At 55.5% G+C, this 119,886-nt stretch overlaps 11 protein-coding genes and 1 pseudogene across 31 annotated transcripts; 4 read left to right on the top strand and 8 right to left on the bottom strand.

The window, feature by feature from the left end:
- Nucleotides 1-9,343: 9,343 nt before the first annotated feature.
- On the bottom strand, nt 9,344-13,922 carry LMF2 (lipase maturation factor 2). Of its 3 annotated transcripts, XM_036311359.1 has the most exons (14): nt 13,752-13,920; nt 12,993-13,246; nt 12,825-12,853; nt 12,470-12,687; nt 12,216-12,394; nt 11,675-11,816; nt 11,391-11,525; nt 11,212-11,317; nt 11,026-11,122; nt 10,760-10,942; nt 10,485-10,653; nt 10,288-10,399; nt 10,111-10,207; nt 9,344-10,015 (listed from the first exon to the last, which is right to left on the bottom strand). In XM_036311359.1, the coding sequence occupies exons 1-14, from the start codon at nt 13,843-13,845 to the stop codon at nt 9,713-9,715; spliced, it is 2,118 nt and encodes a 705-aa protein (XP_036167252.1). In that variant the 5' UTR covers nt 13,846-13,920; the 3' UTR covers nt 9,344-9,712. The 3 variants fall into 3 exon arrangements, with proteins under 3 accessions (XP_036167252.1, XP_036167253.1, XP_036167254.1); XM_036311360.1 differs by lacking the exons at nt 10,288-10,399; nt 10,485-10,653 and having other exon boundaries at nt 13,752-13,922; XM_036311361.1 differs by lacking the exons at nt 10,111-10,207; nt 10,288-10,399; nt 10,485-10,653 and having other exon boundaries at nt 13,752-13,922.
- A 142-nt stretch (nt 13,923-14,064) lies between these two features.
- NCAPH2 (non-SMC condensin II complex subunit H2) lies at nt 14,065-26,645 on the top strand. 7 transcript variants are annotated; one of them, XM_036311273.1, is made up of 23 exons: nt 14,166-14,299; nt 14,656-14,745; nt 14,847-14,924; nt 19,078-19,179; nt 21,670-21,855; nt 22,239-22,294; nt 22,397-22,478; nt 22,558-22,626; nt 22,731-22,810; nt 22,892-23,019; nt 23,257-23,337; nt 23,752-23,867; nt 24,437-24,508; nt 24,725-24,791; nt 24,988-25,095; nt 25,176-25,229; nt 25,379-25,449; nt 25,522-25,615; nt 25,704-25,775; nt 25,878-25,933; nt 26,007-26,108; nt 26,194-26,343; nt 26,407-26,645. In XM_036311273.1, exons 4-23 carry the CDS (start codon nt 19,120-19,122, stop codon nt 26,545-26,547), a joined length of 1,845 nt encoding a protein of 614 aa, XP_036167166.1. In that variant the 5' UTR covers nt 14,166-14,299; nt 14,656-14,745; nt 14,847-14,924; nt 19,078-19,119; the 3' UTR covers nt 26,548-26,645. The 7 variants fall into 7 exon arrangements, with proteins under 7 accessions (XP_036167164.1, XP_036167165.1, XP_036167167.1 ...); XM_036311276.1 differs by lacking the exon at nt 21,670-21,855; XM_036311271.1 differs by lacking the exons at nt 14,656-14,745; nt 14,847-14,924 and having other exon boundaries at nt 14,065-14,299.
- On the bottom strand, nt 21,472-28,684 carry LOC118657382 (protein SCO2 homolog, mitochondrial). 6 transcript variants are annotated; one of them, XM_036311287.1, is made up of 3 exons: nt 28,545-28,684; nt 27,903-27,974; nt 21,472-27,621 (listed from the first exon to the last, which is right to left on the bottom strand). In XM_036311287.1, the coding sequence occupies exons 2-3, from the start codon at nt 27,914-27,916 to the stop codon at nt 26,805-26,807; spliced, it is 831 nt and encodes a 276-aa protein (XP_036167180.1). In that variant the 5' UTR covers nt 27,917-27,974; nt 28,545-28,684; the 3' UTR covers nt 21,472-26,804. The 6 variants fall into 6 exon arrangements, with proteins under 6 accessions (XP_036167180.1, XP_036167183.1, XP_036167184.1 ...); XM_036311290.1 differs by having other exon boundaries at nt 27,903-27,992; nt 28,545-28,660; XM_036311291.1 differs by having other exon boundaries at nt 28,523-28,627.
- A 97-nt stretch (nt 28,685-28,781) lies between these two features.
- LOC118657380 (thymidine phosphorylase) lies at nt 28,782-32,759 on the bottom strand. Its single transcript, XM_036311279.1, has 10 exons — nt 32,599-32,759; nt 32,207-32,429; nt 31,857-32,059; nt 31,367-31,465; nt 30,816-30,945; nt 30,402-30,520; nt 29,824-29,986; nt 29,513-29,743; nt 29,260-29,400; nt 28,782-29,177 (listed from the first exon to the last, which is right to left on the bottom strand). Exons 2-10 carry the CDS (start codon nt 32,397-32,399, stop codon nt 29,020-29,022), a joined length of 1,437 nt encoding a protein of 478 aa, XP_036167172.1. The 5' UTR covers nt 32,400-32,429; nt 32,599-32,759; the 3' UTR covers nt 28,782-29,019.
- Nucleotides 32,760-33,119: 360 nt separating this feature from the next.
- Nucleotides 33,120-35,723, bottom strand: ODF3B (outer dense fiber of sperm tails 3B). 4 transcript variants are annotated; one of them, XM_036311284.1, is made up of 7 exons: nt 35,626-35,722; nt 35,050-35,189; nt 34,600-34,803; nt 34,285-34,389; nt 34,066-34,187; nt 33,810-33,950; nt 33,120-33,624 (listed from the first exon to the last, which is right to left on the bottom strand). In XM_036311284.1, exons 2-7 carry the CDS (start codon nt 35,156-35,158, stop codon nt 33,544-33,546), a joined length of 762 nt encoding a protein of 253 aa, XP_036167177.1. In that variant the 5' UTR covers nt 35,159-35,189; nt 35,626-35,722; the 3' UTR covers nt 33,120-33,543. The 4 variants fall into 4 exon arrangements, with proteins under 4 accessions (XP_036167177.1, XP_036167173.1, XP_036167174.1 ...); XM_036311280.1 differs by having other exon boundaries at nt 33,120-33,950; XM_036311281.1 differs by having other exon boundaries at nt 33,120-33,950; nt 35,050-35,723.
- A 10,806-nt stretch (nt 35,724-46,529) lies between these two features.
- KLHDC7B (kelch domain containing 7B) lies at nt 46,530-52,208 on the top strand. Its single transcript, XM_036311264.1, has 4 exons — nt 46,530-47,523; nt 48,181-48,462; nt 49,087-49,223; nt 49,479-52,208. The coding sequence occupies exons 1-4, from the start codon at nt 46,530-46,532 to the stop codon at nt 51,273-51,275; spliced, it is 3,210 nt and encodes a 1,069-aa protein (XP_036167157.1). The 3' UTR covers nt 51,276-52,208.
- Nucleotides 52,209-52,463: 255 nt separating this feature from the next.
- Nucleotides 52,464-63,068, bottom strand: SYCE3 (synaptonemal complex central element protein 3). The gene is made up of 2 exons (XM_036311358.1): nt 62,890-63,068; nt 52,464-52,715 (listed from the first exon to the last, which is right to left on the bottom strand). The coding sequence occupies exons 1-2, from the start codon at nt 62,996-62,998 to the stop codon at nt 52,558-52,560; spliced, it is 267 nt and encodes an 88-aa protein (XP_036167251.1). The 5' UTR covers nt 62,999-63,068; the 3' UTR covers nt 52,464-52,557.
- Nucleotides 58,896-61,407, top strand: LOC118657402 (annotated as a pseudogene).
- Nucleotides 63,069-68,100: 5,032 nt separating the features above from the next.
- Nucleotides 68,101-76,760, bottom strand: CPT1B (carnitine palmitoyltransferase 1B). Of its 3 annotated transcripts, none has more exons than XM_036311344.1 (19): nt 76,281-76,760; nt 75,696-75,855; nt 75,179-75,318; nt 74,694-74,871; nt 74,375-74,476; nt 74,082-74,219; nt 73,909-73,986; nt 72,749-72,856; nt 72,592-72,676; nt 71,808-72,003; nt 71,242-71,427; nt 71,065-71,170; nt 70,860-70,976; nt 70,411-70,575; nt 70,200-70,334; nt 69,968-70,120; nt 69,351-69,464; nt 68,776-68,868; nt 68,101-68,635 (listed from the first exon to the last, which is right to left on the bottom strand). In XM_036311344.1, the coding sequence occupies exons 2-19, from the start codon at nt 75,834-75,836 to the stop codon at nt 68,552-68,554; spliced, it is 2,319 nt and encodes a 772-aa protein (XP_036167237.1). In that variant the 5' UTR covers nt 75,837-75,855; nt 76,281-76,760; the 3' UTR covers nt 68,101-68,551. The 3 variants fall into 3 exon arrangements, with proteins under 3 accessions (XP_036167237.1, XP_036167238.1, XP_036167239.1); XM_036311345.1 differs by lacking the exon at nt 76,281-76,760 and adding an exon at nt 76,051-76,272; XM_036311346.1 differs by lacking the exons at nt 68,101-68,635; nt 68,776-68,868 and having other exon boundaries at nt 69,427-69,561.
- A 138-nt stretch (nt 76,761-76,898) lies between these two features.
- On the bottom strand, nt 76,899-80,124 carry CHKB (choline kinase beta). Its single transcript, XM_036311348.1, has 11 exons — nt 79,708-80,124; nt 79,439-79,547; nt 79,141-79,254; nt 78,858-78,991; nt 78,491-78,586; nt 78,273-78,331; nt 78,106-78,187; nt 77,882-77,990; nt 77,642-77,745; nt 77,337-77,418; nt 76,899-77,182 (listed from the first exon to the last, which is right to left on the bottom strand). Exons 1-11 carry the CDS (start codon nt 79,929-79,931, stop codon nt 77,108-77,110), a joined length of 1,188 nt encoding a protein of 395 aa, XP_036167241.1. The 5' UTR covers nt 79,932-80,124; the 3' UTR covers nt 76,899-77,107.
- Nucleotides 80,125-87,788: 7,664 nt separating this feature from the next.
- On the top strand, nt 87,789-97,703 carry MAPK8IP2 (mitogen-activated protein kinase 8 interacting protein 2). Its single transcript, XM_036311390.1, has 12 exons — nt 87,789-88,086; nt 89,026-89,131; nt 90,663-90,944; nt 91,062-91,155; nt 91,243-92,436; nt 92,790-92,865; nt 92,965-93,137; nt 93,216-93,325; nt 93,865-93,969; nt 94,087-94,157; nt 96,583-96,681; nt 97,051-97,703. Exons 1-12 carry the CDS (start codon nt 88,022-88,024, stop codon nt 97,121-97,123), a joined length of 2,448 nt encoding a protein of 815 aa, XP_036167283.1. The 5' UTR covers nt 87,789-88,021; the 3' UTR covers nt 97,124-97,703.
- Nucleotides 97,704-100,397: 2,694 nt separating this feature from the next.
- ARSA (arylsulfatase A) lies at nt 100,398-106,124 on the bottom strand. Of its 3 annotated transcripts, none has more exons than XM_036311381.1 (10): nt 105,717-105,876; nt 105,225-105,477; nt 104,822-105,062; nt 104,259-104,477; nt 104,016-104,185; nt 103,618-103,742; nt 103,399-103,526; nt 103,139-103,241; nt 102,951-103,052; nt 100,398-100,567 (listed from the first exon to the last, which is right to left on the bottom strand). In XM_036311381.1, exons 2-10 carry the CDS (start codon nt 105,440-105,442, stop codon nt 100,554-100,556), a joined length of 1,320 nt encoding a protein of 439 aa, XP_036167274.1. In that variant the 5' UTR covers nt 105,443-105,477; nt 105,717-105,876; the 3' UTR covers nt 100,398-100,553. The 3 variants fall into 3 exon arrangements, with proteins under 3 accessions (XP_036167274.1, XP_036167273.1, XP_036167272.1); XM_036311380.1 differs by lacking the exon at nt 100,398-100,567 and adding an exon at nt 106,006-106,124 and having other exon boundaries at nt 101,417-103,052; nt 105,717-105,813; XM_036311379.1 differs by lacking the exon at nt 100,398-100,567 and having other exon boundaries at nt 101,417-103,052.
- Nucleotides 106,125-119,886: the final 13,762 nt, after the last annotated feature.

Genomic DNA, 119,886 nt, shown 5'->3' with positions numbered 1-119,886 from the left:
CCTTGAGGATTAAAAAAAAAGGAAGAAAAGAAAACTAAAAAAAAAAAAGACCTAGAAGCAGCTGGAGTTGGACCTCACTGAGCCCTGTGTGTTGGGCGCAGGGCAGCCTGAGTGCAGGGGGCAGTACCCAGCCTCGTGGACATGTGTCCTGCTGTACCCGTCACCCTCCCAGCTCCCCAGTGAGAACCTGGGGTCACCCTAGTCGCCACCCCCCCTTTCTCAAAACAGTCACCAAGTCCTCTGGGCTTGATCGTCTTATAAAAAGAAACACCTGCCCAGCCGGTGTGGCTCAGTGGTTGAGCATCAACCCATGAACCAGGAGGTCACAGTTCAATGCCTGGTCAGGGCTCATGCCCGGGCTGTGGGCTCAATCCCCAGTGTGGGGCGTGCAGGAGGCAGCCGATCCATGATTCTCTCTCATCATTGATGTTTCTGTCTCTCTCCCTCTCCCTTCCTCTCTGAAATCAATAAAAATATATTTTTAAAAAAGAAAGAAACACCTCATAGCTAAAGAACACACTACAGAATCACATAACAAGTGCACAGGGTACAAACACAAACCACGAATACACACACCAGCCCCCCACCCCCCACCCCCCGCCCCCGTCCGGTGCCCCAGGTGCAGCCCCATCCTGACGTGGCCATCACCTCCTTCCATGTGGTTTCATCCCCCCAGTGTGCCCTCAAGACCACAGCTTGGCTGGCTTCCCCCTGGCAGTTTATTTCTTTGTAGAAAGTGGCTCATTGTCTCAGGGAGTTTCCTTCTGTCCGGGGCTGGAGGAAATAATTCCTCACTATTTTTGGTCATTGGAAAATGAATGTAGCGGCCTGGTCAGATCGGGTGAGGCTTGTTGGGGGCAAGGGTGCTGTGGAGGTGGCGGCGTGCTCCTCACAGGCTGTGCTCAGTGTCAGCTAAGAGCATCCTTCCCCCATCAGAGGTCTGGGCAGCATCCCGCCCTCGCACCTCCAGCCTCCTCGGACCAGCGGGACCCAGAAGCCCCTCCTACTGCCTCCGGTTACCATTTGTGCAGGAAAGGCAAGTACATGCTCATCTTTCTCTTAAGTTACCCGTTTGCAACATCTCTCAACGGTGGCCAAGTCGTCCGTTTTTGTGTTAAGAACAAACAGATTTCAGCATGTTTAGGCTTCAGTTCATGGATTTAAAAAAATATGTCTTTTTATTGATTTCAGAGAGGAAGGGAGAGGGAGAGAGAGATAGGGACATAAATGATGAGAGAGAATCATGGATTGGATGCCTTCTGCATGCCCCACACTGGGGATCCAGCCTGCAACCCAGGCGTGTGCCCTGACTGGGAATCGAATCGTGACCTCCTGGTTCATAGGTCGACACTCAATCACTGAGCCATACCAGTTGGGGCAAGTCATGGAATTATTGTTATTTTAAAAATATTTTTATTTATTTCAGAGAGAGGAAGGGAGAGGGAGACAGAAGCATCAATGATGAGAGATAATCACTGATCGGCTGCCTCTCACACTGGGGATTGAGCCCGCAACCCAGGCATGTACTCTTGACTGGAATCGAACCCGGGATCCTTCAGTCCACAGGCCGACGTTCTATCCACTGAGCCAAACCAGCCAGGGCTGAAGTTATCATTCTTACTAGTGCTCAGACAGCCCCATCCTCGCTGGTCCCATGACCCGACCGCAGGCAATGGCCTCAGGGGATGTCTAGCTGTCTGTCTGCTGCATCGAGACTCCCACTTTGTGAGCTTCCTGTGTCTGACATAACAAGTGATCATAAACCTCTTGGCTTGAAGCAACACATTTATTCTCTCAAGTTCTGGGAGCCAGACCTCTGAGATCAAGGTGTCGGCCGGGCCTGCTCCCCCGGAGGCTCCCATGAGGCCTCTTGCTGCTTCCAGCTTCAGATGGCTGCCAGCATCCCCCAGCCCTGGCTGCATCCTGCCCCCCTTCACACGGCTTCTTCTCTGTGTCTGCCTCTCTCTTATAAAGACACTTCTCATGACATTTAGTCCCCACACCCCATAATCGAGGATGACCTCAAGATCCTTAATCATGTCTGCAAGATTCTTTATTTTATTTTTAAAATATATGTTTTTATTGATTTCAGAGAAGGAGGGAGAAGTATAGAGAGATAGAAACATCAATGATGAGAGAGAATCATTGATTGGCTGCCTCCTGCTCACCCCTTACTAGGGATCAAGCCCACAACCCAGGCATGTGCCCTGACTGGGAATTGAACCATGACCTTCTGGGTCACAGGTGGATGCTCAACCACTGAGCCACACCAGTCAGGCTCTGCAAGATTTTTTCCCCAAATAAGGTCACACACGTTCCAAGGGACATGTTTTGGGGGGACATTTATCAGCTTACACAGAGGCTGCCCCAGACCTGGTTTCTTTTTCTTTTTCAATATAAATAAATATAAATATAAATATAAATATAAATATAAATATAAATATAAATATAAATATAAATATAAATATAAATATAAATATAAATACACACTAGAGGCCTGATGCACAAAAATTTGTGCACTAGAGGGGTGTCCTTCAGCCCAGCCTGCACCCTCTCCAATCTGGGACCCCTTGGGGGATGTCCGACTGCAGGTTTAGGCCCGATCCCTGGCCTAATCGGCATTCAGACATCCCTCTCACAATCCGGGACTGCTGGCTCCTAACTGCTTGCCTGCCTGCCTGCCTGCCTGCCTGCCTGATCGCCCCTAACTGCTTCTGCCTGCCAGCCTGATCACCCCCTAACCACTCCTCTGCCAACCTGATCGACACCTAACTGCTCCCCTATTGGCCTGATTGTCCCCAACTGCCCTCCCCTGCTGGCCATCTTGTGATGACATGGGAGTGGCCATCTTGTGCACGAGGGTGTGACAGTCAATTTGCACATTACCTCTTATTATATAGGATATATATGGGAGGGGGGAGAGAGAGAGGGAGGGAGAGAGACATTGATGTGAGAGAGAAACATCAATCGGTTACCTCCCATAGCACCCGGACTGGGGATCAAACCCAAAACCCTGTATGCGCCCTGACTGGGAATGGAACCCGCAATCTTGTGTATGGGACGATGTTCAAGGAACCCTGGTTTCTTTGAGTGGGAAACAGTATTTCAAATCCACACGTAGGGGCTGGAAACTCCATCACCTCTTGAACGTCCACCTCCACTCTGACCTCCCGTTGTGGCCATCAGAGGTGCTGGCTGCAGCCCTTCCTGCCCGGCTCAGGCTGTGCTCAGCCCAGCCCCCTGTCCTGCCCAAACCCCACTGTCCCTCCCCGTGTGCCCAGAGCCCCTGTGCGCTGACCTCAGGAGAGAACAAGGTCAAGCTCTTCTCCTCTCAGGAAACTCCGACCTGACCTGCTCCCTCCATCGCTGGGCAGCACCGGGGAGGAGGGCTGGCTGCCCTTTTCCACCGCCCTCCCAGCCTGTGAGATCGGGCAGGGCAGGCGCAGGTACCGGACGTCGAGTGGGTCCCTCCTGGAGTTGCTCCATGGGTGTGTGGGGGCTGGCGAGGCAGGGAGGGGGGAGCTGAGTCTCGATGAGACCTGGGCGATGGGGCCATGGAGGGCACGCCTCAGGTGGACGGGCCTCTGCCTCCGGAGGTCAGGTCAGCGAGCAGGCAGGTCTGGCAGGAGGCGAATGAGCCCTAGAGCTGGGGGAGGGCAGTGCTCGGTGGGCTGCCCCTCTGGGTCCAAAGTGGCCATCCTGATGCCACCCCTGTGGAGCCTCCCCAGTGCAGGGTGGGAGCAGCCGCCTTTGCCCCTGTCCCCAGGCCCCAGAGCCTCCTTGTACCCCTGTCAGACCCTAAACTGGCCCTGGTTGGGGGAGGGCAGTGGAGGCCAGGGCCCCATATTTCTGCCCACCCAGGGGACTGTCGGGCCTCTGTGGGGGCCTTGGGGCATTGGGACAGTTAAGGAGCCCACCGAGGGCAAGCTTGGCTCTCCCTCCAGCCGTGCTGCATCCAACCCCCTGACTCCTCTGCCCCCCGCCCTCCAACCCTCCTCCAGCTCTTCCTTTGCAATTAGGGCAGCAGCCCCTAATTGGTCGGCCAACACCCTTCCAATCGGTAACATTTCTCTTTAAAGGAGCCAGTTTACTCTGAGAAAGTGGGTTGCAGGTAACGGAGAGTGTAGATTTGTTTCCAGGCCTGTTGGGGCCTGTAGTTGGGAAGCCCTACTGGTGTTGGAAACCGGCAGCCATGCCCTGCGGGAGCAGAGCAGCGAATCAGGGCCTTTGCTACTCTGGACGGAGGAGCTGTTGAGGGTGTGAAGATTAATAAACAGATGGAGTTGCAGGGTCCGTCCAGGAGCTCTCAGCCTAGCCCTCGTTTACCCGGCAAGAAGATGGGCAACTACTCAGCCAATGAAAGACTGCTCCAGCTCAGCCAATGGAAAGCCACGATACTTTCAACTCCAACAGCCTGGAAATCCCCCGCCCTTCCCCCCCGTCCCCCTAAAAAAATGTTCTTCTCCTTTGGTGACTCTAGGGACTTGCTGTGGTTTGGGGACTTTGAGCAGCCCTAGAGGAAGGGTGGTTGCTTCTAAAGGTGCAAACGGCCCACGAAAATACAATGACAAGTCCAAGGCCCTCAACGCCAGCCCATGCCCAAGGCTGATTTGTGCTCTGACAGCGGTTCTGAAGAGCGCGAGAACCTTTCCGGGCCTGGAGAGTCGATGCTGGTGCAATATACTGAGACATTATTCGCCCTTGTCACTGGGATGACATTCACCGTGACAACATACATGCAATAGTGGTAAAATGGCTGCCGACCTGCACAGATCCAGACGGTGCCCCAAAGCGCTAGTCCTGTGTCCTTCAGGCCTCACACCACCAGTTAAGAAAAGGTCATTTGCTCAAGAATGTCTTTGACCGGCCAGAGGTCATGGGAATCGGCACAGGCCGGGGTTGCGGGCTCAGTGGGAGGCGTGCAGGAGGCAGCCGATCAAAGATTCTCTCTCATCATTGATGTTTCTATCTCTCTCTTCCTCTCCCTTCCTCTCACAAATCAATAAAAATATATTTTTAAAAAAAGAATGTCTTTGACCAAGGAGTAAGTTACTATTTTTCTTAATTCTCTATCCTTGAATATGGGTCTTTTTTTTTTTTATCTTTCGTGTGACAAAAAATGAGAAGAATGCTTCTGCTGAGTACGGAACATGACAGTTGCCTCAAGGAAAAGTCCTTGGGTGGCTGAGTTTCCAGCTCAACCTGGGCATGTGCCCTGACAGTACTACTCGGACTGATAGATAAACCACAGTCATTCAGTCTTGGCTACTTAGCAGGCTGTCTTTCTTTTCTTTCTTTAAAATGTTATTATTGATTTACTTACTAGTGGCCTGGTGCATGAAATCTGTGCACATTAAAAGGGAATTAGAGGAAGTATTTTAATATTGCTATTTGCCCTTTCTCTATAATAGAAGTGTCAGAGATGAAAGAAAATTAGTAAAATGTATATGAAAATCTTCCTCCTGTCAGAGTCTGGGGCATGCCGCGGGACCCAGAGTCAAGTCCCCACCCACCCGCATGCACCTTGAAATCACGTGAGACCCAGACCTGGCCAGCCCCACCTCTGTAAAGCCCTGCCAGGTGGAGGGCACAGCCTGAGGTCCCCCGTCAAGCCCCATCGGGTGGGGGCGTTGCAGCCTCAGGTCCCCCTCTCCACCTCCGCTGTGGGCACAGCCATCTTGTGATGGCGTGATGGAATGAGGATCAATTTGCATATTACCGCTTTATTATATAGGATTTTATTTATTTTCATATATTTTTATTGACTTCAGAGAAGAAGGGAGAGGGAGAGAGAAATAGAAACATCAATGATGAGAGAGAATCATTGATTGGCTGCCTCCTGCATGCCCCTACTAGGGATGGAGCCCGTGACCCAGGTATGTGCCCTTGACTGGAATTGAACCTGTGACCCTTGAGTCCACAGGCTGACGCTCTATCCACTGAGCCAAACCAGCTGGGGCTACTTATTTTATTTATTTTAGAGAGAGAAAGGGAGAGAGTGAGAAAAAGAGAGAGAGAAACCTTGACTTGCCGCTCTTATTGATGCACTCATTGGTTGATTCTTGCATGTGCTCTGACCAGGGATCGAAACAGCAACCTTGGCCTATTGGGGCAATACTCCAACCAACTGAGGTCCCTGGCCAGGGCCAGCAGGCATCTTTTTACACTTTAAGAAGAGGACACTGTCACTTCAGGAAGACAAGGACAGCATTGGTTGCCAACGGCAACATTTAGCTTCTGAGCAAATACTAGGATTTTGGGGAAATTGTGTGTAGTGATGCCGTGACATTTGGCTTTTGTAGCAAGTGCCTGACTTAAGCTCAGATTGCAGAGACCCCTTTCAAAGAGGCCTGGCTTAGAGGCGGCACAGCGCAGCCACAGGACTGGGTAAAGGGCCAACTCCCTCCAACCAGGCTCCTTTGTTGTAAGAGATATTGGTTGATTTTGGTAACTGACCATTCCAGTTACTTGTCTTTTATATCTCTTCCTTCACTCTAATTACTCCTCTTATGCTTTAACTTTACCGAACAGTGAGCCCAGAAAACCCTAGGACCCACCTCGACACAATAAAAACAGTCCCCCTTCCCCCGCCCAGAGTGCTCTCTCTCACCTTGCTGTGTGCCCCCTGGCATGTCCTATGAGAAATAGACTTTTTTTTTCAAAGGTTCCCAGTGGTTATTCATGAAGGTCACATTGCGATCGTAATAACCACAAGGATCTGTCCGGTGGTAACTCAGGTTTGGGAAGGGGAGATGTTTGTGGGAAACTCACCTGGGCCAGGTGAGTGGGCCCAGCTGAGTGTCCCCCAGGCATTTCTGGCTGACAGCGTTACTATCAATAGACTGAGACCAGCAGGCGTGTCCATCACTGTCCACTGCTGTGAACTTGACAGCTGACTCACAGTTAAAGGCTTTTCTGATGAGATGGACGGTGATATTAATGAACATGATTTTTTTTGAGATTGTACAATAGGACGGACGTGTCAACATTCAGAAGATCTGCATAATTCCATGAACTATTATTTTCCAAATGACCCACATGTGATGCTCCAAAATCATGCAAAATGCACCAGTGGATTTTCCTGTGACAGAGAACAGAAACTTCTCTGGCATGGCTTCACACCCCACATTGCAACGAGCCCCTAAGAAACGACTCCTTAGAGTCATGATGTGGAGTCAGAATATGTGCAACGCCTGGAGAATATTCTAAAATACTCTTCCCTTTCCAACTACATATCGGTGTGAGGCCCGATGTTCGTCATGTATTTCGACCAAGGAGACATTGGAACAGGTTGACCAGAAGCAGATATGAGAAGTCAGGCATTAAAGATGATTTTGCAAAAATGTAAAACTATGCCACCCTTCTCACTTACTATTGTGGGGAATAGTCAATTTGCATTAAACGTTTTGTTATTATTGGAACGTGTTATGAATTTATTTTATGTTTAAATAAAGTCAATAAGTAAATATGTAAAGAATTTCTGTTTAATTTCCAGGGCGGTAAATATTGATAGATATAACCCTCATAAACAGAAGCTCTTTGGAGCCCTCCATAACTTTTAAGAATAAAGGTGTCCTGGACCAGATGACTGGGTCCATGGATGCCAGTCAACATTAAAAAGTATATATATATATATATATATATATATATATACACACACATATATATATATTTTATTGATTTTAGAGAGAGGGAGGGGGTAGAGAGATAGAAATATTGATCAGCTGCCTCCTGCAGGCCCCACACTGGGGATTGAGCCTGCAACCTGGGCATGTGCCCTGACGGGGAATCGAACTGTGACCTCCTGGTTCATAGGTCGATGCTCAGCCACTGAGCCTGCGAAGATGCCTGTGTTGAGCCCACAGTACAGCTTCCAGGGCCGACGGGTGAAGTGCGTCTCACTCCTGCCCCCAGCAGCCCCGGTGAAACTGCTGCAGCTGCCGGTGTCTGGGTGCCTCCTGTGATGCTCCTTGTGGAATGTGGTTCCCGGACACCGGCAGCACTTGGACACGGCAGCCACGTGGCTGTGCTGAGCGCCTCCGCCACTGGCTGAGCCGGCGCTCACCTCTGCCGGGAAAAGGCTGCTGACCGGGAGGCTGCAGGGCTGTGCGGAACAGGTGCGGGGGAACCGCTGGACCTGAGAATGGCCAAGTCCAGTGGCCAGAGTCGGTGGAAGCCGGCAGCGCCCTGTATAGACAGGCCCATGGCTCAGCCGCCTGCAAACATCATTAACTGCCTCTTGCATGCCCCCTACTAGGGATCAAGCTTGCATCCTGGGCATGTGACCTGACCAGGAATCGAACCCAGGACCCTTCAGTCCGCAGGCCGACACTCTGTCCATCGACCCAAACTGGCTAGGGCCAGAGCATTTTAAAATATATATATTTTTATTGATTTCAGAGAGGAAGAGAGAGGGGGAGAGAGATAGAAACATGGATGAGAACCATGGATGGGCTGCCTCCTGCGCCCCCACTGGGGTCCAGCCCAACAAAACCCGGGCCTGTGCCCTGACCAGGCGTCAAACTGGCAACCTTTCAGTGCCCACATGATGCCCAACCAACTGAGCCACACTGGCCAGGGCCAGAGCACTTTGAACCCGCCCGAAAACTCAGGCCACAGGTCCACCCGAGTCCACCAGTGGCTGTGGGTTTGTCAGAGGCTGTCAGTGATGTGGAGAGGAGCTGGGCACACCTGGGCAAGCTGTCCGGGGCTCTGTGGTGAGCCTGCAGGGTGGGGGTTGAGGGGCAGAGGGAAGGCTGAGCTGCAAGTGCTCACAGATGGCAGTGACCTGATTGACAACCAACCCCCAAATGGAAACCTGGACGGTGCCCTCCTCCGCCTGACCCAGGGTTCCGGCTCCTCTTCCCCTCCCGACCGTACCCTCTCCTGCTCTGGCCTCTCCGGTCTTCCCTCCGCTCAGTGGTGCTCAGACCTTCCCTGACTGGCCACCTGCGGCCCCCGGCCCCGCCCCACCTCGCCTTCTTTCTGGCCCAAGCAGTGCCCAGTGCTCTGAGTCTTCATTTCTTTCCCAAGGGCAGTGACCTGAGGAGCTGGAGCAGGAGACGGGGCTGGGTTTGGGTGGGTTCCAGGCCCCACATTCCCTGACTGGCCTCGCAGCTCTGATGTGCAGACCTGACAGGTGGGCCAGGCTGTGCTGACTGAGGCTTGGAGCCCTGAGCGGTGCCAGACCAGGTCCTTGTGTCCATTTTACAGAGGGGAACACTGAGGAGGGCAGAGCAAAGACACCCAAGGAGCCAGGTCAGCAACAGCTGGACAGCAGCTGGGCTGTGCCCACAACAGAGGCCTGTCTGCAGGCCTCCCTGTGGGAAGGAGACAGCACGGGTCAAAGCATGAAGAACCTTTATTGGTTCATGAACCAAATGATGGGCTGGGCTGGCATCAGACTCGGGCCTCTGCAGACTTGGACCCCCAGTCCTGCACCACGTCCTGGGAAGGGCTCTGAGCTGGTCACACCCACCTCCGGGGCCACTGTCCAGGCCAGAGGGGGCCCTGGGAAGGGACGTGGTCGGCGCAGTCGGGGACAAGTGGACCCTTGAAGCAGCAGGGCAGCCAGAGCCTGCCCCTGGGCAGCACCTCAGTCTGCGTCTGCCAGGACCACTGGCGAAGGCACTGTGGCTGGGCCACGTCCAGCTTCAGAGGCCAGAGGTGTGGGGGATGCCGACCCTCCGGACGTGTGGCAGACGGAACACGGCTACTTTTTCCGCCGGGCAGTCTGGGAGCCACTGTTGCTGCTGTTGGGGGCTGGTGCAGCCTGGTCCGTGGCCGCTCCCGGGTCCTTCTTGGGTGCCGGCCTGTGCTTCTCCTCCCCGGGGGGAGGGGAGGCTCGGGAGGAACGGGGCCCCAGCAGAGCCTGCAGGACCCTGATGGCCCCCACCGCGAGGATGAGTCCCCAGAGCAGGGTGGGGGCCTCCAGGGGCGACAGCTGTTTCCGTACCCACTGGAGGGCCTGGGCAAGGGCGTTGCTGGAGCTGCGGGCCCGGCGTGGGCTCTTGTCCTGTGGGGGCAGGATTGAGGGGGGTCAGTAGGGGTCGTCCCTGGGGGTGGAGGTCATCCTTGTCAGCACCCCCAACTTGGCTAGCACCTTCCTACCTGGAGACCAAACTGCCTGAGTAGCGTGTCCAGTGTCGGGTCCCCCAGGGACACGGGGGGGAAGAATTCCTCCACCCACTGGCGTCGCCACCACTGGCTGAAACAGGACGGGGAGCTCAGGCGATGGGGAGCCCCGAGCCCCCAGCCCCCAGCCCCCGCCGGGTGCCCCAGCCTTACCCCTGCTCCCCGGGCTGTGAGAACCAGTACTTATAGCGCTGGGCTCGCACGTAGGTGGGGGGCTGCTGGTGGAAGGGGTACCTGGCCCCGTCGCTCTGGATGAGCCGGATCACTGCGGGGGAGCGGGCTCAGCTGGCTGCTCCCCCAGCCCTGCCCAGAAGCCCCCCAGCAAGCCCGACCCTCTGCTCCAGCCTCACCTGGCTCATTGCCCTGCAGCAGGCAGAGCACCAGGCTCGTGAACCACGGGCTGTGGGTGTGCGGGCCCAGGGCCGCGAACCACATCTGCCAATCGAGGCGCGGCTGGTGGGGCGCCACGAGGGGGGGCGGCCGGCTCACGTTCCCAGGCTTGTACATGAACTCAATCTCCTGTGCGCCACACCCAGCCAGGTTGGGAGAGCAGCTAGACCTGGTTTCCCCCCATCCCCCCCGCCAATCCCATCCCCCTTGGGCTCCCCGCCAGTGGAGTGCTCACCGTCCAGTGTTGCTTGTCATAGCTGCCCTCCAGCACCACCTCGGGCCGCCCACCCAGGCCGGTCATCCGTCGGAAGAGGCCGTAGGAGTTGGCCAGCTGCAGGTGCTCCACGGCGCCAAACAGGCGGTGGGCCCCAGTCCAGAGGCGCCCGTGGGTGGAGGGCTCCATGTAGGAGTATGGCACCTGGAGGCGGTGGGCGGAGGCTCAGTGCTGCTCCTCCCGCCCCGCCCGGCCCCTCCCCCGATCCCCTGTGAAGTGCTACCCACCAGGCTGACCAGGAACATGGCCACGGTGGCAGTGCCAAAGATGGACAGCTGGACTGCAGTCCAGAGCTTTCGTAGCGACCCTTGCACCTGGGTCCACCTGAGGGTCAGGGGCCAAGTGCAGTCAGCCCTGCTCTGCACAGCTATATAGCCCACGCCGCCCCCCTCCCCCCGCCCCCCTGCATTTACCTCCAGAGGGCGGCCAGCAGTTCCCAGGCGAGGGAGGCGCCCCCTAGCCACATGGTGGGTAGGGTCACCATCTTCAGCCACTGGGAAAACTGGTGGAAGGTGAAGGCTGTGGAAAGAAGGGGTGTGAGGACAGGAAGCCCAGTCCAGCCCCTGCCCCCGGGCACCCAGCTGGCACTCACTGGTTCTAGAGTGGATGGTGCGCTGCTCCCAGTCGACCTCCAGGCCAAAGTAGTGCACGGTGCCGAAGGCCAGCAGCCCACAGACGGCCAGTTCCAGCAACAGGGCCGGCAGGGCCAGCAGGGCCTTGGGCCAGGCTGCAGGGCAAGACAGTCCTGGCCAGCTGGGAACAGGGCGGAGGGTGGGCAGCCAGGAGGCTGGGGAGCTAGAGCAGAGGCCAGTGGGGACTGCTGGGGGAAGGAGACGTGGGTGAGGACGGCTGGCTGCTGGGACAGGTGACACTCACAGGCAGGTGTCTTCTTGCGACGGTTGTTGCCAGCCTCGGCTGCGAGGTGCCTGTCATCCAGCAGGGAGGTGGTGAGCACGAGGGTGAGCAGGTTGAAGAAGTTATAGTTCCCAGTGATGATAATCAGGACTTGCAGCAAGACCTGCAGGAGGGTCTGTGCTCAGAACTCCAACCAGCGCCCCCGTCTGGGCCCTTCAGAGCCTGCCCCCCACACCTAGGTCTCTCCTGCAGGCCTCCTTCCCCCTCTGCAGCGTCCCTGGCCTCTGTTCTGTCCCCTCTGCTCATATCGACCATGGCTCCCCAACACCACTTGGAGAAAACGCAAGTTCAGCACACCTCATGCCCCTGCCGACCTGAGCCCGACATCCTCCAGCGAGGCCGTGCTCTGCCCCACAGGCACACCTTCCTACCTAGAGCTAACCTGGCCTCTGCCACGAGACCTCCTGACTGCCGGCGGCAGCGACCCAGTCCCCAACAGGACGCCCGGGTGGTGCAGAAGGCCAATTCCCGCCTGTTTCCTGAGGGCGGGTGGCCCACTCACCTGGGAGTAGAAGGCAGCCAGGCGTAGGCGGCGAGCAGGGGCGAAGAACAGAGGGGGCACCGCGATCTCGATGAGGAAGGTGGCCACCACGCTGAGCCTGTGCAGCCAGACGGGCAGGTGGTGGGCGAACCAGGCAGCAGGCGTGGGCAGGCACTGCGTCTCGTAGTGGTAGGTGAGGGCTGCGGGGGACGGTGGGTGGTCAGGGCTGGGCAGCGGCCCCCGAGACTGCCCCGTGTGCAGGCGGGGACCCTCACCAGTGAGCCCCCACCACGTGGGGCAACGGCTGGTCAGCTTGACCACACCCGAGGCGAACATGAGGCGAAACAGCAGCCAGCGCACGAGCCAGAAGGGGAGGACTTCGTGGGGCGAGGCCCCTGCCATCCCACCCTGAGGGGGCTGCTTATGGTGGGAGGGCTGCCTCAGGGGGGCCACCAGCACCGCCAGGAAGCCAGTCTCCAGCAGCAGGGAATCCCTACAGGGAGAAGGAAGAGAACAGAGAGCCCCTCCCCATCAAGGCTGCTCCCCTCAGAGGGCCCTTCCCCCCAGGAGAGGCCCCCCATCCCGTCCCCCGCCCCCCAGCTTCCTGAAGCCCCACACCCAGTCACTCACCACTGGAAATAAAGAAACACCTGGCCCACCTGCAAGGAGAAGGGCTGTCAGGGAGCAGGGGGTGTATGTCTGGGGAGGCAGCGAGGGATGGGGGAGGGTGGATGGGGCTGAAGTCAGCTGGGAACCAGGTTCCCAGTGGTGAGGGGAGGGCAGGCAACCCCCACGTGCCTGGCAGGCGGACAGGTAGGCGGCCCAGAGCAGCAGGTAGACGAGGAGGTGGCGCAGCTGGCGCAGCAGCAGGGCGCCCAGGGCCAGCAGGGTGCCCAGCAGGGTCAGCAGCTCCAGGCCCTGTGCTGTGTCCAGCCCCAGGCGGGGCGCCTCCCACAGCAGCGTCGGGGTCTCCCACAGCTGCTGCCACGGCCCCTTGCCCTGGGGCCGCAGTGTCCGTCGGGCGGGCAGGATGCCCTCGGTGCCATACAGGCCTGTGGGAGGGCACAGTCCTGCGAGGGCGGACTCCCCCCGCCCCAGGGCCCGCGTGTCTGCCTCCCCAGGTCCCAACCCGCAGCCAGTCCTTCCCGACCCCCCCCAGGCCGGGACGCAGGCTCTCAGCCCACGTGTCAGAACCCGGTGACCGCTCCCCTCGCCAGGCCAGGCACCCGACCCCACGCGGGCTCCCCAGCCAGGGCCTCCCAGCGGGCAGGTCCCGTTCCCCTCTCCTCCAGGTGAGAGCCCGAGTCCTACCTACCCCACCAGGTCGGGCCCCACCTCGGGGCCCTGCTCCCCGACCCGGGTGGGAACCCGAGCCCTACGGGAAAGGACCATGGCAAGCCCCCCTACCCCCCCACTCTGCGGCCCGCAGGACACGAACGCAGCCCCCATCCCCGCATCCAGGCCTGGACTGCGCTCCCGCCCAGGACGGTAGGGTCTGCGGGGAGATGGGAGGACGCTGGGCGCAGGCGGGGGCTGTCCCGCGATCGGCGCCCTCACCCGGGATCTGCGTGTAGAGGGAGGCGAAGGCGAACAAGAAGACGGCAGCCACACCCTGGAGGAAAAGCTGCCGCGGGAGCCGGGAGCCCGCCATGTCCGCTACGCGGTCCGCTGGACGCGAGCCCGCGAGTCCACCCGGCGCCGCCCCGCCCGGCCCGCGGCAACTGCGAGTCCCCGCCCTGGCCCCGCCCCCTTCAATGTACGCCCCGCCCCCTAGCCTGCTCCGCCCCCAGCGCGCCGAGGCACTTCCGGCGCGTAGGTGGCGCAGCGCCCGGGGTCGCCTAGGCGCATGCGTCATAGGCGTGCGCCCGGCGCCGCGCGCTTCGCGCCGTCCTGGGCGGGAGCCGCAAAATGGCGCCAGAAGTGGTGGCGGGCTGAGGGCGCTGGCCCCCCTCGAAGCCAACCCCGCGGGCCCCGGGCCGCCCCAGCCGCTGCCGGGCATGGAGGACGTGGAGGCGCGCTTCGCCCACCTCCTGCAGCCCATCCGCGACCTCACCAAGAACTGGGAGGTGGACGTGGCGGCCCAGCTGGGAGAATATCTGGAGGAGGTGAGGGCGGCCGGGGGAGGCGCTGGGCGGGCGGGGCGCCGGGCCGGGGGCTCCGGGCGGTCCGCCCCCTCCGGGTCGGTGCATCCGGCGCTCTGGCCGCGCTGGGCCTCGGGCTCGGTGTTTTTTCCCGGCGCCGTCCCCGCCCCCATCGCTGCGAGGGGAGCCTGTCGTGACAGGTCGCTCGCTACCCGTGAGCGGGCTCCGCGATCGATGGAGCAGGTGGGACCGGCGTTGGTTCCGATGCAATGGGGTGTGTGTGCACGTTGGGTGTGTGAGAGCTCTGGGCCAGGATGGGAGAATTCCCTTCTGTTTTAAAATTTACCTTTAACGGTAACTGACATGCAATGTTGTCTTAGTGCCGGGAGCGCCGCAGCGCGAGGAGCTGTCCGCTCCGTTTCCGCCCTTGACTTTCGCTCTCACGTTTTGGGCTGCTCTCGTCTGGATCGGTAACGACCTCCATCCCGTCAAACCCCGGGCGCACGGGAAGGGCCGTCTGTGCGGCTCTGCAGCACCTGTTGGGTTGACCACGCCCTCCTTTTTGAAACAGGTTTCGGTGTCTCCTGTTCGTCCGATTTCAGTGCCCGCTTTTTCTTTCCTACCCAACCTTCCGTGCCTAGCGCCGCAGGTGCGTCCTGGGCCATCTCCTCACTCGTTTCCCCTCCACATTCTCATTTATTCCCAGGATCTCACATGTCACCTGGGATGCCGGGTAGGTGGCTTGGGGCGGGGACTCTCTAGGCCCCCTAGAGTCTAGGGCTTAGCGTGGACCTGTTGCAGTGTGATTGTCGGGTAAGCCACCCAAAAGGTTTGGGCATTGATGGGAGGTCCCACCTGGGAGCGTGCATTTGGGAGTCATTCGAAGGAGATATATTAAATGTGCAAATCCCAGTCTTCCTGATGTTGGCGAATGGCACCACTCTTCAACCGAAGGTGAGAGCCAAGAGCTCATCTAGTGAAACCCCACCCTCCACATCCAGCCCCCCACGAAGCCTGTGTGATCCCACCAGCATTTCACTTGAATTCCTCTCTCCTTTTTCTGTGGTCCAGGCCACCATCGGGCTCAGATTCATGCAAAACCTTCCTCCCTTCCTTCCTGGGCTCCGCACTGCTGCTTTGGCCCCGTCCAATCCATGCCCCCTCCAGCAGCAAGTGTGACTCTACAACTTGGGGGAGGCGGGAGCACTGCCCTGCCCAGCACCCCTCGTGGCTTTCCATTGCTCTCAGGGTAAACCCAGCTTCCTCCTCTGCATCTTCGCCTTCGTCCTGCTTATGTTCTTAGCCTTCAGTTGGGCTCTTCACCTGCTTTTTTGAGGCAGTCAGCCTGTAAGACCTGAGCTCGTTCTTGGCTGAGGGTATTTATATTTTCTGTTCCTACTGGGGTGCATTCTTCACCCAGTATGGTTGTGTGTGTGTTGTTGTTGTTGTTTTTTTATGACTAATTACTTAGCATCCTTTATGTCTCAGTTTAAATGTGAGCTGACTATCCCATCTAAAATAGTTCTCTCGATCATAGTACTTTAGAATGTTTATCACACTCTGGCCAGTGTGCTAAGTGGTTAGAGAATTGACCCATGCACGGAAGGGTCTTGGGTTCGATTCCCAGTCAAGGGCACATACCTGGGTTGCAGGTTCGATCCCCAGCCCTGTTTGGGGAATGTTTGGGAGGCAACCAGTCAATGTGTCTCTCTCATATCAATGTTTCTTTCTCCCCCTCCCCCTCCCTCCCTTCCAATCTTTCAAAAAAAAAAAAATCTCCCAGTTGGCGTGGCTCAGTGGTTGAGCATAAACCTATGAACCAGGAGGTTACAGTTCAATTCCTGGTCAGGGCATATGACCAGGATGCAGGGCTCGATCCCCAGTGTGGGGTGTGCAGGAGGTAGCTGATCAATGATTTTCATAATTGATGTTTCTATCTCTCTCCCTTTCCCTTCCTCTCAGAAATCAATAATAATTTAAAAAATCAATGGAAAAAATATCCTCAGGTGAGGATTAACAAAAAATAAAGAATAGACTGCGTATCATGAGCTATTAACTTCTTTATGGTCTATTGCCACCCTAAAATGTAAACTCTTCAAGGGCAGGGACCATGTTTATGCTCTTTTCCTTTTGCTTAGCAGAATGTCCAGCACTTAGTAGGTGCAGAATAAACGCTTGTTAAATGAACACTTGATATGTCAGTGGACCTCCGCTTGGACACACCCTGCTGAGAAAATGCCGAGAGCTGTGCTGGGTCGGGTGACTGTGGGTTCAGGTTTCGAGCAGGGTACTTGGAGATGCCTGATGAATCTGCTTCCTGCTCATGTCTGCTCTTCAAACCTTCTCTGCCCTGCCCCTCCCCTTGCTCCCACGTCCTGACTCTAGTTTTGTGTTGTTTCTTTTTCCACACAGCTACCAGAATGTTCTTTTTTCTTTTTAAACAGATTTTATTATGTAGCTATTTTCTTTCATCCACTTATTTATTCGTTGTTGTTGAGTGTCTATTGCAGGGGTGGGGAACGCTTTTTCTGCCAACGGCCATTTGGATGTTGATAACACCATTCCCAGGCCATACAAAATCATCAACTTAAACATTAGCCTGCTCTATTTGGTCAAACATTTAACTAACTCACCCCTCATGTCTTGGCAGGGCCAGACCCAATGATAAGGCCCCACGGCTGGACTTTCCACACCCTGGTCCATTGTATGCTCAGGACCTATTAAATCTTGAGGAAATAGTCCCCACTGCACTCTGTGGGAGCTGGGTCCTAGGTGTCAACACAGGAGTTGGAATGAGCATCACACATTTGGCACGTGCTCAGCCACCCCGTTTCATGTGCTTTATAAACGTATGAACTCACATAACCCTCCCGGGAGCCCTGCCCGTGCAGGTGCTGGTGTTAGTTCTCCAAAGAGGCTAGGTGACTGCACCACGTCCCAGCTGTCACCCTCCTCACCACTGTGGGCGCCTTTGTACAGTCACAGACCGGCGAGCGGTTTGAAAGAAAGGTCGCGGGTTCTATGGAGAGTTTGACTGGGGGACCTCACTTTGGGATGAGGAGTTGCTTAGTCATAGTGAGCTGAAGAAAGACCCAGGTTCAGGGAACAGTGTTCAGGTTCTGAGGTGGGAAGTAGGCCGTGTGAGTCCTGTGCAGCCAGCAGGGGAGGGCGGCCACTGGAGAGGGAAGCAGGTCAGTGTGGAGGGCTCTGCTTAGGATCTTGGGGTTTTCCCTAAGAGTGGGTACAGCGACGTAGTCTAGCTGATGTTTCAGACGAGCCCTGGCTGATGTGAGAGGAGACTGGAGGGAAGGGCTGGAAGAACGGGGCCACCGTGGACAGGAACCGACAGGCCAGGGTGGAGCTGGGAGCTGGGCATGGGGTGAAGGGGGAGGTGAGAACAGGGTGGGAGCTAAGGCCCTGGGATACTGGGGAGGTGGTTTGGGGAGGGACTCTCTAGGGCTTAGCGTGGACCTGTCTCAGTGTGGCTTTCGGGTAAGCCACCCAAAAGGGTTGGGCATAGATGGGAGGTCCCACCTGGGAGTCGTTAGAAGGAGAATGGAGAGTGAGGTCCTGGGAGTGGGTGCCCAGCTGGGGCTAGAGTATCACCGAAGAGAAGGGCCACCTTTGCTGCTCAGGGTCTGGGTGGCCCTGCCGCCCTCTCCACGTTCCCTTTCTTCAGGCACAACGTCTGTTCGCTCTGTCCTGCTCCTGCTTCCTCTCCCTCCCCCCTCCCCGCCGACCTGAACAACACGCTCCCTCTTTCCTTCCGGAGTGAGGAGCAGCCGCCTTGCGCTGGTGGAGTCCTCCCAGACCCCCCTTCTTGGCACCACCACTGGCCTAATGTCTTCCTCACCCCCCAGCACGCCCTACGCTTTGGATATGATCACCTAAGACTCATTTTCCCAAATACATGCACCCTGTCAGCAAACTGCCTTTGTGTGGCGGCTGCTCTTCCCGAAAAGCCATTTCCTTCACCTGGGAAAGTGGGCCACACGGCTTAGCCGACGCCACCACTTTGCAGGTATCTCCACCGAGCATTTATTGGGCACCGGCATCAAGCGCTGCGCTGGAGGCTGGAATTGCCCGGATGCTGCTCGCTGTGCACTGAGGGAGGAGAGACTCGGGCGTGGCCAGACCTCCCTCAGGTGGCAGGAAGCCCGAGGGAGACTGCAGAAGAGTTTGGGCCAGGCTGGGGTGGGCATTCCTGGCACAGAGCTGGACGGGCATGTAAGGGCTTCGAAGAGCTGTTGGCTGGGACTGCAGGAGGGGCCAGGCTGGGGGGAGTCTCGATGGAGATACCTGCTAGGCAGCTACAAACGCACCTGAACTTAGGAGAGGGCGCTGCTCTGCACGGGTTTGGGAGTTGTTGGCATGTGGTTGATAGGAGCTGGGGTTCAGGGGTCACAGAAGAAGGAGGAGGACTCACTGGGAAGTGTTTCCTGAGTTTTCTGCTCAAAGGATTGGTGTTTCAACTCTGTCTTCCCCACCCCTGAAGGCCCCTTCCTCTCTCGGGGTGCGGGGTCTTTCTGCCGGCCTGTCTGAGTCAGCCCTGACTTGGATGGAGCACCTTCAGGGAGCTGTGTGCAGCACTGGCTGTGTGGTTGGGGTCTCCCTCTTCCAAATACCAGGCTCAGAGGTCACAGGAAGTGGGGGAAAGCACAGAGACCCTCCCAAAGCAGCAGACAAGTGAGCCCCAAGCAAAGCCAGAGCTGTCAGTCTGAGGGCCAGGGTGGGGCGGTGGGTGGGCTCCTGCGGGAGGTGCACGCGCTCGGCTTCCCCCAGAACCGGTTTGTGTCTTGCAGCTGGACCAGATCTGCATTTCTTTTGACGAAGGCAAAACCACAATGAACTTTGTGGAGGCAGCGCTGCTGATCCAGGGCTCCGCCTGTGTCTACAGTAAGAAGGTGGGTATCCCTGGCCACGGGCCTGGGTGTTTCAGGGGCTAGCAGGACCGAGGTCGTGTGTGCTGCGGGGCAGGTGGCTGGCTCACTCCGTCTCCGACCTGCCTTGCTAGCCCCCTGTCTCCTTCCCGGATTCCTCGCCATCTCAACACTGAACAAGAGCTTGGATTTAAACTTGCAGAGCCTGCTTCTAAACATCCTGCAACGTCCAGGAGAGCCCCACGCTGCAGAGAATCATCCAGCCCACATGTGTGCTCCCCAGGCTGAGAGTGTGTTGTAGAGAGAGGGAACGCAGAAGGGAGGGAGCACCGTGGGGAACCAGTGTTCAGGGAGTGTCCTCAAGGGGGAAGTCAGAGATGGTGATCGAGAAAATGTCTTGGCCAGGAAGTCAGAGCAGTAGACAATGTCCAGAGGGAAGAAAAATGGCCAAAAATGTTGAGTTCAGTGAACTGGACCCATAACCTAAAGACTTCCAAGTACCTTCTGGGTCTGCAGGTCACGGGGATTTAGTGAGAGGAGGGCTGGACCACTGGCAGAAGGAAATAGAGGCACGAGAAAGTGCTCCAGGTCAGTGTGGACGTCTCTTGAGAAATTTTATTGAAAAGGGGAGGAAAGAGACGAGGGAGTAACTAAAGCGTGGTTGTTAACCGAGACCACTATCCCAGCCGTTCCCAGTGGCTGGGCCTTACCCAGGCTGAATACATTGGAACGGGGGAGGTGCAGGCACCAGGATTTCTTAAAACATCCTCTCTGACAGTGGGGATTGGGAACCATGGTGCTAACCCGTAGAAGGGCAGCTGGGGAAGTGGTGGTGGAGGGAGGGGGGAGGGAGGAGGGAGGAGGGAGGAGGGAGGAGAATAGATGAACAGAATCCCAGAAGAAGTGAGAGTGGGTCAGGGATGGCTATGCCTCATCCCTGGTGACTGGAGGGATATGTAAACATGGATGCAGAGAAGTTGGATGCAGGGATTTGGGGAGTTGATGCCGAAGGCCCCAATTTCCGTAACGGAGGCTCTAAGTTAGGTACTGAGAGTCAGCTACTGGATAGGACATTTGGAGAGTGCAATTTGGCAAGCTTTAAATGTATTTGCTGAGGGGAATGCAAAACAAAAGGTGAATGGAAAGCATGGTCTAATAGAGATGGAATTTACCTGCTGGGCACCTCCCCAGGGGGCTTAGGGTCCCCGGGGCTGGGCTGGGGGTGGGGGCTGCAAGTGGGCCATGGTGCTGATCCAGCGTTGGGAGTTTAGGGGTGGGAGGTAGGAGTTAGAAGAGCTGTGAGGAGCTGAGTTCCAGGGTCCACAGCAGACAGAAGGGATAGGAATCTGCTTGTGGTTGGCTGGCACGGGGTGTGGTGGATGTGCCTCTGGGCATTGCAGAGCTTTAAGACAGTCTAAGATTTTATTGATTTTGTCCTAGATAATCCCATTGAACCAAGTTCCTTTTTCCTGTGTTTATCCTAAGAAGGAATGTCTGCAACTGACTTGGAAGGCACCAGTACAAGGGGACGGATAGGCAGGTAGATGGGCAGATCCGTGATGAGGCAGGAACGGAGGTGTCGCCTGCAGTGAAGCCGAGGGGTGGGGCTTGGGCTCTGGAGTCGGCCCAGCGGGCTTTGGGAATGGTCTGGATCTGTGGTCAGGTGGGGACCCCTGGCTGCAGGTGGCTCCTGACCCCTTCAGCTGTGACTAGCATGGCTAAGGAAGTTGAATCTTGAGTTTTATTAACTGTTAATTCATATAAGTTGCTATAGCCACCTGTGGCTGGTGGCCGCTGTATTCGATAGCACAGCACTAGGCTCACAGGCGCCGGGAGCCAGTGCTGCCTGGGCCCAGCACTGCGCCAGGTCACTGTGTTTCTGAGTCTGAGTTTACTCTCTCTCTCTTTAATGTTTTAATTTTAATTTTATTTTGAGAGCACATTTATTAAAGCTGGGGGCAGTGGAACAAGGAAGGGCTTAGGACAGAAGCAGCAACAGGAGAGCCAAGGTGGGGCTGCTGGGGCCACTGAGGAGCAAAAAGTCACAGTGAAGGAGGTGGCCTAGGGGGGCTGCTGTCAGCTCACTGGCGGCCAGAGAAAAGGGGGCCTTGGAGACAGGTATGGGGTGAGCCCGGGAAGAGCTGCCGCTGCTGCCCACTGCTGCCCTGGCGGCAAGCCTCGTGGGGTCTCTGAGGATTTAGGAGAGGCATGCATGTGGGGGAGGGAGAGTGCGCCCTGAGTTTATTCTCTGATAAAGTAAGGATGGTAGTGGCACCTGATTCAGACAGGTTACGTGAGATGAAGCGTGAAGCAAGGTTCTGTGTGTGTGGCACACACTTAGGAAAGTTAATGTTTATTATTCCTAATAAATGGGGTCTCTTGCTCACGACGGTGTCAGTGTCCAGTGCATGAGAGAAAAGGCCCCCCAGCAGAGGGTTCGCCCAGAGTAGTGGCCAGCAAATCATTAGTCAACAGAGCCAAATATCAACAGCACTTCAAAATATACTCGCCCAGGCTGAAAACCGACTTCTGCGCATGGGCCACGAAGTTTCAGTCGCACATGCGCCCACACGTGGTATTTTGTGGAAGAGCCACACTCAAGGGGCCAAAGAGCCGCATGTGGCTCGCGAGCAGCGCTGCAGTTTGCCGATCACCGGCCCAGAGGAAGTGGCCCAGAGGCAGCATGCGCGCCCCCTGGTGGTGCGTTGTGGTCAGCATCTCCAAATCTCCACCCTCACCCTAAGGGTGGGGCCCCCTGGGTTGTGGCTGGAGTGGTGTCAGGTGCCAGAGACTCGTGGAGCCGGGAGGTGGGAGGTGGGCTGAGGCCACGGAGGGAATGGACCGCCCGCAGGCCGGTGTGCACAGAGGCGCATGGCGGGATGCACAGCCTTGAGAGGGGGAGGGGGCTCATGAGGCTGTCAGAGCAGTTCTGTTCAACTGGAGAAGTGCTCTTGATGGCCACACTGGCAGGACTTGTGCCGGAGGTTTGGGAGGGGATAGCCGGCTTCTCTGTGCACGATGTCTGCCCTGGGTATGTGGGTGGGCTCCTGTCTGCGTCCTCACCTCCTGCTTCCGGCCTCCAGGTTGAATACCTCTACTCGCTGGTCTACCAGGCCCTCGATTTCATCTCTGGCAAGAGGTGAGTCCTGGAGGCGCGAGCCAGGAGGTGGAGGCCCGTGTGCCCTGCGTGTGGCTGGGAAGCCCCTGCAGCCTCCAAACTCCCATGTGTTGATTCTCCCAGGAGGGCCCGGCAGCTCGCGGCGCAGGAAGACGGGGCCAGCAGGGACGCCAGCTCCAGGGCCTCCCAGCGGGTGGAGGATGAGGTGAGGTTTCCTGGGTGCCTGGCTGCTGCCCGCTGGGTGCCTGCTGGGTGCTGCTGCTGAGCTCACTGTCTCCTCACAGTTCCTGTCGCTGGACGACCTGCCCGACACCCGTGCTAATGTGGACCTGAGGAATGAGCAGGCCCCCTGTGTGAGTGCCCTCCCCGTAGGTGGGGTGAGCGTAGCTGATGGGCTGCTTGTACAGTGAGCATCCCTTCTCGTTCCCACGCTCACCCCCTCTCGGCCCCTGTGCAGGAGGTCGCCATCGTCCCCCTCCTGCCCATGGCCCTGGTAGCCCTGGATGAGATGGACAAGAACAGCCACCCCTTGTACAGGTTCGGGCCGGGCCTGGGCCTGGTGGGGGAGGGCGGCTGCTGGGGATGGTCTCTGCAGAGGCGGTGTTTTTGCCAGCACAGCTGTCAGGGGGAGGTCCTGGCCAGTCGGAAGGATTTTAGGATGAACACGTGCACCCCTCACCCCCGAGGAGCCTTCATGTTGGAGCCAGTGGGCTTATCCCCCAGGGAGACTCTGCTGCCCAGGACGGGTGAGGGCGCGGGTGTGGGCCTAGGTGTGGGTCTGGGGCTCCTTACTGGGCATCCTCCCTCCCCAGTCACCTGCCCCACAGGCCGGCCGGCTGGAGCTGGTCCCTCTGCTCCCCCGTCTGCCCACAGCTGCTCAGTGCAGGGCCCTGCTCTCCCTCCCCAGCCCTGGCTCTTGAGTCCCTGGGAGAGTTGGGGGGAGGCGGGGGCTGGGCTGACCTGTCTCACGCCATCTCTCTCAGCTGGATGCACTGAGGAGCAGCCAATGGAAGTCTCTATGATCAGGAGTCCGGTCCCTGTGCCCGGCATCTCCCAGGAGTCAGGTGAGAAGAGGTCATCCTGGTGGACCGACTAGTGGGGGTGGGGACAGGACTCTGTGCTCAACGGACCCAGCCTGCTCACCCCTCTATGCCTGTGCTGGGGAGGCATGGGAGCCATGAGACCTTGGAGCTGCCCTTGTGCCCAGGCCTCGTTCCCCACTCAGCCCACTGCCCTGTTTGCCCATTCCTCTGGGCAGGCACAGAGGCAACGTTTGAGAGGAAAGTAGCTCAGAAGTAGAATGAAACCAACGGCACAGCAGCACGTCGAGAGTGTGAGACGCCGTGCTCCAGTCTCTGGGTCTAATGAATGAAGAAGCTGAGACGGGGGAGGGCCGCTCCGGCCCAGAGGGCAGCCCTCACCTGCTGTCTGGGCTGCGGGCTCCTCGGGGTTGACGGGTCTCTTGCTCCTCTGCCCAGGCACGTCTCCAGAAGGCCCGATGCCCGCAGGTGGGGATGAGGATGAGGATGCAGAGGGGGTGGCAGAGCTCCCTGAGGTCCCCCTGGAGCCCCAGGAGTCCAGGAGCCCACAGCAGGTGGGGCACACACTGAGGCCTGCAAAGCCTGAGTCGTCCATCGGGCAAGCCCTGGGTTTGGGCAGCCCCACGTGTCCTAAGCCAGCTCTTGGGCAGCAGCTTCCTTCCCCTTGCCTCACCCTGCAGAGCAGCTGCTGCTCCTCAGGGCTGGCTGAGCCTGTGGTGCCCCTGTAGCCACAGATGGCAGCTGGTCTCTGGAGCTGCCTCCCGAGGGCAGGCTGGCAGGAAGGGGGACCTTGGAGGCCTTTGCCGTCCCCTCAGCCCCGAAGGGTGGGCTCTGTGCTCCGGCCCTAGAGCGAAGACGTCCTTTTTTCTTTACAACGCGAACTTCACACAGGAAGCATGTTAGTGTTCATTTTGGCTGGTAGCTCCGTGGATATTACCATGTTATTCTGTTTTGTTTTTCCTCGTGACCACTAGCTCACTAGTTTGTGTTCTCTGGAGTTTTCCTAGCAGTGTTACTTTTAGCCCTTGAACTATTTGAAATTCCTGCTCAAATACTCTGGTTCCTGGAGAGTATTTGTCCCCAGAGCACAGGAGGGGACATCCCTGAGGCCATTTCTTTGCAGAGCACTGCCCAGCCCAGGAGGTTTGAGCTGAGGGAGAGGCGGGAGGCCCTGGAGCCTGTGTCCCAGCTGAAGGTGAGATGGTGGGGCCCCGACCAGAGCCCAGGGAGGGTGTGTGCCTGAGGCCCCACCACCCACGTCTTCACTCCCACCTGACTGAGGCCCTTCCACCCTTGGATCCTGGATTCCGCGTGGCCAGTGTCCCCTGGCCGTCATTGCCCTCAGTGCTGGCCTTGGGGGAAGGGTGTGTGTCCCCCACTCTCCCTGAGTCTACTTATTCTCCGTGCTTAGGAGACCCCAGACCCCTGGCAGAGCCTGGACCCCTTCAGCTCCCTGGACTCTAAGCCCTTCAAGAAAGGTAATTGGGTGGAGGGACAGCTGTACCCACTGTCTGTGGCTGGGTTCATGGGGGTACAGGTGGTGGGTGGGGCGTGCCCTGTACCCACGGAGAGCCTGGTGGGGCTGTGCTCCCTCGTGTGATGGCTCTCAGGGGTGTTGGTGATCTTCCCCGGGGCCTGCAGTGGTGCCTGAGACACAGTCCATTTGCCCCCCAGGTAAACCCTACTCCGTGCCCGCCTGCGTGGAGGAAGTTCCGGGACAGAAGCGCAAGAGGAAGGGGGCCGCCAAGCTGCAGGACTTCCACCAGTGGTACCTGGCCACCTGTGAGTGGGTGTGTGGGACTGGGCCAGGCCAGGGCAGGAGGGGACTTGGTCTGGCTCCTGACAACCCAGTTCTCTTGTAGATGCTGACCATGCTGATAGCAGGAGGCTCCGGAAAAAGGGCCCGTCCTTTGCAGGTGTGACTGGGGCCCTGTGTGCTCCTCTGAGGGATAATGGCACCATGCTCTGCCCTCCTCCCCTCCGCCTGGGGATGCCCAAGGCCCTAGGTGGACCAGGGTGGTCTAGGCAAGATGCGGGCACCCCCTCACGAGGCTTTTATGTGTAGACATGGAGGTTCTGTACTGGAAACACGTGAGGGAGCAGCTGGAGACCCTCCGGAAACTGCAGAGGAGGGAGGCAAGTACTGGCCACTGGCCTCACAGCCCCGGGTGGTGGGAGACAGCAGTGGCTCACAGATTCTCTGCACAGGCAGCTAAGCGGTGGCTGCCGAGGGCCGAGGAGGGGTTGTGGCCTCTGGAGGAGGACCGCCTGGAGGACTCCCTGGAGGAGCTGGGGGCAGCAGGTGGGTGCTCACAGGGTGGCGGGAGGAAGAGGGCTCAGGACAGGCTGCCTGCTGACCTGCCTCCTGCTGGTTCCACCCCACCTCCCAGCAGATGACTTTTTAGAGCCTGAAGAGTACGCAGAGCCTGACGGGGCAAAGCCTGAGGACGCTGCAGACCTGGGTAGGTCTAGGAGTGGGCTGCTGGCCAGGCCCTCATGAGGGTGCTCCTCAAGGGTGAAGGGAGGGAGGGTGTGGCCCACACCTCCACTGCCCTCCTTTCCAGAAGCAGAGGCCATGCCGGCATCCCTGAGCTACGAGGAGCTGGTCCGGAGGAACGTGGTAGGCCCTGGTTGGAGGGGGGGGGAGCCGGGTGATGGCTCTGACAGAGGCAGCAGCTCCCGTCCTCTCCTAGGAGCTCTTCATCACCACGTCTCAGAAGTTCGTTCAGGAGACGGAGCTGAGCCAGCGTGTCAGGGACTGGGAGGACAGCATCCAGCCCCTGCTCCAGGAGCAGGTAAGAGGGCTGGGCCGGCTTCTGCTCGGGCATGGAGCCCGATGCTTGCAGGGTTTGACCAGGACCTTGCTCTTCCCTCTTGCAGGAGCAGCACGTGCCCTTTGACATCCACCTGTATGGGGACCAGATGGTCTCAAGGTTCAGTCAGCTCAACCAGTGGTGTCCCTTTGCGAAGCTGGTGGCGGGCCAGCCTGCCTTCGAGGTGTGCCGCGCCATGCTGGCCTCTCTGCAACTGGTGAGTGGCCCTGGGCCTGGGAGGGGAGTGGTCCCTGGCTCTGCTGACACCCTGTCCTTACAGGCCAATGACCACACGGTAGAGATCACCCAGCAGCCAGGGCTGGAGGCGGCTGTGGACACCATGACCCTAAGACTGCTCACGCACCAGCGGGCCCACAAGCGCTTCCAGACCTACACCGCCCCCTCCATGGCTCAGCCCTGAGTGGGCAGCCCTGTTCCCCATGATGTTGGGCACACATCTGCTCACTTCACACCTGCTTCCTGGCTGGCCCAGCCTAATAAAGTGGTGTTGCCACTCCACCCATCCCTTTAAAAGGCTCCTGTGTAGAGAAGATAGCTGCCCATCTCCAGCATCCAGCCCACAGCCAGGTGCTGGGCTCCTCTCGTCCGTGGCCTCCCAGGGCAGCTGGTATGGCTCAGACACACACGCAGCTCCACCACACCCTTTAATGACCCAGGTCAGTGCAGGACGCTGCGGAAGGCAGCCATGTGGCGCTGCACACTGTCTGCAATCTGCTCGGCCGACCTGGCCCGGCCATAGTAGTCTGTGAAGAGGCCGTCGGGGTTGAGCAGGTAGATGGCGATGGAGTGGTCCACAATGTAGTCCTGGTCCGCGTCCTTAGGGCCGGCACTGTAGTACACACGGTAGCTGCGGCTGACCTGGGCAACCTGCTCAGCCGAGCCGGTCAGGCCCAGTAGCCGCGGATGGAAGTCCTGCACGTAGCGGGCCATGGCAGCAACATCGTCCCGCGCGGGGTCCACAGTGATGAAGATGGGCTGCACCAGGGGCAGGCCGGGCTGGGCCTCCAGCTGCCGCACCACCTGCACCAGCTTCTCCAGTTCGTCAGGGCAGATGTCGGGACAGTGAGTGAAGCCAAAGTACAACAGCACCCACTGGCCTCGGAAGTCGGCTTTGCAGCGAGCCTGGCCCTGGTGGTCCAGCAGGCTAAAGTCTCCCTGGCCCACGGAGGCCTGGCGCAGGGCCTCTGTCCGCCGCTGCTGCTGCTGCCGCTCCTTCTCAGCCCTCATGGCCAGCCAGGCCCCACCCAGCCCCACCCCAAATAAGGCTGTGATCAGCAGCCTAGTTCGCAGCCCAGGGCCCCGGGGCTGGCCCTGCCTGCCTGTCTCTGCAGGGCCCTGCCTTGACAAGAGCCGGCACCTCACATGGAGGGCCTCGCCTCCAGGAGTCTTCAGGAGGGAGGAGGCCTTGAGCTGAGAGAGCCCGTGCTGAGCCCTGGGCAGCTGAGCCAGCAGCAGCAGCACAGGCCTGATGCTCCTGGAAGAGGGCAAACATGTCAGGAGCCGGAAGGTGCCTTGGCCTCCTGGGTCACCTCCCATCACTGGGGAAATGGGTCTCCACCTGGGGGACCAAGCTGTCCCAAATGGCCACCCAGTGCTCCGCTGAGCTCAGAACCATCTCACCTCTAAAGGCAGAAGCTCCAAGCTTAGGTGTCATCAGAAGTCCAGCCTGTCACTGCTGTCCTTCAGGCGAGTGCCTCGTTCTGCCTCCTCCCTCCCTGGCCCCGGCCCCGCAGCTACAGACAGGGCAGCACTCACCTGTGTTTCAGCATCGGAGCCGCCTGAGATCACTCCGCGTGCACAGCTGCCTGGGTTCCTGAGCACGTGTATCTGTTTGCAATGAGCCCCCTTTTCAGAAAGGAGGCCGGTGAGTCTGGCTTCAACCCTCAAAGGCAGACTCGGCAGACCACCCCTTCCCCGCCTACAGCAGAACCTGGGCCACGCCCTGGCTGGCCCACCCGCTTGGAGAAAAGGTTTCCACCTGCCACAAGTCTCACCCGCTTCACATCCGGGTTCCCGACAACTCCGGCGGCCGAGCCTTTCTACAGGGGCTCCTGGAGGGGTGTCGGCGGGGGTCTGAGGACCCCTCACCTGCTCAGCTGCTGCTGAGGGGCCTCCGAGGACTAACCGCTTGGCTTCCACCCTCCCTCGATTCCTGGGCTTGGGTGACCTTGGGCGCGTCCCTTAGCCTCTGTACCCGCCTCCTTTACCAAATGGGCTCTGAGCGCTGCACGAGATGTGCCTGGCAGGCGGCGGCCACTGCGGAGACTCCCTGAGCCTCCAGGCGCCCTCCACGCACGCGCAAAGCTGGACCTGCCGCAGGCCACGCGCAGAGCACACCGCAGGCGCCTGCCCGCCCGCCCCTCCAAACCTCGCACCCAGTCTTCCTGGGGTCCGCACCTCGGGCGATTCGCGCTGGGATGTCGGACGCCCCGCCCTGCTCTCAGGGCCCTCTGCCGGGTCGCCACGCTGGATTCCACTGCGCACGCGTCAACGCGTCGCGCACGCGCGTCCGGATGGCAGCCGGAAGTGCGCGCAGGAGGTGGGGCGGCCCCCCCACCAAAGGTCACGTGCCAAACGGGGCGGTGCTCCAGAAGTCCCGCCCCTGCCCGCGAGCGAATCAGGCGCAGACACGGCTTTCCTGCGCTCGGCTTTATTGCTGCCCCTCGGCTTTATTGCTGCGCTCGGCTTTATTGCTGCCGCTCGGCCTTATTGCTGCCGCTTGGCCTTATTGCTGCCCTCGGCTTTATTGCTGCGCTCGGCTTTATTGCTGCCGCTCGGCTTTATTGCTGCGCTCGGCTTTATTGCTGCGCTTGGCTTTATTGCTGCCGCTCGGCTTTATTGCTGCCGCTCGGCCTTATTGCTGCTCTTGGCTTTATTGCCGCGCGTCGTTCGGCGGCAAGATGAGCTCAGAGAAGGGCGAGGGGGCGGCGAAGGGCTCGCGGTCCGAGAGCACGAGCGCCTCCTGAAGGGCTCGCCGCTGCGGGTCGCTGAGCGCGGGCGCGTCCAGGTGCACGCGGAGCCAGGGTGACCCTGCGGGCGGAGGATGGGCGGTTAGTGGCTGGGGCGGCCGAGGCGGCGGGCGGGGTAATGAGGGGCCGGGATTCGTGCTCACCGCGTTGCAGCCTCTGGCCCACGCTGACCAGCAGCTCGGCGCCCACCCCGAACCGGATCGGCTCTCCGGCGCGGCTGCGCCCGGCCCCCAGCTCGTGCAGGACGCGCGCCAGCGGCAGCGCCCGGACCAATTCCACGGTGCCTGCGGGGAGGGAGTGCTGAGCGGGTGGGCGCGAGGGGCAGGGCAGGGCTGAGGAAGGGCAGGGACCTGGGGGGTGAAGGGGCCTGGCGGGGGCGGGTCTGCGGGAGCTCACCGTCCTTGGGCGCGAGCAGTTCCTCTTGCTGCTGGGCGCGGGGCAGCAGCTGCCGGCGCTGCGCGGGGGTCCCGGAGCAGAGGGCTCGGGCCAGGCCCGGGTCCACACCCTGCGTCGCGAGCATCCGCTCGAAGCGGTCCCGGGCCGAGCCGTCGTCCAGCGTCGCGGCCACCCGGGCTGCGCCCTCGGCCTCGGCCTTCGCCTGTCCGTTGAGCCAGAGCAGGACGCCCCCTGCCGGCGTGGGTCTGGGGTTTAGGTGCCGCGGAGGCGGTTCTGTAGTTCCCACCCCGACACCTTACGGGTCCACTCACCGAGCCTAACGACCAGGTCCCGCAGGTCCGGTGGCCCCGCGCCGTCCATGCAAAGCAGCGCCTCCTCCACCTCCAGGGTGTGGCCCACGCTGCGGCCCAGGGGATGGTCCATGGCTGTCAGCGCCGCTGCAACCCGGAGCCCCAGGCCTGCCCCGACATTAACCTTCGGAGACGTGGTTCAGTGTGGCCCCTGCCCTGAATTCTGTGGGCCCGCTTGTTACCAAACTCCAGCCGGTGCTGCTCTCTTGGGTGCCAGTTCCCCAGGAGTGAGGGGGTCCCAGAAGGGTTTGGTTGTTGGAGTGGGGGGAGCGGTGAAGCAGGCAATGTGCCCGACTTCAGAGGTGGGGGTCAGAAAGACCGTGTACCGGCCCGGGGCCATGCCAGCCTTGCTTGGAAAGGTGAGTAGGGGGTGAAGGAGGAACTGGGAGTGGGGAAGCCAGGTGCTGGCAGAGGCCATGGTGACACAGGCCTGCTGAGTGGATGTGGCTGAGGCAACAGGGAGCAGACGGTTATGAAGGGGAGGCTGGGCCCGTGGGGGAGACCCTCCCCAGCAGAGGCTCCTTGGGCACAGCGCTCACCAGGGCTCTAGCCAGTTCCCGGGCCTTTTCCTGGCTCGGGAAGACGGCAGCCCCTCCGAACTTCACATCCATCACCAGTGCAGACAGGTTCTCCACCACCTTCTTGCTGAGGATGGAGGCTGTGAGGGAGGCAGAGGGGGCCTTGGGTACAGGAGAGCTTGGCACTTCCTGAGAGATGCAGGGCATCCTGGCTCTCAGGTCAGACATGAGGAGTCAGGGACTCTGAACATTGAGGGTCAAGTCCCTTATGATGGGCGTCACAGGGCCTGGACTGTTGTGCTTCAGCCAGGTCTCCCTCTTGAGTGGTGAGGGGACGTCTACCCTGGGGTTGGGAGAGGACCCTTTACTGGTCCATCAGAAGTCAGGGATGTTTAACATGCAGAAGGTGGACCCTGGAGTGTGCGGTCAGGTCACCTGTGATGAGTGGCAGGCTGTCAACGGTTGCTGTCACATCTCGGGCTGCATACAGGATTCCATCTGCAGGAACCAGCTCCTTGCTCTGACCCACAATACAGCAGCCCACTCTCTCCAGCAGACCTTGCATCTGGCCAAATCCCCATATGTCAGGACTCCCAGTGACTGTCAGTGACCTCTGGTCAATGACCCCATCACTAACCCTGATCAAGGGACTCACCAGCCACCTTGACAAATGTCAAAACCATGACGAGTAACTTAGGAACAATTCTGATAAGTCCTCATTAATAATTGGCTCAACCCATCAGTGACATTAATCAATGCCCTATGGCCCATCGGGGATTTTTACCAAGTCCCTATTAATGGCTCCAACCAAAAGTCTGTTGGTAACTTTGACCAAAGTCCAATGATCAGCAAAGACCCATGAATAACTTTTATGAATATCCTCATTAGTGACCCTGACTGATAACCCATCAGTGATCCTTCAGCGATTCTGTTTAATGTTTACATCAATAATCCAGGTCAATGACTGATCAGTGGCTTCCACGTACCTGTTCCGGGCTCTGGATGACGGTGAATCCAGGAATCGACTCTAGTTTATCCAAGGTGCCTCCTGTGTGCCCCAAACCACGCCCACTGATCATGGGTACCTGTTGGACAGGGGTCTGAGTACACCTGCACTGTCACCCTCCACCTCCTCCCTCACTTCCCTGGTTAGGACTTCAGCTGCAGTTAGAAGTGGTAGTGGGTGTCCCCCTGGTGGAGAGGGAATGGGAAAGAAATTGTCCTGGTTTGGGACTGAGGAAGGAGGCTGGTATCTGCCCAGGGAGGAGTACCCAGCTTTTCCTTTGGGGGTCCTTTCTCGGGTACTGAAGAGGAAGGGGCGCTAGATAGCGTGGTCCTGTTACAGGGGCTGCTGGGAAGGGGGGGGGGCAAGGAGCTTGGGTCCTGCCTTTGGGGGCTCTTTCTGGACCAAATTAGAGGTTGGGAGCTGCCGGCCTCTGAGGCCTGAGTTTCCGGTTTGGAGAGGAGGCACCTCACCTTGCAGCCACAGGCAGCCAGGGCAGGTGCCAGGACCAGGCTGACCTTGTCACCCACTCCCCCTGTGGAATGTTTGTCCACGAGCTGCTGATGCCAGGCCTCTGGCCACTCCAGCTGCTGCCCGGAGTGGGCTAGGGCCCGGGTTAGCGCCACAGTCTCCTCCAGATCCATGCCTTGCAGTCGGATGGCCATGAGCATGGCCCCTAAACATGGGACACGGTGGTGTAGGCAGCGTGAGGGGGCGCTCTCACAGGGATGGGTTAGCCTGGGGCCAGGGACGTGGTGCGGAGCCCTGGGGTGCCAAGGGTAGGAGGTCTCTGGAGTCAGGAATGCCCACCTGCCCCACACACCTATCTGTGCGCCCTGCGCGCTCCCGTCCACCGCGGCGCGCACGAAACTCTGAATGTCTCGCTCGCTCAGGCGGACTCCGTCTCGCTTCAGGCGGATCAGCTCCGGGAGCTGCTTGGGCTCCAGCGCTGGGTCAGGAGGGCACTGGGGCCCTCCGGACGAGACGCCACCCACTGGGGCTCCCGGGGTCGCCATTGCTCCGAGCCTGCGGGGTGGGAGACACACCTGGGACCCGCCCCGCCCTGTGTTCATCGGAGCAGCCAGGTGCGCTCGTCCCCGCCCGTTCCTTCCTCCTGTCCGCCCCGCCCGCCGCCGCCTGGTCTGTGTTGCCCACGTGCGTGTCTCTGGGTCCAGCTCCCACGTCTCAGCCTCATAACGGGACCCCGGCTCCTACCTGTTCCGGACAGCGGCCCTCGCCTTTCCTGCTTCGGTTCCTGCCGGCCTCCGCCCTGTCCCTCCAGGAACTTAGACTCGGCGAGGACAGGGAGGGGCAGTTCCCGACAGGGAGAGGCAGTTCCCGACAGGCAGGGGCAGTTCCCCACAGGGAGGGGCGGACCCGTTGGTCACTGGCTGCCCTAGACGGCAGGTGGGCGGGGCCTCATACGGATAGGACTCTGGGCCAATCGCCGCCTCGAGGAGGAGGGATGATGTGTTTTTCAAAAATTACTGACTACGTGTTTTTGTTAATCCTCACATGATATCTTTTCCATTGTTCTTCAGAGAGAGTGGGAGGGAGGGAGGAAGGGGGTGGGGAGAATCCCGCAACTCAGGGACCTGCCCGGACCAGCGTCTAACCCGCGACCCCCGACCCTTCGGTGCGCAAGCCCACGCCCTAACCACTGAGCCACAGGCCAGGGCGGTTTCTTTATTTTTATTTTTTAAATTTTCATTGATTAAGTTATTACATACGTGTCCTTATCCCCACATGACCCCCCCACCCCCCCAGGTTTTTTTATTTTCAATTCTCACCCGAGGGTATTTTTTTATTGGATTTTAGAGAGGAAAAGAGAAACATAAAGTAGTTATTTTACTTATCGATGCACTCATTGGCTGACTTGTAGGTGCCCTGACTACGGTCCAAACTGCAAGCCTGGCACCGGGGCAGGAAGCTCGCCGCACCAGCTTGTCTACCGGGGTCTGGAGACGCGGCTTTCGATTTTAGTTTCTTTGGTTCCGGCCAATCACAGGCCCCCGGGACTCGACTTCCCGGACTCGCCGCCCCCCACTCCCCGCCCTTCCGCCCCCTCGCCCTCTCCGGGCCGGGCGCACAGAGAGGCGGACACCCGGCTGGTTCCCGAAGCTTTAAGCAAAGGTTTGTGGGGCCGCGCCCGCCGGCCCATCAGTCATCCACTTCGGCCAAGGTCTGGGCCACGTAGTCCGAGTGTCGGATCCCGAAGCTCCAGCCGCGGGGCTTCCGGTGCTGGGGGCCCAGGAGACGCCGCTGACCTCGCAGGCCGACCCTGCAGCTCCGCGCCAGGGTCCCCGTCCTGTCTCCCCTTTACCCCCACCCCTGCCCGGTCCCAAACCTCGGGCCTCGGACCCTCCATCCTGGACCCGGACTCTCATCCCCCGGATCTGGCCCTTGGCCCCGGGATCCCGGATCACCTGGTCCACACTGTAGGCTGCGGGCCCGGGGTTCTGGCTCTTGTCTTGGGGGAGCGCCGTCCGCGGCTGCATCGTGAACTGGGGGGCCCGAGACTTGTAGATGCCGGGGTTCACCACGTGGTAGGTGCCGGGACCTGGGGTCTGCGGGAGGGGTGCTGGGCTGGGCCTCCATTCCCGTTGGCCACTGACCCGGCTCCTGGCTTCCTCACCCGCTGCCCAGTTGCCCCTCCCGACGTGGAGCCCGCAGCGCCCTCACCTTGCTGAGGTCCTCGAAGAAGCTGCCCACGACGCTGCGGCCGTAGAGGGAGTAGGTGGGGGCGGAGACCTTACTGATGACTCGCGGGCCCAGGACCGAGGGCACCGTGTAGGCGCCGGGACCTGGGAGGCAGCCAGCGAGGGGGCCTGGGGTGAGCCCGGTGGCCGCTGGGCCGGGTGGGAAGGGCCTCGCAGCGGTAACGGACCCGCGTGGTCTCACCTGGGGTGTTGTGCTCCGCTTGCACGCCCCAGTTTCGGGGGGCCATGGTGTGTCGAGGCGCGCTGGGGTACGTGGCGTTGCCCGCTCGCTCCGGGAAGTACCTGCCTGTGGGGCGGACCGGGGGTGTCGGCAGAACCAGGCCTGGGTTCTGGGATTAGGGGACACCGAACCGCGGTTGGTCAAAACCCGTGGAGCCTGCAGTTCTTGGAGGTCCGATACGGAGCCCCGAACTTGGAGTGTGAGGGTCCCCGGGGTCGGGCTCGGGTGGGGGTTCTGGGTGTCGCTTGGCCCTGGGGGGCGGGCAGGGGTCCTGACCCGGTCCGGGAGTGAGGCTGGGCGCGGCGTGGCGCTGGCGGCCGAAGATGGAGAAGGCGGGGGTGCCGTCCCAGCCGCGCACCGTCATGCGCGCCGGCACCAAGTAGCCCGGCCCGGGGCTGCACGAGACCTGCTGCTTGGGGAGGCGCAGGCCGAAGGTGAAGGCGGGGGCGCGGGCCCGGGAGGGGTCGTGCAGCACGTAACCTGCGGGCGACCCAGCGTCACCCGGTCCGGCCGCTCCGGCCCGGGCACAGCACCCCCAGAACGGACCTCCCGCTCTCCGGCCCGGGCACAGCACCCCCAGAACGGACCTCCCGCCCTCCGGCCCGGGCACAGCACCCCCAGAACGGACCTCCCGCTCTCCGGCCCAGGGTACAGCACCCCACTCCCGGCACAGACCTCGCCAGCCCTTCCTCCCACCCCACCCCGCGCAGTGACGCGCGCCGGTACCGGTGTTGGAGGGCAGCTTGTATTTGGGTCCCGGGCCCCGGTAGTGCGCCGCGATGGGGCCGCGGGGCCGGTGCGGTCGCCAGGGACCGACCCAGAGGTCCGAGCCCATGGCGCGGTGGGTGCTCTACGGCCCGCAGCACCTGTGGACAGAAGGTGGGGGACGACGACACATCCCGGCAACTCCAGGGGCGAGCCAGGCGGGGCCCCACCCGTCTCCCAGGCGCCAGGAAAACACAGTAGCTTTCCCAGCTCTGGTGTGTGTGTGTGGGGGGGCTACCCCAGCTTCGGGCGTGTGTGTGTGTGTGTGTGTGTGGGGGGGGGGGATAGCCCAGTTCTGTGGGGGAGGGGGCGCAGGGTAGGGACCCAGCTTCGAGGCCTTCTCCACCCCCCACCCCCAAACTGAGTGAGTTTAGTGTGTGTGTGTGTGTGCCCACGCCAAGCTTGGACTCAGCTCCGCCGAAGGGAATCCCCGGGGGTTCTGGGGGCCGCGGTGTGTTGGCGTCTGGGGAAGATGCCGCAGCAGGGGAGCGGCACTGGGACCGGGCGCCTGGAGGGGCCTGAAGTTGATGCACTAACCTGCTCCTGTGGCTACCGGCTGGGAAGGCAAGTGGGGTGTCCGGGCCAACTCCCAGACCCCATTGTGTCCCCGTCCTGCCGCCTGGCAACCCGGCGGGCTGGCCCCGCCCCGCCCTCAGCCCTGCCTCTCCCTGGGCCTCTCCTCCTTGGAGCCTGGCGTTGGCCGAGGACCAGCACGCGGGCCTCAGGCTCCCCCAGGCTTCATACACCCATTCCAGGATAGACAGATATTCAGATGAAAAGCAGGTATGAGAACAAAAAACTTTAATACAATCAGCAGGCTCAGTTTATTATTATGTGTAGAGAGAGAGCGTTGCATTTATTTAAGCCCACAGAATATTTGCAAAATATCATTATGTGCCAGGCCACACACGCGCACGCAAATTGAATAAAGAGAAAAACTAGGACAGATGATTTGATCGTAATCCAAAGCAATTCTAAACAAACAGTAAAATGTTAAAAAACCAAGAGAACCTAAATAGTTAGAAAATAGCAAATTATCTTTTAAAAAAACCCTGAATCAAAGAAAAACTCAAATATGAAGTTTCAAAGTAAAGGGTGTCCCAAAATTCACGCAAGAAGTAATTTTGATAGAAAACACAGGTTTATAATTAAAAATTGTAAATTTTTATTGATTCATAAAGTATACAGTATAGGGTTATGTATGGAATAGCATATCGGGTAAGTGGATTATCAAGTTGAGATAGCAAGCACCATTAACTTATTGCCTGAGCAGCGGCATTTTCGAAGAAGAATGGTCTGATGATGCCTCTCTAGCCCAAAATCCGCACCAAACAGTGACACGTTGTGGATGCATTTGTTTCTCAATCACTCGTGGATTTTCTGAACCCCAAATGCGACAATTTTGTCGATTAACCAAGCCATCCACAACGTGTCACTGTTTGGTGCGGATTTTGGGGTGGAGGCATCATCGGACCATTCTTCGAAAATGCGGCTGCTCAGGCAATAACAGTTAATGGTGCTCGCTATCGCGACATGATAATCCATTTACCCGATATGCTATTCCATACATAACCCTATACTGTATACTTTGTGAATCAATAAAAAATTTACAACTTTTAATTATAAACCTGTGTTTTCTATCAAAATTACTTCTTGCGTGAATTTTGGGACACCCTTTATATATAAAACTGCTAAGGTGCATGTCTTCATACTCTGCTCTATAGGACATAGCTATAGCTAAAGCTGTGTTCAGAGGGAAACAAAGTCTTCCTTGATTTCATTATTAATGAAGAAAAAATTTAAACAAGTTACAAATATTAGAAGAAAGAACAGTCAAGTGCACTGTTCTTTAGATCCAGAAAGCATGGGTCTATTCTGCCCAACTTGGCACTCTCCCACCAGCCCCTAGAGGAGAAAGGTCAGGGAGGAGTGCCCAGTGGTCTGGTGGGAATTCCTGGCGTTTGTCAAGTGCGTGCTGAGCCCTGGGTGCCAGTCCAGGAGTGAGAACCAAGATGGATTGTGGTGACTGGCCAGCTGCACCTTGCTCCCCACCTCGGGGCAGCCTGGAAATGCAAGAAATTCACACTCCATGGGGAAGACCTTTAAGAAAAATTATTTATTGCCCTAACCAGTTTGGCTCAGTGGATAGCGTGTCAGACTGCGGACTGAAGGGTCCCAGGTTTGATTCCGGTCAGGGGCACGTGCCTTGGTTGCGGGCACATCCCCAGTAGGGAGTGTGCAGGAGGCAGCTGATCAATGTTTCTCTCACATTGCTGTTTCTCTCAGCCTTTCCCTCTCTCTTCCACTCTCTCTAAAAATCAATGGAAAAATATCCTCGGGTGAGGATTAAAAAATAATAAAATCAATAAAAACATATTTTTAAAAAACCCAAACAATTAAAAAGAAATAGCCCTGACCAGTTTGGCTCAGTGGATAGAGCGTCAGCCTGTGGACTGAAGGGTCCCGGGTTTGATTCCGGTCAAGGGCATGTACCTTGGTTGCGGGCACTTCCCCAGTAGGGGGTGTGCAGGAGGCAGCTGATCGATGTTTCTCGCTCATCGATGTTTCTAACTCTATTCCTCTCCCTTCCTCTCTGTAAAAAATCAATAAAATATATTAAAAAAAACTATGGTCATGGGTTTTCAGGAAATATGGTTTTAGTTATATCTGTAGTTTTTGATACACAACATTCTTTTTTTTAAAAAATATATTTTATTGATTTTTTTACAGAGAGGAAGGGAGAGAGATAGAGAGTTAGAAACATCGATCAGCCACCTCCTGCACATCTCCTACTGGGGGTGTGCCCGCAACCCAGGTACATGCCCTTGACCGGAATCGAACCTGGGACCTTTCAGTCCGCAGGCCGACGCTCTATCCACTGAGCCAAACCGGTTTTGGCAACATTCTTATTGTTATTAATTTTTAAAAATAGCTTGGCTATTAAAAATGAAACTATGAGCATCTTTGTGCAGGTGTTTGTGTAGACATTTCGTTTCTCTGGGGTAAATGCCAGGACTATTGCTGGGTGGATGGTAACTGTGTTTGTTTGTGTTTAAGAAATTGCCAAACTTCTCAGAGCGGGTGAACCATTTTGACGTTATGCTGCTGAGAGTCATCCACAACAAACTGGAATCGAATGGGTGACCTCTTGGTTCATGGGTCGATGCTCAACCATTGAGCCACACAGGCCGGGCCTATAGTACAGTTTTAAAATAGCCACTTAACAGTTTACATCCGCTCAGATTACATACATTTGAAAGAGATTTCTGTGGCCCCTTCTGTAACCTTGAGATGTTATTTTGGAGGATGGTATGCATAGCACCTACCACCAGAGGGCGCTCTGTATACACTGCGCCACCTGGCCCCTCCCCTTCTCTTCCCACTGAAGGTAGTTTGTCTAGTTTTAAGGTTTATCATCGGGGAAATATTTTGTAATATGTGGCAAGGAAGAGATATTTTTCCTTTTGATTTACTTTGTTCTTTTCATAAAATTTAAAACAAATACATATGGTGTGTATGACTTCTACCTTCAACATTATTACGGGAGGCCTCCTCCTCTGGTACCAAATACTTCTAAATAAAACACTTGATTTTTCCCCACAACTGTTATTCTTGCTTTGATTATTAATAAATATTGGTTGTTGATACTGACCTAATGATTCTTAATTTATAAATTGTTGAGACATGAGTCTGACGTTCCTTCCTGCTTTAGGTGACTTAGCTGAAAACAGACTCATCTGGACAGAGCCAGCCTGCGAAGAGACAGCAGGCCTTGACTGAAGTCAGTGTCCTGTTGCCAGGACTCTTGTATGCACACCTTAGCTCTCAGGGAACACACTCCTGAGGGCTGTTCCCAGGTCTGAAAATTCTTTAATGCATTTCTTGATACTTGGAAACTAGATATGCCAAGTCCCTTTGGTGGGAACATGCAAATGTATAATGTGATCAGTGCTCCTGGTCACCCGCGCTGTTGGGACCTTACATGGTTCTGTTAGAACATCTACGGCTGGTCTATGATGCAGAATAATGACAGTTTGAGCACTGTGTGATAATATTTGTCATTTTAACCATTTGTAAGGGCACAATTCAATGGCGCTAAATACATTCACAACGCTGAGTACCCATCACCACTATCTATATCCAAAATTTTTTCATCATCCCCAACGTAAACTCGGTACCCATTAAACAATAAGTCCTTCTCTCCTCCCAGTCCCTGGTAATCTCTAATCTACTTCCTGTCTCGATGAATTTGACTACTCTAAGTACCTCATTGCAGTGAAGTCATACAGTGAAACCATTCTCCACCTGGCTTATTGCACTTAGGATGCTGTGTTCAGGGTGAATAGCTGTAGCACATGTCAGAATTTCCTTCCTTTTTATGGCTGCTTCAGTTTATGTACACAATGTGTTTATCCCCCGTGGATGGGCATTTGGGCTGTTTCTTCTTTCTGGCTATTGGTTTTTTTTTTTAATTTTTTTAAATTTTATTATTTTTTTATTTTACTTTTTGGCTATTGTGAATGAGCAGAGCTGTGAACATGTGTGTACATAAACACATTTGAGTACTTGTCTTTAATTCTTTTAGATATATGCCTTAAATTGCTGGGTCACATGGTAGTTTTATGTTTAGCTTTATGAAGACCTGCCAAATTATTTTCCACAGTGGCTGAACCATTTTACATTCCCTCCAGCAATATGTGAGAGTTCAAGTTTTTCCACAGTCTTGCCAAAACTTTTTAAAATAGATATTTTTATTTATTTCAGAGAGGAAGGGAGATAGATAGAAACATCACTGATGAGAGAGAATCATTGATTGGCTGCCTCCTGCACACCCCCTACTGGGGATCGAGCCTGCAACCCCGGCATATGCCCTTGAACGGAATCGAACCCGGGACTCTTCAGTCCACAGACTGAACCTCTATCCACTGAGTCGAACCAGCTAGGGCTTGCCAACACTTGTATTTACTATTCTTAATTTATAGCCATCTTAGTGGATGTTAAGTGGTACATTGTTGTGGTTTAGATTTGCATTTCCCCAATGACTAATGATGTTAAGCATCTTTTCATATGCTAACTAGTTATCTATATATTTTCTTTTGAGAAATGCCTACTTAAGACCTTTGCCCATTAAAATATATGGGTTGTGTGTTTTTGTTGTTGAGGTGTTAAGAGTTCTTCATACATTCTGTATATCAGATATATGATTTGAAAACATTTTCTCCCATTCTGCAAATTGTCACTTTAAAAAATCATATCCTTTGATGCACAAAAGCTTTATATTTTGTTGAGGTTTATCTATGGTTTTCTTTTGTTGCTCATTTTTTTTGGTGTTATATTAAGAATCCATTGCAAAACCCAAGATCATGAAATTTATGCCTGTGTTTTCTTCTAAGAGTTTTATGGTTTTAGCTTTATATTTAGAATGTTGATCCATTTGAGTTATGTATACAGTGTAAGGTAGGGATCCCACTTCATTCTTTTGCGTGTGAATAGCCAGCTGTCCCAGCGCCTTTACTGATGAGACTGTTATCCTCCAATGAATGGTCTTGGCACCATTGTAAAAACTCAATTGGCTAGCCCGGCTGGTGTGGCTCAGTGGTTGAGCATCGACTTATGAACTAGGCAGTCACGGTTCAATTCCTGGTCAGGGCACATGCCCGGGTTGCAGGTTCAATCCCCAGTGTGGGGCGTGCAGGAGGAAGCTGATCAATGATTCTCTCTCATCATTGATGTTTTTATCTCTCTTTCTCTCCCCCCTTCCTCTCTGAAATAAATAAAAATATTTTAAAAAATCAATTGGCCCTGGCTGGTTTGGCTCAGTGGATAGGGCGTCAGTCTGGGGATTGAAGGGTCCCAGGTTCGATTCCAGCCAAGGGCACATGCCTGGGTTGCAGGCTTTATCCCCAGTGGGGGATGTGCAGGAGGCAGCCAATCAATGATTCTCTCTCATCATTGCTGTTTCTATCTCTCTTTCCCTCTCCCTTCCTCTCTGAAATCAATAAAAGATATATATAAAAAAATAAAATAAAAATATCAATTGGCTTAGAGACACATGGGTTTATTTCTGGACTTTCAGTTCTATCGTATTCATCTACTAGTATATGTCTATCCTTATGCCAGTGCCACACTGCTTTGAATACTGTAGCTTTGTAGTAAGTTCTGAAATTAGGAAGTGTGTCTTCCAACTTTGTTCCTGTCACGATTGCTTTGGCTATTCAGTTTTGGAAGCTGCCCATTGTCTTCACTAGCAGAGAGGTGTGGACAAGGAGCCCGGAACGCTGGTGAACCTTGAGCCCTGGCAAAGGTCGGAACTATGCACCGACTGTTTAGTCAACACAATGGTAGCTGAAGCAATTTCCCGACTAGATAGTCATGTAAATCCTTACTGATAAGATTGTCTGTCTGTTATGGAATTGCCTGCCTAAGGGCCGTAGGTGTATCCCAAACTGAAAAAAAGGATGGCAAGGCCTGAGCACAAGAGTCCTCCCTCTTGTGTTGGGCTCCCGCCTGGCCCCCCAATTTCCAAATTATTATTTCTTGTCTCGTCTCTGTCATTTGCACGCAGCCCTTCTCCAGAGCCTGAACACTGAACCACACGGGACGTGGGTCATCACATCTTAGGACCTCTTTCAATTCCATATAAATCTGAGGATGGGCTTTGCCATTTCTGCAAAAAAGGCTATTGGAATTTTGATAGGGATTCCGTTGAATCTGTAGGTCACTGTGGGCAGTATTGACATCTTAACAATATTGTCTTCCAATCCACGAAGACAGGCTGTCCTTCCATTTATTTAGGTCCGCTTTAATGTCAGCAATGTTTTTTAGTTTTCAGCTTCTTTGGTTACATTTATTCCCAAGTATTTAATTCTTTTATATTGTAAGTGGAATTGCTTTCTTTTCAGATTGTTTGCTGCTGGTGTATAGCAACACAACTGATTTTTGTGTATTGACCTTGTATTTTGCAATTTTGCTAAATTTGTTCATTAGCTCACGTTGCTTTCTTTTTGGTTCTTTGAGATTTTCTGGTATAAGATCATGTCATTTGTAAATTGAGATAGTTTTACCTCTTCCTTTCAAATCTGGATGCCTTTTTCTTCCTTTTTCCTCACTAACAGCTCTGACCAGAACGTCCAGTACAATGTCAAAGAGCAGCAGCGAAAGCAGGCACTTCCCTTGTTTCTGTCCGTAGGGGATGGAACGTTGTCAGTCTTTCACCACTGAATATGTCAGCCGGGGGATTTTCTTAAATACCCTTTATCACGTCAAAGTTCCCTTTGATTCTTACTAGTAGTTTTCTGAGTGTTTTCTTCATGAACAGGTACTGGGTTTAAAGAATAATTCTTGTACTTTCTGTGTCAATTGAGATGATCATGTGTTTTTTCCCTTTCTTCTATTAATGTTCTCTAGTTCATTAATGTAGTCTAAAATTACTGTATTCTAATCAATATACCTCATTGATTGAGTTTCTTACATTGAATCCCACCTTGCATTCTTGGGATAAATTCCATTTGGTTATAATGTGTAACACTTTTAATATGGTATTGGACTGAATTTGCTCCTATTTTGTTGAGGATTTTTGCATCTATATTCATAAGGGGTACTAGTCTGTAATCTTATTTTCCTGTGATGTATTTATTTGGCTTTGGTATCAGTATAATGCTAACATTATGGGATGAATTAGGAAGTGTTCCTGCCTTCTCAATTTTAGGGAAGAGCTTCAGAAGGATTGATGTTAAAGATTATTCTTTTTTGTTTTTTTAAATCCTCACCTGAGAACATTTTCCCATTGACTTTTAGAGACAGTGGGAGAGGCACACACACAGAAATATCTATGTGAGAGAGATAGAGCGACTGGCTGCTTTTGCACATGCCCTGATCAGGGTTGGGGCTCAAGCCTGCAACCGAGGTACACGCCCTTGACTAGAATCGAACCTGGGACCCTTCAGTCCACAGGCCAATGGTCTTTCCAAAGTGCCAAACTGGCTAGGGCAAGGGTTATTCTTTAAATGTTTGGTAGGATTCACCAGCGAAGCTATCCGGTCCTGGGCTTTTCTCTGTGGGAAGGTTGGGTTACTGACTCAGTCTCTTCACTTGTTGTAGGTCTGTTGAGATTTTCTATTTCTTTTGAGTCTGTTTTGGTGGTGTGTGTCTGGCTAGTTTGTGCACTTTCCATTTCATCTAGGTTATCTAATTCATTGGGATGTAGTGTTCATAGTATTCTCTTATACTTTGCTTTCTGTAATGTCAGTAATAATGTTCCCACTTTCATTTCTTATTTTAGTTATTTCTGTCTTTTTCCTTTTTTCTAAAGTCAATGTTCATTTAGGTTTATTAATGTGCCACTTTTTGTTGTTGTTGCTTTTCTTTCCTTCTGGCATTCTTAGTTCTTTGATCTGGTCTGATTTTCTTTATACCTGAAATACATAGATAGTTTAGAATTTCCTTTAGTGAAGACGCTCACTATTTGTCTGAAAATATTTTTATTTTGCCTTTATTCTTTTTTTTAGTTTTTTTGTTTGTTTGTTTTTATGGTTAATCCTCACCTGACTGGGAATCGAACCCACCACCTTTTGGTGTATGGGATGACGCTTCAACCAACTGAGCCACACCAGCTGATTATACAATATTTTTGTTGCTTTTAAAAAATTCCAATAACAGAGAAACCTTATATTTGATAGGGCTGCTGCTCTCTACCATCTTATGTACATTAGCTGTCCATTGTATTAATCTTGGAATTATGTCTCCATTTCACTATGCTTTTCCTCCACTAAACGGGAAAGGACACAGTGGTGGCTGGGGCACCATCTAGCTTTGTTCAGGCTTGAGGGTCACGTGTGGTGGGCTCTGTGAGCGCTCCAATGGCTCAGCTCACGTGTGGATGCCCTTCCCCTCCCCGGCTCCTGGCCTGTGGGTGGTGATGGCTGCTGGTAGGGGGAGACTGTCTCCATTCTTGTCCTGCTTGTGTCAGCTCTGAGGAAATGGAAGCTCCCAGTACCTAGGCCCGATTCCCTCCTTATTCCTTGTATTGACTGGGACAGCAGCTGGGAAAAGGAGCTCTTGGCCTAAGGGACGTTCCAGGGACCCATTTTGATTTCCATTTTCACCTTGATGGTAATTCATGACATCTATGCTGTCATAGCACAACTAGAATAACTGTTAGGGTCCACGGTTTGTGGTGTGATCACATGTGCTTCTGAACTTGTCTCCTCCCAGCAGTGCAGTCTCACTCTCTCTGGGAAGTTAGGGAGGGAACATGTCCCCACCCTCCCAATAGTTTCTCCACAAAGGGCCGAGTTTTGCCCTCGATCTGGATTGGACAAAGGGAGGTGTTTTCTTTCCACAGAGAATGGGACCCAGCCGTGGGCAAACTACGGCCCGCGGGCCGGGAATAAAACTAAAAAAAAAAAAAAAAAAAAAGACCGTACCCTTTTATGTAATGATGTTTACTTTGAATTTATATTAGTTCACACAAACACTCCATCCATGCTTTTGTTCCGGCCCTCCGGTCCAGTTTAAGAACCCATTGTGGCCCTCGAGTCAAAAAGTTTGCCCACCCCTGGACTAGACCCTTCCTTGGTCACTGCTGTATCTCCAGGACCCATCGTGGTCCTCAGCACCTTGCGAAGTTGGTAGCGATGATTTCCTGTGCTCGGTGCCTCCCCGCCTCGGCGTCTGAAGGGATCACTTGGTGGACACCTCTCCTGTTCTCTGAAGTAGCCTGCAGCTCAGACCTGCGACAGGGGTCTTAAGAAGCTGGGTGGAGGTGCCTGATGGGGTGCATGTAAGGATGTCATCTACATCCTCTCAAGGTCTTTCGATCCCAAACTGAACCAAGAGGCAGAGCCTGGAAACAGGACAGAGAATAAGGGCCGTGTCCAGGGGGCCTGCCCCCACCTGAGGGCCACCTTAAGGCCTGGGCCCACCTTCCACCCTCTTGCTGACATCTAATATGCTCGGGGAGCTGTGAGGCAACCTGATGGGTGAGATACCTGAGGCTCAGCGGAGCCCAGGCTGGGTGCCAGGGACGCATCTTGGCCACCTCTTTGAGGCCAGGGAGAAGTCCCCTGTCCCAGAAGAAGGAACAAATACACGTTGTGGGGGGCCCTGCTCTGTACCAGGGACTTCAGTCCCTTTTTCATGTCTGGGCCCCACCTGGCACCGTCTTAAGATTTACACCTGAGATCAGCTTAAGTGAGAAGCAGATGGAAGAGGCAAAGCTCTTTCCCTGAGAAACCAGGCCCAGAGGGGAGGCAAGCTGCCTGCCCAGCGGGAGCCTCTGCCCGCCGGCCTGGGGGGGCCTGAGTCCCAGTGCTGAAGGGGGGAGTGGAGTGATTCAGCCAGGACAAGGGAAGGTTGGATTGAGACAGGACACCCAGGGGTCAGGCTGATGGAGCACCCAGGGCGGGAGGAAGGTTTCTGGGGGATCTCGGGGCTGGATGATGACAGTAGGTAACAGGAGTGGCATCAGCCTGGTCTCAGTGCTCCAGGGCCTGGCGAGAGCAGCAGTTGGGCAGGCAAGACACTGGAGGTGCAGGGGACTCTAGAAGGGCTGGGTGGGCTGTAATCATTCCGGCCAAATAAAGGGAAATACAAACTTCTGGGTTTTCTTTATTTAAATCACTTTTTTTCTCTTGACAACTTAGAAAATTGCTTTTGAAAACTATTCAGTGTCTGCTGAGCTCAGGCAAGAGAAAGTCCCGAGGCTGGTAGAGGGGAGGGTGAGGGGCCCCCTCCTGAGCCCCGAAGTTTCCTGGGAGAGAACAGTGCCAGCCCCCTCTGCGCACCTTGAAGTGCAGAGGTCGGAGGCTGCCCCTCTGGAGCAGGCTTAGCCTTCTCTGTGCTGGACCCACACCCTCCCTCCTTAGTCTGAGACCAGCCTGTGGCTTGGCACCAAGGCTATGGCCCTACTACCACCCATCCCCCACTGGCCTACAGTGGAATCGTCTTCTCGAGTTTCTGGTAATTTTATCAGGGCTGCATCGTGTTGCTAAAACTACAGATAACATCTCCCTATGGGTAACTGTTCCCTGCTAGAGCCCCCTGAGGCTGGACCCAGGCTCAGAGGAGGGGCACTGGGATGTGGGTTGGGTTTGGGGCACGAGGGTCTATGAGGCAGAAGCAGGCTGGCTGGGATGCTGGAACCGTATTGAGGTACGCTGCTTGCCATTGGAGCTTCTGGAACATGGGGGCTGGAGCTGGGTGGGGGGCCTGGAGAGGCCCCTGGAGCTGTTGCTAATTGTCTCCTGGTACCTCCAGCTGGGTCCTGCTGACAAGCCCCTAAGCCCAGGTACAGGCACAGAGAGCCACCCCTCCCAGTCCAGGGCCACCTTAACTGGGCGGGGCACACCGCTGATGCCATCTTCAGGAGGACAGGCCTGAGTGGAGGACTGGCTTTGCGAGGCACACACAGCTTCCAGCCTGCTCCCAGGTGGCCCAGCACCATGATCCAGGGTGCCTTAGAACCTGGTGGCCCCGGCTGGGGCTGGGACGGGGACGGGGACGATGACTGGGACAGTGCTGTGCTCACCCTGTTGGCGCTGGCTGTCGTGGCTGCCACGGCCCTGGCCCTGCACTGGTTTGGCTCTGGGCAGGACCAGGAGGCAGCAGGACCAGCATCCACCGGCCCCAGTGCCCAGCCTTCTCAGGCGGGAGGAGCTGGGCCAGCCCTGACCCCAAAGTCCAAGGTCAGTGGTGGCATCGAGGGACACAGCTCCGGGCAGAGGAAGCCAGAGCCTCCAGGACCTAGCCAGGCGAGTCCAGCTACAGCAAGTGCCCAGGACCACCAGCCCCACGGAAGTGAAGATCTGACTGCCACGGCCGCAGCTCCACCCAAGACACCCAGCGAGGCGGCCAGTGGAGGGGCCTTGGGACAGCAGCATGGCAACGCCAGCCCTGAAGTCTCCCGAGGTGCAGGCAAGCAGACGCCCAGGCCGGGTGCTGCCCTCCGGGGTAGGAGCAAAGCAGGGGGGACGCCTGCCCCGCTCCTGATACACTTCACTCCTCCGAGTCGGGACAGAGACATGGAGGTGCAGGCGGAGGCAGGAGGCCTCGCAGCCAAGGCGCCCGCTCACCCGGCCCCGATCCACACGGTGGAACAGGACACCGGCTCCTGGAAACACGGAGCGGGGCCGCCTGGCTCACTGGGGAGGCGGTCAGGCAGCCGGCGGTGGCAGGTGGATGACAGCTCAGGAGAGAGAACCCGGCGCCTCCCAAAGCTGGACCCCCTGCGCCTGGGTGCGGTGGTGAGTGTGTGGGACGCTGTGGATGCAGCCAGCACCTTCCCTGCAGGTGCCCAGAGGCCCCGCTACCGCCATGAGCTTCCCCCACCAGACTCTGTGCAGACTGGACATCTGACAGATGGCTCAGAGAGGGGGTGCGGGAAGAGCAGCCCCCAGCCAGACCACGTTTTAGCTCTGGATTCAGGGACCAAACCTGGTGAGAGCAGGGAAGGTGGGCCCTGGGCTCCCGGGGAGTCTCAGGGGTCCTCAGCCTCTGTGGAAGGCTGGCCCTGGGCAAGGAGGGAGGTCCTTGTCACCAAGAGCTTCAGCCAGACCCAAGGCTTCATAGAACCACGGCCAGAGGGGCAGCAGTGGGGACGCCCACTCTTGTCCCAAGAGGGGACCACAGTGATCTGCACTATGGGAAAGGCTGGGGTGAACGGCTCTGGAGACCACTCTTTCTTCCGCTCAGATTCAGGCAGGACAGAAAAGCAAGGGGCCCGCAGTGTCGGGAAAGGGAGAGGATCCGGGCGAGGCCAGGGGGAGCCGGGCAGTGGACAGGTGGCTGGCTGTCTGGACACAGGGACGCCAGCCACAGACGGCCTCAGTTGTGTCCCCTCCCCGCATCCCTCAGCCACACCCCCCCTACTCATGCCTGAGCCCCTCTCTCCCTCAGCTTCCCTGACCGAAGCACTTCCCAACCCAGGTCTCTTACCTGCAGCCCCGACTCGTCTGATCTCCTCTCCTTCACACTCTTTGCTCCTCAGAGTTGACCAGGGTCCTGCCAAGGATGAAAATCTCAGAGCAGTGCCAGCCCCAGCCCCAGCTGCATCCCCATCCCCATCCCCAGCCCCAGCCCCAGCCCCAGCCCCAGCTGCATCCCCTGCCCCAGCTGCATCCCCAGCCCTAGCTGCATCCCCTGCCCCAGCTGCATCCCCAGCCCCAGCTGCATCCCCTGCCCCAGCTGCATCCCCAGCCCCAGCCCCAGCCCCAGCTGCATCCCCTGCCCCAGCTGCATCCCCAGCCCTAGCTGCATCCCCTGCCCCAGCTGCATCCCCAGCCCCAGCTGCATCCCCTGCCCCAGCTGCATCCCCAGCCCCAGCCCCAGCCCCAGCTGCATCCCCAGCCCCAGCCCCAGCTCCAGCCCCAGCTGCATCCCCAGCCGCAGCCACAGCTGCATCCCCTGCCCCAGCCCCAGCCCCAGCTGCATCCCCTGCCCCAGCCCCAGCTGCATCCCCTGCCCCAGCTGCACCCCCAGCCCTAGCCCCAGCAGCATCCCCAGCCCCAGCTGCATCCCCAGCCTCAGCCCCAGCTGTATCCCCAGCCCCAGCTGCAGCCCCAGCTGCATCTCCAGCCTCAGCCCCAGCTGCAGCCCCAGCTGCATCTCCAGCCTCAGCCCCAGCTGCATCCCCAGCCTCAGCCCCAGCTGCATCCCCAGCCTCAGCCTCAGCTCCATCCCCAGCCCCAGCTGCATCCCCAGCCCCAGCTCTGGCCCCAGCTGCATCCCCAGCCACAGCCCCAGCTGCATCCCCAGGTACAGCCCCAGCTGCATCCCCAGCCACAGCCCCAGCTCCAGCCCCAGTCGCAGCCACAGCAGTAGCTCCAGCCACTGCCCCAGCTGCATCTCCAACCCAAGCTCCGGCCCCAGCTGCAACCCCAGCCACAGCTGTAGCTACAGCCCGAGCCCCTGACCCAACCCCTGTCCCAGCTGTAGCCACAGCCCCAGTTGCTGTTGCATTCCTAGCTCCCACCTCAGTTCCTGCCCCTGTTGCAACCCCTGCCCCAGCTACAACCCCTGCCCCAGTACCAGCTGCAACCCCTGCCCCAACCCCAACCCCTACCCCAGCCCCTGCCCCAGCCCCTGCCCTAGCCCCAGCCCCTACCCCAGCCCCTACCCCAGCCCCTGCCTCAGCCCCAGCCCCTACCCAAGCCCCTGCCCCAGCCCCAGCCTCTGCCTCAGCCCCAACCCGTACCCCAGCCCCTGCTGCAACCCCAGCCCCAGCCCCTGCCCCAGCTGTAACCCCTGCCCCAGCCCCAACTCAAGCCCCAATCCCTGCCCAAGCCCAAGCCCAAATCCAAGCCCAAGGCCCTGCCCTAGCCTCAGCCCCAGCCCCAGTCCCCACAAGTAAGTCAAAGCCTCCAAGTCAGGAGCCTAGTGTGACTCTTCGCAAGGGCAACCAGGAGGGGCAGATCTCAACTAGCTGGGGAAATCTTATTTCAATGGTTCTTAGGAGTCACCCCTTCCCCAGGCTAGAGAGGCCCCAAGGGACAGCCCTAAGGGCAGCTCCAGAGAGCCCTAGAGAGCCCTGCACTTCCACAGCCTCGGAGAACAGGGAGTCTGGTCCTCTCCCTGAAGGGGCCATCCCTAGTCTCAAGGACAGGCACGGCTCCCCAGCTGGGGTGGCTACAGGGGCTGGCACAGGGGGCCTGGCTGAGGCAGGATGTCAGCCGCAGCCCAGAAGCGCTGAGGCTAACGAGGCTGCTGTGCCCAGGGCCCCAGCTCCGCTGTCGCTGTCGGAGCAGAGGAAGCCTGGCCCTGCACCCATTCCCTCTGCCAGGCGGGACCCACAGCCTGTCCCCAGGCCACGGAAACTCAGCGTGTGTGAACTAGCCAAGAGCTCTGAGCTGAAGGTCAGCCAGGCGGCCCCAGGAGAGGCGCCAGGGAAGAGGCCCAGCCCTGCGGGCAGCAGGGAGGTCCTCACAGAGGAGCAGAAAGAGGCCCGCAAACTCATGGTGTTTCTGCAGAGGCCTGGGACCTGGGGGGTGGTGGAGGGGCCCCGGAGGCCCAGCTCCCCTGCCCGGGAGCCGGCTTCGGCAGCAGCTCTGCAGCGGCGGCTGGACCTGGGCAGCTGCCTGGATGTCCTGGCCTTTGCCCAGCAGCACGGGCAGCCCGTCCTGGCCCAGGAGACCTATGCTTTGATGAGTGACAATCTGCTGCACGTGCTGGGCGATCCGAACCTCTACCGGCAGCTGAGTGCGGCCGACCGGGAGCGCATCCTGAGCCTTCGAACTGGCAGGGGCCAGGCTGTGCTGGGGGTCCTCGTGCTGCCCAGCCTCTACCAGGTGAGCCGTTCAGGGCTCACAAGGGGCCCTCGAGTGGAAGAGGCTCCTGCCACAGGTCCTGCGCCCCTGCCTCCTCCATCGCACCTGCATGTGTTCAACCCCCAAGAGAACACCTGGCGGCTCCTGACCCAGGTGCCGGAGGAGGCCCCGCTGCGGGGCTGTGGCCTCTGCACCATGCACAACTACTTGTTCCTGGCAGGGGGCATCCGTGGCTCCGGCTCCAAGGCCATCTGTTCCAATGAGGTCTTCTGCTACAACCCTCTGACCAACATCTGGAGCCAGGTGCGGCCCATGCAGCAGGCCCGGGCCCAGCTCAAACTGGTGGCCCTGGATGGGCTGCTCTACGCCATCGGTGGCGAGTGCTTGTACAGCATGGAGCGCTACGACCCCCGCACAGACACCTGGACCTCACGTGCGCCCCTCCCCGCAGGCACCTTCCCTGTGGCTCACGAGGCTGTGGCCTGCCGTGGGGACATCTATGTCACTGGGGGCCACCTCTTCTACCGCCTGCTCAGGTACAGCCCGGTGAAGGATGCTTGGGAGGAGTGCCCCTACAGCGCCAGCCACCGGCGTTCCAGCGACATGGTGGCACTGGGGGGCTTCCTGTACCGCTTTGACCTGCTGCGGGGGGTGGGTGCCGCCGTGATGCGCTACAACACCGTGACAGGCTCCTGGAGCAGGGCCGCCCCCTTGCCCCTGCCGGACCCTGTCCCGCTGCGCTGCACCGTGCTGGGCAACACCATCTACTGCCTCAACCACCAGGTCACGGCCACCTTCACGGTCTCCGAGGGGACGGCCCAGTTCCAGGCCAAGGAGCTGCAGCCTTTCCCCCTGGGCAGTAAAGGGGTCCTCTGTCCCTTCATCCTGACTCTGCCCGCCTCGGACCCACTACAGACTTCCCTCTGAGCTGTGCCAGGACTGCCGTGCCCCTCTTCAGGCAGACTCTGGGCCAGGCTGTGAGGCAGGTGGGGCAGGGGAAAGGGGCTGCTCTTCTTTCTGGGACAACTTTCCTTTTCTGTTATAATGAGCCTCATGTCTGGCCCTCCTTCCCCTCCTGCAAGAGCCAGGCTCCCTGTACCTGGAAGCTGGTGGCGGGCGTCCCTACCACACTCACGTGCCTCCTGCTTTATTATTGAGTCCTTGCTCCAGTGCCTCAGCTTGCTCTCAGGAACCCTCCTCGGGGCAAAGGACTCCCACCGGCCAGGTTCCTGTCACAGCACCAACCACACTGCCTGGAAATAATCTGCCAGGGACCCCGGGGTCCCCATGAACCTGGACTTGGCTGGCTGAGGAGTCGGCAACTGCTGAGCCCAGGAAGGAGATGGCTTCCCTAGGGCTCCCAGCTAGGCAAGAGGCCCATGAGGGGCTGGAAGAGGGAACAGGGAACAAATGTCTCCAGAAAAACGTTCTAGCCTCTGGGATTTTCTGCCCGTCCTGAGGCCTTGGGGAACCTGGCTTGGCTGTTCCCAGAAACAACTCTTAGGTCCCCTTTGTCTGAAACCCTTGTCTGTGACACTGCTCTGCTGTCTGGAGCCCCTACCCATAACCCCAGCCTAGACCAGGACTGCTGGGGCTCATGTCCTTCTGCAGCCTTGTGGGGTCTCTCCCACCTGCTCAGCCCCTCCATTTCCCATCCCACCTCCCACTAACTCTCTTCTTACATGAGACCTGGGCGCACCCCAGCTCTGCCCCTTATTAGCTGTGGGACTTGGGCGAGACATCTGTCTTCTCACCTGTGAAGTGGGGATAATGGACATGTCACTCAGGGGAATTCTGAGAACATAGGTCACATATATGAGCACCTGGCACAGCCCACTTTGGAACCCTCCACAGGAAGGAAAATAAATCTGAATACGGCAGCCCGTCCCACCCTCTGACCTGGTTTGTCCCTGGCTGGCCCTTTTTGCTTTTTATTCTATGCTTGTCACTACATATGCTTCATTCATTGGCAGCATCTGCATCTTCCACTCCTCACATTTTGTTCACAAGGTTTCACATGGAACTGGGGGGGGGGGGCAGAAAGGAGTCCTCAGGATGTGCTTGAAAATAAGTTTATTGAGAAACAGGTGCAATGCATGCAGCTGTGTGTTTGGGTCACTGTTTCTTTGCCAGGCAGAGAAGGCTCCACCCGCTGTGGCTCTGCACACAGACAGGCCCAGCGTGGTGGCTGCAGGGTGGGGTCGGGGGCCTACTGCGTGCGCTTGGTCTCACTGAGCAGCTCTTGCCAGTTCTTCTCCATCTCTTCCTTGCAGTTGAGGAAGGCGTCCTCCAGCCGGCGCATGGACTCTGCCAGGGCGGGGTTGGTGCGTATCACCACCATGTCGTAGGCCATCCATGTGGCTTGCACTGCAACAACCAGACAGGCCTGGTCAGGCCCCAGGATGGGGCTGTGGTGCCGGAGCACCCCAGGGACCATACCAGGCTGAGTGATCCAACTATTCTAAGGAGAGAAAGGTGGGCAGCCACTTGATACAGGGCCCACAACCTCCCACCCCCACCCCCCTGATTAAAACTACTCCCTTCACAGAGCAGTAATGAAACTTCCCTAATCTCACACAAGTCTTAACTTCTGGATATATCAGCCATGACACTAAAAGGCTGCAGGCCAGTCTGATATGAAATGCTAGGAAAAATGAGAGCAAACAAAGACCGTTACCTAGCCACAGTTCACAGCTAGTGGCTGAAGGGTGACCCTTAAGAAGTCTTAACACCCACCAAGCTCACAGGCTCAGGTATGGCTGACCACTCCCACTCCTGCAAGGTCCTGAGTCTCATGTTACCTCATGCTCAGTGGCCTGAATGCCTGTCCACCTCCACCCAGGCATCTCTGTGCTTTAATTAAAAGGCCAGTCCAGAGCTTCTCCTTCTGGGAAGGTTTGCTGCACCCCACATTAGGTGTCCTCTGGTGCTCACACTACACTGACCGACTTCCTTGCCCTTTCCCTTTAAGAGCAACTTGAGGGCAGTGTCCCCGGGCCTACAGGTGAACATGTGCTGCTTGTACAGAAACTCCGCCCCCTTTTCTCTGTAGTACCCACCCCATTAGTATGGCTCTGCCCTCGAGAACTACAAAGAACGAGGGTCCTAGCCCTTCTGCATGACAGGAAGAATTGTTAGAAAAGGTGTGCGCAGTATCTCAACAGACAGAGGGCTATGACTGTACAGCAAGTGCAGGAATTCTTGAACTTTCGGAAGCATGGGAGTTCCTTGGGACACCTGTTAAGATGTAGACTGCTGGCCCCTCCTACAACTCAAAGGTTCTATCTAGCAAGTTGGGAATGGTGCCCAGGGACCTGCATCTTAACAAGCATCTGGATAATTTTGGTGTTTGGGGAGGCTGCTGACCATTCTTTCAGACCAACTGGACAGCAGGTGGAACATGAACTGAGAGTCAGAGTTTTATTCCAACTCTCCACTTGCTGGCTGTGGAGCCTACAAGCGACTTAAACTTGTTCACCTCAGCCTTCTCATCTGTAAGGGTCTGACAACGTCCCAATCTCATGGCTCCCCTTGAAGATTAAGTAAACTGCCTAGCACATTTTATGTGCTCAAGAAAGAAGGAACTTTTACTATAAAATAAATAATTGAGGTAGTTAGGGCAAAGAGTTAGGGTAGGTAAGAAATTAAAATTCAAGATAAAAAAATGCTCACAGAAATGAATCTCATATAATCCTATAATGCAGCTGGAATTCCAGCTGAGTTTCCTAAGGCCAAAGCAGAAAAGGAAACATGCTCAGTTACAAGACTCAGTGACCATAAAATAAAAACAAACTCACTGTATAAGAATCTTTTATCCTAAGAAAAAAAAACTGTCCTATAGGTATATTTTATGAGAAGTGTAATGTAGTTGAAAATGCCCTTGATGACATCCTACTTTAAACACAAGGTATTCTTCCAGGACTATAATTGTAATCACAGGTGAAAGAAAGCTAGTGGCATAGCAACAAAGCACAGTTCAGAAAAGGCACTTCAGTGAGACTCCAAAACACAACAGCAAGTGCACAGCTCTCTTCTGATTTGATCCAAGAAAAAGTATATAGAATACATAGAACAGAACTCAATCACCAGAACACTCTCAAGCAATATATGTCTCAAGTTTTCATTCATTCAGTATTTATTGAGCACCTCCTTTATGCTGGCATTTTATCAGGCAGCCATGACAATAAAGCTGTACAGAGGATAGACACCCCCTACCCTCATGCAGTATCTATCTATACTAGTTGCAGTGGGAGGAGACAGATAAACATACAAGACAATTTCAAATTGTGAAAGGTGCTATGAAGGAAATAAGTAGTATGTGTTGTGATAGAGAAATGGGGTAGGAGGAGTCATATTACAAGTCAGGTAGTGAGGGCAGGCCCCCTCTGGGGTTTTTTGGTAAGGATTGTGCAGTAGCAAAGCCAAGGTCATAATCAGTGGTGGGGCCTGAACAGCAGGTATTCTGAGAGGCTAATCAGAACTTGCCTGTACACTTTGAAAACCCACTGGGTATGCCAGAACCGGTTTCGCTCAGTGGATAGAGCATTGGCCTGTGGACTCAAGGGTCCCAGGTTCGACTCCGGTCAAGGGCATGTACCTTGGTTGCGGGCACATCCCCAGTGGGGGGCGTGCAGGAGGCAGCTGATCGATGTTTCTCTCTCATCGATGTTTCTGGCTCTCTATCCCTCTCCCTTCCTCTCTGTAAAAAATCAATAAAATATATTAAAAAAAGAAAAAAAAAAAAGAAAGAAAACCCACTGGGTAAAGCCAAGGTCCTTGCACGGAAATTAAGAAACAATGGTCAAGTTGTATGCTGTGAACTCCGAGGACCAAGAACTGCTCCTGGTGGCTACCTGGGCAAAAAAAAAAAAAAAAAAAAAAAAAAAAAAAAGCAGAGCCTAGCAGCCATTTCTGCATAGAATTCTGCATAGAAGGGTTCTCAAGTCAAGGAGAAGCCTCTGCACTGAACTGCCTGCCTGCCTGCATGGTATTGCTGCTAGCTGAACCAGCCCTTATAAAGGAGTTCCTGGAATCCTATTTCAACCATTAGGACTGAGGCTTTCCCAATCCAATCAGAGCTGTGCAGCTCAGACCAATTGGAGCAGCTCTATTCTGACCAATCAGAGACGAGGGGCTGGGACTTCTGTCTATATAAGCCAGCTCCCAGCCTACCAAAGACTGCCCCTGAACACCACCTCACTGCAGAGCTTCCTTGCTGAAGAGAGGCCTGGCCCAGGGCAGCTGTGACGCAGTCTGTGGAGCTGTTCCACAGCAGTACTGTGTTCATAGTCACGCTGTATTACCCTGCAGCTGTTTGCACCAAAGAAAGTTTCCTTCTTCACTCCAAATTGGGGATTCCTGTTAGCGTTTGAATTGGCACCAATGACCACTGGTGGACAGCACCTAGATGCAGAATTTAGTAAAGGATGAGGATAGTGTCCCAAAAATCTGTTTAGGAGAGAGGAGAACTAACTAGTGATACAGTAAGTGGATTTGCTTTGGGAGTCTGGAAAGTAGAATTGGAAGACAGAGAGCACAGGGAATGAGATAAGAGGGCTAGCTGACCAGGAAATGGGATGATGACAAGCCTGGAGGTCACAGGCCACAAGCTAATTCAAATAATTGGCAAAACAGACCAAGCAACGTTTTAAAATGTAAATGGGTGAAATTCTACCAAATTTTTAAAGAACAGTTAATGCTTATCTAATACAAGTAATTCAAAAAATTAGGAAAAGAAGGAAGACTAATAATCTCACTATATGGGCTGGTGTAATTTTTTAAGAAAAGCGTTTCCTAGTGGCATTCCACTTATATAGCAGAAAAATTGAGAATAGAGATAAGAAAAAATCCTATATAATAAAAGCTTAATATGCTAAGTGTTTGACTGTTTATTCGACCGTTCAACCAGTCGCTATGATGTGCACTAACCACCAGGGGGCAGAGGCTCTGACTGGTAGGTTAGCTTGCTGCTGGGGTCCAGCCGATCAGGACTGGACGAGAGAGGCTGGACACTCCCTGGAGCCACCCTCCTGCGATCCCTCCCTGGCCTCTAAAATATTTCTTCTAATTAATTTCCTTTCAATGTGCACGAATCCATGCACTGGGCCTCTAGTAAATACGTAATTTTCTCTAAGCTGGTTTATTCCAAAACCAAAGACAACATGAGAAAAATTATAGGCCTACCTCACATGAATATAGATGTGAAATCCTAAATATAACATGAGCTAATGAAATCTAACAGTGTACTAAGATATTATGTTATGATTAAGCAGGATTTGTGAAAGAAATTCAAGGATGCTTAAATATCAGAAATTCAATCACTATAATTAACCACATTTATAAAAAGAGGGAAATAATAGAAATATCTCAATGCAAAAAAGGCAGGTAATAAAGTTTAATAATACCTATTTGTGATTTTAAACAATCAAAACTCTAACAAATTAGGAAGAGAAGGAGACATCTTTAACTTACTAAAGGTGATATACCAAAAACTTATGGCAAACTCATACGTAATGGAGAAACTGTGGATACATTCCCTATAAGACTGGTATCAAACAAGGGTGCTTCTACTAATATTACTGTTATTGGATATGCTGGTAAATGGAATAGAAAAAAACGAAATAAATGGTGTAAGGATTGGAAGGTAAAACTATCAGTATTTATAAATTATAAAAATGTATCCTATATAATAAAAGCCTAATATGCAAATTGTCCCCTCAATTGGGAGTTCAACTGGGAGTTTGACCAAAGATGAGGCCAACTGGCCAACCATCCATGGCCCCTCCCCGGCTAGTGGTGGTGGCAGGCAGCCGGGGCAAGGGTGGCCCCGGCCGGCAGCCGGCAGCCGGCAGCCGGTAGCTGGCAGCCAGCAGCGGCTAAGGACCCTAACCATGCATGAAATTTCGTGCACTGTGTCTCTAGTGTGAAAAAATAAAGATTTAAAAACTAAGTCAATCTTAAAAAATAAAAGTTAAAAGGGGGAATATGCCCTATTAGATATCAAGACAACTTATAAATTCCTATTTTAAAAATAGTGTGGTACAGACAAATAGACCAATGGAAGAAAAAAGTAAGCTCAGAGATAGACCTAAGTATATATGGGAATTTAGCACATGATGAAATAACACACACACACACAAAATCAATGAAAAAAGGATAGTGTACTCCAGATATACTAAAGATATAAGTATGAAAGGTACAAATAACATTTATAGATCAAAATTTAGCAGGTGTAGGGACTTCTTAAAAACCACAAACCATAAGGCAAAATTTGGTGGATTTATTTTTATAAAATTTTTAAAACTAAGGACAATATGGACAGAGTTTTCATAAAAATGGTAGAATATAAGAAATTTACAGTGCATAAAGCTGATAATGGGTTAATATCAAGAATATATAAGAAACGACTTCAAATTGATAAGACAGGAAATTCAATAATTAAAAAAAAAACCCTGGAAAATAACAAGTATTAGCAAGGAAGTGGAGAAATCTTGTATACTGCTGGAGGGATTATGAAATGGTGCACCATTGTGTAAAACAGTTTGACATTCCTTAGAAAGCTAAACATACAATTACCATATGACCTAGCAATTCTACTCCTAGGTAATACACCAAACAATTGCAAACCAGGTACTCAAAACAAATACTTGTACACATGTGTTCATAGCAGCACTATTCACAATAGCTAAAAGGTGGACATATCCATCAATGGATGAATGAATAATTAAAAATATGACATTCATACAATGGAATATTATTCGTGGATATAAAGGAGTAAAGTACTAATACATGCTAAAATAGAAATGAACCTCGAAAATGTTACACTAAGTCAAAGAAGCCAGAAACAAAGTGTCACATACTATTATATGAATCATTTATATGAAGTATCCAAAATAGGTAAATTCATAGAAAGTAAAAACAGACTGGTGGTTGCCAGGGGCCAAGGATAGAGAGGTATGAGAACGACCACTTAATGGGTACAGAGCATCCTTTATGGGTGATGAAAATGTTTTGGAACCAGACAGAGTTGGTGGCTGCATAACATTGTGAATATATTAAATTTCATCAAATTTATACTTAAACAGGTTAATTTTATGTTATGTACATTTCACCTTAATAAAAAATTATTTAAATTTAAGCTGTAGATACTACTAGTATAATTATCTTTACTTTTCAGAAGTGGAATTAGCCAGATTACACAACTAATAAGTGGCACAGGCAGCATTTGACCCAGGTAATCAAGCACCAGTGTCCATATTTTTAAGTATTTACGGTATACTATTTCTTATGTTCCATAAGAGGAAACCCAAAAGACTAACAAGCATATGAGAAGAGTCTGGAATTCATCAGAGAAATAAAAATGAAAACACTCAGCTATCATTTTACACGCATTATACTGGCAAAATTAGAAAGCTGGATAATATCAAGTGTTTGTGAGCTTGTGGTATCTAAGAACCCCTAGGCACTGCTGGTGGAAGTAAGTTCTGAATCAGACATTCTGTGAGGTTATCTGGTAGTGTCCCCTAAAAGTATTGATCCATGGGCATGATGTATGAAGATGTTCACTGCAGTACTGTTTTTGGTGATGAAGAGTTGTAGGCAATCTAAGTGTCCATCATTAGGATGAATGGAGAAGCAAAAAGTAGTAGCTCTCCATGGGATATTATAGTGCAGTTAAAAGTAGTAAATAAGATGTACACATGGATACCAGAAAAGGTCTTCATAATATAGTCTTGAGATTAAAAAGTAAGATACAAGCTATAGGGAGAACTAAGTGTGGAAAGACCATGTTAGAATTGGTCTCTTTACCATAAGGTTTTAATTTTGATTTTTTCTTTATGGCAAGGGTGAGGCTACTGCCAGGACTCTATCTTTTCCCTGGGCTCTTAGATTAAAGTCATGCCCAAGTTCAAATAATGAAGAAGAAAGCGGAAAGCAAACAATTTTTTTTTAAAGCAGCCTCTCACAACTAATAAGCAACTTATTAGTTGTGTCCAAGCTAATTGCAACCTCCCTACCCTGCCACCCTCACCTGAAAGAGTGGTTATTCCTTCAACAGATACACACACTCCTTAGCAGAAGCTGGCTGAGATCATCCTGGAATTTCAAATTTCCCAATTTCAAAGATGCAGTAAAACACTGGACAAATAGACGATGGTCTATATACAAATGGTGCTAAAACTGCATAGCCCAGAGTTTAGAAGTATTGAAAGATACCATCTTTCCATCCCATTTAGCCACTGAGAACTTCATAGTCTTAAACAACAGTTTTGCATTTTGGAAAGTGAATTATTCCTAATATATGGTGACAGGAGAAGATTTCACTTTGGGTGGTGGGCACATGGTGCAATATATAGATCTTTTAACATAGAAACCCACACCTGAAACCTATATGATCATGTTGACCAATGTCACCCCAATACATTGAATTTTTTAAAAAAAGGAAAAGTGAATTATGCTGGCTTCAGGAAGTACTGAAGACTGTCTCGGGAAATTCTTCCTGTACAACCTGTGGTCAAACATGCCACATGAGTGGTAAACCTACAAATGTGCCCGCCAGTGCTCTGACAACCTCTGGAGAATCCTGAGCCGTACGCCCTCCCTTGCCGCCACAGTCACCTGACCATCTTTCTTCTCCTTCATCACCACCTGCACCCTCTCCGCCCCCTTCTCTGCCTCTACCTCCACCACCAATAGCACCTTTGCTGCTCAGAAAATCCAATCTCACGAAAGCACTACAGGCTGGACCATAAAAAAAGATGGATCCATGCAGATAACAAAGATCTACTGACTGTGAAATAAAGAAAACAGAGTTTGATGAAAGGGTGAAGCTTGTACCATCACCAAAGACACAGAATCCACTAGTTACTGTCTCTGATCTGCACTGTGTTACCCTGAAGCACAGATTCAAAGTGTTACCAACTTGAGTTACAAATGTCTTAATTATTCCTGTAAAAGTCAAATTGATCTGTGGAAGCTACTTAGAAAAGTCTATGTAGAGAGGAGCCCAGGTGGGACCCCACTTACCAATAAAGGAGATATGGAAACAGAAATTATATTGACCTCACAAATGCTCTGTTTAATGCCTCTCTTGCCTCCCCAGTTAGCTTCTCCTTTTTCTCTGCTCCCTTCCAAGTGCTCAATGTATGCCATTAGCATTTGCCAGATTATGATTTTATATATAAAATTGTGTTTTAAGTTTAATTTATATGTTTAAATTATATTTATTTATCTTGATGTCTATTTCTGGCTTTTATCCACTTCACTAATGAAGGAGCATCTCTTCAACTTTTTATTCCTAGAATAGCACATGGTAGATGCTCAGCAAATGCTGTTAAATAAGAGAATATTTAATTAGACTGAAGGAATTACTACATAGCTTATAGTAGAAAATGAATTCTACAACTTTTTAAAAAGGTAGTTTTAAAAAATATAAGAAATTTTCAAGTACACAGGCAAAAATATTACAAACATTTCTAAGTAGAAATTTTCTATAGGCTGTTGTAATAAATGGAGATTATTTTCAAACAAATAATGCCTTTAAAAATAGTTTGTTTTCATTTGAATAGAGTATGCATGATTTCTAAAATTTATTTTACATTATGCTTTTCTCTAGCAAAACTTAGGCTCACAAATTATAAGAATTATACATATTCTGAATTAGTAAAGAACAAATCAAAGAAATTATAATGGTATTACTACCACTGCTGGTTACCACTTAGTGGAAACATCTATATATATAAAACCATAATATGCAAATAGACCAAATGGCAGACCAACCGAACAACTGGTCACTATGATGTGCATTGATTATCAGGGGGTGCATGCAGAACATGACAGGCGTCGGCTGCGGCAGGATGGTGGAGCAAGTGAGTGGGGGTGCCAGACTAAGGTGGGGTGCCAGTCGCTGTCATTGGGGTGAGCCTTTGGTGGTTACTGAAAATTCTTTGCTCCCCCATGCCACGGTCCTGGCTGGCCCTCGTACCTGCTGCCAGTGCCAGCCCCACTCATATCTGCAGCTGCACTGGAGCTGCTGCTTGCAACCACTGCCAGTGCCTAGCGCCAACCCCGATCGCTCAGCACCATCAGTGGATGCAAGTGGCGGCTGCTGGCCCAATCACCTGAGGTCTTCTCCACCTCCCCCTGCTCCTGAGGGGCAATAGGGACAGCAGCTGCCACTGGCACCCACTGATGGTGCCAACCCTGCTCACACCCGCTGCTGGCGCTGGTCCCAATCGCTCCACACTGTCAGCGGGTGTGAGCAGGCTGGTGCCATCAGTGGGAGCAGTGGGAGCGGGTCTGCGACAGGAGGGGTTGGGCGGGAGTGTGGAGGATGGGCCAAGACCCACCCCTGTGCCCACCTCAGCCTAACGGCCCACAGTTCCTTACAAGGTGCACGAATTCGTGCACTGAACCCCTAGTGTTGAATAAAATAACAGACTAATATTTTTTATAAAAATTGAAACATTTGTTCAACTCTATTGCTGCTTTATTCCACTGAGCTGTACCTCTCATCAGCATCTTACCACTCTTAGCACTTTTACTCTGAACTCTTTATTTAGATGATTCACGGCATTTTACCAGGCAATTTTGTTCACACATGTTATGTTAATACTAGAGGCCCAGTGCACAAAATTCATGCATGGGGGAGTGTGTCCCTCAGCTCAGCCTGCACCCTCTCCAATCTGGGACCCCTCAAGGGATGTCCGACTGCTGGTTTAGGCCCGATCCCGGACATCCCTCTCACAATCCAGGGCTGCTGGCTCCCAACCGCTTGCCTGCCTGCCTGCCTGACTGCCCCAACCACTCCCCTGCCAGCCTGATTGACGCCTAACTGCTCCCCTGCTGGCCTGATTGCCCCTAACTGCCCTCCCCTGCCGGCCTGGTCGCTCCTAACTGCCCTCCCCTGCTGGTCCGGTCACCCCTAACTGCCCTCCCTTGCCAGCCTGGTCGCCCCCAACTGCCCTCCCCTGCAGGCCTGGTTCCCTCAAACTTCCCTCCCCTGCAGGGCTGGTCCCCCCCAATTGCCCTCCTCTGCCAGCTTGGTCACCCCTAACTGCCCTCCCCTGCAGGCCTGATCGCCCCCAACTGCCCTCCCTTTCAGGCGTGGTCCCTCCCAACTGCCCTCCCCAGCTGGCCTGATCACCCACAACTGCCCTCCCCTGCTGGCCATCTTGTGTGTTGGGGTGATGGTCAATTTGCATATTACTCTTTTATTAGATAGGATCATTTGTCATTTGCTGAATACTTGAGTTTAGGTCTGGTACTGTGTGTGTGCCTAGTTATTATTTCTGCTCTCAAAAAGATAACAGTCCAATTGCAGTATTAGATGCAAACACATAAAATAACTAGAAAATAATTCAAGGCACCATTCAGTGGAAAGTGTCAATTTCTGTGGCACAATTGTTACATGGTATAGAAGTTGAGAGGTGGTCAGGGAAGGGCTTAGTAAGAAGGCACTTGATTTGAGCTTGAAAGTATAGGGAGGATGTGAGCTACTGGAAAGAAGGGCCAAGGCACCCTGCCTGGGAAAACAGCCTACCTGAGATTTTCTCCATTTCTTCCAATATCTTTTCCAAGTCTTTATTCAGGTCGGACAGCATTTTCAGCATGTTGTCGCAGTTTCTTTCCCCAGGGTCAGATTCAGCCATCTAAAGAAGATGCAGTGAGACAGACTGGAGTGAGGGGTGAAGTGTGAGGAGACTGGGGTGAGGGGTGAGGAGTGAGGAGACTGGAGTGAGGGGTGAGGAGTGAGGAGACTGGGGTGAGGGGTGAAGGGTGAGGAGACTGGGGTGAGGGGTGAGGAGTGAGGAGACTGGGGTGAGGGGTGAGGAGTGAGGAGACTGGGGTGAGGGGTGAGGAGACTGGGGTGAGGGGTCAGGTGAGGAGACTGGGGTGAGGGGTGAGGAGTGAGGAGACTGGAGTGAGCAGTGAGGGGTGAGGAGACTGGAATGAGGGGTGAGGAGTGAGGAGACTGGAATGAGGGGTGAGGAGTGAGGAGACTGGGGTGAGGGGTGAGGAGACTGGGGTGAAGGGTGAGGAGACTGGGGTGAGGGGTGATGAGACTGGGGTGAGGGGTCAGATGAGGAGACTAGGATGAGGGGTGAGGGGTGAGGAGACTGGGGTGAGGGGTGAGGGGACTGGGTGGGCTGTGGAGGTGAGGGGTGACGGCCCCTTGATGCGGGGGTTCTGCCGGTCCGAAGGGTGGCCCGGCACAAGGGCGTCAGAGCCACTCACGTCCTGCTCCGCCAGGGCACAGGTTCTGTCAGCTCCGCCAAGGCGTTGCACCAGGGCCAGGGGCCTGAGGAGGCGCTTCCGGAAGACCCGCCCCTTTCCGTTACCAGGCCCGCCCCCCGGAGCTGGCCTCTTGTTCTCATTGGCTAATATTCTGGAGAGGAAGGGGCGGGGCCTCCAGCACATGGCTGCGCCCACCGGGCTGCTCCCGAGTTCCAGCCTCGAGGTCTCATTGGCTGTGTCCAGAGTCGAAGGGGCGGGGCCCCCGGAGGCTGGTCCCTGGGCGCGGGAGTCTTGCAGGCTCCGGGGGAGGAGGGGCTAAGGTGGGGGCGTAGAGCTGGACGGGGAGGGCGCTCCCTGTTCTGATAGTTGCGTTCCGCCTCTTGGCTTTTTGAGGGTAAGATCGTGCGCGGCCCTGTTCGCTGGACCGCTGTGTCGGCGGTGTCCAGGCAGCACTTGGCACAGCAGGCGCTAATAAACATCTGTTCAACGAATAGCTGGATGCCTGAATATTGACAGTCTTCACAACTACCACATCGTCATTGTTGCATCTGTCTTAACAGAAGAGGAAGCCGAGGCTCGGGGAGATGAGGCAGGCAGGGCCCAGGTACTAGTACACGCAGCTGAGCGTGCAAAGCCTCCAAACCAGGTCTGCGAGGTGCCGCTGGCCTCCTGGCGGTAGGAGCACAAACCACCAAGCAGGGACCGGGGAGAGAGAGGCCCCGCCTGCCCTTCGAGAGGCTGCGCATAGGGCTGTGGTCGGGAGGAGGCCAGAGAGACTGCTCGGGCCTCGGTAAGCCAGTCCAGGGAGCTCAGTCTTTAGACGGGGATGGACACCTTAGAAGGGTGGTAGGCAGAGCGGTGACATGGTGAAGAGGCCTCTCGGGCTGCTGGAGGGAGGCTAGAGAGGGAGTTGGCTGTTGCTGATGTTTGGATGAGTAATGATGGAGATGTGGACAGGGCAGGTGGTGGTCACGGTGGAAGGAAGTAAAGCCATTTAGAAAGTACACTTGATGGTTTGTAATGTGGCAAGTTCAGAAGGAAGGAAGGAATTGGTTACTGGTTAGAGGGTGATGCCACTGGCTGAGATGGGGAAGTGGGGGAGAGAAGCCCATTTGGAAGATAGTTAGCCTCGTAAACAGCTTGTGTTTGAAATTCCTAAACTGGGACCCACTGAGTTTTCTCTCAGGAATTCCGATCCTTAGCAGACTGATTGCAGAGCAGAAAAAACAACTAGAGTTGAGCTAGATCGCCTGGGCACAGAATGAGTCCTTGCCTATCTATTGAGGAGTCTGCTGCCTGGGCCGTACACCCTCCCTCAAGCTGCCACCTTCCTGTCCCTTCCCACCTGTGAGCCACCCTGCATACTTCCTTCACTCCGCCATTTACTTAGACTGCCCAGAAAAACATGAATCAGGAATAACGCAATGAAGGCGGCTTCAGGAGAAGTTTACCAGGCTGAGGAAGGGCACAGGATTCTGGGCAGACAGTTCAGTGAAGGAAAGGCCAACTTTAGTGGAGAATGTGCTGGGCTCAGGGTTCTTGGGGAGTGACAGGGGAGACTCAGAGATCAGTTGAGCTGGGATGTGAGGGGCCTGGAGTACCCTGCCCAGCAGAGGGAGGTGGACTGTCTCAAACACCCTGTAGAACCCAGGCCCAGAATGGGCTCTCAGGATGCCCAGAGATGCCAGTCTGACCTGCCCATGCCCTTGTGCTTCTGAAACTGGTAACTGTTCACCAAATGTTTCCTTTATATCCCAGGCACACAGTTAGACTGTATTTCCCAGCCTCCCTTGCAATGTGAGTCCTGGTTAGAGGGATGTAGATGGAAGTGCTTTGTGTCACCCAGGCCAGGTCCATAAAAGCCTCCCATGAGTGATCCTCTGTCTTGCCCTATGTCCCTGCTAGAGGCTGAGCCCAAGGCGACTTGGGAGTGACCCGAGGAAGTCCGGGAGGGCTGCCAGCACATGCCTTTGAATAATGTCTGGAGCAGAGTCTGTCTCAGCCAACTGAGCAGGAATTAAACTTCTATTGAGATTTCAGGGTGTATCTGTTGTGACTAACCCTAACTAGTACAGATCTGCAAAACCATGGGTCACAAGGAGCTTGTTTGGGTCTGATGGGTGCTCACCAGAGGTTTATACCCTAGTTGTGCACAGTGGTTTCTCTTACTTTAACCCAGAACAGGTCAGATAACTTTGGCTGAATTTTACCATTAATTAAAAGCCAGCTGATAAAAACTCTGCTCACTGCTGCTCTCCCAGGGCTGGGCAAGCTGATGTGCCCAGAAGCCCACCCAAATGGACATTTCCCCAGGGTAGTTACACAGGCACCAGAAAGGCAGAGGTCTGGGAAGAAAGCTCTGCTATGGAAGGTAACATTTTCTGAGCACAGGTGTACTTTTATAAACCTCTCAAGGAGATTCCCAGGAGGTTAGGAGCCTCTGCCCTGGGGTCCTCCCATGCACTTTCAGGGTTTTAACTTCCTTCAAAGCTGTTACCAGGAGCCTAGATCTTAGCTTTTTAAAATATTTTATTTATTTTTAATCCTGACCTGAGGATATTTTTTCCATTGATTTTTAGAGAGAAAAATAAAAGGTAGGGAAGAGGAGGAGAGAGAGAAAGAGAGGGGGGGAAACATTGATGTGAGGGACCGGGGTTGGGATCAAACCTGCAACCGAGGTACATGCCCTTAACCAAGAATCGAGAGACCCTTTAGTCTTTGGGCCAACGCTCTAACCACTGGGAATAACTGGCCAGGGTGATTTCCTTAGCTTTTACTTTATTTTTCAAGAATCCATGAATATTTCCTTTTTAAAAATATATATTTATTGATTTTTTACAGAGAGGAAGGGAGAGGGATAGAGAGAAACATCGATGAGAGAGAAACATCCATCAGCTGCCTCCTGCACACCCCCTACTGGGGATGTGCCCGAAACCAAGGTACATGCCCTTGACCGGAATTGAACCCGGGACCCTTCAGTCCGAAGGCCAACGCTCTATCCGCTGAGCCAATATTTCTTATGGACATGTCAAATTCAACATTAAAGAAACCTCATTTAATCATCCAATTACCCAAAAGAGAAAACATGAATTATCTTCAATGTCACCCTATCAGATTTATCAGTTTTACCTTTGATGGTCTTGGCTTCCTGATCCTCAGTTCGTTTGAGTTCTGTCATTTCACCCAACCCTGCCGCCACCATGAGCAGCACCCTCTGAGAGTCCTTGCTTCTTATCCTTACTGCACCCCACTTTGTTCTAATATCCCCATTAGCCAGAGAAATTCCCATTAAAATTTAGGACTGATTATGTCACCTCTGCTCTAACCGCAGCGGCTTCCCCCATCATTCAAGGAAGCTGGAGTCCAGCCTACGAGCCCCTTGATTCCCCACTCCACCTGTCCCCTCCTGCTCTTCCCTCCCCGACTCCACCCCAGCCACAGCCTCCAGTATTGCCTCTCTATTGTAGCAGGCACCACCCACCTGGGAGCCCTGGCTCCTGCTGTCCCCGCAGCTAGGAATTTCTGCCCTACATGGCTCGTGCCCTCATCTCCTTGCCTTTGCCACTTGTCCCCCTCCCCCATTGCTCCCATCCCCTTACTTACTTTTCTCTTTAGCACTTATTACTCTCTGACTTGCTATGTAACTTATCCTTCTTGGTGACTGCCTTTCTCCTTACTAGACTAAGCCCCACAGGGAGGGGTACTTTCTGTATTTTGCTCACTGCTGTAGCTCAGTGCCTAGCACACTGTGGTACTCAGCAAGCACCTGCTACATGGATTATTCCAAAAGCCCCCTGCCAGCCACTCCATCCCCTGACCCATGCCTGCCTCACCTGGCGGTGAATCCCACGGGGGTAGGTGGTGCCTTGTTCACCACTGAATCCCCAGCACAGAGCCAAGTTGGTGGGGGGTGTTCCATAGACACTGGGTTCATCAGAGAAGGCCCAGGACTATAGCTAATTCACTGTGGGTTTTTAGCACCTACAGAATGCTGACATTTGGATTCACTCAAGCATGCAGCAATAGTAATGGAGTGCCTACTCATACTTGCTCTTTTTTATGTAATTTATGATTTTTTGAGAGAGAGAAACATCAATTTGTTTTTCCACTTATCTATCTACGCACTCATTGGTGGCTTCTTATATGTTCCCTAACCAGAGATACAACCCGTAACCTTGCTGTCCTGGGACAGCATCCTAACCAACGGAGCCACCCAGCCAGGGCTACTTGTACTTTCCATAAAAATTATTTTTTGTTTATTTTTAGTGTTGCTTTACTAGAGAAGCTGACCTGAGGGAAGCCGCATATGTTGCTGCAGACTATCCTGTGTGCCTCATGGGCATGACCCCCTGACCCCTGACCTCAGGCCTGGCTGCAGCACCGAGGGGAGGCCGAGGCCCCACGAGGATGTGCTCGAAGTCAGAGGGGTGCAGAGGGTTGTGGAGGCACGCCTGTGCAGAGGAAGCAGGCGGCCCCACTCCCCAGCAGACAAACAGAAGTGAACCCAGGGAACAGGTGAAAGTTCTGAAGCCATAATTTATTCCAAGTGCACATAGAGGGTGTGGACAGTGACCTCAGCAGAGATACACATTTCCAAGCATGTCAAAGCCGTTCAGTCTCCCAGCCTCAGCCCCTCCCTTGCCACCTCTCTGGCCTGAGCTGGGGCAGGGGAGAGCCTCCTAGTTCCCACACAAAACACAGGAACCCAAGGGCTCAGGGAGGATCCCACAGCCTTATCTTTATTAGTATCTAGCAAGAAAAAATCGAAAGTCCCTCCCTGCTCCAACCAACCCCACCTCCACCCAGTGGGTCCTCAGGGAGCAGTGTCTGCCTGGGGAACGCCCGCCGCCAGAGCTGTCCTTGAAGCCTGGGCACCTGTGCATGGCCACCCCTGGGGCCTGCCAGCTGACCACAGGCCCACTCCTCCACACGTGGGGACGGAAGGGCAGCCGGCACTTCCCCAGCCCTCAGCTGTCAGCCTTGGACACTTTGAAAAGATCAGCGATGTCCAGCAGAGCTTGGCGGATGTGGTTCCCAAAGCGCTGGGCGTTCTGTGGGAGCCAAGACTCAGACCCAGCTCCAGGCGAGTCCCTGCCCTCTGTCCCCACCAAAGAGGACTCTCCCTAGCCAGGCAGGGCCCAGGGTGGTGCCCCCCCCCCCCCTCAGGGCTGAGTGGGAGCAGGAGACTCACCGTCTCTGAGCTGGAGAACTTGCTGGAGATGTGGAAGAAGATGGTGTTCTCACCTGCGATCATGTAGGAAACCCCATAGCCGTCATCCGCCACCTGAGGCAGCACCGGGATGAAGAGGAGGTAAGCTAGACTGAGCACCCGAGGCCGAGCTGAGGCTGCCTGGGGATCCCCACAAGATTCCCAGGAGGGGCCCCACACCAGATGCTGCATTTTCACGTTTCCTGAGGTCAGGACCACACTTAGGAAACAGTGTGAAAACCAAGAGCTTCCTCCCCTCCCCCACCCCCCATCCAGGATCTCAGCTTCCCTCAGGAGGCTCCAGGTCACCGCCTCACTCCGGGGGTGTCTCTAGAACCCTGACTGACTAGCCCAGTGAGCGTCTCAGCGGGAGAGCTGTACGCAGAAGGGAAGCCGGCCTGGCGCGGTCCTGCTCCAGAGGGGTCCCCGGCACCTGTTTCCACGCAGGGCAGGGCCACGGCTGTGTTCCTGATCTGGTCTGACCTTGAGGCCCTGGAATCCCCACTGAAACCCCCAGGCCCCGTCCTATCCACTCATCCCCCTTCAAGGTCACTTACCGGGCCAAAGCCGCCACCAGCGCCCAGATGATTGGGGTACTTTTTTGGGTCAAACATGCCGATCTGGAATTGAGCAGTCTGGCTGGTGGAGAGGCGCCAGGGTTCAGAAAGCACCTGCAACGGGAGGCTGCAGCCTTCAGAGACCTGTGCTCAGTGCACACCTGCTGACAGTTGTTGTCTGAGCACCTGCATGAGCCAGGCACTGTCCTGGCTGAGAAAGCAGGAGGAACACGGTACAGGACCTCCCTGACCACTGCCCCACCCCCATCAGTTCTCACCATCACATCTGCACAAAACAGCTGCCTCACCCGCCCCTCTGCCTCCCCTCCTCCACCTGTTCCTCCATCGGTTCTGCCCTCCCCTCCTACTGTCTGGACGCTGGAGGTCCCTTCCACAGGAACGTGCTGCCAGCTTGATTCCCCTTAGTTTCTTCACTTTCCTCAGGGGCACCCGTCACCCCTGACATGCTACACGTTTGTCTGTCCATCCCCCTCACAACAACACCAACTCCATGCTCAGTGCCAGGACCACAGGCCTGGGAGGTGTGGAGCGGGAAGCCTGGCCCAACCCTCCAGGAGGCCTTGGGGACAGGGGACACACCCATCAACGGAACTGACCTCAGCCAGGAAAGGGGAGCTGACCCCCAGGTACTTGGAGACCACGTACAGGCAGAAGAGGTGCCTGTCGATGCCAGCCCCCGTCATGGCCAGGCGGTACAAGTTCTGGTGCTTCTCTGAGGCTTTCCGGAAGAGATTCTGGAGGTCTGCTTTCTGGGGGGCAGAAGGGAAGCAGTGAGCAGCCCTGATCCTCTAGGTAGCATGAGGCAGAGGCGGGGGGGTGTCACCTCACCGTGTGGGACCCCTGCACCATGGCCTTGACGAAGGCTGTGGACTCATTGGTGCAGGAACGAACAGTCTCGGTCCGTCCTTCCCGGAACAGTCTGGTCATCGAAGCTTCGTAGGTCAGGCAGAACTTGCCCTTGTCCTGGGAAACAAGGAGGGGTGAGCCTAGCAGGTTGCGCCCAGCGCTGCCTGCACGGTGCCAGCCCGAGGGCCCCTACCCGGAAGTGAGCCAGCTGCAGGGCGATCTGCACGAAGGCATCGGGACTGGTCCGGCACTTCTTGATGAGGCCTTTGCCAAAGGGGAAGAACTGGAAGCAGTACAGCTCCACGTCGTCGGCCAGCGCCTTGGCCACCTGGTAGGAGCTCTCAATGGCCGCCTGGCACTGCGGAGACATAGGAGGGTAAGGAGACTGTGCTGGGCGGTCTCAGGGCTCTCAACACATTCGGGGGGAGAGAGGTACTGACACGTGCCCCGTGAACAGCAGGCTCATCCCTCACAGCTTCTCTAACCACCACTGGCCCCGGATGTCCGTTCACCCTATGGCCAATCTGGACTGGAGAGCTCTGCCACACCCACTGGGGCTGGGCTGGAGGGGAGGGGGCCGCAGAGCATCCAAGTACTTGTCACTCTCCCATGCCTGTCCCCACTCCTTCTGGGCCTACGCACCCGCTCAGGAATGTCCCACTGCAGCCGCTGAGGCGGCGTCAGTGTGAGGTTTGGTTTGCCCACGCAGTGCCCAGTCTCCGTGTAGCCCAGGTGGAAGATGTCAGTGCCCAGAGCAAACTGCAGGGAGAAGGTCGGGCTCAGAGCTGTCCTCGGCCCCCGCTGTCCCCCACAGCCTGCCCCACAGGACTCCTCTCTGGCCTGTTACCTCCCAGAGGTGCCCCATGACAGGGGCGTCTGCCCACGAGTGTTCCGTGTTGAGGCCCAACTGGGCATTCTTGAAGGCCACAAGGGTGAAGGACTTGTCGAACCACCTGCGGGAACAGCAGATGCGGTGATGACAGAGGCTGAGGGAGGCTTGGTTGCAGCGGGGGCGGGGCTGTACCTGTTGTAGCAGTTGCCGTGCAGCAGGGCCTTGCCGTAGAGGCTGAGGCTGGCCTCGTTGTCGGGGTCATAGCTGTGAGACTCCTCGTCCAAGACCACAAAGAAGGCGGCGCGCTCAATGGCATCCAGAGCAGCCCTGTTCTTGCCGGAGCTGAAGAAGGTCTGGCGCGCCTGTGCCCACTCCGCTCTGGGGTGAGAGCAGGTGAGTGCAGGGCCAGTCGGGCCAGGGACGAGGGCACCACCCAGGACCTGGCTGGGCCTGGAGCTGAGCATGGTGGGCTGCCAGGCTGTCCCAGAAGGTGTCCCTGCCCCCTATACAACCCCCTCGCTGCCCCCCAGTTAGAGGTTATGGCAGCCACACCGCTGCCACTGCCACCAATGCCCTCACCACTGCGGGCGCAGTTTGCACAGGGGATGCTGTGCCTGGCGCGCCTCTTCCTCGGTCATGCCTCTGGCTCCAAGTCCTGGGGTGGGGCCACTCAGGCTGCAGACAGGGTACCACCCGCCCTGGACCTGGCTGTGGCTGGGCCAAGCCCCTCTCCCCAGGAAGACATGCCACTGGGATACCTTCCGCCGGCAGTGAGGGCTGCCAGCCGCTCCTCCCCGGGTTGGGGCGGGGAGGGGTCGTCCAGGATCCTCTGGAACTGCAGCTCCAGGTCCCGGGGCTTGAGCAGGCTGGAGCCCTCGTAGAGCCACACCTTGAAAAAGCGGCCCTTGTGGTAGACGGCCACGTGCCTGCTTTCGTTGAAGTGCTGCAGCACGTCTGTGACAGAGCCAGGGCGTGGGCAGGTAGCACCTCCCTGCTGGCAGCCCTGGGTGGGGCCCACCCGCCATGAGCCTTCCGTGGCCCATGTGGCTCCTGCTGAGCCAGGCCTCCGTCTGGGCCTCCCTCCCTCCCTCCCTCCACCAGGGCCTGTGCTGGCTGCTCCCATGCCTCTCGTTTATGCCAACAACAGCCCTCAGGGGCATTTCACAGAAGAGGAAACCAAGCTTGAGGAAACAGCACAGACTCCCAGTGTCAGAAGCGCAGGCTCTGCTCCTGCCCCTGCCAAACCCGCGAGCTGCCCTCCCTGTCAGTCAAGGGCAGCAGCACCCCTGCGGGTGCTCCTCACTCAGGAGGCCTGCCCTGCACGGGGGCCCCGCAGCGGGGACTCGGGGTCCCAGCACTAACGTCATGCCTGTAAGCAGCAGGCGGCTCGTTTTGGTAAAAAAACTGGCCATCTTGACAGTTACACCCCGAGACAGCGGGGGTGCTGGTGACAAGCAGGTGGCAGGACCTAGCCGTGGCGGCCCATAGCCGGGAGGGAAGGGGCTCTCCCTGACGGCCTCACCACAGACGCGGTGGCCATACCTGTCTCCTTGCCCGGGATCCGCGTGGTGTTGAACATCCTCTCCATCTGGTTGGAGCACATGGGCACGATGCCCAGTGCCATCACCTAGGAGGGAGGCACAGCATGGCTAAGACAAAGCCTCCTCTCCCTCCAGCCCTCGACCCCAACACAACTCACAGGCTTGATGTCCTCGCGGTCCAGCTTGCGGCGGTATGTGATCATGGCGTGAACGATGTTTCCCAGGCGGGCAGCCTGCACGTCCGTGTTCTTGATGAGCACAAAGTCCTGCGAGAGAGAGCCAAGGCTGCAGGGCAGGGGCAGCGTGACAGGTGTGCGGTGCCACCTGGTTTCCCTGCTCGTGGCCTGAGGGATCTTGTCCCTTTTCCCCAGTCCATCCTGTGCTCACTGTCAGGTGAACCTGCCAAAGATGAGATGCCCCCCTGACCCCGTCACTCCTTGGCCCCAGCTCTGACCTGAGCTGTTTTTCCATAACCTATTTGCTTGTGTTCTTTTTAGTTTGCCTTGAGAAAGGGGTTCCCACCACTAAAAACAAAACAAAACAAAACAAAACAAAACAAAAAATAAACAGCTTAAAACCTCAGGTACAGATGAGTTGTGTGTGAGTTTCTGGGAGGACAGGTGTGGGGAGGAAGGGAAGGACAGCATGCGACTCAGAATGAGCTGTGGCCTAGCCTGTGTGGCTCAGCGGTTGAGAATCATCCCATGCACCAAGAGGTCACAGGTTTGATTCCTGGTCAGGGCATGGGTTGCGGGCTCGATCCCCAGGAGGGGGTGTGCAGGAGGCAGCCTATTGATGTTGATGTTTCTCTCTCATCTAAGTTTCTATCTCTCTCCCTCTCCCTTCCTCTCTAAAACCAATAAAAACATATTTTTAGAAAGTGAGCTCTGGACAGTGGGAGAGCACTGAGGGCACATGGCTGTGTGCACAGGCCGGTGCTGGGGCGGGAAAAGGGCCAGACATGCAACATAGGGGCCAATGTGGCCTCCCAAGTGCTGAGAGCATCAGCTCTGGATCCACAGATGTCACGCAAGCCTGTCCAAGGGACTCCCTGGTAATGGCACCACGGCCAGGAGGCCACTGAGGGAACCCAGGAAGGAAGTGACAGCACCTGGGCTGGACAGCGAAGTGAGCCCGAGGGACCCTGCGAGGGGCTACTGGATTCTCTGGACCCTCAGTATCCCATCGCCCCTCAGTTGCTTCCTGACTATTCTCCGAGGGACTCCCCCATCTTCCCTTTCCTTCAGGCCTCACCCCAGAATCCCCCCTTGTCTGCGGAAAGGGCCACCAGGGCTCAGGACACGTGACTACCTCTTACCATCGCATAATAGTTGCTGTTCACCATGAGGGGGTTCCTGCCTCGAAGGTAGATGTATTCTTCCCACCAGTCACTCACCTGCGGGTGGGTTCGAGGTTAGGGCTGGGGTAGAGGGCAGGTTGCAGGCAGCCAGGATATGAAGGGGGTGAGGGTAAGCCCAGAAGGGGACTCACATAGTTAGTTGCCCACCACGACTTGAGTACCAGGTACTTCTGCAGCCTGGGGGCAGTCTTGTCCTGGAATTCCTTGGCTAGTATCTCCATGCGCTGATACTTCTTGTCATCCAACAAGGGCTGCACAGACTCCAGGTACTATCGAGCCAGGTTACTGTCAGTGTGGGGGCCAGATAGCAGTGGCTGCTTCTGTCCAACCCTGTTCTGACCCAGCCCCAAATCCACTCTTTGAAGGGGACAAGTCCCGAGTCCAGCCTACCCTGCCCACCATGATGCCTGACACCGGCCCTTACCCGCTGAATGGTGGCTTGCACGCTGGGCACGGGAAGCTTGGGCAGGGACGTCTGAAAGCTGTACAGCATGGGCCGCCCACTGGACAGAAGGCGGACACAGGCCTGGGGTGCAGAGCAGAGTGTGTCGGGCTGGGAGCCAGGGGACAGAATGGAAACAAACTAGCCAGCACCCGAGGAGCTGAGTCCCAAGCTCTCAGAACTAGGACAAACCCACGTGCAGGCACCGGTGCCCCCTGCCTGTCCCCTCCAGCTCAGGGCCCCAAAGGGGGTGCCCAGGTCTCAGACCAGATGCCTGAAGCCCTCCACCACTTCTGCTCACCGCCCAGACTTTGGTGCTGCGGCTGGTCTGGCCATGCATCTCAAACATCCACCCATGGTAGGAGAGCAGCAGCTTCAGGGTTTGGCGGAAGAAGAAGATGCCCACGATCCAGACCCCCGTGGAGAAGATGGCCATGCTGACCACTGCCCGTGTCTGTGGGGTCTGGTAGGGGACATACCTGTCGGAGGAGGGGAGAGGGGAAAGGGCTGCAGGGGGTGCACGGAGGCCAGCCTCAGGGGAATTCTAACCCTGCACCCTCCACTGCTGTGAACCATTTCAGGGGAGGCACCTTCCTGGGCACACTCACAACTAAGTGCAACACACACACACACACACACACACACACACAGACTAGGGACTGAGATGATGGTGGCCCAGGGGAGGGCTGCTCCTACAGCCTCTAGTTGCTATTGCCCTGTGCCTGCCCAGCTGAGGAACCCTGGCTTTGAGGCTCACCCAGCCTCTTTTGTGGCCTTGCTCCTCACCTCTCGGGGAGGTGTTTCTGGATGTAATAGACCAGGCCATTGGAGATGTCCACATTGCAGTAGGAAGAACCCACTGTTGCCATGACGACAGCCAGCCAGCTGGTAGGGCTGCCGGGATACACACCCCGAAGGATGCCATTCTGTGGAGCAGAAACAGTTATGCTTACCGGCAAGCAAGCACCTGTGAGGTCCTGGTCTTCGCCTGGGTTTTCTCCTTTGGTCACCTGCTGTGTTCTTACTACTTCACGCCTGGTTCTCCCCTCCTCCACACCCCCATACCTGCAGCACCCAGTTACTCAGCGCCTGATGCCACTTCTTGCACACCTGTCTCCCCTCCACACCTTGAGCACACCTCTGGTTTCTGCACTGTTGGAGCCTGTTCCTCAGCAGAACTGCCAGCCAAGCTTGGGGTGGGGGACCTTGACTACAGAGCAGCAGCTGACACCTGGCCCCGCCTCTACAAGGCTCTGTTCTGCACCTGCTGGCAGGAATAGGCCAGACCACCACCTGGGCGCACCTTGATGCGAATCAGGCGTTTCTTCCAGGCGTTGATCTCAGTCAGGTAGAGGTGTTTCAGGGCCTCCCGGCTGAGCCGGAAGTCGAACCCATCTGGGGTCACAGTGAACTGGAAGGCCACAGCCTGGTGCGCTTCCGCCATCCTGGGGGTTGGCTGGCACCTGGGAGGGAGCAGAAAGGTGTTCGGGTGGGCTCAGGTCTGCCCCGCCCCCAGCCTGCCCCTGCCCCCACCGAGCTAGTGGCCGCCCAGCCAGCGGCGCAGGGCGCCGGACCCCGGCCTCCCAGCCCTGCCAACGGCCGGCCGGCTGGACGGTGGCAAACCCTCGCGCCCGCGTTCAGGGCAGGGCCCGCTGCACCGGCGCAGGAGTCAGGAAGAGGGTCAAGGCCTTGAAAACGTCAGGCTCCCGTAGGGCATTGAAGGGCGGCCTCGGGTGGAGGCGAGGTGCCCGGGGAAGCGTTGTCTTCCGGAGCGCGGTGGGGTCCGGGGCCCCCAGCCCCGACCGCAGGGGGCCCGGCGCGTCCTCGCCACCGCACTGCGCTCTGGGCCGCCTGGGGGGGACCCTGTGTTGCCCCCCACTCCACTCACAGCTCGGGCTCACTGCTGCCTGCGTGTGGGGCCGGTCGCTCTGGCCCGTGTCCCCGCGTCCTTCAGGCCGGCCACCCCGCCCCGCCCTCCCCGGAACCTGACACCCTCTCCCAAATTTGGGTTGAGAAAACAGATGCGGGGCGGCAACCAGAACCCTCCCCTCCATGGCGGAAATCGGGAGTGGGAGGGCAGCTTTCCGCAAGGTGAAGATTGCTCAAAGGTCTGGGGACCCGGCGGAGGGTGGGGGCGGGGCTCTGGGTCTCACGTGAGCGGGTGGCATTGGAGCTAAAAATAGTCGAATGTAGGGGAAAGGTCACCCGTGTCAGCCGTGCGGACTGTGTCCTGATCTCCAGGGCGCAGGGCTGAGCAGCCGCACCCAGGGCGCTCTTTGCACCATTACTCCGAGGATTTATCACTTCTAAGCTGGACCCAGAGCGAGGGAAAAGGGAGGGGCCTACAATCGGCAGAATGGACCCGGAACCACTTTCAAGCCCAGAGCACTGAACAGCCATGCTTTTCAGGAGGGGACACTGAGGCTCAGAGCAGTGGTCACTTTGTCAGTCTGTGTGCATCCTTGTTGGTACTTTTTGCTGGACTGAGCAGGGCTAGAATAGGGTGTGAAGGAAGAAGCTCGTTTATTGTTTCAAGGTACACAGTCCAGGGGTTCCCGCTCCTGGGGACCTGCTCAAACTGGGGGAAGAGATCACCCTCCTTGCCCATCTCACTGGAGGCTCGGGGGTCCCCAGGGCCTCCTGCTCTTTGCCCCTCCCCCCCAAGGTCCTGCAGGGGAGGCTCTGGGAACATCCAAGCAGCTGTGGGGTGGAGAGTCAGGATGGGGGTTGGAGGCTGGTCAGCTGCCCCTTCTGCTGGAAGTACAACTGGAACCGAGACTGGGCGTACTCCTGGGGAGGAGACCACCCCACACACCGGTGAGCAGGCCTGGGAGGAGTTCCCACAGCCCCCATCTGCCCACAGCCTCCCAGGGCTGCCCTGAGGCAGGACCAGAGCCTCTGCAACTCCTCCGCCCCCACCTAACTGGCCACCTGGGTTACTCACCAAGTAACCGAATTCTATGGTGGACATGGATGCCTGGAGGATGGACCAGAGACCCCAAAAGAAGTGGGATGCCAGAGCATACCTGAGGGAGGTGGGGAAAGCAGGGGGATTGGAAGCACTTTTGGCATCGCCTGAATCCCAGAGCCCCAACTTCTCCCCCACTGCCCTAACCCCTACCGTCCCAGCTCCTCCCATCAGCCTTGCTCCCCAACCCCCACTTTGAACTGGCACCGGCACCGTCTACCGCTTCCGAGGCCCCCTTTCCTCGGCACCCTGCTCTACCCTGCCCAGCCACCTTTCCTCACCGATTAACCTCTACCAGCAAATCTTCTTCCAGTTTCCTCTGCTCCTCTGGGGAGACGATCTCGCCTTTCTTTGCCTCTGCCAGATAATGGCGAATAAAGTGGAGCTAAGATCAACAGACTAGAGTCAGGAAGTGGGGAGCATGGAGCACTTCCTAGTTAACCCCCTTTCTCACCACTCCATCTAGGCTTCACCTTCCTGTTCACAGGCCAAGTTCTACTCCCCAGCCTCCAGCCGCATACCTGCTGTCCCTGCGTGGGGTAGTCTGCAGGCTGTGCTTTGTAGAAAGGCCACTCCTCGTGCGTATAATCATAAACCCACTCACAAAAATGGTTCCCAATGTCAAAGCCCCTGGGGGAATAAGGTGGACACTCAGTCCCCAAATCTGCTGGGCGGCAGAGATGGAGGCCTGGTCTGAGATCCAGGGCTCTGTGAGGACAGACCCACGGGAGGCCATGGGTCTCACCTGTAGTTGTAGCTGCTGTACTCAAAGTCGATCAACATGATGCTGTCGGCATTTTCTGGCTCTGAGAGCAACAAGATATTCCCTGCGGGATGTAGTGGGGTACTGGTCACTCCAGGGCCCTCGGGCCCCTGCACCTTAGGTTGGAAGACTCAGATGACGTTTCCTACCTTCCTGGATATCGTTGTGGCAGAACACTACCGGTGATGGGGTAGAGTCGAGCAACTTCCTGCAGGGTACAGGGGCATGTGTCTGAGTAGGAGTGACTAGAGGAGGGTCAGAGCCCCCTGCGCGGCCCCTCAGGCAAAGCCTGGGGAGGACACTGCAGGTTCCCGGAGCACCTCCTGCGCTCTCTGCCCCCTCCCCATCCTGTCCTGCCAGCCCTCACCTGAGCTTGCCCATCTCATCCTTCAGGCTATACATCTCCAGCAGGTTCATCTGGGGGAGGCCAGTGGGGGGCAGGTCCAGGATCTGCTTTAAGTACCTGAAGTCCAAAGAACAGGATACACTCACTCCACTGTCCCTCTCCACCGGCTCTCTTGTCTACCCTGGGCCACGCTGTCCCAGCCATTTCCCTGTCACTGCATGGCTTCTCTGGCAAATGTTTGGAAGCCCGTTCTGTGAGAGGCCATGCGAGGCCCTGGGACACCGGATCCACTAAGTGGCCAGCTGGACAGAGTCATGGACACGTTGTCAGAGCCCAGCCTGAGGGTCCAGCCAGGTGTGCAGGAGACCTGCGGAGGCCTCTGACTCACCGCTCCATGGTCCCAAACAGCCAGTGGGGCTCCTTCGTGAAGGGCATCTCCATGCCATGGAACCGGGCCATCTTCGTGGCGATAGCTGCTGACAGCATGGGCTCTCGAAGGTCTCGCGTTTTCAGTGACAGGCTCTGCACCCAGGAACCTCTCAGGGTGGTGAGGGGGCTGGGGCAGGAGGGGGTAGGGATGGGGCAGCGGGGGAGGTCAGGGTCTCGCGGCCAGGGACCTGAGGGCAGACACCGGGAAGGGACGGGGGGTTGGGGAAGGAGGTGCCTCGTACTGGGATGTACTGCTCCAGCCGGCCCTCTGGAAAGACTCCGTAGAGCTGGGGCCCCAGGGACCGCTCCGCAAGGATGGCGAACATCACACTTTCAAGGACCAAGGAGTCCACGCCCTGGAGCAAGATGGACAGCGAGGGGCGGGAGTCGCACGGCCAGCGGCTGGGCAGCGCGAAGGGTCTGCGTCCCGCTCCCAGCACGGCGCAAGCTTCAGCCCACAACCCGCAAGTCCCAGCCCTGAGCCTCGGCGGGACGGTGCCGCCTGCCAGGCCCCGGGGGCAGCCCTCGCTCCGGCCTCACCTGCAGGATGGCCCCGTACAGCCGCAGCAGCACCTCCCGCGGCTCCTCGCCGACGCTGGGCAGGTGGTCCGGCAGCGAGCAGCGGAAGAGCAGGTTGCTGAGGCCCCCGCTGCGGACCACACCGGAGTCTCAGCCGCCGCCGGCTCCCTGCCCGGCCCGTCCTCCCCTGCCCCGCATGCAGCGGCTGCGGAACCGCGGGGCATCCTCGGAGCCCGAGCCTGCCCCCGCCCCGGCCCGCCACTGGCAGGGGCTGACCCCTGACCTCCCACCTCACGGGGTCAACCCGCAGCTCCTCCGGCCGCACCCGGCGCCACGCCCCGCCCAGGTACTCCCGGCACCACTGGTGGGCTCGGCGCTCGGTGTCTCGCGACTGCGCTGAGACCCGCCGCTGGTTCGGGGCCGCTTTCGGGGACTTAGGCTGCCGCACGCTGTCCTTGGCCAGGCGGCCGCCGACAGTCCCGTCTCCAGCCACCGCAGTGCCCTCAGCCGCCATGCCGAGGGCTCGGCCCGGCCCAACGCCCGGCGCGCTCAGCCTCTTCGGCGGGCCCGGCTGCGCCCGGTTCTGCTTCCGGCCCGCCGACGCCCTCCGGTCGCGCTCGGGCCCCTCCGGCTTTGTTCGGCTCCTCGCGGCGCCACTCGGCTCTCTCCGTGGCCCGGTCCCGAGCCCTTTCCGAGGCCAAATTCTTCGCGTCTTCGCTTGCCCCGCCCCTGCTCGCTCGCGCTCTGGGCGGGGCCGCTGGGAAAAAAGGAAGCGGCGTCGCCAATCAGAGGCGTCCTGAGCGGAGTCACGCCGGCCAATTGTCGTGAGCGGAGGGTCACGCTGACCAATCACGTGGGTGGGTGGTGCGTCCTAGGAGTGCGTGGGCGGGTGTGTTTAAGGGAAGACGGGCTTCGCCGGGAACCGGAGTGGACCGGCCGCCCTGCGTCCCCTTGAGGCTGCGGCGAGGAAGAGAGCCCTCGTGTGAGCGTGGCCGGTCCCGAGCGTGGTCACCCAGGGGAGGCTGAGCGGGCGTGGCCCCTGGAGGTGCCGAATAAACACTGGATGTGAGGAAACACTGTGACCCTTGGGACAATTCTAATGACGCCACGAACCTTGGATTCCTAACCGCCGCTGAGACCCCTTGTCGGGTGAAGCTCTTGTCCTGCTTGAAACCAGTGCCCCCGGCCGCACCCACTGCCCCTCTGTCTCCAGACCTAGAACCAGTTACAAGATCTAATCCAGGAGGGAAAGGCTCGGCCGCCGCGGAGCAGACACTGGAGCTGCGCCAGGTCCCCTTGGCCTCCTGGGCCTCCTGGGCCTCCGCTGCTGCCCGGGCAACCACAGGCCTTGGCCCCGGGGATCTGTGACGGACAGGCCTGTTGGACGTGGTGTGTGTGTGTGTGTGTGTGTGAGTGTGTGAGTGTGGTTTTTGTGGGGGATGGGCAGCTGGCGAGTGGTTTGATTTGAATAATCAGAAATCAAGAATCGGTGACCAGAAGATGAACGTCGGTTGCCGCAGCGGGAAATCACAACCCCTCGCCCTGTTTAAGTCTGAGCCAGACCGGAAACCTGCAGCTCACCGGCTGAAAGGGAGGCCTGGTCCCTTCCAGGAAGGATCTTACCATGTTACCCTAAGTATATACAAAAACGTTCCCCAAAGGGACCAAGAGCCTCTTAAAGCAACTGATTTACTTTGGAAAAGGGCCCCTCCAGACCTTTCAGGGCGGTTAGATTCAGGGTCTGCGCTGATATTGTGCAGGACCCCTGAAGCATGGTGAGCCACTGGATAGAAGAGGGGTTCCGGGAGTCAGGTGATGAACCTAAGCCCTAGGGTTGTGTTTCTGGCCCCAGTGCACACTTGGGGTGGTTGTACCTCGCTGTGGGCAGAGCCTGTACATGGATTCCTGGCCTGTAGGATGAGAATTATGGTAACAAGAGCGAGGGGAACACCTGGAACTCCCCAGCGCACTCACCCAATCCAGGATAGTAAATCAGAAACAGCTGCCATGTGGGATTGCGGAGGTTGCGTCACTCTCAAAGACAAAGTGGTAGCCCCTAGTTCATCCCGTTCAGTTCACCTGGATGGCCCTTGCAAAAGCCAGATGGATTCAAGTAAATGATGGTGGCCCATCACACAGCAGCTGTGTCAGATGAAGTGTCTTTAATGGGACCGATGAACATACCTCTGGCTTTGATCAGGCACTTATTGGTGTGGTGAATAGTCTTTTCAGTTTCTAGTTGTGAAGAGTAAATTTCCAAAAGCAGTTCACATTTATATGAGAAGGAGAGCCGAACAGATGCATTGTCTTGCTTCACGGCTGTTGTAACTCTCTGTCACAGCATAATCCACTGAGACCTTGATCATCCAGGCATCCCACATAACATCGATGACATGCTAATTGGACATGGTGCAGAAAGAAGTGACAAGTGCTCTATCCTTGGTAAGACAATGCATGCCAGAGAATGAGAACTAAGTCCTCAGAAGTTCTGGAGCCCGTCAGCAGTGGGGTTTTAAGAGGTGCAGTGTTGTAGGGCAAACCAGGGCATTGCCTCGAAGATTAGGATATCGCTGTGTCTTGCATGAAGAAGGCGTGGCACTTGATGCAGCTCTGGATTTTGGAGTCAGCACGTACCACACTTGGGAATACTGTTGTGACCATTTATTTTTTTATTTTTTAAAAAATATATTTTATTGATTTTTTACAGAGAGGAAGGGAGAGGGATAGAGAGAAACATCGATGAGAGAGGAACATCAATCATCTGCCTCCTGCACACCCCCTACTGGGGATGTGCCTGCAACCAAGGTACATGCCCTTGACTGGAATCGAACCCGGGACCCTAGAGTCCGCAGGCTGACGCTCTATTCACTGAGCCAAACCGGTTAGGGCTGTTGTGACCCATTTATTGGGTGACTAGGAAGGGGCCCAGAGCAAAGGGTGGCTTTGTTGAAGGTCCGGATTACAGGATGGGTTCTCCTGCCACTTAGAACCAATGGATGTCAGTTGAGCTTATTTGCAGTCGATAGGGACCCTCTACGACAGCTTTGGCAGGATCCAACAGGTTTGCAGTGCACACTCCTAGGGGTCTGAAGCAAGACCACACCTGGTGCAGTAGAGAACTACTCACTGATTGAAACCAACTTGTGCAACACTGCTGGGCTCAAGCATGGACTGAGTGCCTGATGATGGGACATCAGATGACCACGTGATTGAATCTTGCCTGTCCTGAGCTAGATACTGACTGATCACCACACCTATAGGTTAGGCAGGCTCAGTAGCAACTCCTTGCACAATGCAAAACGATTGAACCCAGGCTTGTCCAGAGGGCAGCGGTCTTTTACAGGAAGGAAAATTCATGTCTGACTCACAAATGGCTTAGCTTGCTGTGTAGATACGAGCTGAAAGCAAACCACTGCTGCCCTGAAGTCCCATTCAGGGTGGGGGTGGCTCTAAGAGACAGTAATGAGGGCAAGTCCTCCCGGCAGAGCTTCAAGCAGACACTGGAGTGGACAGAGTAGTGGTGGGCTTCTGGGTCCTGACAGCTGTCTTGCTGGTTGGTCAGGGAACTAGAAAGAGCAAGAGGGATTATTGGAGACAAGGAGGGCTGGAGAAGAAGATGGACCTATGGGAGTGGTCACAAGTGGATGCATCTTTGTGCCTCATGTTATACCCCCTGCAGGGGGGTCACTCAGCAACAAAGTGGAAGGGCAGATGTCCAAGCTTCTGCCCTTGGCTACCCCGTGCTTGTGCAGTGGGCCTGTGAATGGAGTTGCCAAGGTGGCAGAGGTGCTGGGTATTTTCGCCAAAATGGGCTCTCTCTTATCAAGGTTCATCTAATTATTCTTGCTGCTGGATTTCTGACCTGTTAGTAGCCATGCTCAGTGCTGAGCTCCTGATATGGTACCATCCTTAGATGACTTGCTGACCCGTGATTCCACCCAGGAATCAACACCTCTGTGTGTGGGTTAGCCTTTCCTCACAGTGTCTCAGAGTGGCATCACATTGCAGGAGCTTAGAGAGTACACAATTTACCAGCATGGAATCGTATATAACATCACCTTGGGCCCAGAAACTCATTGTACAGTGAAAGGTATACAGTGTGTGGGTTGCCACAGGATCCCGTGCTTCTCCAACCTTCTGTGTTGTCGCCAAGCAGCCAGTCTTATAGGAAGATGGAATGATCTCTTAAAGACTTAGCTAAGGCCCTAGCTGGTTTGGGTAAGTGGATAGAGCATCGGCCTGCGGACTGAAGGATCCAGGGTTTGATTCTGGTCAAGGACACATGCCTGGGTTATGGGCTCAATCCCCAGTGGGGGTCATGTAGAAGGCAGCTAATCAATGATTCTCATCATCGATGCTTCTATCTCTCTCTCTTCCCTTCTTCTCTAAAATCAATAAAAATATATTAAAAAGACTTGGCTAAGGAGCCAGTTCTTGGACAGTGTCCTGAGGAGCTGGGTTATGTACACTTGCGTTAAAGCCCAGTGTATGGATCTGTGTCTCCAGTAGCTATAATATGTGAATCCAGAAACAAAGATATGTCCAAGTAGTAGGGGTTGGGATGAACTGTCTCTCGCCATTATTCTTTTTAAAAAAAATATATATATATTTTATTGATTTTTTTACAGAGAGGAAGGGAGAGGGATAGAGAGTTAGAAACATCCATGAAAGAGAAACATTGATCAGCTGCCCCCTGCATACCCCCTACTGGGGATGTGACTGCAACCAAGGTACATGCCCTCGACTGGAATCGAACCCAGGACCCTTCAGTCCACAGGCCGACGCTCTATCCACTGAGCCAAACCGGTCAGGGCTCTCACCATTATTCGTGATGGCCCACTTGTAGAATTTGTATATTCTGTCTCTGCAAGAGTGAGCTCTGCTGGATTACAGCCCCTGGGTCCCAGGTAGGGAGCACTTCCACAGGGCACCTCCCCTGGTTCCAGGGAAGGACACCAACACTGAATCTGAGTCCTTGAAATCCACCAGGTCACTGAGCTCCTCATGCTGGTGCACCAGCAGGCAAAGGAGAGGTTATTGTTCCTGATTATTTTTGAGGAGATAGGGTTGCTGCTACTCAATGGGCAATGAGGAGTTGGCTTGGCACTGGCACGATGCACCTGAGTCTGCCTGGTTGCTTCCACACCAAGTGAGAACAGTGATGCAGTTAGGGCCGACCTAGATAACCCAGGGTAATGTCCTCGTCTCAAAACCCTTCATCACTTCTGAAAAGACCCTTTTCCCAAATAAGGTGACATTTACAGGATCCAGGGATTAGGACATAGGTATCTTTTGGGGGATCATTTTTTCAACCACCACCATCATGAATTCTTTCCCTCACAGCTTTCAGCTCATCACCCCTTTTTGTCCTTGAATATTGCAGTTGAAAATTTCTGAATCCAGCCTAATTTTTCTCCCTTGAACGTGATTTGTTTTTTCTGCCTGAATACTTGAAGTATGGTGTATTCAAGGGGGAATGATTTATTTATTCATTTAAATGGTAATAAACCCTTACATGTTAACATAAATTATATCTTATAAAAATAACTTTTATAAAAAAAATTCATGAGAAGGGTGGCCTTTTTACATTTTTTCAAGTTTTGTTAATATATGGCTTAGTTGAAGATAACAGGTTCCCCATAATTGTCTCTGCAGTCAATCCCTTACAATATGTTGTTTTGGTTCAAATATATGAAGAAAATCCAGCCTAACATAAATTTACAGTTGGTAACTTTTCCAAAGCTTTTTCAGATAACTGTGCATCTTTGTTAATACTATACACCAAGACCAGACAAAAAGTAGTTACTCAGGTAAGTTGCAATTTGGAATTTGAAACCATATCAATGAACCGTTTTGTCCTCTTACATTAAAATCCATTGGCCTGCCTTGCATGCTGAATGAGTCTTTCACTCATGCATAATTTTGAAACATCATGCCTTCCTGGGTCATTTGGAAAATATTGGTTCATGGAGTTATGTAGATCTTCCAAATTTTGACATATTTTATTATATAATGTCACTTGTTAACATACCACCACTCTCATTGGAAAAATATTTAAATATTGAGAAACTTTAAGCTCATAGTGATGACACAGATTTTCCAAAATTCTAGTTTTTGTTTCAAAACTCAAATTGTATCATTGGCAACAAATACCATTGTTTTCCTTGACGTGCCACATTCACTTTTTATTTTTGAGGAAGTTTCTGTCAAATAGCCACGTCAAAATAACTGTGGTTTGTCAACTTTCAAGTGAAAATAGTGTTTTATGAAAAAAGTGGCTAGTTCAGCTGCCAGTTTCGACAACTGTGTAATCAGTTGCAATAGCCATTGTACCTCCGTACGCGGTGCTTTACATCATTACCCTGAATATTAAGAATTACCTGTCAAGATTTAATAATTTTTATGGCTTCATCAACAAAATTATTAAGTGAAAGTGCTTCTTCCCCTCCCCCCATGAGCATGTGGCAGGGAAAGAATTCGATGGTTACTAGTAGGAGGAGCCAGCAGTTTCCCCCACCATTGCTTTTGCTCCATCGACACAAACGACAGCACAGTGGCAGGCAAAATTATGACAAAATAATTTTGATCTTGCTAATGTTGGGAGACTCCAGGAATCTGCAGACCATATTTTGAGAACCACTGCTATGGTATATCATAGGGATCATAAGATATGTGTATTTTCAATTTTACTAATGTTACTAAATTTCTCTCCAAACTGGTTATCCTGAATTATATTCTGTAGCAATTAGGACAGTATTTAGCCATGAATCACAAAGATGTTGAATAACTGAATTTTATGGTGAAAGGACGTTTTAGTGATGTGGTATGTGGCTGGACACACAGAATACACTGTGGTCCCTGGAATTGCTCAGTGAACAGCCTTTACAGTCGAATGCAGTTTACATAGGCATGCTTATTTATCTTCTGTACCAGTTTAGAGAAAGTCAGTCCTGGGCTTAAATGCTGGCCATATTACATGAATCTTAAGGATCCAGGTTCCCTTTGTCTTGTTCTGCCCTTATCTCTCTCATTCCCAAGGTGACTGTTTGATCAAGTGCTTCCAATTTGTAGCCAGCAGGGGTAGGGTGGGCTGAATACAAAGATCAGGACCTCTCCCCGGTCGGGCCGACCACTATCACTACCAATTCCGTGCATCTTTGGGAGGGACTGGGGGAACTGGAGAAGCCATCCTCACCAAACATTCCTCAGTCTGATATTTCCTGGAATACTTTGCTGGGGTGTTCCCTTTACACTTACCACAGTGAACAGAAAATCCTCTGGGATTCATATGTAATTAATACGAAGGCTACAGTCCAGGCCTGTTTGGGACTATGACACTAGCCAGTGAGAAGATTTGTGTGAAAATGCCAATTTTGTTCTGTATTTATTATTTCAACTTCAATTCATTGGAGAGAGAGAGAGAGAGAGAGAGAGAGAGAGAGAGAGACAGTGATGTGAGAAATATTGACCGGTTGCCTCCCACACATGCCCCAACCAGGCCAGATTGAACCTGCAACCCGGGTATATGCCCTTGACTGAGAAGGGAACCTGAAACCCTTCAGTGTATGGGCTAACACTTCAGCCATTGAGCCACACCAGCCAGGGCTGCCTAACCTGCCTTTATCAGCCGTCTTCCTAGCCATGATGTACCGTCCCCTCATTCCAACGCCAGATGACGCTCACCAAATCTAACTCTTCAGCTCAATTTCAGATTTTGCTCTTCTCACGCAGCTTGAACCCTAAACAATGCCAGTCACATAGTTGGAGCTCAAGAAAAATCGTTCCAATTGACTGAGCACAGCTTCCGGGGTAGAACTTCACCCAGCGCCCATCAGTGTCTCTCTCCACTCGCATGGTCTGCGCTAGACACTGGAAGTTCAGTGTCAGCCCCAGGCAGCAACCTCTTTGTGGTCCACTCTGAGTCCAGCCGGGACCAGCGTCCTCCGCAGCGGTCTCTGTTCTTTCCCAGCCAGCACCCCAGGCTGGACAGCTCCTCCAGCCAGATCAGCACCCAAGGGCGGACAGCTCCCCCAGGCCGCATCAGCACCCAAGAGCCAACGGCTTCTCCAGCCCCTTTCAACGCGCTGCCCAGCTTGGGACCCCCAACTCTTCTGTTCTGGTTCCTGGAGACGTCGGTGCAGCTGCCGGGGCGCACCCACGCCACGAACCCTCCCCCAAACCCCAGTGAACCCGACAGAGGTCTGCGAACCGGGCCGCCGCCTTCCCCGACTTCCCCGCCCGCAGGATCGTTGCTGCGGACGGGGTCCCCATCGGCAGACCCTCCTGCACCGGAACCCGATCCCCGTCTCCGCCAATCCGCTTCTCACCCGCCCCCGCCCCAAACAAACACGCACTCGATCCTTCCCCAACCAGAGCCTCGCGTCAAACGGTCGCCGCTCCTCCAACCAGCTCGCCGCGGCCCCTCCCCGCCGCCTCCGCCTCTCCCCTCCCCCTGCGGCGCTCGCTCCGCCGCGGTGTCCTGCGGGGTGCCGAGGGGTGTCGCGGGCGGGGTGTCGCAGGGCGTGTCACGAGGTGAGGGGGGAGCCGGGGACAAGGGGGCCACGCGGGGCGCCTCCCTCCCCCGCAGGCCTCTCCCCGGAGAAGATGGCGGACCGCGCGGAGATGTTTTCTCTCTCCACCTTCCACTCGCTGTCGCCGCCCGGCTGCAGGTACCGGGCCTGGCGGGCTCTCCCCTCCCCTCCCCGCGGTCCTCCCGGCCCCCTCCCGACCGCCACCGTCCGCCGCCCTCCCCCCCTCCCCCGCACCGCCTGCGGGAACCCCAGCCCAGGGCCCCCGCCGGCCCAAGGCCTGCACTGCTGACCGCGCCGCCCTCTGTGCGGGGTCTCCCCGTGTCTGTCCTTCACCCCCTCCGGCCCCTGTGACCACCCTCCGCTGTGTGTCTCCCCAGCTCCCCCTTGCTCAGCCCCCCTCCCCTCCGGAATCCGTGCCGCACCAGCCCTGCGGGCTCGCCCGGGCGGAGGGTGCAGGCCCTGGCGCAGCCTCCGGGGCGGCCTGGGCGGGCAGGAGCCGTCCTCCGCGCGAGCGTCTGTCCTTTTGGCCTTGCTGGGCCGCTCTTCTGCGGAGGCCAGGCCGGGCTTGCGGGGCTCGGGGAACGGAAGCTGAAATCAAACCTGGCCCTGGGGGAAGGGACCACGGTGGGGAGAGGGCCTGCCGGGGCAGGGGAGGAGAGACAAAGTGGCCAGACTGGCTCCTTGAACAGGGGCGACCCCTCCCTCTGCTTCTGCGGCTGCAGCCTCAGCCTCAGCTCCCCTCCCCCCTCTGCTCAGCCTAACTCCCCTGACGCTCCGCGTCCACCCAGAGGGGCCTGGGCTGAGCCCACGGAGGAGGACTGGGAGGAGGGCAGAGGGACAAGTGGCCCCTCTGGGCTGGTCATGGCTCAGATAGGGGGGAATCCCCTGGAGAACAGAGGTTGGGTTTCACAATGACAGCAGGACGTGGATCTGGAAGTTGGGGGCTGTGGAGACCCTGGGGTCTAGGAGCTGGGTTTCCCATGGCCCCTCCTGGGCCCAGCTCCCAGCCAGGGCACCCAGGGTTGCCAGCTCTCCCGGGAGCCCTGCCCTTGCTCTCTGACCAAGTCTCCTCTCCAGGCCTCCTCAGGACATAAGCCTGGAAGAATTTGACGATGAAGACCTGTCTGAGATCACCGATGACTGTGGCCTGGGCCTCAGCTATGACTCGGACCACTGCGAGAAGGTAGGGAGGGATGGGAGCTTAAACCCTCTCCAGGGGAGCCTCACGTAGGCCCCGCTTAGGTTTCACTTGGGGTTTTAGGGTAGGTCTGCACTCAGCCTTGAAGCAAGAGATCCTCTGGTTCCTCCTTCCTTTGGGCCTTTGGCCTGGGAACTTCCTGGAAGTCACATCTCTTTCTCTAACAGACTGTAGGCCCTGCTCCAGGGTCTTCCCCAATGGTCCTCCCTTGACCCCCATCCGTGGACTAGCTTGGGGGAACGGATATGCCCATGCTTCATGTGCCCTCTGTGCCCAGAGGGCTTCCCAGAAAGATCTACCTCCTTCCAGCTCACCTGTCTCCTTCCCAGCCCGTCCCCACCTGCATCTCTCTGCCTCATGTCTCCACCTGAAACTTCCTCCCCTATCTCCTTCCTTTCTTTCTCCTCCTGTCTCTCCATGACCTGTTTTCATTCATTCAAGAACAGTTCTGAGCAATTGCCATGTGGCAGCTGCCAGGCACCTCCAGGTGCTTGAGGGAACAGGACAGGTGTGGCCCATGCCCGCAGGAGTTATAACCTTGTAGGGGAGAAAGACATGTCAGAGCCATGGCTCCTGAGTGTCAGGGGCAGGGTTCCACTTGAGGACACAGCGAGAGGGAAGAGAACCCCACCGAGACTTTCCAATGGCCATGGCTCAGGAGCATGCCCAAGGGAGGGCGGGCAGGAGCTGGGCTGATGAGGAGGTGGGAGGGAATGGTAAAGAGAGCGGCCCCAGGGATTAACTGTCGGAGGCCCTGAGGTTGGTGCAAGCTTGGTGGATCCTGGTGCCAGCTGTCTCTTCCTTCCTGCATTTGTCTGATATTTACTGAGTCTCAGCTGTGGGTAGGCCCTGTTCTGGGGTGTGGGGTACACCAGTGCTCAGTATGGACATTCTGCCCCGGTGGGGCCAGCAGCTTGGTGGGGAAGACGGCCAAATGTTGTCTAATAATTGTGAATTGTAGTCAGATTGCTCTGCAGAGAAGAGTGGTGCTGAAGGTGATGGGGTCGGGCGGTGAGAGGAGTCGGCAGCTGGGTTGGGGCCACTCTGAGGATCTCTGTCATGCAGGCCCTGACCAAGAACCAGAGCGATCCTTACGTATCTCAAGCAGATTAAAAAAAAAACAAAACCCACAAAAACTGCTCTGTTGGGGAGCAGAGACCTGGAGGTTTCTTTTCCTTGACTTATAGCTTCCTGCCTTCTCCTTTTCTTCTTCTTCTTTTTTTTTAAAAAAATATACTTTTATTGATTTCAGAGAGGAAGGGAGAGGGAGAGATAGAAACATCAATGATGAGAATCCCCGGTGGGCTGCCTCCTGCACGCCCCCTACTGGGGATCGAGCCCACAACCCCAGGCATGTGCCCTGACAGGGAATTGAACGGTGACCTCCTGGTTCATAGGTCGATGCTCAACCACTGAGCCACTCCCGCTAGGGCCTGCCTTTCCCTTTTCTGACACCCAGGACCCCAAGCCACTGTCCCACACTCACCCAGCTCTGCCCTGTCCCTCCTTCCTGCAGGACAGCCTGTCTCTGGGGCGCTCGGAGCAGCCGCACCCCATCTGCTCCTTTCAGGATGACTTCCAGGAGTTTGAGATGATCGATGACAATGAGGAGGAGGAGGAGGAGGAGGAGGAGGAGGAGGAGGAGGAGGAAGAAGAGGAGAAAGGAGGAGAGGACAAGGAGGGGGGAAGACCTGGCTCAGAAGCCGGTACTCTGGAGCTGCTGATCCCCTCCCCCTCCCTGGAGGAGCCCCACAAGCACAGGCCCACCACACTCCACCTGACTCCCCTGGGAGCCCAGGTGAGTGCCCAGGCCCACCATCCTGGACTCTGCTGCCCATGGCAGCCTGTGGCTCCTCCCCCCACCCTCACCTCCAGCTGGAGCCCCTCCTGAAAGCCTCTTCTGTCCCCCCTGCAGGACTCCCTGAACAACAATGGGGGCTTCGTCCCAGTGCCCCCAGCCTCCTGGCAGGAGACAGTGCTGTGCTCACCCCCCCAGGAGCCACTCCAAGGTGAGCAGGACTGTGGAGGCCCAGGAGGCAGGGAGGGAGGAGCGGAGGCCGGTGAGCCTGCTGACCGAGGCCCCTCCTACCCTGCAGAGCCGCCTGCCACCCGCCCACCCACCGCCGCCCGTCCCCATGGGGCGCAGTCACCTGTGGGCCCAGGTTGTGACTGTGAAGGGAACCGGGCCCCGGGCCCCCCAGCGCCCAATGAGGCCTCGCCCTCCTCGGACCCCGGCATTGAGGTTGACCTGGGCAGCGGCACCAGCGGGGAGCGCGGCCGGCGAAGCAGCCAGGAGCTGTCCTCGCCGGGCTCCGACTCGGAGGCGGGCGCCGCGCACTTGGGGCGCATGATCTCGTCCATCTCGGAGACGGAGCTGGAGCTGAGCAGCAGCAGCGGCCGCTCCTCCCACCTCACCAACTCCATCGAGGAGGCGTCCTCGCCTGCCTCCGAGCCCGAGCCCGAGCCCTCGGAGCCCGAGGCCGAGGCCGAGGCCGAGCCCTTGCCCCCGCGCCGCCCCGCCTTCCTGCCCGTGGGCCCTGAGGACACCAACAGTGAGTACGAGTCCGGCTCCGAGTCCGAGCCAGACCTCAGCGAGGACGCCGACTCGCCCTGGCTGCTCAGCAACCTCGTGAGCCGCATGATCTCCGAGGGCTCCTCACCCATCCTCTGCCCCGGCCAGTGCCTGTCCCCCGCACCGCGTCCTCCGGGGGAGCCCGGGTCGCCGGCCGGCGGGGCCCCCGAGGCTGCAGGCCCGGGCGGCGTGGAGCTGGTGGACATGGAGACGCTGTGTGGGCCGCCGCCCCCTGCACCCCCGGCGCCCCGGGCTGGCACCGCGCAGCCCGGGCCCTGCCTCTTCCTCAGTAACCCCACCCGCGACACCATCACGCCGCTGTGGGCAGCCCCGGGCCGAGCCGCCCGGCCGGGCCGTGCCTGCTCCGCTGCCTGCTCCGAGGAGGATGAGGACGATGAGGAGGAGGAGGAGGCCGAGGACCAGGCGGGGCCTCGGGGGGGCAGGGCCTCGGGCCCCGAGGTCGCACTGGACGCCTCGCTGGTGTACGACGCGGTCAAGTACACGCTGGTGGTGGACGAGCACACGCAGCTGGAGTTGGTGAGCCTGCGGCGCTGCGGCCTGGGCAGCGGGGAGGACAGCGAGGAGGCCAGCGAGGACGAGGCGGCCACCTTGCTGGACGAGGGGCAGGGCCCCGAGGGCGCCTCCCCGGACAGCCCGGACCTCACCTTCTCCAAAAAGTTCCTCAACGTCTTTGTCAACAGCACCTCGAGGTCCTCCAGTGAGTGGAGGGGGAGGAGGGTGGCTCCAGGTCCCAGGGGTCCCGGGAGGGCCCAGGGCCCGAGAATTCTCTTTGGCGGGCGGAGCTGAGTGTGAGCAGTGGACCCGAGGTGGGGTGTAGGGGCCGAGGGGTGGGGAGGTTGGGGGTCTGACAGGGATGTCCAGCAGGGGTGGGGGGCTGGAAGCCCAGGAAAAGGCTTTGGGTTTCCCCCAGATCCCTGATGGGCTGGGGAGGGGTGGGCGGGCTCTGCCTCCCTCCCTGACTCAGGACCAAGCATCTGGGAGGGGAACCTGGCCAGGCCTGGAAGTACTTGCCGCCCCTTTCTGAGTAGCTGTCTCCCGTCTCTTCCTCAGGCACCGAGTCCTTTGGCCTCTTTTCCTGTTTGGTGAACGGGGAGGAGAGAGAGCAAACCCATCGGGCTGTCTTCAGGTACAGCCTCTGTGACGCGATGGGACATGGTGGACACCGGCCCACAGTCCGCCTCCCCCTCCCCCTGACCCACCTGACCCACCCGCCCCTGGCCTGCAGGTTCATCCCTCGCCACCCTGATGAGCTGGAGCTGGACGTGGATGACCCGGTGCTGGTGGAGGCTGAGGAGGACGACTTCTGGTTCCGAGGCTTCAACATGCGCACAGGGGAGCGCGGGGTCTTCCCTGCCTTCTATGCCCACGCGGTGCCCGGCCCTGCCAAGGACTTGCTGGGTGAGGCCTGTCTCCAAGGAGCATCTTGTCCCCTCAGACCCTCAACTCCCCTGACTTGGGCCCCTTGTGACCCCCCAGGGAGCAAGCGGAGCCCCTGCTGGGTGGAACGCTTCGACGTGCAGTTCCTGGGCTCCGTGGAGGTGCCCTGTCACCAGGGCAACGGCATCCTGTGTGCAGCCATGCAGAAGGTCAGTGTGAGGTGGGGCCCCCGAGCCCCCAGAGGGACGAGACCTCCACAGAGGGTTAGAGGGGCCTCAGGGGGCAGCTCCCACCCAGCTCACAGCTGTCCCTCATCACCTTGGTGTCTCTGGGCAGGTTCCATGGGGCCTCCACCTTCCTGTAGCCCATCCTCTTTTTCTTGTCTGAAAATCCAGACCAGCTCTCACTGAGCCTTCCTGAGGGTCATTTGCTGACTTGTCATGGACTCAGTGGGTAGTTAGTGACCAGCAGCTCATCTGCTGGTCCTGTGGTTAAGCAGGACAGTCCTGTCCCTGAGACCCCCAGTCAGGCCATGGGGACAGGCAGGGAGGGCTGGGCAGGGGGAGGGCGTGGTCCTGGCTGCAGGGCAGGAAGGAAGCCCAGGGCGGCTGAGTGCAGAGAGGTGACTGGCGGTGCCAAGACTGAGAAACGGCCAGGACCCTGGCCCACGTGCTCCAGAATCAGCCCTGAGAACCTGCAACCCGAACGGGAGGCCCCTGGGACCCTTCTCCTCTGGCTTCTCCCCCAGATCGCCACTGCCCGGAAACTGACTGTCCACCTGCGTCCCCCTGCCTCCTGTGACCTCGAGATTTCTCTTCGGGGGGTCAAGCTGAGTCTGAGCGGTGGACCTGAGGTGGGGTGCGGTGGCCGAGGCACAGGGAGGCGGGCGGTCTGACAGGGACATCCAGCCGGGGTGGCAGGAGAGGCTCTGGGCGATGCCCATCTAACCGGCCTCTGCCCTCGGCTCCAGTTCCAGCACTGCAGCCACTTCTTCCAGATGAAGAACATCTCCTTCTGCGGCTGCCACCCTCGCAACAGCTGGTGAGAGCCTCGGCCCTCCCCTTTCCCACCAACCCCGAGGGCTGCCCCCGGGCCCGGGAGACACCGGTCAGACAGGCTCCCATCTGGTCCGGGTGCAGACAGACAGGCACACAGATGAGTGGGTGCTGGAAGCCTCGTGGGGTCTGGGGGAACGTCTGTGTGGGGCTCCCATGAGCAGACCTGCAGAGAGGCGGTGGGGTTTGGGGTTCAGGAGGTGACTAAAGACCACTCTGCATGCTTGGAAGGCACGTCTGATGGCGACAGGGGTCTTCCAGGGAGGCGGCTGAGCCCAGGTGCGGGCAAGGGCAGTGGGATTCTCAGGGAGTAGCTGGGGGCGGCTGGAGGTACACAGGGGTACCTGTGCCTTTCTGGCTATGCCAAGGAGCTTGTACTTGATCCCACCGGCCACAGGGTGACAGTCGGGTTGACAAGCTGACTCTGGCTGCTGTGCGAGTGGCTGGACCCAGGTGTGGGCCAGGTAGCTGCTGAGGTCATCCAGGTGTTGTGTCCTGGGGGCACTGGGGAGGTGGAACTGGCAGGACCCGGGTGGATGGGAGGTAGCCGCAGACGTGCTGTCTGGGTGAAGGGCTGATAGTAACCACTTGCCAGGTCAAGGGCTGGCAGCCTGGAGGCACCTTGCTCATCCGCAGATGCAGGGAGGCGGAGGCGGCCAGGGTCACGTGGGTCTGGGGTGTGGGAGAGACCTGAGGGAAGGTCTCGGTTCAGAGCAGGTGGACGACTGCGGCCATGAGGGGACGAGACAGCCAGGCAGAGCAAGAAGTGTCAGGCGTGAAAGGGGAGGGACTGTGCCAGCATTGTCCCCAGCGGGGGTGAGGGTGCAGGCTTCCTGCCCAGCCTGACTGCTGCCCACTGGGTCCCCATGTCCTGGAGGAAGGAGATGAGAGGAGGTAACCAGAGAGACAGGCCACCAGGGGCTCACAAGGATGCGGGCTGCTGGAGGAAGGACACGTTGCTGGGGCGGGGCTGGCAACAGGTGCTGAGGCCAACCGTCAGCAGGTCAGAGCCAGCCTGGCTGTGTCCACTGAGGACAGAGATGGTGTGGTGGGGTCCACCGTGTGGAGGTTGCTCTGAGGAGTGGAGGGCTGGACAGAGTGCCTGGGCTCAGACCAGACATATGCATGGGGGCCGAGGACAGCACCAACCACAGGGGAACAAGAACACCCTTATTTCTCAACAGAGAGAAACTGGCTGCCCAGCTGGGGCCTCCAGGCTAGAAAGAGACCAGGTTCGAGTCCTTGAGAAAAGGGCAGTCAGACCAGTGGTTCTGGATCCAGATGTGGAGGCAGTGGGGGAGGAGAGACTCAGCCTGGCCCAGAGCTGACACAGTTAGGAAGTCACATTTGCCAACAGGTTAGCTTGCTTCATGGTGAGGTTGGTGGCAGAACAGGCCTGTGCGGCCCGTTGTGCTTGGATGAGGCCTTGGAGATCACGACTGGCTGTGTGTCCTCGGCAAGTGTCCCACCCTCTCTGTGCCGTAGCTGCCTCATCTCATAGGGCTGCTGTGAGGATCCCAGGAGTGAATAATCTCAAGTGCTTAGAATGGTGCCCGGTGCTTGGTAAGCAGCATCTGGGTGTTGGCGACTATGAATGAGGTTTTGTTGTTGTTGTTAATCCTCATCTGAGGATATTTTTCCATTGACCGGAATTGAACCTGGGACCCTTCAGTCCGCAGGCCGACACTGTCCACTGAGCAACACCGGCCAGGGCTCTATGAGATTTTGACCAGGGCCTCTGAGACGAGGCTGCCATGTGCTCATGGACAACCAGCTGTGATGCTGCCACAGGTTCCCGTCTGGAGGAACCACAGACCCCAGTTCAATCAACGTGGATCGATTGGCCACAGTGGGGGGGGTCTCAAGTCTCTGGCTGTGGGACGCTCTGGAGTGATTTTCACTGATGTCTTGGGTGAGAGGACAGGCAGAAATGAAGCAGAGTCAGGCGGGGGCGAGATGAATACAGCCAGGTGCAAGGTTCTCCAGGAAGAGGGTGTTGCTGAGGAGGGGCCACTGTCCGGCCTCACGTTAGAGCTCAGAGAGCAGCTGTGGGTGTGCAGGAGCCCAGGCTCAGGGTGTCGGGTGACACACGCCAGGTGTGATCTGGCTGAGATGATCCGGAGGCAGGGGCAAGGCCTCGCTGTGGTCTGTGGTCCAGGGCTGGCTCCGGGTGGAGCCATAGCACGGGCTCCCAGAAGGAAGTGGCTGCTGGACATCCCTGAGGAGGAGAAGTTAATACCATCACTCCCCGAGGTGCCTGTGCTGGGGCTGGGCCCTGAAAGAGCCTTTGCATCCTTCAGTCGTGTGACCCACACATTTCTCCTGTCCCACCCTCTGCCCGAGCCCTCGGGCCCGATCACTGGGGGCCGAGGTGACTGCCCCGCTCTGACGGCCCCACGCTGCCCCTCTAGCTACTTCGGCTTCATCACGAAACACCCTCTGCTCAGCCGCTTTGCCTGCCACGTCTTTGTCTCCCAGGAGTCGATGAGGCCTGTGGCCCAGAGCGTGGGGTGAGTGGGGCTGGAGGGGTGAGGGTGGGACCAGCCGGGGGCCAACCAGGTTCGGGAGTGCCGCTGGGGAGAGGGGCCCAGAGCTGAGATTTGGGGGCAGAGGAAGGAGTGGGGGTGCGGTTTGGGCAGACAGGGAAAGGGAAGTTCAGAAGAGAAGCAATAGAGGTGGGTGGGAACTTTGAGCGGGAGCTGGGGGATCCTGGGAGTGTGAAGGTACAGGCACAGTGCCTGGGTGGGAGGATGGGAATGGGGGGTAAGGCCTGTAGTGACCAGGACGACTGAAGAGTGACCCCTCGGGACGGGCAGGCCCAGGCGGAGGGAGGGAAGCTGCGGGCGGCCCTGATGGTGCGGCCGGCGCTGTCTCCCCAGCCGCGCCTTCCTGGAGTACTACCAGGAGCACCTGGAGTACGCCTGCCCCACAGAGGACATCTACCTGGAGTAGCCACCCACACTCTGCGCCAGGTGCCGCGAGGCGGGGCGCCTCAGAGGCTCCAGCTTTGGCGAGGACTGGATGGGGTCTCGGGGGCTCTCCTTGCTCGCGCCGCAGGGGCCTGCCCCCCGCTTTCCCTCTGATCTTCTTTCTCTCTGCGTGCCTCCTCCTCTGTCTGTCTCTGCCCCCGAGCCTGCGAACTCGGCCCTCTGCCCTTACTCTGGGGCCAGAGCTGGGAGGGTGTGGAGGAAGGTGAGGCGCTAGGTGACTGGCATCAGGCTCCCAGGTATCCCTCCTGCCCCTCCCCAGTAATTTAAAAGGAATTTTAATTTTTATAGTGAATCTCCAGGGGTCACCCCTTCCCTGACTACAGGGACAAAGAGAGGGACCCCCACACTGCCCCATGCGGAGCTCAGGGGGAAGCAGGGAGGGGGTCCCCAGAAGGGCCTTGAGGTTGCTAGTAGTTCTTGAGGCTCATCCCAAGCCCCAGACTTTGCTCAGAGAAGGGTGCCCTGCCCCGTGCCCCGCCACACCAGCGTCTGCTTTGCCGCTGCAAACTCCCCGCAGTCCAGCACCTCAATAAACTCTCTGCTTGGTGTGACCCTGTCTGTTTCTGGGGGACACATAATGGGCCAGGGGCCCAGGTGCTGCCCATGGCAGTGGGTACCCAGACCCCTGAGTGACGGAATCTGGAGAAGCTTCACCCATCAGTGCTCTCCGAGATCATGCCAGGGGTCCCTGGGGTGCCACACTGGGCCCCTGGGGATTTTCCCTGATACACTCAATTGGCTGGAGAGACAGTGCTGGGCACCCGCACTGGAGTGCCGGGCTGAGGAGGGGGTGTGCCGGGAACCGCAGGGCTCAGGTTGTGTGTGTGTGTGTGCGCGCGTGCGCGCGTGCGAGCGAGTCATGATTGTGTGTGTGTGTCATGATTGTGTGTGTGTGTGTCATGATTGTGTGTGTGTGTGCCATGATTGTGTGTGTGTGCGTCATGATTGTGCGCATAACGAGTGTGTGTGCACGCTTGTGAGTGTGTGGGAGAGGGCAGCAGCCTGCTTAGACCTTAAAATTGGTATTTAAAAATTCTGCGCAGAGAACAGGAAGACAGAAGCTGACCATTTCTCACTGTGCCCTTCAGCTTCTATAGAAAGGGCTTCCCTGGCCCCTCCCCCCACGAGCCCACTCTCAGGGACTGAGGTCAGCAGGCTCCTCCCCAGGGGGACATGTCCTCAGAGGGGGCAGGGTAGGAGCAGGAGGACCCAGGAAGCAGCACCCCCCTGCCGCCCGCCTGTCCCCTACACAACACTCAGCGTCCAGCCCCTGGCTGCCAGGGTTGTGTCTCGCTCCCCTCCCCTCCCTTTGCTGGGATCGGGTTCGTATATAATGCTCTTCTGTGCCAGTTACTATTCTATTGTCACAACCGCACGAGAGGCTGAGTGTCCGGAGCCTGCCATCCCCAGGGAGCACCCCATTCCTGTTGGGTCTACAGCCCCCTCCTGCCCAGAACTGACCTCCAGGGAAGGGTGTCCAGTCACCTGCCCCCACCTCTGATGTGCCTCGGGCTTGCCTTCTTCCCCCTCTGGGAGTTCCCAACACCTTCCCAGTAAGTTCCTTTTTGGGGAGACCTAACAAGGAATTGGTGCTTTCCGGGGGCGGCAGGCTCTGGACCCTCAGCATCGAATTGGCTGCTCCTTCCTTGTTGCTGAGTGTTTGCAAAGTGATGACAAAGTGTTACTGCTCTTGCTATGGAACCCTGCGCCCCCCCCCCCCCCCACACACACACACAACTGCTCTCTCCAGCAGGATCCTGACTGCCTGTCTGCTCAGGTAACAGCCCAACCCTTTCCCCCTGGGGTCTCTCCTTTCTGGGGGGAGCAGGCCTTGGGCCCCACAGTTGTGACCGCCCTGTGGAGGATCTTCACACAAAGGAGGGGGCTGTCCCCTCTGTTATTGCTGCTCCTACCCCAGGCCGTGGGGTAGCGTGGTGACAAGACTCATCGGCCACGGAAAGGCAGATTAGAGCCAAGATGAACACGTATGATTCGTGTAGACATGGAGGTGGTGTGGGCACACAGGCTGCGTTTGCAGACGCAGGCATTATCTGAGCGCTCTAACGAGCACACACTAATTTTGTAATTAAAAACATTCGGAGAAGAGGCAAAATGAAATATCCCATGGATACGGCCCCTCTTGCTCCCCTTCTGGTCACTTGCGAGAGAGGCGAGGCCAGGAGTCAGCAGGGAGGGTGGTGGGAGCCTGTCTTGGGTCCACCCCTGAGGGGACCCACAGAGGCATCTTTTTTATTGTTGTTGTTGTTTAATCCTCGCCTGAGGATGTTTCTCATTGATTTGCAGGGAGAGCAGAAGAGAGGGAGAGACAGAAACATCCACGTGAGGGAAACACATCGATTGGTTGCCTCCCACATGAGCCCCAACCAGGGCCCTGGCCAGGGAGGCGTCTGCAACTGAGGTGCCTGCCCTTGACTGGAACTGAACTGGGATCCTTCGGTCCGCAGACTGACACCCTATCTGACGGGGGCTGTTGTTGTTTTTTAAATATTTCTTGATTTCAGAGAGGAAGGGAGAGGGAGAGAGAGAAAAACATCAATGATGATAGAACCATTGATCGGCTGCCTCCTGCACGCCCCCTACTAGGGATCAAGCTCACAACCCGGGCCTGTGCCCTTGACCAGAATTGAACCTGGAGCCCTTCAGCCGACGCTCTATCTACAACCAAACCAGCCAGGACGAGGCAACATGTCTGTCTGTCTGCCAGTTCCCACTCAGCTCCTTCTAGAGGACAGGGGGCCCAAGGAGGTCCTGGCCTGGGGAGAGGACAAAGGGGCTGACTTTAAAATCAACAGCAAAGAAGACAGGGCAGGGCTGGTGGACATTATGGCAGCATCTGGGGCTACGATAAGTGTATAAAAGTGAGTGCTCGTGCGGCACATACTGTGCGTGCTCGTGTGTGCACACGAGAGCCTGCAGGAGGAGGGCCATCACACGAACGCAGCTGAGACACAAGCACCCGTTTCTGCTCCCAAGAGCATCCCAGCAAAGCCCCCGGGCAATGGGAGGACCACCGTCCCCTCCCACCCTGGGTACGGGTGTGGCTTGAACTCGGGGGACAGTCTCAGCAGACAGGGGAGCCTCCTTTCTGGTTCAGTTACCTTCCCGACCAGTGATGACTCTTTTTTTAAAATATATTTTATTGATTTTTACAGAGAGGAAGGGAGAGGGATAGAGAGTTAGAAACATCGATCAGCTGCCTCCTGCACACCCCCCACTGGGATGTGCCCGCAACCCAGGTGCATGCCCTTGACCTGAATCGAACCTGGGACCTTCCAGTCCGCAGACCAATGCTCTATGCACTCAGCCAAACCGGTCAGGGCAGTGATTACTCTTGTAGGAACAAGTCCTCTTCCTCGGTGGCATTCATCACGTTAAACGTTTATTTCTATTGAAGTATAAAATACACGACATTATAAAGTGCACACATCTTAAGTGTGTAGCTCGACTGCTTCACACACATGTCCACACCCCCCAATCAAGATGGGGAACATTGGAAGCACTCGAGGTTCCCTCAGGCCCCTTCCCAGGCACGGTCCACACCCCCACCCACAGCACCGCAGGCTTCTGCCACTGAAAATCCACGCGGGTCTTTGACCCCAGGGTCGATGCTCCTCTTCTCTGTGGGATGGTGGTGCCATGGAGCGGGAATGGGTCCCCTCTGGTGACCTGTGCCCCAGCACTAAGCATGGCCCTGGGTGGAGAATAAACGTGGGAACTAACACAGGGAAGCCCACAGGCCTAGGGGAGGGGTCTGCAGGTCGTGCAGGTGTGAGCATTCAGTTAGCTCTGGCTGTGTGCTCAGCCTTGGGACCTGGTGCTCAGAGTGCGGCCCTGCTTCAGGGCCTCTGTCCTCGGCCTGGAACGTGGGCCCCGCGGGTGGGGGGTGGGGGGAGAAGCTGCAGGTGTCGGGGGTGCATGCCCAGCCCCCAAGGACCAGGGCCTCCGCTCAGACCACAGTGCAGGTGGCCCTCCTGAGGCCGATGCAGTGGCTGCAGGGGTCCCCGAGGAAACTACCGCCTGTAGGGGGAGCCCCCCACACAGAAGGGGGTGGGGCACAGTCAGTGCAGCCCCCAAACCAGACCATGGATGGTGGGGGAGTCACCTGGAGAATGGGTCTGACACGCAGGCCCACTCAGGAGCCCACCTGCACATGCACAGGAGCCCCCGCACCTCCGACCACAGGTCACGCCAGGAAGACCGCCTTCGGCCGCGAGTAACAGACAACCACCAGCAGTGGTGTGAGCAGCAGGGTTTATTTTCTTAAACTGTGAGCTCTGGCGGTGGATGGCCAGAGGCATGGGCTTGGCAGCTACACAGTGTCTGGTCAGGCCCAGTGACGCTGTGGAACGGTGCGCACAGCCCCCAGAGGACCCAGGGATCCCAGCAGACTTCCCCTGACCTTTCGGATCAGGACTCCCCTCATGCCACCCTGGAGCAGGCACGGGACTGTGAGTGGCTACTGCCCTCCTGGGACAGGGAGAGGCCGTACCTCCACGGTTCAGAGCCTCTGCCCACATGGAAAAGGTGGGCTGGTAATGAGGGGATATCTGTCTGGTCTGCCAGGAGGAGGGGGCTCGCTGGGGCCCCGAGCACCCAGATGGCACTCTTCTCACCCAGCCAACACTGAGGGAGTACGTGGGGTCTGCCGGTGTCCTGGGAGCACATGCGCCCCTGCTCTCAGCACACACGTGGGGACCCACGAGGGCTTCATGCCACTGTGTGGACACAGGCAGGCAGTCAGGGGGTCCTCCCTGCAGAGCCTACGATGAGGCGACAGGAAGGCTGAGGGGTGAGGGCAGCCTCAGTGGGCACGGTGGCCACTCTAAGGAGCCTGGGTTTTATTCTGAGCCTGATGTTCTGAGCAGGGATGGAACCAAACCTGACCTATTTTTAAGAGCACGTTGCCGGGGGGATGGCTTACACTGGGTGAGAGGGGAAGCCAGGGGACAGGAAGCGTGTGCACAGGCCGGAACGTAGGCTCTGGGGCTCTGTCTGTCTGTCTGTCTGGGGCTCTGGGGGCAGAGGTGGGCCAGGTCACGGGATCTCAGAAGCTGCCCATGCATCTTGAGTCTGACAGGCTCCCAGCCCCTTTGTCCCCACCTGGAATGTGCTGCTCATCACGCACCTCAGGCAGGTTTCTGGTAAGAGCCAAGGGGGTCTGTCCCTATGCCTCCAGGAGAACCCGGCTCTCTGGACACTCGGCACCTGCTGGGTCTCCTGTCTGCGGTGCCCTCGACCACCCCCGCCCCGTTCCTGGCCACACAGGTGCTCAGTGCAGCTCCCGTGAAGGGGCCTGCAATCACAGGAGCCAGGATGCCATGGAGCAGACCCCAGCCCAGCCTCACTGGCCATGACCTCAGACACGTTGCCGGATCTCTCTAGGCCTGTCTCCTCACTTGTGCACAAGCAGAATAGCACCTACCTCTGGCCACGACAAGGACTAGAGGAATCATCACGCCTGCAAGTATGACCTGGTGTTATTGGGGTATCAGGTAGAAACATGTCCATGCCTGAGCCTCAGCCACGGGGGGCGGGCCTGGACGGGTGCCCTCAGCGCAGGGGCCCTGGGCAGTGGCAGCAGGTGGGCCAGGGGCTGCAGCTGGGCTGGCAGCACATCTGCAGGGCAGCGTCCTCGCCCCGGGCCATCTGGCTGGGGCTGAAGGTCATGCTAGCATCAAACTGGGCCTTGAGCAGCTGAAGCTGTTTCATCGCCTCCAGGGCCTGGGGGGTGACCTCGGCCCCACTCCCCACAAGGTTGTAGTTCTCACCAGGGTCCTCAGATAGGTCAAAGAGCAATGGGGGCTCATGGGCAGTCAGAGGGCTGGAGGCGTGGCAGGCAGGGTCTGCTGTGGTGTCACTGTGGACGGAGCCTGGGGGGGTGGGAGACACATCTGTGCACAGAGGTGGAGGCAGACTCTGGGGCCCGAGGGGTCAGTGGGTCAGGGGAGGACGTTACCCTGGGTGAAGAAATGGGCCTTGTACTTCCCGCTCCGCACAGCAAAGACCCCACGGATCTCATCGGGGAAGGTCGGGTAGAAGAACATAGTCTGCCGGGGGCTCTGGGGGCAAAGTCAGGGGCAGGGGCAGAGCCCCAACACCGATCAGCCTGCGTTAGGTCCTGGCTATGCCCACTCAGCAGCAGCACTTGGATGCCACTCAAAGAGGTGACCTGCTCACAGTCACTCCGGGGCTGGGGCGTGGGGTTGCTGGCCCTACCTTGCCTTTGCCCAGCAGCAGGGGGCTGAGGTCAAAGCCATCCAAGGTGACGTTGGGCAGTGGGGCCCCAGCCAGGGCTGCCAGGGTGGGCAGTATGTCCAGGGAGCTGGCCAACTCGTGGGTCACGCCTGGGGACAGAGGGCTGTGTGGTCGCTCAATTCACCATCAGGTTGGGGAGGTGGGGCCAGGGTTGCATGAGGAGAGGACCTGAAGACTGACCGGGAGTGATGTGGCCTGGCCAGAAGGCCAAGGCAGGTTCTCGGACACCCCCCTCAAAGGTGGTTCCCTTTCCACATCGCAGTGGGCCAGAGCAGCCGCCGCGGGACATCCGCATCGTCTCCGGTCTGGGACACACAAGTGGTCATCAGTGTCTCCGACTCGCCCCAGTGGCTCCAGCCCCAGACGTTTAAGTTACGTGCCCAGAAATGGCCACCGGGTACCTGTCTCCTCCCTGTCCTACCAGGACCAGCTTCATGGATTGTGACCTGGAAGTCACCATAATGTGGCCAGCATTTTCTGAGACCCCCCCTTATCCCACTATGTCTGTGGTCAAGATGGGGAGACCTCAGGCTCACGCCTGTGAGAAATCACCCGCATAGGCCCTCCCTGGGGCCTACCCATTGTCTGCGGTGAAGATGACCAGTGTGTCTTTAAGCAGCCCCAGGTCCCCCACGGCTGTCATCAGGGCTCCCACGGCCGAGTCCAGCTCCATCAGGGAGTCTCCGAATGGCCCGCGGCCTGAGTGCCCGGCGAAGTTCTGCCCACTGAACTGGGGGTAGTGGGTATGCTGGGGGCAGAGCCTGGAGTTAGCATTGGGCAGGGGGCAGGGCAGCCCGGGACATGGGGCCAGGGTTACTCACGTGGGAGGCGTAGTACAGAAAGAACGGGCGGCCCTGGCGATGGGCATCGACCATGAGGTCATGTGCAAAAGCCACGTAGCGGGCCTCAAGTCCAGGCAGCCAGGGGGGCTGCGCCTCCACAGACAGGTTGGCTAACAGCGGCACAGGGACCAGGCCCTGGTCACAGATTCCATGGCAGGGGGTGGCCGGTGGGAAGCAGGTCAGGTTCTGGCAAGGGCCCTGGGGAAAGGGCTCCATTTAGGGTCTAGGTCAGTGGTTCTCAACCTTCCTAATGCCGCGACCCTTTAATACAGCTCCTCATGTGGTGGTGACCCCCAATTTCATTGTTGCAAATTGAACATAATTAAAGCATAGTGATTAATCACAAAAACAATATGTAATTAGATATGTGTTTTCCGATGGTCTTAGGCGACCCCTGTGAAAGGGTTGTTCGACCCCCAAAGGGGTTGCGGCCCACAGGTTGAGAACCGCTGGTCTAGGCTGTGCGGTGGAGCTGGGAGGTCAAGGGAAGGGGAGTAGGAGGAAGTGGATAGGGGGCAGCTGAGGGCTCTGGCTGTTCCTACCTGGTCATGGGAGTATGGGATGCCCAGGAATCGATGGAAGCCCTGGTGGGGGGGCAGAAAGGTCCCCTCAGGCCCCACCCCAAGATGCCACTTGCCAGCCATCCCTGTGAGGTAGCCTTGGGCAGCCAGGATCTCAGCCAGGGTCACCTCCTCCAGGGGCAGGCCCCCTCGGGAGCCAGGCTCCAGAACGCCAGGGTACAGGCCCGACCGAACTGGGAGTCGGCCAGTCAGGAGGGCAGCCCTGCAGAGCCAGTCACAGTTGGTGAGACAGTGAGAAACGAAGACAGAGGTGCACCCGGGAGACAGTAGGGAACTATGACCCTCACTGCAGACCAGAGGAAACCGGGAGGAGCTGGGTGGTCAGGGTGGGCACGGGGTGAGGGCTCCCTGCCCCCTTGCTCACCGGGAGGGTGTGCACAGAGACACTGGCACGTAGAAGTCCGTGAACCGCAGCCCCGCGGTGGCCAGCTGGTCCAGGTTGGGGGTGGTGGATGTGGGGTGGCCGTAGGAGCCCAGGTCCCCGTAGCCCAGGTCATCAGCAAAGATCAGCACGATGTTCGGTGGGTAGGCAGAGGCCAGACCTGCAGCCAAGGCCAGAGCGAGGGCCCACAGCACCACCATGGCATGCGGCACACACAGGCTTGTCACCAGAGACCCTTGGGAAAGAAGGCAAACGAACTCCAGCAAGCTCTGCGGGAGGCCCCAGACCAGGCAGTCCCCCCCCCTCCCCCCCCCCCGCCACCCCCCCACCGCGGTTCTCCCTCCCCCTGCCTTGAGGCCCCAGACCCCATTAATCCCAAGTCAGACAAAAGACAATCCCTTCCCGAAGCCTCGCCCCCCCAACATTGTCCTGGGATCTAACTCCCTGGAGACCCTCCTGGACCACGACACCTACAGATTCTCGCAGAGACCTGAGCCTCTTCTCCTAGGGGTGCGGCCCAGGCTCGCGGTCAGGGCCAGAAGTCACATGACACTGACCCGCGGGTCCGGCGCTGCGGGCGAGAACAGGACAGAGTAAGGAGGGGGCAGTGGGTGGTGACGCCCTTCGCGGGCACTTCCGCATCGGCCCGCCCCGGCCCGCCCCGCGCTCTGGTGACGCGCCGCGCTGATCCCGACCCGGGGCGGGGCGGGGCGCAGGGTCCGGGCAGGTGGGCGGCCAACTGGGCGGGCGGGCCTGCTCGCACCGTGAGCGGGTCGGAGTCTGGGGTCGTGGCCGGGAGGCCGAGAAGGGGTGCGGGGTGCGCAGGGCGGAGCGGGTGCGCGTGGGGCCGCTGTGCTTCCAAGCCGTTGGAGCCCGGGGCGCGGGCCTGGTGGGCGGCGTGAGGGTGGGTGCGGCTCCCGGCGTTCGCGCCTAGGTGGCGGGGGCTGTCCCGGCCTCCCGGACCTGCGGGGCTGGGACCTGAGCGCAGGGCGTGACCGGAGCGCCGGGTGAACCAGCCAACCTCTGCTGGCGATTCCGTCAACACCACTCGTGCTGGTTTTGAAACAGTAGATGGCGAATTCTTTCAAACCCGTCCTTCCCCGTGTGTGTGCGTGTGCGTGCGTGAGTGTGCGCTTGCGTGTGTGCGTGTGTGTGTGTGCGCGTTTGCGTGTGCGCGCGCTTGTGTGTGTGTGCGTGAGTGTGTGCGTGTGTGTGTACGCGCTTGTGTGTGTGTGCGTGTGTGTGTGCGCGTGAGTGTGTGCGTGTGTGCGCGCGCGCGGCGTCTGGGTCTGGGCTGTCTCCAGGGCACACCAATGGGAAGGACCCATCAGAAGAGAAGATGCATGGTCCAGGCTCTGTCTTGGACAGACAAACAGCCTTGGACAGATGACTTCATCTTCTGGTTCCCAGTTTGTTTAGCTGTCTCCAAGTAAGAGAGGGGCCCCGCGGGTTGTTCGGTGGGTAAGGTACTCCTGTGCTCCGTGCACTGCTCCACTCAGCAGCTCCCCTACGGCCACTGCCCCAGAACCCTCCCTAGGGCAGCTCTCTGGCCTCAGGTTCCTCCACAAGCTCAGGGCACTCCTTGGGAGAAGTAGGACTTGACTACCGTGGTTACTGACCCTGGAGGGCAGTGGGGGACAAGGCTGTGGAAAGGCCTCCGGGACTGGGGTGGGGGACAGGACATGGCTTCCTTAGAAACCCGGCCCTGTCTGGGGAGCTGCTGTGGACGCGACTCAAGACAAGGGGCAGTGTGGGGAGCCAAAATGGAAGGGCTCAGAGATGGCGCTGCTGACTTCATGGGGAAGGAAGGGGTCAGTCTCCAGGAACCATCCCCTGGCTGTCCGCCTCTAGCCTGGTTTCTGGGCTGGTGCGTGGGAGCTGAGTTTGGGGGAGGGGTGCGGCCTGGACAGAAAGTTTCTCTGCTGCCCAGAAATCTTTGAACCTGTAATTGGAGCAGCCACAGCTGGCGGGCGCTGTGGACGGGAGTTTAAAAGGAACCAACCAAAGGCTCTTTCTGCTCTTTCAGCTGCAAGCTGGGAAAAACCCCGGGCAGCCGAGACCTGCCCCGATTCTCAGAAAGAGCCTGCCTTGGGCTGTAATGTTATGCAAATGGCCGGCCCCGTCCCCTGTGGTGTCTGGAGGCTGCTCAGGTGTTTGCACACGGGACCACAAAGCCAGCCCAGCCCTGACCTCTGGATGGGGGAGGAGGTGTGTGTGCCACCAGCTGTGTTTGTTCAAAGCTAAGCCTCTGCAGGTGGCTGAGTCCTTTGGAGCTGTGAGCTTTCTGGCGTTGCTGCAGGGTCAGCTTGTCGCAGATACTGAGTGGGAGGCGGCCCGCCAGGGCGCAGGATATGGCTCTGGACCCCTGGGCCATTGCTAATTTGGAACTCACGCCCACAGTTAGCAGAGAGGCCTTGCAAGGTGTGGGTCTTGTCTTTCTAGGACCAGAGATGAGAGAGACCTCCATCTCCTGGGCCTGGGTGGGGTGGGTGGGGTGGGTAAGCTGCTTTTGTGGGTACATGGGCACCTAAAGGCTCCTGGGCTGGCTGTGAGAAATGGCTCCCTGTCCAAATTTAAAATGACCGACTAGGAACCAGAAGCACCGCGAAAATGAGACTTTTAATAACACTTGAGAGTGGGCACTCATTGTTCAAGAACATAGCCATTTATTTAGTCCCTCCTCCAGTTCCTCATTGGCTGAGTACTATTTGGTCACCTATTTCCTAATAGGTCACCTAAGTCTTACTGACTCCCGTTAGGTTATTTTAAAAAATGGGCTAGGGCCTTTTCTAGTTGCCTCCACCTCCCTTTATCTAGGGCAGTGATTCTCAACCTGTGGGTCACGACCCCTTTGGCGGTCGAATGACCCTTCCACAGGGGTCGCTTAAGACCATCCTGCATATCAGATATTTACATGACGATTCATAACAGTAGCAACATGACAGTTATGAAGTAGCAACGAAAATAACGTTATGGTTGGGTCACAACATGAGGGACTGTATTTAAAGGGCCAGAAGGTTGAGAACCACTGGTCTAGGGCAGTGGTCGGCAAACTCATTAGTCAACAGAGCCAAATATCAACAGTACAACGATTGAAATTTCTTTTGAGAGCCAAATTTTTTAAACTTAAACTATATAGGTAGGTACATTGTTATTAACTTAATTCAGGTACTCCTAATTAAGGCTTAGGAAGAGCCACACTCAAGGGGCCAAAGAGCCGCATGTGGCTCCCGAGCCGCAGTTTGCCGACCACTGTTCTAGGGGAGTCATCCTAGGATATGCTGTCAACCATGTGTCCCTCTCCCCACCCCTCACATCCTGTTTGCGCTGGGGAGATTCAGTAACCACCTGGCCACACACTGCTTCTTTTCTGTGAAGATGAAGCATAGAGGCCTGCTTCCTACGCAGCTGATGTGAGGACCTGGGGCACCGGAGTCCGCTGCCCGGCTTCTGCTGCCCCTCACTCTGCTCTGTCTACCTCCTTGCCCTCAGCAACCACCATTCCTGCTTCCCCACTTGGCCACCCAGCTTCATTTCCTTACCCTTCGTCACACAGTGGCCATGTGGTTGATCTCAATTCTGGGCTCTGAAGATGTTGCAAAAGACCAGAGAAAAACCAAGCGACGCTTTACAGAAAAGGAGTGACACTGTTTATTTACGCCAGCAGACTCGGAATAACTTTCCACATCTGAGTAAAGTAACATGCAGGGGGCTTCTCTTTATATCTTTCTGGGGTTTTTGTCCCACAAATATGGATTATGCTTCCGGTCCTTTTCACGGGATTTGCAAGAAGGCCCCCAGGTGTGGGAGTCTCCAGGCCATATCTGATGGTCTGGCCTGGTGCCAGCGTTAATAATAATAACTCACCTCTGGGGCAGTGCACTGTTCACAGTTTTATGGCCTCTGTAACAGGTTCTGCAAGACCAGTTTCTGGGAGAGAGGTAGTGACTTAACTGTAGGTTATCAAGAATGTACACTGAGCTTGCTGGCATGGATTCAGATTGCTAGCTCCCCTCAAATATCAGGGTTACATTGGAATTAGCCTTTGAGCCTCCTCACAGATAGGTGCACGCCTCAGCCAGGGAGATGTGGCAGGTGACAGATTCTCTGCTCAACCAAACTTAGCTCCTAAGCCTTTGCCTGGGACCCTCTGCGTCCTTCACCTGCCCGCCTTCAGCAAGAGTCCTGGTGGGTGGACTTAGCCGGAATTGCCCTCATCCCTGCTGTTTTCTCGTAGTAACTTTCCACTCACCGTCACCCCTCTCCCCTGCTCTTTGGCTCCTGTAGAGGAGGAAGAGTTTCCCTGGACCCTCACAGGATCCCTGGCTGGGCATGAAAATTAAACTGACAAAGAATTGTCATCAGGAGAAAAGCAGTCACATTTATTTAATTTTATAAGTTTGATGTGACATGGGAGACTTCATAAGAATTGAACAGAAACAGTTACCCCTGAGTATGTTGTGCTGGTTTGATGGGGAGTGGACAGTCGTGGCAGAGGATGACCGCTCAGGCAGTGATCAGGTGTATGTCATCCCGGTGTTTCTGAGACTAAATTGATCTGCTTCCACATTCATGGTGGCCAGGCGTGTAAGTTCAAGGCTGGGTTAAAAGTCTTTGGTTTTTGGACACAGACAGTAGGTGGGTAAGGGCATGCGCTGGGGGGTGGGAGCGGCTGGGGAGAGGTCAGCTTAGGGTAAAAAGAAGATTCATGTAATATTTAAACAATAAAGAATTTTTTTTAAAAGTTTTTGGTTTTGCCTGGTCAACTAAGAACTGCAATAAAATCTTAGCCAGAACATAAGGTTAAATATATACATTTGATTACTTAATACATATTCTGTTAGTAAAAGGGTGGGAAAGAAAAGAGAAATTAAGACAAGAGAGGAAAAACAAAACCATACTTTTATTCTACCCTTATACCCCTATCAGAATGGAGTGGGGCCCTAACTGGTTTGGCTCAGTGGATAGAGCGTCAGCCTGCAGACTCAAGGGTCCCGGGTTCGATTCCGGTCAAGGGCATGTACCTTGGTTACGGGCACATCCCCAGTAGGGCGTGTGCAGGAGGCAGCTGATTGATGTCTCTCTCTCGTCGATGTTTCTGTCTCTCTGTCTCTCTCCCTTCCTCTCTGTAAAAAAATCAATAAAATATATTTTAAAAAATTAGAATGGAGTGGGGCAGACAGGGGAGGCTCTGCCCAGGAGCGCGGTGGCTGGTGGGAGGTGGCTCTGTGTGGTGCTGTCCCTCAGCCTCCTCTGTGCTGTCCCCTATCCTCAGCCTCAGGCTGCAGACCTTGCTGTGCCCCATCTGGAATTCTTGATCCTGGCATAGCTAGCTCCCCCACTCCTTCCAGTCTGGTGGATGCTACTTTCTCAGTGGGGACTTCCCTGGCCCCTGGTCCCTCTCCCATCTCTCTGCTCAGGTATGAGCTGCTGCTCTTGGGCTCCTGTGAATGGAGGACAATAATCTTATGCGGGAGAACCAAGATGGCGGCATAGGTTAACGCCGGAGTTTGCTGCTTTGAACAACTACTTCAAAAGTGAAACTAAAAGACGGAAGGGACATCACCCAGAACCACAGGAACGCTGGCTGAGTGGAAGTCCTACAACTAGGAGGAAAGAGAAACGCATACGGACACTCAGAGGAGGTGCAGTGGCTGAAGTCAAATTCTGAGGTGCGGAGTGCGTGGAGCGGGCTGGCGGCGGAGGGCGCGGTTGGCCTTTTCAATCGGGAGGGAGTCGCAGACTCTGAGCTCCAGATCCGGGCGAGTCTTTAGGGACCCAGACTCAAATGGGAGAAGCGGGACTGTCTGGCTTCAGTCAGAGGGAGTGCAGCTTTCTCTCTGAGCTTTGCAGCGGGTGCTGGGACTCAGAGAGGCAGAGCCCCTGGGGACAGGACTGAGAGCCACCATAACTGCTCTCTCCGGCCCACCCTGTTGATCCTGTGCGACCCACCCTGCCCAAGCCCTGCACAGAGGCTTTTGCCGGATAGCCTCAGGCAAATGCCAGATTAGCACCTCCCTAGAGGACAGAGGTTCTCTCACTGCTGACACAGCTGATTCTCATAGCCACCTGGCCTGGAGGTCAAACCCTCCCTGGTATTAGCTACAACAATCAAGGTTTAATTATAAGACTGCGCACAAAGACCACTAGGGGGTGCACCAAGAAAGCATAACAAAATGCGGAGACAAAGAAACAGGACAAAATTGTCAATGGAAGATATAGAGTTCAGAACCACACTTTTAAGGTCTCTCAAGAACTGTTTAGAAGCCGCCGATAAACTTAATGAGATCTACAAGAAAACTAATGAGACCCTCGATCTTATATTGGGGAACCAACTAGAAATTAAGCATACACTGACTGAAATAACGAATATTATACAGACTCCCGACAGCAGACCAGAGGAGCGCAAGAATCAAGTCAATGATTTGAAATGCGAGGAAGCAAAAAACACCCAACTGGAAAAGCAAAATGAAAAAAGAATCCAAAAATGCGAGGATAGTGTAAGGAGCCTCTGGGACAGCTTCAAGCGTACCAACATCAGAATTATAGGGGTGCCAGAAGATGAGAGAGAGCAAGATATTGAAAACCTATTTGAAGAAATAATGACAGAAAACTTCCCCCACCTGGTGAAAGAAATGGACTTACAGGTCCAAGAAGCGCGGAGAACCCCAAACAAAAGGAATCCAAAGAGGACCACACCAAGACACATCATAATTAAAATGCCAAGAGCAAAAGATAAAGAGAGAATCTTAAAAACAGCAAGAGAAAGAAACTCAGTTACCTACAAGGGAATACCCATACGACTGTCAGCTGATTTCTCAACAGAAACTTTGCAGCCCAGAAGGGAGTGGCAAGAAATATTCAAAGTGATGAATACCAAGAACCTACAACCAAGATTACTTTATCCAGCAAAGCTATCATTCAGAATTGAAGGTCAGATAAAGAGCTCCACAGATAAGGAAAAGCTAAAGGAGTTCATCACCACCAAACCAGGATTATATGAAATGCTGAAAGGTATCCTTTAAGAAGAGGAAGAGGAAGAAAAAGGTAAAGATACAAATTATGAACAACAAACATGCATCTATCAACAAGTGAATCTAAGAATCAAGTGAATAAATAATCTGATGAACAGAATGAACTGGTGATTATAATAGAATCAGGGACATAGAAAGGGAGTGGACTGACTATTCCTGGGGGGGAAAGGGGTGTGGGAGATGCAGGAAGAGACTGGACAAAAATCGTGCACCTATGGATGAGGACAGTGGGTGGGGAGTGAGGGCGGAGGGTGGGGCGGGAACTGGGAGGAGGGGAGTTATGGGGGGAAAAAAAAGAGGAACAAATGTAATAATCTGAACAATAAAGATTTAATTAAAAAAAAATTTGGCTCTCAAAAGAAAAAAAAAAAATAATCTTATGCACTCAGCTGGTTGGTGGGCAGGGCTAAGCCACTGCTGGCATGTGACGAGTCTATATCTTTACTACTGTTATTATCGTGTGGGGGCTGGGTGGTGCTGGGCAGGTGCCATGAGAACGGCAGACAGGAGGATCTCCCGCTGAGACCTGGGGAAGAGAGGGCTATCTGGCCAAGGACAGGGTGGAGAGATGAAGACAGGTTGCCACCCAGCAGCGGTCAGGTTTCATGACAATGGTGCACGCAGGGGCAGGAACCTGAGGGGCCACATCAGGGATTCACTCAGGGCGGGAGGAGGATCCGTCTCAGACTCAACACAGAAAACCTGTGGTGAAGACCCTCAGAGGGGCTGGTGACCGTTTCCAAACCAAGTCATGCTGTCATTGAAGTTCACTGGATTATCTCAAGAGCATTTTATCAGGAACGTCAATTCCGTCCCAGAAGGAAATTCTGCCCAGACCAGGCGAGGGGAAATTTTCAAGGAACTAGATGGAGCTCGAAGCATCTTCTCCAGCAGATCCAATATGTGGTCCTCCAAGCGGCAGCCTGGGGACTCACGGTCTGGCAGCCAGGATGCCCCTGCAGACCTGGTGCAGGTCCGGCTGAGGTGGGCTGATAGCCGGCTGCCGTTCCACAGGCCCAAGGGCTTGAGGAAGGCACATGGGTCACAGCCCAGCCTCCAGGAGGAGGAGACTTAAACACCAGGACAAGTGTACCCTTTTGCAAAGTCCCGAGGCAAGGATACTGGAGGAAGATGATCCTGCACTGGGTGGATATGAAAAGGTATCCAAAGACTGAAAGACAGGAATGTCTTGTGCTTGACCTGCTCAAGGTCCCTGAACTCTCCTCTGGGAGGGCCTGAGGACACCCCCTCACACGACATTAGAGGTGCAGTGAGGGGCAGCAGCACCTTTGAAAGGAATGTACTGTGCTTGACCTTGAAAGCGGCAGGGAGGCTGGCCTCTAGAGGGCAGAAATGAAATGGGGTACAGAGAAATGGGTGGAGCCCCGGGTCGATCTCTTTCTCTCTCAAATCAATCAAGAAAAAATATTTAAATTTTTTTTTTTATTGATTTCAGAGCAGAAGGGAGAGGGAGAGAGAGAGATAGAAACATCAATGATGAGAGAGAATCATTGATTGGCTGCCTCCTGCACGCCCACTACTGGGGATCATGCCCCCAACCCGGGCATGCACTCTTGACCAGAATTGAACCCGGGACCCTTCAGTCCGCAGGCCGATGCTCTATCCACTGTGCCAAACCAGTCAGGGCAAGAAAAAATATTTTTTGAAAATAAATGGGTAAAGAGATCGTGGGATGACAGAGGCCATGTGGCCAGGTAGGTCACCATGGTGGTCACCATGATGGTCAAGAAGAATGGTGTGGCCTCAGAGACCTTTGGCTCATCGGTCATGGAGTCACCCTAGGACAAAACAGGGCTCTGTCAGTGGAGGTGGGGGTGGAGGTGGAAAGACCCCCATGTCTCAGGAACACGACTGGAACCTGACTCACAATGCAGTCACATCTCCCTTTCCAATTCCTGGACATGAGTCATTCGCATATCCGGAGCCTCTGCCAGAGGGAAAGACCTGGCGGAAACACCCAAGGCCCTGTGGTCTTCCCCTGCCTGGTCCCCCTCCCCCAACACAGGGATGTGCAGACCGGCCAGGATGGCGCGTGCGCTGGGGGCGGGGACATCCCGAGCTCTCAGGAACAGCTGGGCTCTGGCTCTGAGCTAATGACACTTCCCAGACTCTCTGATGCCCCGCCCACCCACAGTCCACTGACTGATCGGAGGGCTCAGATGAAACATGCATTTAGGGCCACAGTCCATCTCCCCATGGACACAGCGGGAATGTGAATCTATCCTGTGTTAATTTCTCCGGTTCTCAAGGCGTTCGGTTTGGATGGATGCACTAAGCAGCAGGCCAATGCAATATTACCTGCAGATCCCGGCAGAGCCTCAGGTGAGAAGCCCCGTGGAGCCCCCGGGGGCTCCCTCCTATGTCAGTTGAGGAAAAACCAGCTACTTTGACAGGTAACCCCCAAATGCTAGTGACTTAAAACAATTGATATTTATTTCATGCTCACAGAAAGTCCAGTTGGCAACTTGGGCAGGGATGGCGGCCCTATGCTCCACCTAGTCATTCAGGGAAGTGCTGCTATTGCTGCCACGAGGATTTACGGTCATCCCAGGAGGGTGAAGGCAGCACAAGCAGGACTGGGCAACAGGGATTTGTGGGTCTGGGAGTGGTCCACAGCATTTCTACCCAAATCGATTCCAGAACTCCGTGGCACGGCTCTACTGGGTGCAAGATGGGTGGGAGGTACAGATCGGCTGAGAGGGTGGTCCGCAGGGAGCTGGCAGCAGGGCATTTGCTTTCTGACGCCTTAGTTTGCTGCTGCTGACTGTGGAGACAGGAGTAACTCCCCAGGGGACCTCAGGGATAGTGTGTTTGCAATGACTCTGTAGCACTAAGTTCGTGGATTCAATCCCTTTCTGCTCAAACTAGGCGTCTGCAACCTACACCCAGACCCTAACTTTTACAGTCAGGGAGGTGAGAGGTCAAGGAAGAGGGAGGCCATAGTGCAAGGAATCTCGTGGATGGAGATGGATGAGGTCAGAATTGGGATGCACAGGCAACTCATGATCAAGACACCAAAATCTTCAGTGACTGAGAGGACATGGTTGACCAGAGGGGCCCATTAATCACCTCTCTGTTCCTCCTGCTTTGTGCTCTGGTGTGTATGTATAATAAACGTTTTAAAATGCAGAATGTTCTTTTGTTCATTTATGCATTCATTTAATATCTGCCCAGCAAAAAATCAATAAACACTTCTACAGGCTGTCTGCTGTGGCTGAATAAGAAAAACAGTTTTAACAAAATAATCTAAAGCCCCTGTATTATAAAGCACTTGGAAATGCTGACAAAAGTATAAGCATTTTTTTAAAATGCATAGCTGAGCTTGAAAGAAAGCAAGGTGTATTCCCAGAGACACAGAATGAAGTGGAATCTAAAAGCAACAGCGTTAGCCCATATGACCTTGGGGACAGTCTCAGTACCAGGAACTTAGAGCTTGGGGTTTTAATGGCTGCACAGGAGACAAAAGACAGGCTTAGGCCCATGCAATACAAGAAGTTAAAATTTAGATTCTCACACAGTCAGGACTTTTAAAGACCCATAATTTCAGTGAGAAGCTAGAAAGACTGAGAAAAACCCCTGCTCTCCAGGAAAGAGAAATGAAAAAGATTTTGTAATGATGTCACCACAAGATGGAAATCAAATCTCCCAAAATTCAGAAATATGCATTTACCTTCAAATGGGTGTGAATTTTAAATATATACGAGGAGTGGCCTGGAATCAGTTGAAGGTTGTTGGTTGGCAGCACTGGGGCACTGCCTGAGCAAATGACCAGCCCAGCGCAGCCCCCCAGGGTCCCACGGATGGAATGGGGCAAACATGGGATCATAATCTAAAGTCACAAAACATGGCTTGGCCGGCATGGCTCAGCGGTTGAGTGCCGACCTATGTACCAGGAGGTCATAATTCAATTCCCTGTCAGGTCACATGCCCAGGTTGTGGGATCGATCCCCAATAGGGACATGCAGGAAGAAGCCAATCAATGAGTCTCTCTCATCGTTGATGTTTCTATGTCTCTCTCCCTCTCCCTTCCTCTCTGAAATCAATAAAAATATATTTTAAAATAAAAATAAAATCACAAAACATGGAAGTATGCTGAAGATATTCACAGAGATAAAAGATGCCATTGAAAACCTGGACAAGAATGAGAAACTATCGAAAAGGATCAGAAAAAAGAGAAACAGAAAAATCTGATAGATTTGAAAAGGGACAAAAATATGTAATAACTACATTTTAATGGGCAGGTTAAATAGCAGACTAGACACAGCTGGGAATTACTGAACTTGAAGATAGTCTGAAGGAATTACCCAGCACCCAAATAGACTAGGGCAGCGGTTCTCAACCTGTGGGTTGCGACCCCTTTGGGGGTCGAACGACCCTTTCACAGGGGTCTCTTAAGACCATCAGAAAACACATATATAATTACATATTGTTTTTGTGATTAATCACTATGCTTTAATTATGTTCAATTTGTAACAATGAAAATACATCCCGCATATCAGATATTTACATTAGGATTCATAACAATAGCAACATTACAGTTATGAAGTAGCAACGAAAATAATTTTATGGTTGGGGGTCACCACAACATGAGGAACTGTATTAAAGGGTTGCGGCATTAGGAAGGTTGAGAACCACTGGACTAGGGGATGAGAACATTTTGCAGAAAAAATGTCACACTTTATAATTTCATTAAATATATTATAATGCTGTAGAACCATCACCACTATTTCCAGAACTTTTTCATCATTCTAAACAGCAACTCTGTACCCCCAAAACAATAACTACCTAGCCTCTCTGCCCCCAATCCCTGTACTTCTATTCTCCCTTCTGTCTGCATGAATCTGTCTAGTCTAGATACCTCTTGTAAGTAAAGTCATATGTCTGTTCTTTGTGATAGCTTATTTCACTTCACATAATGCTTTCAAGGATAATCCTTGAGGTCTAACATATTTTAATAGGAGATACTGAGGAGACAATATTAAAGAAGACAATAGCAAACTAGCCAGGGAAGCTATTTCAAGTTGAATTTCCTAACTTCATTGTCCACATTGATAAAATGTCAATAGTCATACCTGCCTTATGGGGCTTACTGTGAGGGTTAATGAAACGATGTGTGTTTGGGACCAGGCTCCCTTAGGGGTGCTGGTTTCCTGTCCCCATTTGCAGATGGGTTAATGGTTTCTATGGCTGTGCAGCTAGTTAAGAGAAGGGAATTTCTAAGTCCCTTCTCTGCTGGCCTGACCAAATCCTGTCTGAAGTCAGGGGAACCTCACCACCTAAGAAGAATCTCACCTCATCCCACACTCTGGAAGGTTCCATCTCCAGTGTAGGATCTATATCTTCCAAGATCTGTTTTACTTCCCCCAGATGCTCGGGATCAGTTTCTTCTATAGTCTGTAAGGCACATCTGTATTCCTCACCTGCACCCCTCCCACTCTTCCCCTTTTATATCACACTAGAGGCCCGGTGCATGAAATTTGTGCACAGTTGCAGTCCCTAGGCTTGGCTGGCGATCGAAGTGCGCGCGTCTGATGTGGAAGGGAAGGTCCCAGCTGACCTCTGGGCCCTGGGCAGCACCTGGGCCCCTTTGTGCCCCCCTCTGCCTGAGTCACGATGCCCGAGTCCCCACGCGGAGATGCAGGCCAGGGCGCAGCGTGGACCTCTGGGCCGACCAGGGGCGCCACACAGAAGCCAGGCGGACAGCATGCTCTCCCAGCCAGTCTCCCAGACCGGCTCCTGTGTGAACTCACGAGGAGCCTGACTGGCCCCTGCTGTCCTGGTGGCTGTGGCCTGGCTCACCCAAAGAGGCCGTGGGGGTGCGGGTGGGCTCCTCACAGGTGCCCAGCACCTGATCGTGGGGACTTCCCCGGTGCGCAAGAGCCCTGGCGTCCTGGGGTAGGGTGGCAGAGGGAGTGAGAGCAAGCTTGGTGGACACCCCGCATTCTCACCGCACCTCCATCCCATCATTCTCACCCCCAGGTAGCCGGTGAGAGGTCGCGCCCCCCCCCCCCCCAACCCAGCCAGGTAGGTGCCACAGGAGGTTGGTTGCCACGACCCACCCCCAGCTCCCCATCCCAGCCCAAGGCCAGACCGATTGGGCAATCAGGCCCTGCTCGAACCGCCTTGGCCTGGAGCTGCCTGCTCACCTTCTCCACCATCCCTCCACAGTCCTGCTCTCATCAGGGCCCATGGGGCGAGCAGCACCTCCACTGCTGCCTGCTGCCTGTGTTGCATCACTGATGCCCGCCATGCTCTGCGCCGCCCCCTGGGGGTCAGCACACATCATAGAGAGTGTTCAAACTCCCAGTCGAGGGGACAATTTGCATATTAGGCTTTTATTATATAGGATTTTTAAAATATATACATTTTTAATTGATTTCAGAGAGGAAGGGAGAGGGAGAGAGAGATAGAAACATCAATGATGAGAATCATTGATTGGCTGCCTCCTGCACAACCCCCTACTGGGGATCAAGCCCGTAAACTGGGCATGTGCCCTTGACTGGAATCGAACCTGGGACCCTTTAACCCATAGGCCGACACCCTACCCACTGAGCCAAACTGGCTAGGGCTATATCACATTTTTTTAATATTGGTTTTTTATTTTACAATAAAACTTTGCTGATTAAAAAAAGAAGAAGATAATAGCAGAGAAATTCCAGATTTGATGAAAGACATAACTCCTTACAATCAGAAACCACAACAAACCCCAAAGAGGACAACTAAAACTAAAACCACATCTAGACACATCATGTGAAACTGAATAATATTAAAGACAACAGGGTCTTAAAAGTAGCCAGAAACTTATACAGAAAAAAAAAATGACAATTATAAGTAGCATTTATGTAAATGGCAACAATAGAACCCAGATGACAAAGAACAGTAAGTTAAAAATTTGGCATGTAAATGACTGTTCCTGTAGAATTGCATGATTGCTAGTTGCCTATCCTAATATCCATCTTGCCTTCTTCATTATTCACAGCAGCATGGTTTTATAGGGGCAGCAATGTGCTCACCTAAGAAAGAACCTCATTTCCTAGCCGAACTTGCATACAGACCCAGTTCTGGCTAATGAGAGGTAAGCAGAGTCATTGGGTAAGGTTTCCAATAAGTTCCTTTAGAGAGACAGACATCTGTACATGATGCAGAGGGAAACTTTCTCAATCTGATAAAGGGAATCTACAAAATACCTTCAGATAATATTATACTTAACAGTGAAAAAATTGAACATTTCCCCCATATGATTGACTGCAAAGCAAGGATGCTTGCTCTTACCACTTCCATATGACACTGTACTGATGGTCCTAGCCATTGCAATAAGGCAAGAAAAAGAAATAAAAGGCATAAAGGTTCAAAAGGAGGAAGTATTTTGGTATTTGCTGATGCCCTGTTTATGTAGAAAAATCCAAAGGAACCTGTAAAAAATGCTACTAGAATGAAGTGAATTTAACAAGGTTATAGGCTATAAAATTTTATATACAAAATCAGTGTACTTTTTTTTTTTTTTTAAAAAAATATATTTTATTGATTTTTTACAGAGAGGAAGGGAGAGAGATAGAGAGTTAGAAACATCGATGAGAGAGAAACATCGA

The sequence above is a fragment of the Myotis myotis genome, unplaced genomic scaffold (assembly GCF_014108235.1).
Source record: "Myotis myotis isolate mMyoMyo1 unplaced genomic scaffold, mMyoMyo1.p scaffold_m19_p_54, whole genome shotgun sequence".
In the NCBI taxonomy this organism is placed as follows: Eukaryota; Metazoa; Chordata; class Mammalia; order Chiroptera; family Vespertilionidae; genus Myotis; species Myotis myotis.
Note: the sequence above shows the minus strand (reverse complement) of the source record. Positions and strands in the feature narration are given on the sequence as shown.

Bases quoted from the DNA above. Each gene is read 5' to 3' on its own strand.
- ODF3B (XM_036311281.1), bottom strand. From the start codon at position 35,158: ATGGGCTCGGACCTCTGGGTCGGTCCCTGGCGACCGCACCGGCCCCGC. The intron at 34,390-34,599 runs GTCAGGACCCCT...TCCGCCCCACAG, and splicing joins CAGCCTCACTCCCGGACCGG to GCAGGTACTTCCCGGAGCGA. The intron at 34,188-34,284 runs GTGAGACCACGC...GCTGCCTCCCAG, and splicing joins AGCGGAGCACAACACCCCAG to GTCCCGGCGCCTACACGGTG.
- LOC118657380 (XM_036311279.1), bottom strand. From the start codon at position 32,399: ATGGCGACCCCGGGAGCCCCAGTGGGTGGCGTCTCGTCCGGAGGGCCC. The intron at 29,987-30,401 runs GTGAGCGCTGTG...ACGTCTCCGAAG, and splicing joins GGGAACTGGCTAGAGCCCTG to GTTAATGTCGGGGCAGGCCT. The intron at 29,744-29,823 runs GTGAGTGGACCC...CCACGCCGGCAG, and splicing joins GGACCTGGTCGTTAGGCTCG to GGGGCGTCCTGCTCTGGCTC.
- NCAPH2 (XM_036311271.1), top strand. From the start codon at position 14,192: ATGGAGGACGTGGAGGCGCGCTTCGCCCACCTCCTGCAGCCCATCCGC. The intron at 25,450-25,521 runs GCAAGTACTGGC...TTCTCTGCACAG, and splicing joins GGAAACTGCAGAGGAGGGAG to GCAGCTAAGCGGTGGCTGCC. The intron at 26,109-26,193 runs GTAAGAGGGCTG...TCCCTCTTGCAG, and splicing joins AGCCCCTGCTCCAGGAGCAG to GAGCAGCACGTGCCCTTTGA.
- LOC118657382 (XM_036311285.1), bottom strand. From the start codon at position 27,683: ATGGGAGGTGACCCAGGAGGCCAAGGCACCTTCCGGCTCCTGACATGT.
- LMF2 (XM_036311359.1), bottom strand. From the start codon at position 13,845: ATGGCGGGCTCCCGGCTCCCGCGGCAGCTTTTCCTCCAGGGTGTGGCT. The intron at 12,688-12,824 runs GTGAGTGACTGG...TTCTCCCTGTAG, and splicing joins GTGTTTCTTTATTTCCAGTG to GGATTCCCTGCTGCTGGAGA. The intron at 10,943-11,025 runs GTGGGTAGCACT...CACCGCCTCCAG, and splicing joins CCATGTTCCTGGTCAGCCTG to GTGCCATACTCCTACATGGA.
- CHKB (XM_036311348.1), bottom strand. From the start codon at position 79,931: ATGGCGGCTGAGGGCACTGCGGTGGCTGGAGACGGGACTGTCGGCGGC. The intron at 77,419-77,641 runs GTGAGGAAAGGT...CACCTCCCTCAG, and splicing joins TTGCTGGTAGAGGTTAATCG to GTATGCTCTGGCATCCCACT. The intron at 77,183-77,336 runs GTGAGTAACCCA...TCTCCTCCCCAG, and splicing joins CCATAGAATTCGGTTACTTG to GAGTACGCCCAGTCTCGGTT.
- ARSA (XM_036311380.1), bottom strand. From the start codon at position 105,442: ATGGTGGTGCTGTGGGCCCTCGCTCTGGCCTTGGCTGCAGGTCTGGCC. The intron at 105,063-105,224 runs GTGAGCAAGGGG...CTGGCTCTGCAG, and splicing joins TCTCTGTGCACACCCTCCCG to GGCTGCCCTCCTGACTGGCC. The intron at 104,478-104,821 runs GTAGGAACAGCC...CCCTTTCCCCAG, and splicing joins TCCCATACTCCCATGACCAG to GGCCCTTGCCAGAACCTGAC.
- KLHDC7B (XM_036311264.1), top strand. From the start codon at position 46,530: ATGATCCAGGGTGCCTTAGAACCTGGTGGCCCCGGCTGGGGCTGGGAC. The intron at 47,524-48,180 runs GTGAGAGCAGGG...CCCCAGCCCCAG, and splicing joins GGATTCAGGGACCAAACCTG to CTGCATCCCCTGCCCCAGCT. The intron at 49,224-49,478 runs GCCCCTACCCAA...ACTCTTCGCAAG, and splicing joins CAGCCCCTGCCTCAGCCCCA to GGCAACCAGGAGGGGCAGAT.
- SYCE3 (XM_036311358.1), bottom strand. From the start codon at position 62,998: ATGGCTGAATCTGACCCTGGGGAAAGAAACTGCGACAACATGCTGAAA. The intron at 52,716-62,889 runs GTAGGCTGTTTT...TGGTTGTTGCAG, and splicing joins AGAAATGGAGAAAATCTCAG to TGCAAGCCACATGGATGGCC.
- MAPK8IP2 (XM_036311390.1), top strand. From the start codon at position 88,022: ATGGCGGACCGCGCGGAGATGTTTTCTCTCTCCACCTTCCACTCGCTG. The intron at 92,437-92,789 runs GTGAGTGGAGGG...TCTCTTCCTCAG, and splicing joins CAGCACCTCGAGGTCCTCCA to GCACCGAGTCCTTTGGCCTC. The intron at 92,866-92,964 runs GTACAGCCTCTG...CCTGGCCTGCAG, and splicing joins ACCCATCGGGCTGTCTTCAG to GTTCATCCCTCGCCACCCTG.
- CPT1B (XM_036311344.1), bottom strand. From the start codon at position 75,836: ATGGCGGAAGCGCACCAGGCTGTGGCCTTCCAGTTCACTGTGACCCCA. The intron at 74,220-74,374 runs GTAAGGGCCGGT...CTGGCTCGATAG, and splicing joins TGCAAGCCACCATTCAGCGG to TACCTGGAGTCTGTGCAGCC. The intron at 70,335-70,410 runs GTAGGGGCCCTC...CTTGTTTCCCAG, and splicing joins TGCAGCTGGCTCACTTCCGG to GACAAGGGCAAGTTCTGCCT.